This window comes from Aplidium turbinatum, chromosome 9 (genome assembly GCF_918807975.1).
Source record: "Aplidium turbinatum chromosome 9, kaAplTurb1.1, whole genome shotgun sequence".
Classification (NCBI taxonomy): domain Eukaryota; kingdom Metazoa; phylum Chordata; class Ascidiacea; order Aplousobranchia; family Polyclinidae; genus Aplidium; species Aplidium turbinatum.
This window is the reverse complement of record NC_137480.1, coordinates 13,230,529-13,344,575: the sequence shown is the minus strand read 5'-3', so window position 1 is coordinate 13,344,575 and position 114,047 is coordinate 13,230,529. Positions and strand designations below refer to the sequence as shown.

The following is a 114,047-nucleotide window of genomic DNA, read 5'->3' as shown; positions in this document are numbered from 1 at the left end:
TGATAAAGTTTTGTTTTGAGAAACATTCCAGGTACGGTATTATTGCCTTGAACACACACAAAGACAAAATCTTGCAACAGGGCAGTAAAAGTCCACTTTGAACGCTTTGGTAATAACTTAAGGCTTCAATTTGTCACTTGGGCAGTGACGCAACATTTGATAGTTTAAATGTCTCCTGCGAGTTCATACATTGATTTTGGTTTGAATCTTTGATCTTGGACTGAGAAAACCTCTGAAGCGTTATTCTTGGCAGTTTCGCATAGGCCTACTTGTAGCCTACAATGTACAGGTTTTTGACGCAGGACCGGTTACCGACGTTCGCCCCGTTAGCTCTGCGGTTACGCGCCTGGCTCAAGATCACGCGGCGCTGGTTCGACTCGGGGTGTGCACTTGAGCAACGCACTTTCAGGACTGTCCTCCATTCAGCAGCACCTAATAAATGGAATAATTCCCCAGCAACGACACTTCAACAATCGGAAAACGTCACTCTGCCAATCTCGGTAAACAGCCCTGCGTCAAGAGCCTCTAAAAGTATCAGGAATAACCAATCAAGGTTTTATCCGAGGATAAAGATTCAAAACCAAATCATTGACAGAAGGAAGTTTCTGCTTGTCGAAGTGTTGTTGTCTGTGAATTATTCCATTCTCTTGGTACCACTGAATGGAAAGCAGTCTTTGAAATGCGTTGTTCAAGCGCACACCTCGAGAGCAGAACTAGATTTGCTCTTAAAAAACATCTAAGCCAACACAACCTAAACCGGGCAACGCTATTGTACTGTAGAGTCCCTACTACTCTGAGACAATTTCAAATGCTTCGGTTGCTTATCTTATCCTGCTTTTCTACCGCAGCATTATATTAAGTCTTCGTACAGGTTCGTATCTCATTCTCCTAGTCTTCCATTCATCTCTTTGTCACGAAAAAACAGCTGTGTTGAGATTTAATCAAGCTTACACGGATCTTTATAAGATATTTTACAAACCTTGCATTTTATAATGCAAAGATAAACAGAAGCATGACAGAAGGTATACAACCCAGTAGTGCTTACAAGGTCTCTATAGCTACAATGACCTAAAGCTAAAAAGATAGAGATTTTAGCACTTTAATAACCATAGATCCCTGGTCCAGTCCAGCGTCTTATGCAATGAACTGCTAATGGGCTGAAACGTAATGGATCTTCTTGTCCGCCCTGAATGCTCAGTTTGTTATCTCGTAACTTCGTGAACGAAGAAGCTTCAAGATCAAGCAGCGCTGGTTCGACTCTCGGGGTGTGCGTTTGAGCAACGCACGTTAAGGACTGCTCTTCATTCAGCGGCACCTAATGGATGGGATAATTCCTCAGCAACACTTCAACAATCGGAAACTTCACTTTGTCTATCTCGGTAACCGGCCTTGCGTCAAAAGCATCTACACATATGCGAAACTATCAAGAATAACCTATCAAGATTTTGTCAGTCCGTGGATAAAGATTTAAAACCAACCAAACAACCTATTGTAGTTGCTTCAGGTCCAATTCCATCACCACACAATATATATTTGGACAACATGATTCGCCAGAAACATCAATTATGCAAACTTTCATTTGTTTTATTAGGCTACAGTGTTTACAAGCGTATTTAACAAAGATATAAGCTTAGTACGACATGCAGTAATAATAACAATAACAGTCGGCTACTTTTATTTTACGCCATACTTGTAACAAAGGTAGGCTACAGACCCTACAGTGCAGTTGCATACAACGTCGAGTACCATAGGCTAGTTAGAATAGTGAAAGAACAACAAGAGACAGAACGACTATATACTCCGATCATTGAGTCAATTGCTTCCATTCTAACATAGCACTAATTAATTGATTGATTGTTGGAATCGTTATCCTCAGACTGAAAAAAGCTCTCTGAGAGCTCAATCCTGGCGGTTTCGTAGGCTATAGGCCTACTTGCGAAGGCTTTAAACCACTGACTTAAGCCCAGACATCCAATTTGACAGCGACGTTTCCAATTGTTGAAGTGTGAGTGTCTGTGAATTATTCCATTTACCAGTAGGAACTGAATGGAAAGCAGTCCTTGAAATGGGTTGCTCAAGCGCACACCCCAAGAATCGAACCGGCGCCGTTTGATCTAGCTGTTTCTTTGTTCTTACAGTCAGGCGATCAATCAACTGAGCGATGGGGGCGGACTTTTAGGATAAGTTCTTGCTATGATACAGGAACCTTTTACTTCACAATGTAGATTTCAACGACCTATTTTTAGCGTGATGTTGCGAGTTCGCTGTAGTAATAACTCATTGCACTAGTTTTTGAAACAAGCGCCATGTGCTATGACGAATGGTGTTGAAACAAACAAACATTGAAAAAAACAAACAGGTGTTCAACACCATTCGTCATAGCACATGGCGCTTGTTTCAAAAACTAGTGCAATGAGTTATTACCACAGCTAACTCGCAACATCACGCTAAAAATAGGTCGTTGAAATCTACATTGAGAAGTAAGCAACGATCATGCTGCTAAAAGCGAAACTCAATCTAATGCAGCAACAAGTTGTTGAACTAAAAACTGGCGGAGCGTCGGTCAAAATCTTGTTCCGGTCGGTCATGCAGAAGATACGCGATGTAGCCTAAAGATATAGACTACAACATTATGAATATTTCTTTCAGTTAAATGTTAGCCTATTTATACAACTAACAACCACGGAAAAAGCGTATTCAAAAAAACAGCATTGCAATGAGTTTTCTTAAAAAAAGAACATACTGTAGGCCTATTGGACTTATGCTTTAAATCAGCATGGGATAGCCTATCTGCCAAATCTGGAAGTTCACATAGTCTTTCCAAGCGCTCAATTGGCACTTGTTTTTGAAGCTTAAACTAAGGTGAGTGGAAGATTATAGACCAAAACTTTGCTCCTTGGCTAAACCATAGCTTACTACAGCATCAAAATATAATGGGATCGAGAATTTTTTTTAGTTTTTTTGCATCAGAAGCTGATAGTAGGGTAACGCTCTTTCAAGGTGTTATTGGAAGAACCTTGTCAAATTGCAAGATGTTAGTTAGTGACATCCATGAGAGTGGTGAAAAAAAAACAAGATGGCGTTTTGGTATTTTGAACAGGCTACAATTAATTGGGTATTACACTTTCCGGTAAGTCTATTGTAACTATAGACCTAACTTTCTTTTTCATTTAGAATTGCATAACTATTTTGCTCCTCCTGGCTTCCACGTGCATACAGAAGCACGTGCCGTAAATTTAGGTTTCGGACAGTTAAAAGTTTTTTTCATTTCGGGTTCAAAGCTTAAATGTACTGGGGAAGCCCTGTTTTCTTCGTTTGTGCTTACGTCATTACTCGTTGTAGCGTTGTAAGGACTGTATGCTTCGTAAGTGGAACTTGAAGCTCGAAACGTTGGTTTCGGAGCTTGCTGAGACAACTTTGACACTTCTACGTAACTTGGAGGGGGAGGCAGGTGATCAAAGGATAAGGGATTGCAAGCTGGTTGATTTGGTGACCAAGTATGAGATGGAAAGATTAACATGTTCTTGTCTTTTGTATCTATTCTTGAGTTTTCTTCTGATAAAAAATCTTTTCTGTCTGCATGATTTTTCAGCATATTTGACGACTTTTGTTGCATAGGCCTACTGCTATTTCCAGTTACTGAAATAGATAAGTATCGTAATGAAATATCTTTGTTTTAGTTTTGTCATTTAGACTAAACCTGATGCAGATTAAAAAAATATTAATCTTAAAAAGTGTTTACAGTACCTTGAAGTTTCTTATAAGTTAAAATTACAGTTGAACATTTGTCAAAAGATTTGCAAGTTTAACTATAGACCATGAAGTCAAGAACAGAAAATATAACCGGTCATTAAATCAAGATAGGCCTACTGTGTATCCATTTCAGAAACTGTGTTGGTAATTCTTTAAAAAAATCGTGTGCAAATGTAACTTACTCGAAGCAGCAGAAGACGAATTAGATTCTGAGCTGATCTTTTGAACTAGCTTTGGTTTAGGAGCAATTTTTGGAGGAAGCTTTGGTGCGATAGACTCTCTATTTTCAAACACGTGGCTGTCTTTTTCCTCTTCATCAAGGCGTCTTTCTGAAGATGAACAAGACGCCTTGTCGTACGATGGCGTGGATGATGTGATTGAATTGTTTGACTCAGATACCAAGTCAATTGACTCATCAACACAAACAAAATCAGCTGCTGAAGGAAGTCTTCTTGAAACGTAATAATTTTGATAAGGACATGGGTCCTTACTTTTATATTTTTTATTAGCGCTTGGAAGTTTCTGTGAATAAAGAATTTACATCAGCAACAATAGCATTCTTGTTGAAACAGGTTTAGATCACATTCATATTGAATTATTCAAACTTGGTCCAAACAGAGCGTAGGCTATGGTTAGAAAATATTTTAGCCTACGCTCTTTCGAAATCCATTCGAGCATAGGAAGTTTGTTTAAAACCATTAAATGCTTACAAAGATTAATTTTCTCCTCAAAACTGATCACATCTCCACTGATTAACAACTGCAATCATAGTGACATAACCAGACAGACAATTTTTCTCATAAGGTGAACGCGTACAGATTTTAAGCAAAAAAAAAGAAAGATTGATAACATGAACTTTGACTACCAACTAGCTTCACTATGTTCATATAACGGCAAATAGGCTACGACGCATAACAATTAAATTAGTGACAAGTTTCAGAGACACGCACACATCAGCCCAAAAGTATCATGAGTAAAATAGTTCTTAATTTTCATCACTTACTGGTGAGTCAGAGCCAGAAACTTTCCTAAATTCACCCAACACATTAGACATGTTTTCTTTAGTCCTTTTCGGAATTTGCTGTATTTGGCCACAAGTAGAATATTCTGCAGAAGGCTGTATATTTTGCTTTCCTCCATTGCACTCTCTGGTGTAATTTTCCATACGTTTTTGTTGCTTTTCAAACATTTTAGCTCCTTTGCCTTTCAATTCTGTTAGAATTATTACAAATCATTACAATAAATTATACGCTACATAAAAAGTGCGAAGCAAAAATAAACGAATCCGGTTTGGTTGGTTGGTTGAATCTTAATCCTCTGACTGACAAAAGCTCTGGTAGATTTTTTGAATCTTTATCCTCGGACTGGCAAAGCCGTGATAGGTTATTCCTGGTAGTTTCGCATACTTGTAGAGGCTCTTGACGCAGAGCAGGTGACCGAGATTAGCAGAGTGAAATTTCCGATTGTTGAAGTGTTGTTGCCGGGGAATTATTCCATCTATTAGATGCCGAGGAATTGACAAACGAGGAATTGGAAAACAGTCCTTAACGTGTGTTGCTCAAGCCCACACCCTGAAAGTCGAACCAGCGCCGCTTGATCTTAAAGCTTCTTCGTTCACGAAGTCATGCGCTAACCAACTGAGCTGTCGGGGCCGATTATTTTTGGTAAGGTATTGTATACTTGAAAAGGCTTAGTACCACTGAAGTAGGACCGGTTACGAAAATTGACAGAGCGAAGTTTCCTCTTGTTGTTGAAATGTTGTTGTCTATGAATTAATCCATCCACTAAGTACTGCAAAATGGAAAGCAGTCCTTGAAACATGTTGCTCAAGCGAACACCCCGAGCACCGAACCAGGGCCGTTTGATCTCGAGGTTTCTTCCTTTGTACAAAGTACGGCACTTAAGTACTGAGCTAACGGGGCGGACGTCTTCTATAGAAGGGCATCGGGCGATAAAGTCGAATTTTATCTTGCCAAACTAAACAGTCGATTTTCCAATATTAAATTTGTTTCCTATTAAAATTTACTTACCTCCTGCAATTGAACCCAAAGGCTGGGATTCTTCAATTCTTTGCCTTGCAATTCCTTGAAAATGTTCGATGTAGGAAGTTTTTGGTAACTCTGTGGCAACTTTTACTGGTTTGTTGAAATGCGTTGGCTCACAGATTCTGAACAGTTCAACAGAGATAGTTAGCTTACTATACACTATTATAAATTGTCGTATAACTAACTCATGCAATAAATTTACAGAAGTAAAAGGCAAGCTGACTAATTTTTAAAGTATAGTTTTGAAAATAATGTTGAAGTATTCGTTATCGCATTCAATTTATAGATTGAAATATTAGGTTTTTTACGTGAGTCACACACATTTTTTGCCATAAGCAATTGCTGTAGGGTAGGCCTATACTCACTTATTGCGCGATAGTGGCCTTTCATCTTCGTCGAGTTTTGCTCCAATAGAGTTCGTTTTTTTATACACCACAGCCATTTTGGGTTCGTATCTTCCTTTACTTGGATCTAACAACTTCAAGCAAGCAGCTACTTTGGGTTTTTCCGCTTCGTCGTTTTGTATATCACCTAGTGCGTCAGAATCTTGCACTGAGTCATGGGATTTTGATGTTGAAATGCCTTGCGCTTTTGTGCATGGAGTACGATTGTTCAAATTAACTTGTGTTGTGGTGATATGCGAGTTTGCTTTCAAAACTTCTGATTGTTGATCCTTTAGTGGCAAAGAAGGATTTTCCAGATTAGTGGAATTGTCTTCTAAATGAGTTTTTGCCAATTCTTGACTTCCTTCAGCTGAAAAACCACTGCCCTCATACTTTTCGTTGTTATCAGAGTTTGAAGGAAGAGACGGCAATGCGGAAAAGCGGTTTGGTTCTTGATTCACTTGATTTTTTTTCTTAGTAGGATCTTTATTAGTTGATTTCACAAACGATAAATTCTTTGCTGAAGATGCTGCTGCATGAACAGATTTTGGAGCCCACACGGGGGTTAATTTGATGCTTCCTTGACTACTGTTGGAAGTGATAGGAAAGGGGTAGGCAACTTTTTCCGTTCCTTCTGCAAGATGTAAACCATTGATTAGTTTCTGCAATGTAAGTTTACAAAAAGGAACTGTCCTGTTCCAAATCCTCAATTTTAAAACGGTGCTGGAGGACATCGGTTAAAAAGTAAACAGTGCTTAAATTAGTTATTAGAACTGCATAATAGCCTACTTTTTCCTTCTTGCTTTATTTTCCACCCCTTTTGTATACCTACGTTACTATCACCAGTTTTGCATCTCTACTGGCAAAAAATAGTGTGCAATAATGCTGATATTGTATGTAGCCTACAACTTTCTTTGTACATAATATCACTTCGCAACAATCGTTAACAATGATCTTGAATGTATTTAATCTTAGAGACCGACTTCAAATCAATCAATCATCAACCATTTTATTTTTCGTCACGCTTCCGGGACGAAAAAGATACTAACTACAAAAATCGATATAGACCTACCAGCACGTTAATGAACGGAAAAAGGTGGCAAAACCTTGAAAGGTTTAAAACGTGCCTGAATGGAAAATCATGTACCGATAGTAGGCTATATATCAGTAGTTATCACGGCCACAAAACCCAAATGCATACGAGGTACAAGCAGTACTTGTCAGTAAGTACAGATCTGACTGATATTGTCAAGCTTTGACATCATTATCCCAACAAAGGTTATGTCAAATGAGGACCAACCTGCCGAGTTTTGCTCTGAATATTGCTTGGGCTGAAATTTCACGGGAGCCCATGATTTTCCGGAAGGTTTTATACTTTTTGTCAAAGACTTCATGTTGTTGTTTCTTTCCACTTTGTTGATGTCAACTGCTAAGTGATTGGAGTCTGACAGTTGTGGAGGGGCAACGTTAGGGATCGGAGGCTTCACGCTTCGAAATCTTAATCTATGCGAACCATCTTGTTGCACAGACTGCTCTCCAGTGTTTGTGATATTCAAACCATGTTGATTATCATGAAAAGATGTTTTTTCTCTCGTTGGAACTGGACTGTCGTCATCCGTTGATGAGTCTTGTTTTGTCCAAAACACTTCTTCTCCAGGTGGGATGTTATTTTCTTGTTCATTGTAGCGGTGTGAAGGATGCATGTTGCTCCCAACTCTGTAGTATTGGTTATAATCATTTTCTTCGATTTCACTTCTTTCAATTCCATCTTCAATTCGGAAGTCACTCATCAAAATCCTTCCTTCTGATGGCTGTGTCGCGTGGATGTTTTGGAAAGTTACTGGAGTGTGGCTAGATCTTATATCACTGTCTTGAAACTCTTCTTGGTAATTTGCGTTAACATCATTTTCTGCATGGCTTCTCATCTCATTTTGCTGATTAGAATCATGACTTTCATCTGAATTTAGTTTATTTTCGACAACAAATTTTTCCATTCGATGTTTTCGTTTGGCAAACATCTTTGCTCCTTTTCCTTTCATATGTACAGCGTCCATTGCCAAATTTTTAAACTGATGATGTAATACCTGAAACAGCAAGATGTTGGTTGTCGGTTTGTGGCGCTATGATAAATAAAATTGTCTGCAAGGTAATCGCAAATGTCTGGACATATTAAAACTACTGTACAGTGAGTGTACACTGTTGATTATTTTCCGTAAACAAATCGACTTTTGCATTACAAATGATGCAAATCAAATCGACAGTGCTATTTAGTATCATCAAATGCATCAAAATTATGTTAATATCGGGATCACTGATATCAAGACTGTCTACAGTTCTTTAAATCTACTATAGTCGCTTGTCCACTCTCATGTTTACACGTATCTAAACTTAGGAATTATCTTTAAGTGTCTTTCAAAGCTTTATTTCATATTAATGATTAGATTGTTGCTTGTCTTTTTTAGGTATAAAGTACAATCTATCACCTACTTTTTCAGAAGAAGTCAAGTGCACGTCTTGCTCTAAAAGATTATTTGGTCCTGGATGATCATAAATCGGAATCTCGTCATCGGAGGAGGTAAAAGGAGATGGTTCCGACTCTTCCTGGCTGCTTGAATCCTAAGAAATAATCTCATGACTTTACAAAACATAATGCTCAAGTCTTTCAAAAAAAAAAAAATACACACCATATCTTTATCCTTGAAAATTTACTAGCACGAAGAGTGGAGCCAACTGCTGCTGGCATTAACGAATACAATGTATTACACTTGGGCTGCTCAGACATTTGTTTTGCTTTGCAAATTACAGAAATTGCTGAATTCAATTAACGTTTCTTTCCTAATATTCAACATCATGTAGCTAAACGATTGTCTAGAGTAAAAACGCTGAAAATCATTAAGCTTTTCTTTCAAGTTTCTTACTGTGCTAGGATGATGATCAACGGGTTGAGTTCCGTATCCAATGATGGTAAACTTTTCAGATCTCTTTTTTCTTTTTCTAAACATGCAACTTCCACGAGTCCTAGACCTTTTATCCCGCAACAATCGTGATATCTTTCCGCACACTTGTTTTGCCTCTTGTTTTGTCTTTGTTGCGTAACCGACTGGCTGGTCTAATTTAAAAATAAATAAATATTTTTTTATAATAGTAATAAAAATAACTATTGAGAGAAGGAAATTTTCATTACATTATACTATAAAACTGTTTGTGCGATATGTAAAACTAAACAAGCCAGTTAAATCGGCATTAAGTTTCGGTGCCAGAGATTATCTTTTGTTCAACAAAAAATCTGACTCTGTCGTTTTCACTGGTTAAGCGATTTTTATGAACAGTGAGCTGCTGAAAGCCAACAAAATGATTCAATCGTAACCAATACTATTCTAAATAAGTTATACAAACAAAAAGCCTGTCTGTGATTTTTTTACTAACAATAAACTTTTCTGAACTCTTTGAAAAGGCTGAATAACCAATGCTATAAAGTTGGGAGCAACATGTCTTGATTGCACAACTTAGCCTGCTTATTGAAATACCATCGTTCAGCAGGCAAGCGTTTGCATGATGCTTAACTCTTATTATTATTGCAGTTCTATTTTAGTTGAAAGTGGTAAGCAGCTGCTGATTGTAATTATCACCTCATTGTAGATATTTAAAAGTTTGACAATGGATGTTCATGGTGGTTATGTTTGCAACTACTGCACTTCTTGCATTCCAGATAACTGGCCTCCAAAACACTTGCTTAGTCACTCATACCGACAGGGCCCTTGAGAAGCTAATTTGGGCTTGGTACCAATGATTTCTTCGGGCCCCAATTTAAAATACTTACAAAAAAACGCATATGGCCGAAGGATACGCGTGATGGTTTCTTCGAACTCCCGGGCCCCTTGCAAAGTTTTAGGCGCCTAAAATAATTCCGGGCCCGGATCCAAAGTACGATTTGAACCTTCCTGTCAATGCTAGTGCATACCGCTCCAGCAAATAGTTCAACACTTTATTGATACCTTTGTAGGCGTCTGTATTGATCTACTATAGTTTACAGTTATGTCTGCAATATGTATTATTAAGTTGGGAAGTTCTAGCAACATAGTCGTCAGCAGTCACAAAAATGGCTGATAGAAGAATTCACTTAAATTGCTCAAATCGTAGGCGATCGAGAGGTTTCTTATACATTTTAGTATTTGTATGAAATGAAAAAATTAAATAATTAAATTATATTGCAAAACGTACTATGGTCAATGATGTTTGTGGAAGGCAAGCGCAGCTGAAATAAAAGTAGAAACCCACTGAAAATATTTGTTGTAAATGGAGTGTTTTGTTTGCAAAGTATAAGCCAAAAAAGGTATGTTTTTACATTTTGTTTTCTAGAGAGGGTGGCGGTTTGCCTTTTCCTCCTGTCTAACATGCTCTTCCAGATAGCGTATGTGAAAGCTGTGTGAGTTTCTCTGTTCATTTCCAAAACTTTTACCTACTTTTGTTTGCATGAGTGTGCAATAAAAAATTTAGGTCAATGTAATCGTCAGTGTAGGGGAGGAAATTGATTGCGGTGAGATCATAGGTTGCAGAACATTGATGATTGTGTGCCTGATCTGATGCAGACGTTCGTAATTATGGTCTTTCAAAATTTTTTTGTTATTTAACATAGTTTTGACTTGTGTTTGTGGCCCATTGATTCAGATTAATTTGCTCCTTTTCGACCTCTACTTATTTTTTCTTCTATCTTTCCCCATAATGTAACTTTTTCCAGATCCCTATATTTGTGGATGTGACTTACAAATCTTAATACCTGTCTCCTCCTAACTGTTGTTATTAACTCCTTTTTGTTCTTGCCAATTGCAAAATTTTGTCATTATTTTACTTTTCAGTTTATGAAATCTTCAACATTGCGCTGTACAAACTTACTTTATGTATAATTTACTACTTTTACCTTTTGCCATTACGTTTTCTTTTGCAGGGATGAAGTATAGTTCTTCTTCGGGGCGTTTCATTTCCCTGTAATGAAAAAGTAACTTACATAAAGCATACATTAAATATATTAACGCCTTTTAATTTAGTACTCTATAGTCTATACACTCTACACTACAGTACCTTAAACATATTAATAGTTTTTTCTTTGCAATGAGTAGATTAATAGATTAGTTTTACAAATGTTGCTGTTCGCTCTGCTACCATTAAGAGAGCATTAATATTTTTTTCATTAGAAAGATGTATTTTCAAGATTGTTAACATGATCATTTGTTTGTTTCCTTGAGAGGAAATTTAAGACGAAACTTCATTAAAAACTGAAAAATATAATTTCATTTTTTGGTTGGTTTTCGAATCTTTTACGAATAGATAGATAAAAAAAAAAAAATGTAACCTACAAGTGATCTTTGAATAAATCGTCTTTATTTTCTTCCATTTCTGATGACATTCTATCACCTTCAAAGTCAGGTGATGTGTAGACTTCAAAGTCCGTTGAAGCAAACTGCTCCTTTTCGAACTCCGTGGGAGACTTCATTAGATTTTGTGAAACAAACAAAGAAGTAGTGAGTTCTGAAGCAATAAAAATAACTCTAGTCAGTAGCGTAGCCAGGAATTTTGAAAGGGGGGGGGTTTGACCACGGCGGGGGGTCTGGGGGGCCTCCCCTAGAAAATTTTGAACAATTACTTTGAATTCGGTGCATTCTGAGAGCATTTTTAACAAAAATGTGGGTACGAATATTCCTGTAAAATGGTGCTGTCTGGTAGCATAGCAAAAGGATAAGATCATGTTTTCTTCGGCATTTTTCGGAAATAAAGCTAAGTCTCTGTGTTTTCTTGTTGCTAATTCCTGGCTGAGATGTTTGAATGTTTGGTATTGGCAAAACTCGCTCTTTTAATGCAATTTTGTTTAATACTAGGCAATTTTTTTTTAGACTGAAAGCATCATTCTCAATATCGTGACGTCACACGCGTGCCAAAGGGGGGTTGTAACGCCCGAAACCCCCCCCCCCCTTGGCTACGCCACTGACTCTAGTGTAGTAACTCAAGTAATGCAATGAATCTCAGATTGTCGAAATCTAAACAATCTGTATCTTGTCAATCTAGACAATGCAGACTCGTGACGTTTTAAAGCTTAATATTTTGTTTCTTTGTGATATTTTTATTGAAGTTTCATTCATTCCAATAATGGTAGAAACTTAGGCCAGCAGATAGGCTAATAGTTGAGAAGGAGCGATCTTCCTGGCGTCAGCACTACCTGACTAAGGTAAGGATTCAATTGACTATCAAAAGCAGCGGTTGATAACTATGTGGCATGAATTAGTGGTGCTATACTGATGAGCCCAGCCTCATAGGCGAAACACGTGTCTATCGCTGAATTCATGCTACACTCGACTGCCGAGAAACAGATAGACTAATATATTGCAATTATTAAAAATGCAGTTCAAATGCAGTGATGTGCAATGAAGTGCCAAGGCTATATACTAGCCGAGATGATAAAGTTTTGTCTCAAATTATGAAGCATTGATTAATTATGAGAATGTTTATTCTCGGACTGACAACAAAGACTCTTTGAAAAGCTTAATTCTGGCAGTCTGCATTCTTGTAGACTGTAGAGGCTTTAAACGACCAACGCAAGCCCGGTTATTGAAACACAGAGTGTAGTTTCGTCTTGTTGTTGACGGGGAATTATTTCATTCACTCGGTTCCGTGGGGTAAAGCTGTTCATGAAATGCATAGCTCAAGTTCACACTCCGAGAATCGAACCAGCGCCACAATCTTTCGATTTCTTTGCTTACAAAGTGGACAGTAATCCATTGATTTACCAGGAATGTCTGTCAATATGCAGTTCATGTTGATCGATGGACTACAATAAATTGATCCTAATTAACAAAAAAGTAATTTAATACCATTCTTCACTAAACTTTTGATTTGTCGTGACTTTTACAGAAGTACTGTAGGTAGCCTACAGATAGGCTACCTACACAGTCATTCGTCTACCCTTAAAATCGCCCAAGCAACTTGTTAACATTGTAAAGTAGGCTATAATGTAGATTTTTTATGCGTATCTTAGTAACAGTCGTTTAGTATAAAATTAACCAGCATGTATTAATCAAACTTTTAGTTTAACATTGCGTTTGTCAAGAAGTATAAAGGAGAATATTATTATTTTATGTGCCTATACAGAAGCGTCAATGTTCCAGCTTTTTGATCGTAAAATTATTAGGAAAGATTTCAAAAGTTTTATTTATAAACTTATCACTGAAACATCAAACTGTCATTAAACACTAAAAGTTTCTATTTTGCTAGCCTGTCCTGTACATTCCACTCAGCTAAACTATCCAAGGAAATTTCGATTACAGAATTGCGCAGAATAAACTGTGTGAACATGTTTTAAAAATTGTTGAAAAAATTTGCTTTTTGATAATTAACCTCTTTGAACCTAATCTTTCTTTCTATTGTATGCATTTAGTGCGGAATGTTTCTGAACTAAAAAAATGCTATCGATAAAAATGTTCAATTTGCACTGGCTAAGTTGCATAGACTAAAAATGAAGGGATCGCTGTAGATTGCTTGAATTTTCTTAAAGTATCTTTCGCATTGTTTCACTTCTAACTCTAATTCAATCAAAAACATAAGAAACACGGTTTCTTGCTGCTGTCATCACTGTTGATAAAATTCGATATAATTTGATTAAATTTTAAAACTATCGCTTTCGTTTCCCGTTAGAAAAACTGTGTCTAATAATAGAAAAAGTTGCTTCCAGTTAGATCCAAGTTGGGCCTGCTAAAGCTGGTAGATTTCTGTTAGTCTATTATTTCTTTTGCATCATGACTTCTCGAAGAGTTTCGAAAGCAACCTAGCCGTTCTGACGTCAAGGGCATTTGAAGTTGTTTTTATTTTTTTCAATATCTACCTAATTCTAACAGAGTATGACGTTAAAACTACGCAACGAAATAAAACCAATATGCTTAAAACCCGGATGATAATGCATTGCTAATTGTTTCACCATTTGCAGCATCCACAGTCCACAGCATGCGAGGACTAAATGTAATAGTTTTGAATAAAAATTCAATTAAAATGTTATGCATTTTACCGTTAGCTTTACGTTGTCGTGCAGTGCTGATAAGGAATTATAGTGTCATGATCTCGCATGATAACACAACGTCGGTGAGTCTGTGCATTATCACTGCAGACTTCAACATGGTCTTCAACCAGTTCCTACATCATTCAACTAATTATAGATCTCACCACTGTTCGAATATTCAATGTTCTCAAAATTTGGTGACCGGTTGTCTTTTTATGAAATAACACTTTGTTCAAGTGTACCAGCGGGAAAATTGTCACAAAGTCTTCTTGTCAAGCAAACGCTACAATTTAATTTCACTGGTTTTAACAGACCTCGATTGATGATGTGTTCAGCTTTTAGTAGGTCTAACTCTAAAGTCATAATTGACTATCACGTCTAAATCACGGACAGAAACTTTATGCAAGCATGGATGAATTGCCATAATCAGGCAGACTTGAGCCTTCAGAAAAGAGACCTATATCCAAACATTGTTCTGGGTCAAAAAATTAATATTGTGAAATTAATTTATTCATTGACTGTTTGCAATCGTATGGCGGGTAATGTCAGAAACGTAGTCACAAGCTTGTTGGTGAAAACACAGCGCATTGTATAAGAACAGTAAATGCATGTTGATATTTTACTTTGGCTTGTGCACTGCATATCTTAAAACGTTTGTTCTTGTCTAGACTGTTACCACATTTTCATACTTTACACTACAGAGACCATTAAACAGCAAGCAATATTTCAAACCGCAAAAGAATCTACCACAGTTAGAAAAAATTATTACTGCATAAATTTTTAAGTGAATCTATTGTTGATGTCTGGAAAGTTTGATTGTTTGATGAATCGACAATACTGTTGGAGATAAGCTTGATTAACATACAGCACACTTTCATGGCCATCTTTTCTCTTGGATGGTTAAATTTTTAAACGTTGAATAATAGTGAAGCTGTGTTATGAGTTTACCAGATGAGTAAACAATCACTGGCAAGGTTATATGCCAGACAGCAAATCAGTCGCTTTTTACATTGATTCAACGTCTGCAGACGTTGAATCAATGCAAAAACGACTAAATTGCTGTATGGATGTTTTGTATTTGCATTCTCAAGTAGCAACTGCAATGGCAGCTGTTTGAAGTGGCAGGATGGTCTCGTATTCTCTTGGGACGATGAACACAGAAGGAACAATATAATTGAGTTCATAAACAAATTGCAATAAGTAGCCTACCTAGCCTACTTCGTTTTTTTTCTTGTAATGTTAAATAACGATAACTTTCAAATTATTGAGTGAAAAAGTGAATAAAAAAATAACAGTAACCTCTCAAGTACATGCGGCTCCACACAAAGTGAAATTTGCATGACTTTGGCTCTTTTTTATTTCTTTAAAAACAATGTCCTAAAAAGACATTATTGCCTAAAATGAATGTCTAAAAAGACATTATTAAACGTAACTATGGACAGTGGCCAGTGTTTCGATCTTCCGATCTCTTCAGCGTAGTATAATGAAAGTGGAAAGTTGTCTTGAAGTTTTGAGATGATGGTTTCTAAGAGTGATATTAATAAACCAATGAGAGTTGATTTAGTTTTTAATTTCGGACTCCAGCGAAACGTAACTTTACCGCCAATTAGAAAGTGTGATTTTACTGAATGAAAGTTTAAGAACTTCTTAACGAGCATTTTGCTCCTTTTGGGAAATTGAGAATGCATCAATACTTCCGCTGCGTTAAAACCATCCAACAACTTCCAACACGACGTTTTCGTCGTGTTTGTTTGAAGTTTCGTGAAAATTTTCGTGAATTTTTTCGTGAATCAAAGTTTCGTGAAAATTTCTATTAGCCTACAGAATTGCATAGAAGAAACTGTTTGAATATGCTTCAAGAATTGTTACAAAAATTAACTTCTTGATCATTACCTACTTGAAACTAACCTGTTTTCGATTTCTTTTCTTCCCAAGAGCCCGCTGAGGTTTCGAGCACAAGGGATAAGTTGAGCAACTGCTCCAAAATTGCCTCCTTTAACAGCATTGCACACTTTACCTCATTCTGATTTTTGTGACAAAATTAAAAATATTTAAAAAAACTACAAGTCTAACTAATTTAAACTTTGAATAAATATCTTTACTTTTTATACCTACCAAAAAAAAAACAGATTTGATTTGCGTAGTGTAACAATGAAAATTATTCAGTTTTTTGCAGCAACAAAAAAGTTAGAATTTGCAAATCCATTGTAAAATGCGATTCTCACGGGACATAACAAATACATTAAATGAAGTAGCATGATGAGTGATATATATTCAGAACAAAGAAAAAATTAATTCCACCAACTCGTTTATCCAAAAGCAGGCGTTGCTCATCTTAGCCTACCCCATTGCACACTTTACCCCAGTCTCCGCTATCACTTAAGTTTTTTTGCTTGCGATAATAATTTCTCACAATTACTCGTTGAAACTGTTCACAAACCGGCCTTGGCAAAATTGCATGTTTTTTTTGTTATCACTAAAATATTAAATCGGCTAGAAAATGAAGGGCGTCAGAAAGTGAAGGTACGATAAAGTACAGATTGAAGAATAATTGATTTTGCTGCTTTTGTGCCCATAATGTTGTGGAAATCGCAGTTTGGATGATTGAAACCAAGCTGTTAGAATATGCTAAAGCTACTAAATACTGCATTGTTTGTTTTTCAGCTTTAATCGGTGCAACGCCCCGATAGCTCAGTTGGTTAGCGCGTAACTTCTGGAACGAAGAAGCTTCAAGATCAAGCGGCGCTGGTTGGACTCTCGGGATGTGCTCTTGAGCAACGCACGGGACTGCTCTCCATTCAGCGGCATCTAGGCTAGTGGATGGAATAATTTTCCAGCAACAACACTTCATCAATCGAAAACTTCTCTTGGCCAATCTTGGTGACCGGGCCTGTGCCAGGGATTCAAAGTCTCTACATTCTACAAGTATGCGAAACTGCCAGAATTAAGCTCTGCAAGAAGCTTTCCCAGTCCGAGGGTAAAGATTCAATCAATCAATGTCTTTAGTAACATACTTATCTCATGTTGGACCACTGGGTTACAGTTGCAAAATCAACTTAGACTTGTTAAAATGCTTCGGTAAACCACTAGCCTGCACAAAGAGTATTATTGCAATGTGGGTTGTCTCGCCTATATAATTAATGTGGCTGACAAAACCCGCTGTAAGCAAATAATTCAACAACATGACAAGTAAAATATCTTTTAATGCATTTACTAACTGAAACACTCGATAAAGTTCAACTTTGATGCGATTCGGATCAATTTGTACATTTTGTGTTGATAAATAATACTAATCTTCTTACTTCGGCTTGTGTAAAGGTGTAGGCCTATTTTAGTCAGACTAAAGGATTTTGTAATCCTTCTTCAATTTTTTGCATGACTACAAATATTTGTGTTTTTTGAAAATCTAAATTAATTTGAATTTCTCGCTTGGCCTTGGTTTCAATTAAATCATTTTTGCTGAGTAGCACACTTTTCTGGAGTTTATGGTATCAATAAGCTCTGAGTATGTAAACTTTTGGTAATTATTTTAAACCGTCCTCATTCGATACGTCCATGTCTTCGTTTGAAATATAGTTATGAAGAGGCGATTTAAGGCAGTGCTTACATGAAGATAATCAAACACTGCAAACAACCTTTAAAGTTATTAAACTGTACTGACACAGAAAAAATTGCTTTGACTTAATTAAGAGTGGTACGTGCGAGCTCGGTTAACACTTTATAGAGAGTAGCTTTAAGCCTATAAAAGCGGAAACTCAACTTTTAGTTCAGCAAAGCAAATCGTTCTTGGTACTTTATACAATCATGTAGGTTATAATGCTCAAGCCTTTCGATCGTATTGTTCCTATAGTCTACTTGAAATTTATACTATTTTTCTGTTAAGTGTGAATAAAAGGTTTATTTAGTAATTATTTTTTTATGTAAGCCTCGTCTAGATACAGTAAGCTTTCAAATGTGTGCACAACAACATGATAGCGAGAATGAAAGTCAAAATAAATCAAATGTGACTGTTAGGCTATAAACAGGTCAAGTTTGAGTGAGGTTAAATATGAAAGAAGTAGGCTAGGCTATTTCAGAACATAATTTGTGGCATTGTTTGAATCATCGGTTAAAATTAATCGTATGTGGTGCAATACACTCTGTTGACGGATTTTATTACTAAGGCATTTTTGTGACAACATTTACAGTAGTTATGCCTACCCGAGACCCCCGTAGTTGCATTGAAGACTGTGCAGCATTGCTACAGAGTTCGATGTCGACTTTAAGAAAGTGGGTAATATTTTCAGTGTGCGTTAGATTGCGTCCTTACATCGTGCTGTTAATGCTTTGTGGAATAGTTTCCCCGTAAGCTATTGTACAACCAAAAAACAAATGTGTAGGTCGGGAATGAAAGACAAGCAGGGGACAATTTTGCTCAATTTACGTTGCTCAGTTTCTATTCCTGTTGAAAGGGATCAGAATGAATTTAACGTTTTTTTTTTGCAGATATCTTTGTTATCTTTATATGATAATAAATTAAATATGAAAATTACTTGGATTACTATAGGCGTCGCCTTGTTTGTTCAACTGCTCAGTAGCGCAAGTACGTGTTCTTTGAAGTGTAAAAAAATTGTCCTTTCAAACATGTTGTTTCATAAACAATTAAATTTGCAGACAGAATACCCGCAAGGCAAAATGCAGGCTAAATCTACACATAAAACGCATTATCTCTAGTACGGTAACATGATGCACTGCACTGCAACCCAATACAGCTTATAGTTAATGCTAATGATTGCATAACCAAATACATGTTGAAATATATATAATATTACCGTATACAGTTGGTTCTCATATACCTTTATGCGAGAACATTGCAGTTTGACTGCTTCAGTGAACTATTGGCCGACTTGAATTTGAAGGGAATAGGGCCACAAAAAGATTATTATCAACGTGGTATAATTATGGAACTTATTTTTACCACTGCATGAGCATAACAACTAAGAACTAAATCTAACATATAATTTTCATAGTTGATTCAATAGAGTTTAATTTGCCAGGGGCGTCGTAATGTAATTGCATAGTCTTGTTCCATCTGACTATTCCATTTTTGTTTATTTCAATCCATTGGTTTCGTTTTAAGTTGTGCACTCGGTATGTTAACATTGGCAGCATTTGGGTGAGAAAATCGAAGAATCGCTTGGGGCTCTAATTCAGGGGAGTGCCAACTGCCAACTTAACCAAAATATGCATTAGGTAAACTGCAAAAAAATACAAGCAAAATTATTGCAAATGCTAGAGTGCGTGAGTCTGGTTTCATGCAGGAACTGTTTGTTAATAAGTTGTTGATACGATGTCCTTGTTTGGTATTCTGTTAACTTCTGTTAGTGTTTTTGTAATTTAAATATATTTTAACCATAGAGAAATAAAACATAGTAACTTTAGCGGGTTTAGCATACTTTATTTCACACAAAATATAACATAATTAAATAAAATAAACTCCAACGTTTTCGACACGTACGTGTGTCCTCATCAGGAATTAAATCTGCAATACATAAAATGAAAAATCGTAAGATAAATTTGACTATGCACTGTAACTGTAACGACACTCTGGACTGAAAGCACAAACTGAACAAATGATACGAGAATGATTGCGAGTAAATTATGCGGTGGGAAACAGATCACATGAGGTGTAGACTACAGGCATTTGACAAAACAATTAGAACACACACAAAAGGAACGATGAGCCACAGGCGAATAACTGCCGTTTGAGAGATGGATTGTTACGTTTGATTCTTAAGGCTTCCATGATCTTAGTCTGAAAATCAGATCTGCCTCGAGAGATGTATATCTCCGATTAGACTGACTGTATATCTCCAGGTAGACTGGGTATGGCCATGGAGATGTATATACCTCCGTGTAACATTTGAGTTTAGGTCAACTGAGGTTTAACCTAAAAATCGATATGAAAGCCTCAGCAAATCTACATTTTGAATAAAATTATAATAGATCTACTCTCAACGTCAGTAAAATATTAAAACTGCGAGTAGAAAGTAGACTTTTTCAGGGCCTACAAAACTTTCAAGCTATGAATTTGTGTCAAAACTTTCATAAAAGGGAAAACCTTAATTAAAAAAAATAAATAAACAAAAATTCGTCATTACACGTGACTAGGAAACTGTGTTCCGAAAACTAGTGCAAACCGCTACTACCATAGCAAACTCGCTGCATCAGACTAAAACAGGTCGTTAGTATCTACATTGTGAAGTAAGCAACGATCATGCTGCTAAAAGCGAAACTCATTACATCAACAAAATCGTTTCAAGTTAAATGAGTTAATCCAATATCAAAACTACGACACTACGGCTAAATGAAAAATAAACCCATTTGTTGAAAGTTTTGTATGAATTAGTTCTAATCTTACACAAAATCTTTGAAATAAAAACATATCGCAGTTTTTTGTTTGTCGTATCCAGACTTACACCCGGTGGTTGAAGATTTAGATTAAGTGGACGGGAAGACAAGGAAGCCAATCTTCGTGACCTCCTTCAGGCATGCTTTTAAGTGTCCTGCCAAAGACACGGCCGTATGCTCTTGAGCGGTGTCGAACCGGCGCCCTTTCGATTGCCGTTCCAGGGCTTTCACGCCTCGGCTATGCAGCCGTCAATAGCTTCTTGTTACTCTTTGAATTGACAGAGAGAAAGACATTATCATAGAACATTTTACATGCACCAACAAAGCGCAGTTCAAAAGCAAGCTAAACATCTATCAAAAGCATTTTTTGAAAGAGGCATCTATTTGATCCTTTTAGAGCTTTTTCAGCCTTTTTTTCCAGTGTATTTAAAATAATTGAGGTTTCGTTTTAAATATTTCATGCTATGTTATTTTTGGTTTCATCATCATAAATTATTCTCGTAAAATTTTTAGTTTTCTACTTTGAGAGAACAGCGCGATTGTTTATGCTTTTTTGACAGGCTACTGATTAAAATGATACAGTCAACTTTTAAATGGAACAAAAACTTCTTGCCTTTGTTGGTAACCTACTTTTATCAAATACCACTGGCACTATCAAAGTATAAAAATATGAAACGTCTTTGTTTTCAATTTCGCAAACGTCTTTTAGAGCATTTTTAAATATAAGAAGAAATCTATTTCACCAATATTTCGTCTTTCAACATTTAGCAAAGACAATATGTAGAATAGATTAAATGTAAAATCTTCAAACATTCAAAAACTCCTTTTCAAAATCGAAAAGATGAAACGTGTGGAAGATTCCAGTTTGTTGCGGTATTTTCAATTTCATTAAAGTTCATACTTTGTCGTGTTTCGTTGATCAACAAATAAACACACGGCTGTTTTACTTCTTATAATGCTCCGTATGAGGCGCTAATCAAAGCGGTTTGCCATGTATTTACACAAAAAGTTTTGGTTGAGAGTTTGCTTCGCTGAACCATAGACAAACAAAACAAAGTAACTTTAACGGGATTAACATGTTTTATCACAAAGATATATAACATAATTGAAAAATCAACTCAAACGTTTTGGACACGTACGTCGTGTGTCCTCATCAGGAATTACTTAAATCTGCAATATACATAAAATGAAAAACTATAAGATAAATCTGACTTTGCACTATAGCTGTAACAACAAGTGATACAAGAATGATTACGAGTGAATGATACGGCGGGAAACAGATCACATGAGGTGAAAAGTACACGCATGTGACAGACAATTAGAATCCTCACAAAAGGAACGATGAGCCACAGGCGAATAACTGCCTGTTGCGAGACGGATTATTAAGTTTGATTTTTAAGGCTTTCATGATCTTAGTTTGAAATTCATATCTGCCTCGACAGATGATTTTAAATTGGTCGATCGAGATGTTGTCTGTGCACGTCATTGATGATCAGTTGTTTCAGAAAGAAATCAAGAAATTGAAAAACATGTTTTATTTAAAATGGATATTCTTCTCATTTTTTCAATAAAGTCATAAACACCTTCGTCCTTCATAGCTGATAAACCAAAAGGCACGCCTGAAGAAGTAGATTTTAGTTTTTTTTATTAGTATACCCCTTTTAGGAAAAGATTCAACAAGTTTTGCATAAAATCTAACCAAACTTATAAAAAAGAAACTTTCATGTGATATTCATCCTGCATATAAAACATTTAAAGTGCACTAATATTTTCCACTAAAGACGCCTACCCCCTTTGCTCTTTCTCCAATTGTTATGTAGAAATTCTGTTGTTTACGTGACGAAAACCAGACATCCATTGGTGTGTCAACCAGACATTTGTTGACAAGGGCCGGGGAGCACTTACACCCAAACTTAACAACCAAAAGTGCAATTAAAGAGCACATCGCCTCTTGCATGGGCGCCGATCGCTCTCTAAAATTGGTGGGGACATTTACTAGGAAAGGTAGAAAGGGGCGTCGAGCAAAGCGAGCTAAAAAAATCGGGGGTCTGTTCTGACAAACAAATAAGCTTACAGTAGGTAGGCTAGGGTCTAATGCGATGGATAGCCTATATATTGAATTGTCAGTGTCAACATTGGACAACAGACGTCCAAACACTTGGCAAGGAGTCTCCGGCTAATTAAAAACGAAGTCCTTGGAGAAGTCATGGAGGTTGAGCGAATTCAAAACTTTGTTGTGCACATGCTGGCAGACCATTGCATGATTTAGCCGTTTTTGTGTCATAGTAGATCGTAACCAAGTTTTGATACGTCGCAAAGTTGAAAATGACCGTTCAGCTGAACACGAGCTGGCTGGTGAAATGAGCAATTTCCCGCATAATAAAACATTTCTACTACGGTCGGGGTTTCCTCGCATAAAACAAAAATGTTGTCCCCTCCTTTCAATACATTTTAAACAACGTCTGACTAATAAAATTGTGACATTCGGTTAATAATTTACCTTTTACGTTATAAAAATAATGTAAAAAGATGGTGGGGACATGTAAAAAGATGGTGGGGACATGTCCCCGCTGTCCTATAGGGATCGGCGCCCATGGCCTCTTGTACAACGTGCACTGACAATGTGTCGATCGACCAATTTAAAATTTACATTTAAGAAAATATAATGAGTAACGGATGATAATTTGAATTGAGTGTAAGCTTTTTATTTGCGAATTTATTCATGAGTGGCGACATTACATTTTACCTACATCTTGTTGGTATTGGTAGAATTAATGCTTTTGAATTGGAACTTTACAGATTAGCGGAATTTATGCAATTTTTTGAACCTTCTTAAGTCTAGCCTACATACAGCTTTACAGCTAGCCTACTTCTTAACTTACGCTTTGTTTGGTGATAATTTGAAATTCCATTTGCTCAGCAATTTTTGAATCTCATTAAACCTGGTCTACATTAGCTTTAAAAGTAGTTTCAAACTTATATCCTCTTTTTTTTCGAAAACAGATGCCTTTGACTGCTTACTTGGTGGTATTTTGGAATTTTCTACACGAGATGAAAACCGCTGCGATGGGTTTAACGACTGTTTTGACGTGGTGGCATCAGATGAGTGCCATTGTAATGGAACCGCATCTGATGTTTGTCAAAATAAAAAATGCATTTTGCCACAAAATCTTTGCGACGGAATAGATGATTGTGAAGATGGATTAGCAAGCGATGAAAGAGGATGCTCTGGTCTAGAGAATTTGTACGTCTTTTGTTAATTTTTTTTTATTATTAATTTTTTATTGTTTTTATTATCGTTTTACAGTATTGCAGTTATAATATAACTTATTATATCCAATTATAGTTATTTTATTTACATGATAGTGCTGACAGTTTGACATTGTCTACTTTTTAACGCGCTGCGAGCAACACACGTTTGCGATGAATACAGCGTTATGTCAAAATACATTATTATCTGTTTCTTGATAGCCATGGACACGTGTTATTATTATCACTATTATTATTATCATGCAACATAGCTTGGCATTATACACTGATCAATCAACGTCTTAACTTGTTGATTTATAAACCAGGGTCGGAGCCACGGAGTGGGGGCTTGGGGGTAATTGCCCCCCAAAGTTTTAGATTTTTTCTCAAAATTTTTTTTTTATACTATCAACGTTTGGTTACTATTATAACTAATGTTGAATGAGTATCTAACTGCTCTAGGCTGCTGCTGAGCTGAGTCGGAGTCTGCCTCGCTTTCTGACCTAGTCTTGTTCTGAAACGATCCCTGTTCCATATCTAGAAAGCTAAAACCTCAATTGCTAAGCTAAAACCTAAGCTTAAACCTTAAAGCTTTAACCTTAACTTAAACCTTAACTTAACCTAACTTTAACCTTAACTTAAGCCTTAAAGCTTTAACCTAAAGCTAAAACCTCAGCTTCCCTGTTGCCTTAGCAATTGAGGTTTTAGCTTAATGTTGAATGACGTTTCCTTTCCCCCGAACTGTTGCTTTTGTCTTCCTAAAATTTTCTTTCTAGCCACGTCACTGTGATAAACCTCAAATACATGATCATTGATCAGGGAAGAAATTCCAGCAAGAAGGAAAACCATTCCTTGCGGACGCAAGGATGCGGTACGGTGCGCTGATCAAGTATCATGTGTGAAGGCATCCCAACTATGTGATGGACATACCGACTGTCCGGATTCCTCTGATGAAGTCTTTGAAGGACCCGGACTGAAATGCGTAATCAAATCATACAGAGCGGTCACTTGTACTTTGCCACAAATCAATCTGTTCGATGATGTAGCTCAGTGTGGACATGATGTTGATTTGTGTTTTGACGCAGAGCACACGCTTACCACATCTTGCTTTCAATGCCTTGATCAGAAATACGTAAGACGCCTCATTACTTAAGTTACATTTTTTTCTGTGACGCTTACATGTTGAGACATTTTGTTTAGTTGTTACATTTTGTTGTTTGAAAGAAATCAGTTCTTATTTCTCTAATTACATTTTATAGTCACATTTTAACCTTTAAACAAAAAACAATAACAAATAAATAAGTATCGTTTTGCAATTTATTGACTTTTTTACGTTTTGCAAGTAGGCTAATATCTCTACAGTTTTGCATTTATTCACATATTGTAACAATCTGCAAGTAGCATACTAAGTTATTGCAAATCTTCAGGTCATATCGGAATATCAAGTTTGCGATGGAATATTGGACTGTTCAGATTTTTCTGATGAGTGCTTGTGCGAAGAGGTAAAAACGCCTCAAGTGTGCGGTCAATTTGATTTTCTGATCTCAGATTCAGATTCATGTTCAAATCGAATCAACCCTGTTATCACTGTTCCTGCAGCATCTGCGGGTAGGCTGTACAGAAGTAAGCTATATCACTTAATTGTATTTTATAGTGTTCTATCAATCAAGAAATACTTGTTTGCTAATGTTGGATTAACTCATTAATTATAGTCTTCTTCTTGCGTTTGAGGCTATTGCAGGTCACGCTACATCCAGGCTCAGCAGCCAATGAATTGTGTGTTCATCGAGCGTTGTTAGGTCTACATGTCTACTTAGGTCAGTATACAGGACATTGGTAGAGAATGTGGTATGCAGTCTGAAAATCTGAACCACATACACAAGATGGTGAGTCGGCGAAGCCCCATTTGAACATGTTGCTATTGAAACGGCCGACTCCAGTTCGCAAGCGATTGAGCTTCACCCATTCCTTCCGAGGTAGTTCTGCTCCGGATGAATTGTTGGTATTGGGAAGGACTGTGAATTGAGTTAGTCTCGCAACTTCTTTCCATTCATTCAATCAGCATCACAAAAAATTATGAACTATTCAGGAAAAAGCGTTAGATTTCTATATGTGTGTAGCCTAATATAATTTTGGTAAAGTAGAAACTTTGTTGAACTATAAACATACAAAAACCAAACACCGACAGGGAATTTAACATAATAATGTAAATAAATAAATTCGAAATTGCAACCGCTTTTGCTATGTATTTATGTTTATGTTTAATTCGTTTATGTTTGTGAAAATAAGTTATTCAGATGCTTGACAAGAGCTAATAAGCTGTACAGCCGAAAACTTTCGCAATTTCAAGTTTATGTCATTATATTATGATGTTAATTATGTTAAATACAGTGGGGTTGCTGGGTTTTATCTTCTTATGTAGGAGCTGATGCTTGTCTGGAAGAATTAATTTTCGCTTTAAATTGTCAACGAAATGCATTGTAGGCTACATGGCTGTAACCAGCAACTTAGTTTCACGTTATCTTTCAAAAGTACCAAGAGACAAATAGCTTTTGTAATGTAACAGAAGCTCTGCATGTCTTGGATGATTAGAGCAAAAATTGGCTGGTCGCTAGGCCTCTTGTCGATGTTTGCCTGAACTACATTAACGTGGTTTTGTAAAAGGTAGAACCTTGGTTTTAAAAAAAAAATACAAACAAAGAAACAAACAAAACGAATCCATTGTATGAGCATATAAAGTTTGTAATAACTTAATCTGGTCCCAACTGTTGGTAGTTATACTACTGCGTTTGTGTATTTCCAAAACTCATTGTTTTAATAGGCTATTAGGCTTAGATCAAAAATTGCAAATTTATTTATATCCTTACTTTACTAACACAGAACAAAGACATTCCTGGATAAACGACTCCTCAATAAAATGTGACAACGAAACAAGCATTTCTTCTGCGTTTTTATGCAACGGTCGTGATGACTGCGCAAGTGGTGTCGACGAGAAGTATTGTTACGTTGCTTCAAATCTCGCAAACTTACGCTACTCAGCTGCGATTGCCAGCCAATCTATATCGGACACGAACAATACAAAATGCACATTTCAAAACCACAGCATCACCATCACGACAATGTGTGATGGACGGCCTTTGTGTGATGATTTAGAAGACGAATGTGCTTCACAATGTGATGATACTCCAGCATTTTGCGGCATGAACTGGACTTGCTTACTTGGACATAAAATTTGCAATGGGAGATGGGATAGTGATGATGCATGCCCAAATGGTCGCATTTTAGAAGAAGAAAAGGGATGTCTAAATAGGTTCTATTGCGAGAGTGGCAATATTATTAGCATTCAATCAGACCAGGTGTGTTTCTTTGTACAGTCAACCTGTTTGTATAATATGTATAGGCTATGGTCTTATAGGCTATCTCTTTTTTTCTGAAAGTGCTACTTAGTAGCGTAAAGTAATGCGTTAATTAAGCCCGCTTTGCCTTTTTAGACACACATGTAGGCCTACAATTAAAATTTGATTCAAAACTGATTTAAATATCAGCTTTTTTTGTATTTCTAAATAAATTTTCAAAAATGAGTTAAAATTATCTGATTTATTTAAAGATTCATATAAATTCAACTACTTTGTGAGTTTCGTTATTTGGTAACAGTTATGCTCCGATATCTTTCAACCGTTCAACTTGTGTGGCTAATATTTTGTAAAATAGAATAGTCTGGTATAATATTAGTTGTTTAGACACTGATGCTATACGGATTAATGTTGAGTGTACAGCACCCATGATCGTTCTTTCATAATTTAGCAGTGACTAAAATCACGTTGAGACATGAACTGTGAATGTTAATCTAACTCTAAAAGTAGGATACTGCCAAGTAGCCTATGGCCAAAGGCACATGGCCCCTGCTTCACATCCTTTCCCTTTAAGTAGACCAAACGTACAATAGTGATGTACCTCACAACGACTTATAATTAACAAATAACTTTATCTGTGGAATAAATGTCAAATTTTTTGCTAGTTATGCGATCAAATTATAAACTGCGAGGATGGATCAGACGAGGCGAAAGAACGAATGTGCAATGACAGCCGTTTCTACTGCGATAGCCGAGAGAACTCCGCCTTACGACTAGATGACCCTTGTTTGTTCACATGTCCTTAATGTTCAATGGACGCAAAGATTGCTCGGATGGAAGTGACGAATGCCCCAGTTCGTTTGATTCAAACACGTACAGCTCAAGACAACATATGATCAAAAATCCTTTCTTGAAAATTTTAGTGTGGATCATTGCCTTTTTCTCTCTTTTTGGTAATGTCGTAGTGCTAGCAGTTACCATCAAGAAATTACGAAGGAAAAAGCCGATGAATTTAATTTCAAAATCACATCACATTATGATTGTTAACTTGTCTGTGGCAGACGGATTAATGGGGTTATATTTGGTGATGTTATCCATTGCGAGCGTTGTATATTCTGAACAGTTCTGTATAAACAAAAATTCTTGGAGGTCTAGCAATTGGTGCCAGATCATGGGTTCGTTGGTCGTCTTATCAAATGAAGCCTCTGTCTTCATTCTTATGCTCATGGGTGGATTTCGCTTTTACACCATTTTTAAGCCGTTTGAATCTCAATTTTCAGGTCGGACTTTTAAGTTTACTGTTGCTGGCTTGGTGCTATCCTGGATAATTGCCTTTGCTTTTTCCTTGTTTCCATGGATTTTCAATTCTTTTATTACTCATTCTTATTATGTAAGCCCATTCTTCAGATCTGACATGGTTGAACAACAAAAGTTTGAAAACTTTCTAAAACGATTTAAGTCTGTTCTGGATCAAAGAAAAAATTGTGGACAAAGGTCAACAACCAATTACATGGTCAATGTTAGCCGGAATGGTCAGATGAGCGTTGAGCAGTTTATCTCCAAGCCACTCAGCATTGAACCTAAAGGTTACTTTGGATTCTATTCTCAAAACAGCATATGCTTGCCTAGTTACTTTACAAGAAAAGGTAAACCAGGCTGGCAGTATAGTTTAACATTGATTACAATAAATTTCGTTTCGTTTCTGTTAATGGCTATATTTTATGCCTTGATTTGGCGTTTGAGTGACTCACATCGTCACGCAACTGAACGTGCAAGAGCAACCAACTCAGTAAATCCGGGACCGAAAATGAATTATCAAAAGTGTCAGCTTCAGAAAAAAGTAGCACGATTAGTATTGTCCGATTTTTTTTGCTGGGTTCCAGTTTGCATAATTGGTTACGTGCGATTATCTGGTGTGGAAATCGATGACATTACAGAGGTAGTAAGTGGAACTATACTTTTGCCTATCAACAGTGCTTTGAATCCTATTCTATACACTGGAGTTAGTGACAAACTTTACTACAAAATGAAGAAACTATACTCCAAAACAAGAGTGTCACACAGCAGCAGCTTATCCTCCTCGTCCCAGCAAGAAAAAATTGCACAAATGACACCAAATGCAAGAGCAAACAAACCCTGTTCTACAAGTAACATCACATCAATCAGTTTTGTCAGCTCACCATTATGATGTGTGTTTCCTTGATACACTGACTTAATTGTAAACTTTCATCTAACGCGCAGAGCAGCAAAGCAGCCTACCTTATTCTTTGATACATTGGAATCAAAACGACGGATCATGGCGTTAAAATTTTACTGGAAGAGGGATTCAAATAAAAACCTTGGTTTTTTTCATTGACTTATGTTTACAACCGCTGTACCATATAGTTTTGCTCGTGCAGATATTTATTTTTTAAGCTTTGGTAGAGAGTTTGCTTTGTTGAACCATAGAGAAATAAAACAAAGTAACTTCAGCGGGTTTAACATGATGTATTACTACATACACAAATATAACATAATTAAAAATAAACTCTAACGTTTTCGACACGTACGTGTGTCCTCATGACCTCATCAGGAATTACATATCTGCAATATACATAAAATGAAAATTGTAAGGTAAATTTGAGTTTGCACTGAAACTGTATACTAACGACACTCCAGACTGAAAAGCACAAACTGAACAAGTGACACAGGAATGATTACAATTAAATTATAAGGTGGAAAACAGATCGCATGAGGTGTAAACTACAGGCATTTGACAAACAATTAAAACACACACAAGAGGAACGATGAGCCACATGCGAATACAGATACAATACAGACATACATTGGTATGTCAACCAGACATTTCTTGACAAGGGCCGGGGAGCACTTAAACTCAAACTTAACAACCAAAAGTGCAATTAAAGAGCACATCGCCTCTTGTGAAACGTGCACTGACAATGTCTCGATCGACCAATTTAAAATCATCTCTCGAGGCAACTATGAATTTCAGACTAAGATCATGGAAGCCTTAAGGCTTAAGAATCAAACGTAATAATTCGTCTCTCAACCGGCAGTTATTCGCCTGTGGCTCATCGTTCCTCTTTTGTGTGTTCTAATTGTTTTGTCAAATGCCTGTAGTTTACACCTCATGTGATCTGTTTTCCACCGTATAATTTACTTGTAATCATTCCTGTGTCACTTGTTCAGTTTGTGCTTTTCAGTCTGGAGTGTCGTTAGTATACAGTTTCAGTGCAAACTCAAACTTACATTACAATTTTCATTTTATGTATATTGCAGATAACTTATGTTATTCCTGATGAGGACACACGTACGTATCGAAAACGCTAGAGTTTATTTTTAATTATGTTATATTTGTGTATGTAATATAACATGTTAAACCCGCTGAAGTTACTTTGTTTTATTTACTTTTTATTAGTTAACCGTGCATTTTTCCAAGCGTACGCCCGGATAGCGCAGAAGATAAGCACTTCCCTTCGCAAACGAATTAATGGCAAAATTACGCATCGATGATTTAATTCTCAGTAGCTTATGTGCAGTTTTGAAATTTACGCACGTCAAAAAAGACTGAGCATTCAGACAAACGAAGTGGGTGGAATAATCTATAGATAATTAACTACACTTCAAATAGAGTAGGCCTATAGGCGGAAAGTTTAAATCGCCAACCTCTCTCACTCATTACTACCTCTTTCACACTACACTTACACTGCGTCAGTGGTTCAAAGTCATTGCTTGAAACAGAAACTTTCAGAAAATGCTTTCAAAGAAGCTTTATCAGTTCAAGGATAAGAGTGGCACCATCAAGTAAGCTTCTTTATAAGAAAAATGGACTTCTTATTGGTGCCTGATACTTTGTAGCTGTTGTGACATACAGCTGAATGGTGAAAAGAGGCCCTCTCTAAATCCTACCGCATTTATTAGAAATTGGAGGTTTATAGAAGCCGCAAGCCTGTCGTGTTTCTTGCTAACCTTGAATTTCATATTAGTGCAGGCCCTTAGGGGCAAAAATGAGCATCTTTAGGCTAAACGTGTTACACGTTGTTTTTTTGCATTTTTTTGTAGTTGATGAACCTAACTTCAATATTAGTGGGTGCCGTTTTGGGTCACGTGATCACCCCCAAATCGGTGATTCCCCCCAAATCAATTTTGAGCTCCTTTTTCGGCATTTTTATGCAACTAGATACGTTATTTTTTTACATTTGGACTGACTGCCACTACAAATTACACGAGATAAAAATCACACAAAATTATGTTATTAATGACGTCATTGTGACGTCATATATTATTTTTTTTGCTTGTTTTTTTCTTATTGTAGTCGCTTGTTTGTTGTTGGTGTTACTGTTTTGGTTACAATAAGTTACCAGTGCTAAAATAATTACTCCTTCAAACATGACGTCAGTTTTGCATCATGAATGACGTCTTAATTTTGTTATGTGATTTTTTTTCCAGATGTTTTTCTTATAGGTTAGTATGGTAGGTAGGCAATATAACTATAGGTCGGGGCATATATGGTTTGAGCCCAAAAAAATTGCAGCAAAAGGTTTTTCAACTGATTTGATTAGTATTGGGTGTCAGTACTAACATATTCAAAATCTTAAGGAATCCAACTTCCGAAAAGTGGTTATTTTCAAGATAGCTTCCAAGATGGCCGCCAAACAATTGAACAAAACAGTAAATTGACCATAACTCGGTCATCATATGACCAACACATGTACCGTAGTTTTGGTGTCTAATGTCTATATATAGGTTTTTATACCCTATGAAGTCAATGAGACTATTCTCAGAATTGTTGAATTATTTGATAGCCTATAAATTCAATATGGCCATCCAAGATGGCCGCCAAACCATTAAAATAACAGTAAATTGACCATAACTCGGTCATCATATGACCAAAACATGTAGTTTTGGTGTCTATATCTAGGTTTTTATACCCTGTAAAGTCAATGAGACCATTCTCAGAATTGTCAATTATCTGATAGCTTATAAATTCAATATGGCAATCCAAGATGGCTGCAAAAACAATTAAAAATGTAGGCTACAATAGCAATGTATTGTTTATTAAAAAAACCGTTAAATTTCTATATATATTTGGGTAAACTGAGCACGCATAAACAGTTTATGCGATATAGTCATGTAGACTCTTGACATAATCAGCGTAAAGAAGGTTTTCAAGAAGCTTAATTAAACAGCCTATCTGTAATTAAAATAGCTGTTCACGAAATTATGGCCAAGTCGGGGCTGACATTACTGATTGGCGCAAGTTTCGGGCAAAATTACTAGATTGCCAAATATATGCGGCAGCATACAAGCGGTTGGACTACCTTGAAGGGAAATTTGTCTGTGATCTAGCTAAACGTTTGCCCGTTTATGCGCGTCAACGCTTCATTGATTTCTTAAGTGATAAATTTGGTGGTAGGGCGGACCCTTCCTTTGATAATTTGTTGCAGTTTGTTATTGCGGAAGAAAATGCGAAATCAACCGACTTTGGCGTTTGGTTAATGAGTGAGGACCATAAGTCGAGCAACAACCATTCTGTTGGTAAGTCGGAGAGTAAAAGGGACGCGGGTGCATTTTAAGTGAAACATACGGCGGCCAAGGTTGACGGCTATGGTAATATAAATCCCGCAACGTCAAAAACGAGTGCCTCGTTGTGTGAGTGTTGCCTTTCGTTTGGTGTGAATGTAGATCATGGTTTGGAGGTATGTCATCGTTTGCAAGGTATGACTGTGGCAAAGCGTGAAGAGTTTTTCTACAAACATTGGCTAGTGTTATAATTGTGGAGGAAAGCATCGGGCTAGAGATTGTCGCTGTGCCATGAACTGCGATCAGTGTCAGGATGGTACCGGTAACTATAAAACGCCGAAGCATTTCGCTATGTTGCATGAATGGGTCGTTAATGATAGGCCAGCAAACAAACCAGTTCCAAAGAAGGTACGTGAGTCCGCTGTGGACAAAGTTGACAAGTCTGCGGTTAATAAAACTGGAGTTCAAGGTAGAGAAAAATCAGTCTCTTTGAGAAATGTGAAAGTGACACCTTGTAAAGTTTTAAACCGAACAGTTGCTGTGAAGGTCATAAACCCGGCAACTGGCTTAGAAAAGTTGGTGTACTGTCAGCTTGATTATGGATCCCAGATAACGCTGATATCAAAATCTTTGTGTGCAGAGTTGGGGTTACAGCCCTATGAAAACATTTCCTTTACCATGAAAACCTTGAACGGTGACGCGAAAGTTGATACTGGTTTGGTCAAATTTGTGATAAAATCGTTGTCGACTGGTGAGAGTTTTAAGATAGATAATGTTGTTTGTTCGACGCCATGGAGCGATGACATTGAAACCTTGCCCCATAAGCAAGAATTGAGTGGTTACAGGCATTTTGATGACATTAGTGTGTTTGAATTAGAAAATCGTCAGACTGTGGACATTTTGATAGGCGATGACTGTCCATTCTTGTTAACTGTGCTTGAAGAGCGCGTTGGTAAAACGTTGTATGAGCCGCACGCTATAAACACACCGTTGGGATGGCTAGCCGGAGGGGGGCGGTCTCCTCTCTGTTCTGACAGTCGTGTCACAGTCAGGAAAGTACAGGTTCGCGATAACCTTGAGAACGTGGACTGGTTAAAACTTTTGACGCGCGACTGCATTGTGAATGAATTAAGGCAGGAGTTGAAAGAGGCCACGCTGGCAGAGTCGCGGCGGAGCATGTCACTCGCTGATAACGTTTGGGGTCGCTGGACAGATTTCTGCCTACCTAAAAGCTGCGGGGTCGAAGAAAATGGAGAGACATCCGTCGCAATTTAAAACCCGGAGACTTGGTCCTGGTATGGGATATGAACGATCGGCCTAAACGAGGGGACTACCGAGTCGGCAGAGTGGTTGAAATTTTACCGCAGCATCGAAAGGGTAAAGAGTTTGTGAGAAGGGTGAGGGTGGCTGTGGTAGCATGGGACACTAACACAAAGAAGTCGCACGTTGAAACCGTGCTTTGTGATATTTCTTGCGTTGCTCCGGTAGAGGGCGCGCGGCACGCACTGCTGAGCTCACTCCAGTTGGTTCGGGCCCCCCAGATGGACGTTAAGGGACGTCACTCATAGAAAATGTGTTCACTTTTTTTTATTAATGTTTAATTGTTTATGACTTGTGTGAGGTATGATGCTTATGCTCGCTGTTTACAAATTAAATAGATACAGTCTGGCTGGAACCGTATGTATTTATCAAGTACATATTGTCACTTTGAGTTACGCCAATATCGCTTACAGCAAATTTGCTTGTGATACCTGTGACTAAGCTGAGCATCTTATTCATTCTTTCACATTTAATTTAGTATCTTCATATGACAACTTTGTTTTTGTATAACTTGAGGTGGATGATGTGTTAGTACTGTAATGTCGTGTGAGCATGGTCCGTTTTAAATACCTTCAGACAGCAGTGCGGGACTACAGGTTCATCTACATGACTATGTCGTATGTATGTTATTTATACGACAATATTATGCGACATTGCAATTATGTTTAATGTGTGTTAGGTATGGCCAATGTTGAGTAATTTCTTTTGGGCAAAAATAATCTTCTGGAAGATGGATATTGTAATATTCATCTTGGAGGCTGCTATGTTCACGAAATTATGGCCAAGATATCTGTCTCCGTATTGTGACATAGATTGTCGCGCAATCGTGACGTCATCATTGCGATGCACTGTCAAGCTTGAGCGACAATCTCTCGTCATTCTTTCTCTATTTTTCTAACTTGTGTTTTCCAAACGTGCTTCGTCTTCCTTTTACGATGTGTGAATCTAACGGACGGACGTAATTAAGAGTGTGAAGTGACTATTCACATCACAATTGAAGATGTTCTTTTTTCTGATAACAGCTATGTATGAACTGCTATCCAACCTGTCTTCTTCCTAACTTTCGACTCAAGTTCCACATGTGTTGAATGAAAATTGAACCCGTCTCATGTTAACAATATAGGCTACCATCAATCTTCACTCAACACATGTGGAACTTGAATAGAAAGTCAGGAAGAAGACAGGTTGGATAGCAGCTCATACATAGCGGTTATCAAAAAGAAAGAACAATAGCAGCAAATGATTACAGTCCAGTTTAGTTTATTTTGCGGGCATAACGCATGTTTTTGAAATAGCCTTATTTTTTAAATAGTTTTTGAAACTTATAGGAAAATCGTGAAAATCCTTGAGCTCTGACTTTTGTTATCGACTTGGTCATTATATAGCTAAATGTCGCAGCTATCAAGTCAAAATTGCAATGTGGATTTGACCTATTTTATCTGGCTCATGAGCAGGGCCGGATTTAGTTGATAGGGGACCCGGAGCACTTTTAGATCGGGAGAGTCACCGTGCAAAATTTTTTTTATGGATCCCCGTACAATTTGCGCAAAAATCCACCTCTACGTCTACAGTAGCATCAATCCAGCACTGCACTGCACAGCATTTTGCAGAAACTTCAAAGGCTGAAAGAAAAAAGTAATAATAACACAAAATCACATTTTTTCCACGTCGAGGGCCCTTCAAAAGTAGGGCCCGGGGCACCTGCACTTTCTGCCCCCCTTAAATCCGGAACTGCTCATGAGTCAATGCGTAGTTTTGCGTAGGCCTACTGATAAAGCGCAAGTCCTACTAAACAGGAAAAACGTTAGGCTACTTTAGCTTGTCATATCGATATTAATTAAAGTCGCAGTTGTCCGACCAGATTCGTGAGTTGTGGCTTGTCCTATCTGGTGGACCTACAGACCTACACGTAGGCTATGCAGATGATACTGTTTACTGTTTTGTCTTCCATCAATGCTACTTAGCAGTGAAGCTATCAACCTTGCCATACATAGGCTACCTACAGTGTTGTACGCCTCAATTGTGTTGTACGCCTCATTAACCATTGAGCTAACGGGGACGGACGCTTCTTAGCAATAGCATCCGAAATTGGGGAAATTTCCAAATAGCTTACATATGCAACAAGATCAAAGAGCCTCTACAAGTATGCGAAACTACCAGGAATAACCTATCAAGGCTTTGTCAGTCCGAGGATAAAGATTCAAAACCTACCAACCACCTTTGTTTTATGATTAAATAGGCAGAAAAGCTATTTTAAAACAAGTGAAGAACTTTTTTAAACATCACTTCCAACTTCAGTGGCCGTTGAGCAATTTATTCGGCGGCAGTTGTCCAATTTATCCGACGGCCGTTGGACTATTTATCCGACGGACGTTGGAAAATTTATCCCGGATTGAAAAGTTAATCTATGGCGCCTGGCAAGTGGCAACACTGGTTTGTGATTTCAACTGAATCAACAAAACTACCTTGATTTTTGAAGCAGAAGCGGTTCTATTTTATCTTGCATGCGCCAATTACACCATGCAGTAGAATAATATTACAGTTTTTATTGTTGCCGATGTTATCTTTGTTTCTTGGGTGAACTGTTACACTAGTTGAACATTGTAAGCTTATAATTTGTTCTTGTTTTAAGTTTACAGTCAATAAGCTTTCAAACGATTTTTCATTAGCAGCAAGTACGAAACACCATGGGAATGGATGGAGATGTGATTATCACTCTGAGAATGCTCATGGTGGGAAAAGAAATAGGTGGAATTATTGGAAAGGTATGTTAATTTTAGCAAATAATTTTAACAATACAAATAAAATATTTTAAAGCTAATCTCCGTCTAATTTTAAAGCTAAGTCCGCTCCGATAGCTCAGTTGGTTAGCGCATGACTTCTGGAACAAAGAAGCTTCAAGATCAAGTGGTGCTGGTTCGACTCTCGGGGTGTGCGCTTGAGCAACGCATGTTAAAGACTGCTCTCCAATGGAGAGTCTCCATTCAGCGGCATCTAATAGATGGAATAGTTCCCCGGCAACAAGACTTACACAATTGCAAACTTCACTTCTTAAATGTTGGTGATCGGGCCTGCGTCAGTGATTCAAAGCCTCTACAACAGTGGTTCCCAACCTGGGGTTTACGGACCCCTTGGGGGTCCGTGAGAAAGCATTTAGGGGTCCGTGATTATAATACCTTGATAAATTTTGGAAAAAAACAAACAGCGATCTTTTTACTTTCATTTCTCTCATTAAATTTGCTTACGTTGAAAACGTTTCGACATGGCACTTTGGGTCGTAACCTTAATATTCAAATACTGCTGACATTTGTTTAACAATTCCTTCATTTTCTTATTTGAGCAACTGTTTAACCTGATATTTGCCGCAGGAGTCATAGCGGCAATGCAATATGTCACAGTACAGTACCGTACTTGAGTAGCATAATTATTACAGTAGTCAATAGTATGTTAATTGAGTTTCAGGCAGAATTTACGTAGGGGTCCGCAGAATTAATAATTTGTCTAAAGTGGTTCGTGACAACAAAAAGGTTGAAAACCACTGCTCTACAAGTATGGTATGCGAAACTGCCAGGATTAAGCTCTGCAAGAAGCTTTCCCAGTCCGAGGATAAAGATTCAGTCAATCTCATTTTTGCTGAGGCAGTAATTGCTGTAGTGTATCTGTATACCCATAGACTCTGAGTCTACTGTATATGGTGTAGCGGCTGTAACCTACGGTATAATGCCATTTTGCATAAATTAAGGAATAAATCATTTGAAAACTATGGACACTTGAATTCCATTTTAACACTTTTGCTGCAGCAGCGCTGTGGGGTATGTGACAGTGCAGTGTGGTTGTGTTTTGTTGCTGCCTCATCGTTTTGTCTATCTGAGAAGGCTACCGTCTAACTCTAAAGAAATAGTTTTTGTCTTTCGTAATGTTTTAATTGATTTATTTTTTTGTCTTATTATGACCCCCCGTGAATTTAGCTCGGGGTGGCTGCCCCCCCGCAAATTATTTTAAAAAAATCCTAAAGCAAATGTTTCTAAGTTCAAATTTGCGTTAGTTTGACCTTCATTGCGGATCGATCTCAATTAAAAGATCTACTTGTTGCAACAAGAGCGCTGCTCCTAAGATAACAAAAGAAACAGAAGTATGGTAGCTGACAAACGTCAGCATGGTGCCGTTGAAGCATTGTAACAATGATTGAAAAACGTTTTTCTTGATTTCTTCTGCTTTGTTTTTTCTTGGGAGTGTCAATAACGAGGTGCAGTTTGCTCAGTTTAGTATCTACACGTATTAAGAGCTGAAGTTCAAAGTGTCTAGCATATAATTCGAAGTAGCCTACAGGCCTCGAAATTTGTTTTAGTTGACGGCGGACAAACGTGTCCGGTCTGAGCAGCTATCTCGGCGGACAAATCAAGTCTCACGTCGGACATACCAGTTTTAGCCGTCGATCGTCATGCTTAATCACTTTATCTTGATAATAATTCTTCGCCATTTCAGAACTATAACTACGGTTTTAGAAGGCTTTTTAAAAAATCAGTAAAGTCACTCTGAAAGGCTTTCATCAGATCAACGACTTGCGCTTGAAGAGTCAAAGCGCCGTGTAGCTGGTCAATTCGTCACATAACTGATTAACTTCCCCCGAACGAGGTCGTGTGGCTTATTGCATCACAATACTCTGGACAGGAGTCGGAAAATTTCTACAATGAAACTTAACAAATTTTGGTGCATCTTACTGTAATAGCGTACTCGTATAATCTAATTTAGTAACCAACCTTGCCGTATCATTATTACTCGGAGATCAAAGCCAGATATTGTGACCTAAAACTTGAACTAAATTGCGCGTGATTAGTGTAGAAGTACCTGTACTCCTATCAATTCTTAGCAAAGAATTCACCTTTGTTACGCTGATTCAATGTCATTAATCCTTGAAGCAACGTAAAAATCGAAAGTTTTCCTCCTTGAATGGAAGCTAAGGTATACAGTATTCACATTTTCTAGATGCGCGCTAGAATGCGCTGGAAAATATATTATTGCAATACAGTAATTGTTCGTGCTATGCAATGACGATTTGTATCGCTAGTTCATGTGTTGTTTCTCGGCAGTCAAATATGACCGATCTAGATGGTACCGTACTTCCTGCGGACATCACATGCTGTGACGGCGGACATGTCCGCCGGGACTTTCGAGGCCTGAGCCTACATTATAAAGCTTGGCGATATACAATGGCAGATAGACGCAAACAAACATCAATGCTGACAAACAAACATCAGCATTTTGAATGTAAGCAATCAATCGGCTAGAAAGTTTGCCCCCCCGGCAATTTTCAAAACCCGGCGCCTATGCTTGAAAGGAAATATTTTCATCAGAAAAAATGACCAAAATAAATAAAAAATGACCGAAATTTTTCAAGTCATTTCGACCCAGCTATGACCCAGCGAAAAAAAAAAAAAACAGTTTACAAAGTAGGGTCCATGTGCGTATTTGCAACCATCATGGTAATTGTGTCCATTTCACAAATTTGTAAATATTTTGCAATTAAAAATAATTTGACAGAAATCAATTTAACAGTTTTCTGACTTTCATGGCATCCTGACTTTCAAGAATGTCAGGATGCTATGAAAGTCAGAAAACTGTTAACAGGCATCCTGACTTTCATGGCATCCTGACTTTCAAGAATGTCAGGATGCTATGAAAGTCAGAAAACTGTTAACAGGCATCCTGACTTTCATGGCATCCTGACATCCTGACTTTCAAGCTGCATTAAAATAAATATGTTAACAAGAAGTGGTTTTATCAGGTCGCATTAGTTACTCTGCATTTTTACGAATTGTTTTATTAGGTGGATTGCGCAGAATTATTCTGCCAGAATGACAGTGGTGTTTGGATGCATTTTGCAATTAAAGCAGCAATCACAAAATGTGCTATTGTAATTTTAATACACATAACAATACCACCAAATTATTGCTTGCTTAAGAGTGGACATGGCGATATCTTTCTAATAAAGAAAAGAGTAACTGTTTATTAACTTAACCAACACGATTTTCAGAGCTCCTTAAAAAATGGTTGCAAATATGCACTTGGACTATAATCCAAGAAATAAATCTCTATGGGATTGAAAATGTTTTTTAATTATAATGACACATCATAACATTTAAAACTTAACAAAATAAAGGGAAACATGGGACCAACTCAATCAATCAAAAGCATTTCTTTGAATGGTAGTTACCAAAGCAATGGTGATTGCAAAGCGCAACCTTGCTGTCTTTGCATTAGAAGTTTAAGTGAGGTTAGAAACCATCCCAATGTCAATTTAAAGGATCAAAGTTTGGCCTTGATGATGGACCATTATCTTTTTTGTCACTAAATAAGTTCTCAGGTGGAAGGCTTTTTGGCTCATCTTTAAAATTATTTGTTTGTAGATTAGAACCCATGTAATGTTAAGCGTGACCTTTCACATTTAGCCTTGTGCAAAGTATAGGTATTGGTGCTAGCGATAAATTTTCGAAGGCCTGATAGCACCTTTCCCTGCAAGATCAACAAATCTGCATTTCTGGCTGAGCTATTGACAGAAAACGATGGAGTGTCATGTGCTAAAGTTGTCCCGATTTGCTCTGCTGATCAACAGCAATTTACAGCGTAAATCTACGTTCTCATTGCACCCAACGTTAACCATTTCTTTAAAAACATAGATTTACATTGCTTTGCTCCTTGTGCATAATACTCAATAACGTAAATCTATGTGAGACTGCAGCAAAACTGTTAAATAACTTTTAGTAAAGGTATTTTTAGTTCATCTGCAGCAGTGGTAAAACCACGACATTATTTGGCAGGGTGGGGCGAATGTTGAAAAGTTTCGCCAAGAGAGCGGTGCCAGAATCAACATTTCTTCTTCACATGCTGGTTGTAATGAACGAATCGTCACAATCACTGGTGGTCAGACACAGATACACGATGCTTGCTCGCTTATCACAGAAAAAGTCAATGAGGTAACAATATAGATTTTCCTTTTGTATATATTTAAAACTCTAGTTTTTGCTTTGTCAGAGATTAAAAAACATTTTTTTAATGTTTTTTTTACTCGTTACAGGATGTGAATTCTGCTCTGTCCAGCAAAGCAACAAGTAAAATTCCTGTAACAATTCAATTAATAATACCTGCTAGTCAATGCGGATCGATTATTGGTAAAGGAGGTGTAAAAATTAAAGAAATTCGCGATGTAAGTGTTTATGGTTTGGTACTTGTAGAATATACAAATTTGGTAGAGAGTTGATTTTTTTAACCATAGGCAAATAAAACCTAACAACCAGATGGCATTTAACATAATAACATGAAAATAAACTAAAATTTAAAAACGTTTTCGGCCATACTCATGTCAGCCCTTACCAAGTAACCAGCTGACTGATGTTCTTCATAAATTAAAATTACAGACCTGACTGATCTACATACACAAAAATCGAAAAAGAAACGGCAAGACAGAGGAGAAGCAAAATCACAGGACGCTTAATTGCCGTTTCATTCTTAGTTATGCGTTTCTTTTTTCAATTTTTGTGTATGTAGATCAGATCTGTAATTTCAATTTTGAAGAACATCAGTCAGTTGGTTACTTGATAAGGGCTCACATGAGTATGGCCGAAAACGTTTTTAATTTTTAGTTTCTTTTTATGTTATTATGTTAAATGCCGTCTGGTTGTTAGATTTTACTTGTCTGTAGAATATACTTTGAAGAAAAAAATGTATAAATAGCAGAAGAACTACAATGACAAAATACGTTGCAAAAGTTTTGGTTCAAAACACAGCTTTACCATAATATAAGCATGCAGTCTGCAGCATTTTCTCCAAAATTCCTTGTGATTGCTATTGCAGCTTGCACCATGTAAAAAGCTATGTGGGAAAAGCGTAACCTTAGTATTTTTAACTTCTGAATCTGCACCAAGCGTACCGCATGCGATAGCTTCATGTCCAATTGTCCATATGTATTCATTTGTGTGCATTCAAGTGAGTTGACACAATTTTCGATGTAATTACGCAATGGCTTTCCAACCTTGTTTCAGCTTACCGGCTGCTCAATTCAAGTTCATTCAGAAATGCTTCCCAATTCTTCCGAAAGAACTGTCACTTTAAGTGGAGCACCCAGCACTATCATACAGTGCATTGACATGCTCATCGATGTCATGATTCAGGTGAATGAATAAAGGTTGTATGGCTTAAAAATGTTTTCTTTGTTTGGAGTTCAAAATGTGCATTACGCATTATCGTCATCAAAGTCACACTTTGACGTAATTTATCGGTACACATTTTTTGTAGTTTTAAATTTAAGCTGATGTGATTCTTACTGTGACTATCTCTTATTGTAAAATTTCCCTTTAGTACCCTGCGAAAACTGCTACCGTTCCGTACAACCCACAAGGCAGCAACACACCGATTCTATTTCATCAAGGGCAAACGTACATGTTGCAGGGAAACTACCCTATGTCGAGCTCTACTGATGTGAGTCTTGCTTGTCATGTGTTGCATTATAGCTGAGTGATCAGCCACATTTTCATTGAAGGCTTCGCAAATGTTTTACCTACATTTTATCCAACGAATTGTTGTTTATCTCCAACAGTTGAATATGTGCAATGCCACAGTGTCTAATGCTTTTTTCTTCTACGGACTGTGAGGGTGTGCAGGAAGGGAAACAAATTGGTAATGGCTGGTTTGTAACGACCCACACTTGAGTCTGTCTCTGAGTTATTGTGTGAAAACTAGCCTTTTCTTTTTTAATTTGAAAAATAATTGAACGATTTCTCATGTGAAATAATTTATATTTCTAGGTTTTTAAGCGAATGTTTTGTTCCGCTTTTAGATCATGCAGTTTGCTGTAACCGAGGAGGGCTTGTTAATATTGTAACTGCTTTCAGACGTTTTTTTGCCTTACGAAAACGTTCTTTAATTCTTGTGTCCTAAGTTTGATCTTACCGACTGGCTACGAAAGGAAAGTGACTGTTTTTTTACCAAATAACCTTGTCTTGATAAAAACGTACAATTTTTTTAGCAGCAGTTGACAAAGACTCGCCTCTCCAGCGGAATACAAAAGTTGTCAGGGAGCAGAGATCGCGGCCACCGCGGTTTTGTCTTCGATGATGACGATGATTCGTCGCCCGAAAACTCACCGAGGTCTTCCAGCTTCGGTGAATCGAGAACTTCCAACAACTTTCCTGTCCGCATGATCAATGCAAGTACACAAGAAGTGATTGTGGGAAACGATGTAAGTGTAAATTGTTGACGTCTGATAGTAGCCTACTCTGTGATTTTTTGTGATGACATTTTTTCGTCACGCATAGTCTGTTTAGTCTAGTTGCTTGAGCAATAGCATGCTAGCTCCTTTTTTTGTAAAAACGTTGCTTTTTCTATCATTAGTTCATTACCCAACTGCAGAGGATTTTTTTCGAATTACTCTTCCTTCACGTTGAAAAACATAATAGTATTGGTGTAACATAGAATGGAATTGCATAACGTAGTTATAAGAGATCCCATGCATTTGCAAATTCTTTAAATTTTCTTCCATTTAGATCATGGGATGTATCATGGGTAAAGGAGGATCAAGGATCAACGAGATCCGATCCCTCTCTGGAGCTCAAATCAAGGTCGATCATGAGTCGAAAGATGATGGCAAGGAAGGCGAGAGACCCTCCGAGAGGAAGATCACAATAACAGGGTCGGCAGAAGAAATAAGCTTGGCGCAATATCTAATCAATCTCAGGTTTGTTCAATCCGGTTTAATCCAGTTTGACTCAAAGCAAGGTCATATTATAGTGGTTGAAAGCGACGGATGGTAACATTTGTGTACGGTATTGATATTAAGATATTCTAATGACAAATGTGTTTGCATCATAAACAATTAAACATGGCATGTTCGGCATTTAACCTTGTAGCTCGCCTAGATGATAGCTCGTAGACACAAATCTAGTTTCCATTGTTTCGTTGAAGTAATTCGTTTCGCAAGCAAAAGCAGCTTACACACATTAAATTTCTAGGTCTTTGTTTCACCATAGGAGTGCAAGTTACCTTATTTTTGATTCATGATATCATTACACCAGGCAATTGTCTTTGCTTACAAATGGCTTTGGGTTGTAACGGAATCACCTGACATCGTTGGAGGTCACCTCATGATCATTGCGCAAGCTTACAGGGTAGCAGAAGTTCAAGTCGCGGAAAGGAACTTAAAGGCTTGGTACTACTGCTATGTGGCTAATGCTCAAGCTAAGGCCGATTTTTGACCACCTGCTCTCTTTGTTGCTACCCGATTATTTCCTGACAATGCCAGACTCTTGTGATCCCTGCCACTGATTTGCTACCTTGATTTTTTACCGTGACAACTCCTCAGATATCCCACCTTTGCCAGCCATACCTTACCGTTACTTTGATGAATTCTACAGCTGCACCACCTTTTTTGGAGCCTCACCACATCCCAAGGCAGCTTTAACCCTTTTCCATCCATCCAACACCTTGTGATTCCAGTTTCAAGAAAAGAGCCCGACCTTTGCTTTGGCTACTACTGCTATACTCAACCGATTGCCCACAGACCACTTTACACACCTGCCCTTCTAGCTGTTTTATTGCAGAAACTCTATTATGTCGATCCACCTACCTCACTCTTGCCATAAGTGTACATAACAGGGGTTCCCAACCTTTTTTACACTGTGACCCCCTTTACAAATTTTAAAAAATCAATGGTTCCCCTATTTTTTCAACCTTATGAAAAATTAAAAAACGTCATTTTAATTAAAAAACTTAGAAATCTTATATTATTATTTTTGAAACAACCGGGAAGCAAAAACCATTTCATGAAGATTTGGGCAAAATGTACTAGTATTTTCATTAAATTTTAATTTATTTCTTTTGTTATATAGTGTTGGAGTAGACTTACAGATGATAAATTAAAAAAATTATTGTTTTTCAAATTTTTCCATGGCCCCCTTGAAAAACGCTCATGGCCCCCAGGTTGGGAACCCCTGGTATATGAGCTTGTTAATATTTTTCTTTTTATTAATGGCTTTTTCGTGTTTATTCAAGGATAGTTTTGAAGTTTTTAGTTCACATCCAAATATTAAGGTTTGAAAACTTTTAAAAGTTTTAATATAACTTCGAGGGAGAGTTTGCTGTTTTGTAATTGTGTTAAGTTTTAGTAGTATAGTAATGACTTATAATTGTATTCTTGATCGAAAAGAGACATTTCCCGTAATGTTACTTTCGTGGTGGCTAAAACAACAAAGCCATATTACATATCCAACTTATCACTGATGTTTTCAGCGTCCAAAGAGCTTCCACTGACAAAGTCGGGAGCTTCTCTCGTCGCGACAAGTCCCTGTCCGAGGTGTTTGGAAACTCGTCGAGCATATTAGGCCAGCCACCGATGTTTGGTGCAAGTTGCTTCGGTGGTGGGATGGCACCCGGGGCATATGGCGCCGCGCTGATGTCCGCGAAGCGATCGTTTTTGGGCTCGTCATATCGCCACAGAGGCAGCTACCGCAGTCACAGGAACAAGACGAGTGCCGATGTCGACTTCACTGCCGACGTCGAAATCGGTGGGGATTCCCCGAACGGCAAGGACAAGCGAAAGTCGAAGCGGGAAAAGTTTCAACCCTACTGAGTTGTGCGCGATGTAAGCACAAACTACCTGTCAACACGTTGAACCGATAATAATGCGTCGAAATGAAAGATATCCCTGATGGCAAATGAGTAGGCCTACATTGATTTGATGTATGGGATTACGCCTCACGGGCAGAAAATTAACCCTTTTTCATTGATTAAACGTCTTGAGACGTTTAATGAATTTGCAAAGGAGTTAATCTACTGGCTAAGATGATTTTTGTCAACTGCATTTCGAACATTATAAAAGTGCAGTGGGATATGGCAAATCTCCATGTCCACCTTGAGTCGTTTGATTTTGCTAAATTTGGTGGTTGCTTATAATTTTCATAATACGTTTAAATCTGCAAAAACGTCGGCGAAAGTTACATTTTTGTAAACTTATAAAAAACACCGACAGATTCTGCGAATTGGGTAAGCATGATGCGCTATCCAGGGTTAACAAACAATGACTTAGCCGACTGTTTACATCTTTTGAATCATGTTGATGACCACCTGCAGTGCATAACTTAATTGTGCATTTCTTTTTCTGAATTTTTCTCCTTGTGTGTCATATGTGGTGCGTCAGAATGGGTAAAACAATACTTTGTTTGAATCAGTGTGATGTAATTTAGGCGTTGCCTTCATGAAGATGTGGGGCACGGCTCTTGAAGCTTCGGCTACCGGGATGTTGACATATTTCGTAAACTACTTATCGCAGAGTGCTAAACTTGGTGTTAGAATGCGCATAAAGAGACAGTTTTCTGTGAAAAAAATCGAAAGAACTGTCTGCAGCCAAAAGGTCGTTTTAAAAATTTTTTTTTTTTTGGTGGGTGATTTTCAAAGATAAATGTGGGCTATGCGTAAACAGATTGATCAACTAGGCCTACTGTCTGTCGTTGATCGACGCCGTCTATCTGCACTATCTTAGACAACAAAATCCGTCATTTTTACGTTGAATCAATCTAAAAATGACGGATTTTGCTGTTTGAGATAGCTTCATCCATTTATTGTCAGAGGAAAGAAGTGCGGATAGCTTTGAAAATGACGGCACGGCTGTTAAGATTCCAACGCATTTTTTTTCTGTGTAATGGTTTTTGGCCACTTGAAGTGAAAATACTACTACAAAAACTCGAAATTCAAATGATTACCATACGTCACGCAAGGTGTTTTAACCACTTTCCAGACTGGGGGCCCACACTTCTAAATTTGGTTTTGTTCCCACTAGTGGTAGTGGGGTTAGCTGAGAAATACTAAGTTTGGCCAGCGGTCTAACCCGGATACGCATATTTATCCCGGCAGTATGAAAAGTTGCACACCCCTGATGTAGGCTATCTGGAAGGCATGTTAAATGCAGAAAGTGTATTTAAATGCAAAACAAAGTACGTGTGTCGTGTATATACACTAAGTTGAAACCCACATATTTAGGACGACAAATTCATAACAAACGAAGAAATGTATTCACGTTTATGATAAAATAGTTGTGAGGGGGTTTGCTCCCCAAAGTCCCGTAGCTACGTCTCTGTTCAGAAACATCCATATGTACAAAAATATTAGGGCAAAGTGGGGCGTGTTGTCACAGAACGATTTCCATGTGATAACCCAAGCGTATAGCTACGAGTTTTCAATGGAAGACATAGTTTTCAGTTCTCTTTCGTACAAGCAGTGAATGTTAATAAATTTGTCACCACAGCAGAAATTATGAGGAGTGTCATTGAATTTTGGGCAAAATCAGGTTTTATAACTAAACTAAAAAATGGTCTGGCAAACTAAGGTATGATCATAACTGATCAGGAAAGATACCATTCGTTTGCTTTAAGCCTGCTCTTTTCATCACACCAAACAGATAAGACATGCAAGTAAAGACGTACACATGGTTGTTGAAACCACGTGATTTTATACCACAGGGTGTGTTGTCACAGCTGTGACTACACGCCCCATGGTGTGCATTTTTGATGTTAAGAAACATAAAAAAATATTTTTGCTTATACAACGAGGTAATATGCGTATTTGTTAAAATACAATGCTTTTAAAAAAAACAAACTAATATTAGATAAATAATACACACGTATATTCGATAGTGACACATAATTCTCAAGATGACATTTTTATTGCTTTTGACAATGGGCATAAACTTTTTACCAATATGTTGTAAATTAATTTCTTTGCATTTCGCATATTTTGTCATTCATTCAGCCTGTATTAAAACCATTTTTTATTGGTTTCTGTCATATTTTAATCATAAAGCATGTGCAGAAATTTTGTGACAACACGCCCCGGGGTGGGGCTTGTTGTCACAGAACATTTACTTGCATTAAACATGCATTTATGTAAAAACAAAATAATCTAGAAGAACTTTAGCTGTAGCTAAAAGACGTCGAATGATACCTCGTTCAATTGTAGCCTACTATCTAGCATCTCGATACCATTGGCACAGAACGAGATATATGCTGATTTGTAAAAATTGTGACAACACGCCCCACTTTGCCCTACTGTGTTTTTTTGACATTGAAAAGTTGTAGATCCCGGGAAGAGTCCTCGCGTTTGACAGTTTATGAACATTCATTTTCTTTTCCACGGTGATACTGCAAACAGAAAATAGATTAGGCCTACCGTACCTATAACACAGCCTTTCTGGGAAAGGTTACTTTGTAGAGCTGCCAGTGAGCAAAAAGATAGGCTAAATCTAAATTTTTCTTCATTTTGGTGACCAATTTGTCGCCTGGACGTGGTCTTCTAATGTAGACTAGAGTTCGCAACGTGCAAGCAAGTTAACTTTCACACGACATTCGAACACAAAGTAACTTGAACGCTGGTTTAACACAATAACAATTAGTTTTCAATAATTATTGTGCAGGCACAATTTCAACATCAAACTTGATTTTACTAAATCTGGATAAATTTGTTTGTAGCTAACGTGGACAAAAAAAGGCAGCTTAAACGTTCCTATCCGCAGCGTTAATGCCGTATTTTGGATGCAAAGCATAAGCATTTAAGCAACCAGGTCGGCCAGTTTTAATGTCTAGCTTTCCAAGGAGGGTAGGTTGTCCTAGTTGATTAACAGCCAGAGTAGTGCGTTGACGGCGTCAACTTTTTGTTGACGCTGAGGCTAGCGCCGTCAGTTTATTTTTTTAATTGACGGAATCACGGAAGTGATAGCGCCGTCAACTATTTTGCCGATTTTAAGCGTCAATCGCTATGCGTCATTTTTCGTTTGCATGGAAAAGCTCGTTTCACAATAAAGTTAAATTTTGTTTGCCGTTTAGACTTTCAGACTAATAGGCTAATAGCAATGAACAATCTTTTTCTGTGGCAGCTGTTCGTCTATCCAATTATGCAGTTTCAAGTTTGTTTATCGTAGGCTATCCTGGGTTAATTTGAGTCGAGAAAAGACGAAATCGTCTTTCGCAGCTCGAAACAGTCTCAAAAACCAAACTCGTTAGAAGTCGAATACTTCCGTTTTGTGAGACCCAGGCTAAAATAGCGCTAGAAATTAGCGCTGACGCCGTCAATTTCTTAAAGAGCTTATACGCAGTAGCCTACTTTACGCCGTAAAGTTTTTAGGCAATTCGCGCTTTAAACGCAGACGCCGTCAATTTATTTCATTGACGCGTACAACACTGTTAATAGCCTACCTTGTTTTAATATATAGCAATCTCACCTGCAAGTAAATATCCTTTACGTGACCTCTGCCCATGATTAAAGCTTCGTTGGTATCAATATAACCGTCATTTCGTTCTTTTGAATCTGACAATCTTGCTGTGTTGGATCCAAAATCATTCTTTTCTGTGTTGCAAAAACGAATTTTGATTACAAAGCAAGTTCAAATAGGCTATAACTAATTAATCGATATGACCTGGTCGTTATTTGGCTAAATGTCCAATGGTCACTCTTGCTTTTAGCGGTAGGCTATGTTAAATGTGGCCTACCTTCGTCTGTATCACTATCCAAGATCTCTGGACGCTCCATTGGCGGCCGAGGTTTGTCTAATAACGATGTTTCACTGGAGCTTTTCTAAAAATGTAACTTCGGAAAATGAATAGTCTAAGTTGTTTTAATTTTAAAAGTTGAAAAAGAAATAGCCTACAGGTTAATTGATCCACGTCTTGATTATAGATGCAAACGTTCAAATTTTGTTCCAGCATTTCAATTTTAGATCAACTGTTTGCGAAAAAAAAGAATTTTTTTTTAAACAAGCCCAATAAAATGACTCATATCCGTATGTAGCTTATGACTACGTAAGTTATAGGCCTAACTACAGACTATGTAGGCTACTCTACAAAATGTCCGTCGGTGACAATGAAAGGCGTCTCAAAGAGCCTCTACAAGTATGCGAAACTACCGAGAATAACCAATTAACGCTTTGTCAGTCTAAGGATAAAGATTTAAAACCAACAACCAAAGATGTAACATTTCTCACAGCCATTTTACACAAGGTGAACACTGATATAACCCCAGTTGGTGTTGTCCTCTGCAAAGCTTTTTACTGGTTGAAGTGATAGGCTAGTTCTTTTACTGCAGTCTTTAAAATAGAGCTTTGGCTTAACAATTCAGTTATGTCTTTTAAAACACATAACACAAAATAAAGTTTTTATAACTGTATCTATTAGGCTACATAGGCTTATTGATTATTAATTAAACTACCACAAGTCCATCTTTCTTTGGGATATAAGGAGTTGCGTGCTCTATTATTTCAGTTTCTTGGAGACAAGACATTCGCACATTGGGATCTTCAATCGTATCCTTAAAGTAACAATAAAATTTGATGTAAACTTTATAGCTGTTAGTTATTGCGGGCACATTTACCATAGTTTAACATAAGCCGTAGGTGGGGCAGTCGCAATCCCTCCGAAAAAAAACATTTGAATTTGGGAAAAAATGTCCAGTTATTTGGGCAAATTGTAAATCGCTGCGTTTCTAAAAGTTATTTGCAAAAACAAAATTAATTTGCACTCCTAAAATGTTTTATTCTTCTACGGCTATGATTCAACGTACCCAATTAATGAACATGATTGGTTTGGGAACTTTCGGCCAGACCCATTTTCTTAAACGATGTCGACTGCTGTAAATTATTATTCCGGCCACGAGGAGTATACAGGAGAAGATTCCGACCACAAGATAAGCAGTGCTGAAAATAAATTTAATCTAAAATCTGTGGTATTCGTATATATAACGTGACACTGACCTACTGTTGTCTTGGTAGACCTATCGTGGTGCACGTATTGCTCATTTTTAGTGAGTCTCGCTTAGTGATTGCTAAATGTAGGCTATTAGATGCTCGACCTTACATATTGATATAGTTCGTTCACAGTTCAGATATAACCTACAACATAGCGTCGCCGGCATTTTAAAGTCGAGTCAAGATAAAGCTAGAAGAACCTTTAATCTGCTAATTTACTTATAGCTTAGATTTGTTGTCAGCTGAGTTTAGCAAGTTTTGGGTTAGCACGGGCTACCTAGCATGTCTTATCATGCCAAAATCGAGCATAGAATTAGAAGCTGAACTTCCAGCAATTAAAAAGAAATTATCTGAACTAACTAGGCCTACAACCAAGACAGCGAGGCTCAGAAAAGGCCTCAAGCTCAGTCACCTCTGCATGGCTTTAAAAATTTCTGCAATTGCAATTTAAAAATACAACAGCGCGCCCAAGCGCAAACAACTGAAAAGCAAGAGCAAATGCAGAATCTACAGTAATTGCGCAAAGGTGTCAGCCACAGACACCTGCAGATTACCTACCAACGAGGCAAAATGACGCCGAGACTCACCGCACCTCAAAGGCGGATGCGCAGAAGCCGCCCATGCTCAATATAGGAGTTTCGTTATTAGGTGAATTCACAAGATGGCGTAAGTCATATAATGATTACGTCATAATCTCGCAAGCAGCTCAGCTATGGCCAACAGATTGTATATCATGAGTTTTTTTTTATCTATTTAGGTTAATCAATAGTTGTTTTAAATTTATTCAATTTACATGTAGCTACATTACATACATGTAGCTACATTATAGTAACATCGTACAAAAGTAATTCAACAGTTATTGCAAAAACTTATAGAGTCAAGGGTGACCATTTGTGAGGTAAGCTAACAGTGTTTAAAAAAAAAAGAGTTTAACAACTTATGATAAAAATAATAGATAAACGTATCACAAACGTAAAAGTAGCCTATTTGTAAATTTTTCAAAACTTGTATCAATAACTTTACTTTGGCAATATTTTAGAAAAAAAGTGTTTTGATGAAGAGGAAACTAAACTTTGCTGATATAGTTTTATTGCACGAACGATCAATAGCTGGTCTGAAGAGGTCGGTGCAGGACCTTTAAGAAGATCATTAGGGCCAGGTACGAAAAACCTTGGGCCCCAAATCAATATACTTCTAAGAAAAATGCATTATATCTAAAGAATTCGTGATGGTCTCTTTAAGTTCTCGGGCTTCTTGGAAAGATTACGTGCCCCTAAAATTTTTCCGGACCCGAGCCCAAAAGTAAGCAACCCTCATGAACGCTACTGTCGATGATTACTGTTTGTTGTCAGCAAAGTGAGTGATTCTAAATCGAGAATAGTGGACAATGTCACTGATGACTTGGAGAAAGGGGTTTTCAATTCTGAAAGTAGCCGCAGTGATGAAAATCAGCCTTTGACATTTAGCGTACGATACAGAGCATCAACAACCCAATCCTTGCAGAAAAAAAATGGAGTGTATGGTTTGCAGTTTTACCTGTCTCTTCTTTCATACGCAAAACCGATGCCCTTTGTCAGAAGTTAAAGCTAGAATTGTGCATTTTTAAACACTTCACGTCTACTTGAGGTTACGTCATTTTTAAACAGACATGTCTACTTGAGGTTACGGTACTGAAAATCGTTCCAAGTTTGGTCTCATAGCTTTGTTGTTTAGCACAAGTAGGCTATAGGCGTTAAAATACTATTCTAAATCAAAACGAAGTTATTATGCTTACTTATTGTCGTGGAATTTCGTTTTTTCTTTCGCAGGTTCAGAGCATGGGCTTTCACCTTTGAAATTTACGGCTGACACTGCCACGTAATACATGGTATCTTCTTTCAAGTCAGTAACAACGTAATGGTGCTTGTGGCTGCGGTTAAATGATCTCAAAATATCTAAATCGAACATACAAACAAATGTTGTGAAATTATTACTCTTTAAGCTGTTGTTGATTCCTATATTGCATATTAAATCTTAAACGCCCCTGAATAGCAGAAATGAGACAATAAAGAAGCCAGCACAATGGAAGATAGAATTAAAACTACAATTATAGTATAAAAATATCAAATCGTGCTACTTTTCTTCAAAACTTTGAAAAGCTTGATAGTCTGAAATAAACAACCTACAGAATGGGCTCAAACTCTAAATTAAAATTTTTTCAATATTCTGCTCTGTAGACTTGACATAGAATACAAAATTAGGCTATAGCCTATAGTTGTTATGAAGGTATTTCAAATTGTTTCCATAAAGAAACTGGAGATCAATTTGTTACAAAGCGTTATCAGCCAGGTCACGGCGGAGGTCACGTATTGCGTGGACTTCAATTTTTCTGCAAAAATTATCGCGGAATTATGTTAATTGGCGGTTAACTTCTGGATGTATATAGGCCTAACATACGAAGCTTCAGTTACCCTAATTGCCGATTTTAAGTAATAGTTGTTTTAAATCAAGCTCGTGTGACTCCGATTGAAATTGAGACATGCTTCACACCTAGTAGCTTAAAATACACTTTGTTTGAATTCCCCCCCCCCCCCCCCAATAAGAAAAACATCTTCTTGTTAGGCCAAGTTATATCTAACGAGAAACAGTTTGCACATAATTTTACCACGCTTACCATTTTTAGACCACGTATTTGCATCGTCGCAGTTGCTAATGTTCTTTTGATAATACGACTGATTTTGACACATCTCTGAAACAAATGCTATTAATTCGTTGGCTGAACATGAGTTTAGTATCTACATTTTGGCCTTTTTTATTTTGTGATTAGATCAATCAGACGTTCCAATAATTTTGCTTGTAAATCTGTAAGTAGGCTATTTGTCTATGACGTGCAGAGACTTTAGTCTTACATTCACAATAAGACATCTTTCCATTCAAAAATATGAATTGCATTGTAAACGATCTTAAAATCCTTTCACCTTGGCACGTTGCTTTAGATACGGCTCTTTCGGATGTTTTGTACATTGGTTTTTCGGACACGTATATCCGATAAGCACATATGTGTGCTCCTTGCTTCTCTAATGCGAGCGGAGACCAAGTTACACCAATGGAGGTGGATGAAAGTGCTTTGATGTACACTGATGATGGAGACTTTGGAGCTGACAAAAATAGAACTCGGTAAATCACTGCACAAGCAAGTGAACAATAAAATCAAACGTGAAATTGGAATCATTCAGAATGTCTTTCCCGGCCAACAACCGATAGATGTCAGGCCAGTACTTCGTCAAAAAATCTAAAGTCCCTCTCCCCCTTTGACACTTTACTGCTTATGCCAGATACCAAACAAACTTAAATCAAAGACAAAAAACGGGTTGCGTGGGATCTTATGTAGGGCTACAAAATGACGAAAAGGACCACAGCGTTTTCTGCGGGATAATGCCTGGGACGGAGTGGGTGGATTGAGCCATGGCTTTTGTATTTTCTTAGTTTATAGCAACATTGTTAATTGCTTTAACGGTGCTATGAAAAAACGTACTAAATACCGTAATCTACTTTGTTAAATTAGTAAAACATTTTTAATGGGGAAAAGCCATGGCTCAATGCCCTCCCAGGCCTCGAAATTCACGGCGGACATTTGTCCGCCAAGAAATAACACAGGAACTAACGATACAAATCGTCATTGCATAGCACGAACAATTGTTGCGAGAATATAATTTCACGCGCATTTAGAAAATGTGAATACTGTATCTCTTAGCTTCCATTGAAGCAAGGAAACTTTCGATTTTTACGTTGCATCAACGATTGGTGACATTGAATCAGCGTAACAAAGGTGAATTCTTCGCTAAGAATCGATGGGAGTACCGGTACTTCTACACTAATCACGCGCAACTTAGTTCAAGTCTTACGTCACAATGTCTGGATTTGATCTCCGAGTAATATTGATAAGGTAAGGTTGGTTACAAAAATAGATTATGCGAGTAGGTTATTACAGCAAGATGCAGCAAAATTTGTTAAGTTTTGGTATCACAGTAAGAAAGATAAGGCTCAGGGAAAATTCACTTTGACTCGCTCACATGACACGCAAAAATACACCTAAAGAAAAGAGCCTAGAGAAACTTTGCACAGCAGAAAATAGTAACGTTAGTGTAGAAGTTTTCCTACTCGTGCCCAGAGCATTGTGACACAAGAAGCCACACGACCTCGTTCGGTGGAAGTTAATCATTTATGTGGCGTATTAAGCAGCTACACGGCGCCTTGACTCTTCAAGCGCACGTCGTTGGTCTGATGAAAGCCTTTCAGAGTGACTTCCCTGAAATTTTAAAACGCCTGCAAAACCGTAGCTATTAGTTCTCAAATGGCGAAAAGTTATCAAGATAAAGTGATTAAGCATGACGATCGACGCTCAAACTGGTGTGTCCGCGGTGAGACTTAATTTGTCTGCCGAGATAGCTGCTCAGACCGGACACGTTTGTCTGCCGTCAACAAAAACGAATTTCAAGGCCTGCGGCCTCCCCATCCCAGGCATTATCCCAAAAACACGCTGTGGTCCTTTTCGTATCAATAATTTCTGCTGCTTGCCACTGCTGCGTGCAGAGCTATACTGGTGAAGTCCATAAGCCTCGTTTACATTTTTTGTAATTGTAACAAATCTTTCATTTTGTAGCAAATGTACAAAAACGAATCGACGTCCGATCTAGGGCCTGGCCCGACCCATCCTACAACATTTTTAAAAACTATTTATCAATCGTTTGTCCATTTTTATAAGAAAATCTTTTAAATGTATTTCCGAAGCAATTGGGACAAAAATAGGTAATTCAGAAACGAAAGGGTTAGCAGCACAACTGCACAACTTTTCAACTAAACCCAACTTAATAAAAGACTTGTTGTATTTTTAGACAAAAAAGTCAAATAAAAGGCTATCGAGTAGCCAATGTTTCTTGACAACTTATGGAGCTCCCTGCGGTGGAGCAGCGGATAAGACGTTGGTTTTCCAATAAAACAAGCCTGGTTCGATACACGGGTTACGCTGGTTGTTGATAAACACTGCACTCTCCTCTACCCCGGATTTATAAAGGTTCCTCTAAGCTCAGAAGTTTTGAAGTGTGGTGCTACAGGAGGATGTTAAGTATCAGCTGGATGGAAAGAAAAACAAATGAATTTGTTACGCAACAAATAGACGATGACTGGAAGTCAGATTAATAATATTAGGCTAATCTCAGAAAATTAAGATATTTCGGACCCATAGGAAAAAGCAACTCATTGGAAAATTTAATGTTGGCTGGGATGGTGCAAGGCAACGAACAAAAGGACGACAAAATATGAAATATTTAAAAAAAAAAAAGGGGCGATTACTTTAAACCCGTATCAACGTAAAGTCAATCGGGGATCCGCGTAAAGCAGATACAAAAGCATCAAAAATTTAAGAAAAATGTGAACACTATAATATAAACGACGACCTTTTAGAGTACATAGTCATTTTTTTTAAAGTGAACTGCTGTAAATTTTACTGTACTATGCTGTTGATAAAAGTTGTACTGAAGAGGGTTCAATACCCGAAATCGCGCGATATGCAACATTGAATTTCAAATTGGAAAAATGCAACAGAAGAATTTCAAATTGGACTTTGTCTCACTTTTACGCATGTAGCCTACTCTAAAAGGTCGTCCTTTATATTACAGTGTTCACATTTTTCTTAAAAAATATGAAATACTTTGAAAATATCAAGCAAATTACGGGAATAAACAGTATGACAAAAACAAGAAACAAAAGCAAAAACAAAAAACAGAACAAAATGGAGGCAGTTCATGAAGGGAGTTCAGCTGATCAAACATGATTAATCTGTCGAAGAAAAAGAAGAAGCTCAGTAACTGATTATAGGACCACCTATACTCTACTAATGGGTTTACCTTGTTTCTTGAACGTGAACTCGTTTTGAAAGACTGTGGCCGGGAACAAAGTATTCCTGCATTTCAAACTGAAGGCAAGACCATAAATTGCAGATTCGTTGTAAAGGAATTGTATCGAGGTATTGTAAATACCGTTTTTATTTCTGAAAGAAAAAATAATAATTATTGACTGAACTTTTGGCAACAAAAGCACGGTTTTGGATCGCTTTAAAATATAACCAAGTTTATAGGCCTAAATAAAACTAAACTGAAACGAACTTGCACAGTAGCAACATATTTTTGGTTATTCATACAGATTGCAGGTAACCTAGGCCAGTGGTTCCCAACTCATGGGTCGCGACCCAAAGTTGGGTCGCCTGATAATTTTTTTGGGTCGCTTGTTTTTCAGGTATATTGTACCTTGGGCGAAAAAACTAACAATAAAAAGAATTAAAACGTGATGAGATCGTTCACAAAACTGGAAAATATAAACACAAGTCATGAAGCGTTTCATGTCGAGACATCGGAAAGCTTTGTAGCATGATCGTAGTGCAAGAAGTTTTAACAATTTTTGCTTTTATTATTGTTATTATTATTATTAAATGTAAACCCAACAAAAATTTCAGTCTCAAACATAAATTAACTTGACAAAGTTACGGGATATATATTGTAAAGTGCACTATATGTCACGAACGCTATGTCGGACAAACTGTGACAAAGTTTTCCACACGTTGGACCACGCATAGTCTGGTGTGGTAAAACGCATCAAAGACAAAGCCCCAAGTGCTGTATGGACTTATTGCTTTCTCCACAGAGAGGCCTTTGCTGCAAAAAAGCTGTCTCAAGAGCTGCACGAAGTGTTGAATGATGTGAAGTGTGTAAACTTCATCAAAGCAAGTCCACTATATCTGCATTTGTTTTCGTCTTTGTGGATTCTGATTATTTAATTATCAAGCATTGCTGTTGCACACAGAAGTGCGATAGTTGTCACAAGGTCGTGTCCTGAAGCGAGTTTGTAATTTGCGAGAGGAGATTGCTATCTTCCTGAGGCAACAGAACTGTGTGAGATTATCCGAGAAGTTTTTGCAAGAAGATTTCAAGGCAAAAGTTGCTTACCTTGCCGATATATTTGACTCTCTGAATTCTCTAAATTTATATATGCAGGCAACGGTTTTACGGTGATTGATCACGCCGCAAAAGTTTCTGCTTACCACAAAAAACTCATATTCTGGAAAAGTTATGTCACCAGAGATGAGTACGATATATTTCCTCAGCTAACGCAATATATCTGTGGCAATGAAGTTGATATTAAGCAAACGATAATTAGACACCTGGAACAGTTTGCCAAAAAGTTTGTGCACTACTACTATGGAGAATCTCTAACACTTAATAACCAAAATGATTGGATAATTCAATAATTGATCCATTTGTTGGAAAAGATCTGCCTCAACTTTCCATCCATGTTGCAGAACAGACATAACGACAGAAGTAGCAAACCGTATTTCTTTTGCGTCCTTCCAAGACAAATACCCCAAAGATTCTGCAAACATCCACTTTTGGGCTTTCATGTACAAAGTGTATCCCACAGTTTCACAATTAGGGATTCAAAAACAGATTCCATTTGCAACAAATTGGCTTTGTAAGATTGGATTTAGCGCCATGTGTGTATTGAAAACTGAACAGCGAAACCGGCTGGAAGTTAAAGCCGACATGCGGCTATGCCCAAGCAAAATAACGCCTCGACTTCAAAAACTCACTGACAGCAAGCCAGCACAGCTACCTCATTAGTGATTTGATAAACATATTATTTTCGGAAAAAGTTACTGCTTTTGTAGTGCTGTTTGTTTGCAACACAATCTTGTATGGCTTTTAAAATATTACGACAATTGGCTTGGGTCGTAAGATTTTACCGAACCGAATTTTTTTTTTAAATGGGTCGCCTTAAAAACGAGTTGGGAACCACTGACCTAGGCCTACCATACTTTCATCACCTAAAAAGAGGACATATATTTTGCCAGCGAGTAAAATACAAGTAGAATGTTACGTATGAAGATTTTTTTACATCCGTTTTGGTAATTATAGACGTATGCAGCAAAAGTTAGAGCAAAAAAACAGACAAGTTTGTTTGTTTCTCGAAAGCCAATTTGTTAGATTTGTGTGACAAAATGAAAATGTGACAATGGGACAAATCAGGCAATATATCTGTAGGTAGCCATGCCTTAACTTTTTTCAGAAAAAAAGGATCAGCTTAACGAAATCATAAAATTACTTGCACGAAATATAATTGAAGTTGTATATAGCTGTTAATGAGATGCTAAGGACAGACTCAACTAAAAGGCTGTTTCTTTCCTTAGGCTACCATTATGGCTGCATCATAGATTAGTCATTCTACATTTGCACTTACATAAGTTGTAAGTATCCATGCCACGATTTATTGAAATAGGCTGTGTGTCATGCATAGTGCACGTTGAATTATTTTTCGATTTGCTTCACTTGATAAATTAGCCAAACTATTAGCCTAAGTTGGTAATCAGCAACGTTTACAAGCGCTGAATCAATACAAAATGGATCTTGGGAAAATAATAATTTATTGTAAAAGTGTGAGAACCTTAAAATCAAAATATGTCAAAATCTTCTGCAAGTTTTTGCGTTTTTAAATGTTTCATTTCTTTGTGATTTACTTCATTTTTTAATTTTCTTATTTTTTTAAAATTTGTCCAGTTTTTCATTTTCATCAATTTATTGATTAGATCTTCTCAAATGAGGAAATTTCCTCACAAGTGGATTTGCAGTTCCACTCGTACTCATCGCTGACCATTATTTGGCTTTTAAGACAATCGGAAAGCAATGTAGTATGTTTCAATGAACGTCTAAGATTGTTTAGAACAGCAGATCAAATAGTACGTCAATGCTTTTTTAAAAGGTCTATAAATCAGAATGTTGCATTGGTACAGAAATGGTTGGAAATTGCAAAAAATTCACATAACAATGAAATCCTGTTGAAAATTTGAGCAAGAAAACTGATAATGTAAAAAAAAAAGACATTCAAGCATGTTTGGGTGTCCTCGGAGGACAATTTATTTTTCTTCAAAAAAGAGGACATATGGTAGCCCTAGGTAACCAAACTCCAGGTTTGTGTCAAAACGAGGAAATTCAACTAAATAGGGCCTATAGATACGTTTTTGATGCAAATGCTGTATGTTGACGCAAAATATAAGATAAAAGGAAATCAGTAGTTTCAACATTTAACTTTCTAGAGAAATAAAACAAAGTAACTTTAGCGGGTTTAACATGATGTATTACATACACAAATACATTGTGTATGCAATACATCATGTTAACTTAAGTTATTTTGTTTTATTTCTCTATGGTTCAACAAAGCAAACTCTCTACCAAAGCTTTAACTTTCTATATAGGAAAAGTAATTTACACCCCTGAACACCTGTCAGGTATACTCTACTAGGCTTACTAATTCGGCACAAAAACGAAAAAAAAATGTAACGTAGGCTATTAGTTTTGTGAGATGTCCGTATTAATAATAATTGATTGTGCAATAATGTCCGCCTAAGTCACAAAAAACGCGTGTGTGGTATAATACTTCGAATGGATAGCGCTGGAATTTTTTTTAGCCATGCCATCAGGTTAAAGTACAACACTAATGACATGGACTCCTTTGCTTCTCGCTAAATCTATGGGACAGTGTAACCAGAAAGTGAAAGCTATTGTTATTGCTTCTTAAATATACTGTACTCTATTTTTAGTTGTTTTTGGAGATCTCCATTCAGCGGCTACTAATGAATGGAGTAATTTACAGACAACAACACTTCAACAGTTGGAAACTTCACTCTGTCAAACTCAGCGACCGACCCTGCGTCATTGGTTCAAACCTTCCACAAGAATGCAAAACTGCTCAGATTAACTCTCAAACAAACTTTCTCAGTTCGAGAATAAAGATGCCTTCAATCAATCAAGCAATTAAACATCCTCAACTCATTACCCCGTATTACATTTCTTCACTTAATAAGAAGTATCTTACCTTGTGATAGATGAAGTTGTGTAGCTCACTCTTGGCTTGGAATATCCTGACTCACTTCTTTCTGTAAAGCTGAAAACAAAAACATGATGGGTGAGAAAGCTGTACAGGCTTCACAGCTAACAAAATCAAGCTGTGTCCACGTGGCAAAAAGTTTGTTCCACGCAGGGCCAGATTTACCAGTAGGCAGAGTAGGCAGTTGCCTAAGGCGGCAAATTATAGGGGGCGGCAAAATATACGAATATATTACATTGATAATAGCCTACTGTACGTGAATATAATAATTCACAAAAGATATATTCAGATATAGGCTATAGCAATTAATAAATATGTTATCACATCACACACATTTATAAACAGTGCGGCAAGTCATCGCCCCTAAAGTACTTCACGCTTGATTGGTTTTCAAAAATATGAGCTGCTTAGCACTTCTTTTAGTTATCTGTCTCGCTTAGTATGGAGGACTAGGCTTTGTCTGCGCAATTTTTATTAATCTTTGTTCGGTTTGTTTCACTGTTAGTAAATTTAAATGAGCCTAGAAAAAAATGTTTTTAGTCAATGTTAGGTTGATGGAAAAGTTGCAGGCTATTTTGTGTATACTTGCCTTGATGCTTAAAGTATGTAAACAAGCCAAAAAGTAAGACTAGTTTACGAAAGAACTTTAGTTTCGTGAAGTTTTATAAAAATGGCGGAATTGAAGACAAATGAGAACAAGTGCCTGTGTTTTTTTTGGGGGGGGCGGCACTTTTCTCCTGCCTAGGGCAGCACTTAGGCTAAATCCGGCTCTGGTTCCACGTGCAAGTGCTACTTCCAGAAAACGTGGTCTAATAATAATAACGTTATTATTTATTGTTGCTCGACAACTGTTAAGATCTTTTAACGATAGGGCTCATTTTTAGTTTTATATCAGATTTACGATGTCCTCACATTATTACTCGACTTATTCACGCTGCGTTATGCAAGAAAGAACACAATCGGTGCCATTTTTAAAGTTTTTTATTTGACCTGATTTGGAATCGATGTCAGATCTTTCAGCTTCAGAGCCGAAGGCAAAACCACTCGGCCACTGAGCTGGTCAGAACACGTGGTGTTCACTTTGCAAAACCTTTTTGTCATACCTTTGAGATTAGAATAGCGTAGTAATAACGTAGCGACGAAGTTAAACAAATGTTTATCACCTATGCAACAATCTGTCATTAAATAGGAGGCTATTAGAGGGCAACTTACAGATCTATTGTGTGAATGAGTTGACAGATTTACATCAAGTGATGGCGCTTTTAGTTTAATGCAGACAACAGACAGTCTTTTCTCCCAGATTCCAAATCTGACTTTACTGAAAGATTAACAGCGAAAAATCTCATGGACGTTCATTTAAAAAGTTGGGAGTTTTTTCGAGCAGACATATTATGGTGACAGGTTTTACAGTCGCTTTGCTTGTTAAAAGCCGCCAATACAATATTTTCAATAAAGTTATATTCAACCAGAAAATTTATTATTAACCTTTATAGGGTGTTTATCGCAAAACATTCCACAGGATTTCATTGCTTTTTCTCACAGCTTAATAAGAACCTTTGAGGAGTCATGCTGCGGAATTACATTATACCGCAAAAACCTTTGGTTTGAAAACGAGATAAGAAAACTAGCCAGACGCCCTACTTTAACCTCAACAAGAACCCAAGGTCGATGGCAAAAAAGCTGCAAATGTGCAGACATCACCTAAGATCGGCATGCATGCATGTATGAGAAGCACTACAGATGACTATTTACATTGATACATGCTTGTAGAATAAGCCTCCAACACCTGGTTGTTGGATAAACTATTCCTGGTTTCCTTTGCAATTTACGAAAAAAAATCATGAATGACTAGTATTTCAGGTGAAATGCACATGCAGCTTCCTTTTGCAGTAAAGTTAGAAGTTTAATTTTCAAGTGGACACATTTTTCCAAAGATATGCGTCTCGATTGTGGTATCATAATTTTTAGCTGAAATTTTGATACTGAACAAGACTTAATTTTTCCAAGAAAGAGACCAATGTCATCTGAAGATTCGACATCGCCCAAGAGCATGCGGATGTGTCTTTTGGAAGACATTAAAACGCATGCCTAAAGGTAGACACAAAGACTGGCTTCCTTGTCTTCCCGTCCACTTAATCTAAATTTTCAATCATCGGCTGTAAGCCTGGATACGACGAACAAAAAACTCACCTGAGCATCCGAACGCATCACTTAAAAATAAAAGGAAAAAATAAGTTATTCAAAACTCACCTGCCGTTGCTAAACCATGGAAAAACTATTTTCTCATTTGGTTTGTTACCTTCATTTTCGTAAAATGGCGTCACATGATAGCTGTAAAAAGTCATATCAAAGTGGATCTGAGTAAAATATTCTGTCTTTTTACTGTTTGTTCCTAAAGGAAGTATATTCTTAGTGGCTTCAATTAGAGCTTGTCGTTGATAGAATTTAATCACTCCCAGGCTTCTGTTGCAGTAAGTAACATTTAAATCCAAGTTACAACAATAACAGTAACAGTGAAACCGTGTCAAAGCTCATGGCGAACATGTTTTCACTAATCTAATCTAAATCGTTGTGATTGAATGGTTAGCTGATTAGTTGTTTAAACAACTTACTTTCCAATTGGAGTTTGTTTCCTGTTTATTATCATTACGTCTTCCATGGAGTACATATTTCTTCTAATTTCCCAATAAAAAGTAACAATGGAGCACTTTTCAGATTCCACCTGCAATAAGCAAGGCTGCTTGTAGTCCAAAGTGAAGGTCACTGGAATTGTATTTGTGTCCAAAACTTTTGATTTCAATGACAAATAGGCTAAATAAGAATTTTCAATATCGACTACCATGTATCTGGTTCTTCGCAATTTACGTCGATTGAATATAAAGTAGGCCTAAGGCACCAATGTTAAAAAATGTCTCGGTTGCAATACAGGTGAATGTTTACATAACAGACTTGGAGAGACTCACCTGACTGTGCACGTGACTGCAATTTAATGAGGGTTTAGTCGGATTTGAAGAAATCGCAAACTGAAAATTTGCTGCATGGAGAGTCTCTTTGGAAATTGTTATGTTTTCAATGCGGCAATATGAGTCTGTTGACACAAACCATTAAAACAATCATCTAGTGTAAGCTATAAGTATGAGTCATGTCTCAAATCTGTAAACGCACCGTTTTCATTTAACATTGTTAGTAAACTAAACTTGTGAAATTAAAGTGGACTTAAAAGTAAAGGAAAAAGAAATACGAGTGAGAGACGGTCCCTATAGATGGCGTATTAACTCTCTTCATTTGTTTAACCCTCTCAATTATAATGGGTGGTAGTTGTGATCCACAACATGTGACCTATATCAAGTAATTCGCATCAATAGTTACAAGTTACCTTGAGCAAGGCGAAGCGTTTCTGGTTCTGACAACCCCACTTCATTTTTAGCTTGCAATTGAAAGTCACAACCAGACAGTTGCGTTGCTTCAAATTTATTGCTCCTGTAGATAAAATCACAGCTGAAGCAACATTCAATCTGCAAGCAGCCCGCATCCTAATCACCATTGATAAAAACAAGACGCCTTACAAACGCATCAAAGGTTTCTGGTTCGATCCCCGTAAATGGCATAGGGTTGTGGTTTGAAGAAAAACTTCATGGCATCCCAAAACAGTATCGATTGAATCAATGACCGTGTTGTATTTTTCTGCTTCATATTTTGTTGCATCTACTAGACTGCTACAGCGCTACACGAGTAGCCAGCACAATGACGTCAACATGAAAGGGATGACATCGGATCGACCAGAATAGCTTGGTCAGTATATAGTACGTTTGGTTTTCTTTCTCTAACATATCAATGTCATGTAGAAAGTAACATTCTTCTTGACAGTCAGCACAAGGCAAGATAAGGTTTATTGGATCACGCTTCAGTGCATTCTGCTCCGTAATGCATTTTAACGGTTTGTTGCTTATTGAATAGGAGCCAAACGCAGCATTAAACATAAATAATCGAATACGATACAGGCAAGGCACACCGCGTATACGTATATCATAATATGTCACCACGTTGAAATTTTGTACTTTTTGTTGTGTGTGATTTAAAACTTTTGGTGGGTTCAAATAAGAAGTTTCGTGTAAGCCTACTTGCAAACCTGCATTGTTTTGCCAAACAAAAGCAAGAAGCGTGATTGCAAACTGACATGTGACGACTTACCCAGTGCAATTTATTGACCAGACAAATTCATCTATATGTTTGTTGTACGTGTACCGAAGATTGAGATTCTAGAAAGCAAAAAATGTGCATTTGACAAAAGCTTTTCAAGTTCACTTCAATTTTGAACTTGCAAGTGCTGTATTTTGGACTTGCAATTCTACAAGGCTGGAGAGTGATTGACTTCATATACATTCAAAAATAGTTGCATATGCTCCAGGCATAATGGATATATACTTTATTCCAGGATTAAGGCTTGTTGACAACTAAATCAGAAAAATCAACATTTAAAACTTGTACCTTTTCATATACTATCATCATCACAGTATGTGGAGTAGGAACATCGTATGCAGTTGATGGCCCTAAAACGGGAACTTGTTAAGGAAAAAGTTATCATCAAATTAGACTGGTGTAAATTTAGTTTGTGATTCTGCAATTACGCAATGCGTTATTAAATGCTGGTTCTTGTGACATATTTTTAGGCCTTAGTAAAAAGCAGTAGGCTAAACATGACAAGTTTCCAGTGTTCAGTCATTGCTTTGACTAACGTTTACAAAGGAATATAAGGGATTGAACGACCAGATACGGAATCGAAGCGGTTTCCCTTCGTTTAAACTCAAATCTCAAAACTGGTATACCATGTGTGTAACTGCCAACTGTTTGTATCTGTTCAAATGTATAGTAGTTTATTTTGAACAAACTTTGGATTTGTGTTCTCCGTTTGTGCGTGGTCTGTTGTAAGAGGTTGACGCAATTATGTGGCCCTAAGTTAAAGCGTTGCAAAAAGTCATAGCCAACTTGAATTTGTCACATAAGTTAGTGAAAATTAAAATGGTCATAAGTGGAATAGAAGCTCAGAAACATACGTAGATTTATAACTTTAAATGGACTTTATTTAATAGATTATTGATTTCTTGTAACAGATTATTAACTTAAAATTAACTTTAAATTCTAAGAGACTTCCTATCAGTTATTGGAAAACTGTATTCATCATCTAACCTCGATTATGCCACCACAAAATAGACATAATCAGCTTCCCTGGCTTTATAGGCTCGGTTTCATTCGGAGTGGAGTAACTGAAAGGACTCCAAAAGTTCTCTTTGCAGCTGTCTTTATGTCCATGGAATCTATACCTGGCACGAATGACTAGCGTTGCATTGGCGATGGCGTCAATCTTTTGGAACTGAATTAACAAAGTTATCAAGTTTAAAAAGGATTTTTTAATAAAATAAAAAATATCACAGACAACACCACTGCAATAACAAGTAGAAACTCCACTCTATCTCGGTGACTGACTTGCGTCAGTGGTTCAAAGCATCTACATTCTACAACCTCCAGGATTAAGCTATCAAAGACGCTTTCTCAGTCGAAGATAAACATTTCTATGATAAAGCAGTCAAACCAACTCTGATAAATTTTTCCATGTTGAAGATTTGCAATTACAGTTACTCAGTCTAATTTGCTATGGAATCCTTCCTACTATCGGTCACAGTTTTACTTAGTCTTTCCGTTGTTCACACGGATTAAGACTACTAATTGAGGCAGTCCGATGTAGACCGATCTGGATTGGCTGTACGCTGTATGTATGTATGTATGGTTAAAAATTCTACAAACCGTTATAAATTAAGACGACGTAAAATTGAAAGCTGCCAGCTTATCAAAAAGACAAGTTATATCAGCAAAATCGAACAGAAAGAAATCGCAAATGTTTCGGTTTAATCAGCCGATACCTGCCGAATAGTCCCGTCCACTCGGTGCTTTTCGCTTATCCAACACCCATTTGTATCTATTTTTGGAATATCAAGTTCAGGTTGCAATTCTTGTTTGCAGAATGGGGGATCCGTCTGGTAGACAACGATAAACTAGCGTAGACCAAAGTAAAATTTTGCAACAAAATTTAAATAGGCTATCTTCATTGCGTAGGCTACACCTCATATTCTCACGGTCGGCTACGTGGCCGAGTGGTGAGTGCATCTGTCCAAATCTAAGAACTTCGATTCAACGCTCTTTGAGGGCACGAGATTGAAAATTAGGATTAAATGAACGGAATGGAAAGGAAGCTAATCTTCATCCGTAGAGGATTTAAAAAAAAATTAGGGCACCAGAACTTCAACTAGGCTACCAAGTGCCAAAAAATTGTAAGTGAAAAAAATAAAGTAAGTCTTAAGACTCAAAAAATCGAAATGGTTGGCAAAGGTCATGGCGAGGGCTTGCCCAAAGAAATTTTTAGCAACTTTTACTTTGTTTAGTTGCTTTTTGTGTATTTTGTGCTGCCGTATTATGTCTTTTCGTCTCAGCATAACTAAATTCATCCAACAAAAATCTACTTTTCTGTAGAAACTAGAGTCACGAGTCACCAGGTTTGGTTTACAATTGAGGTTAAGTTTCAAATGCTTGTGTTACCATTGCTACAGAAGGATTCTGTAGATCTATAAATTGCTACAGAATCGTTCTTTTTTTGTGAAGTTTTTCGTAGTCTTTTGTATAGTAGGCCTATCGCATAGTTTTTCAGAGAAATTTCTTACATCCGTTTGCGGTGTCCCACTTTACTACCTATTATTAGGGATGGTAGAAGTAGGGGATTGCTCACTCAAAATGATGGTGGACAACTGGAGGGTCATAGTGTAATGACAAAATTTGGTACAACTGCAGCTTGATGTCTACCGCTATGTGTTGCATATCCAGATGCACCATATAGGACCTGGCTGCATGTGTACAAAGTGTGTATTGCCAAAATGAATGTATGGAAATATGTGATCATGTTTATTTAATACTATTCCAGTCATAATAATGCAGCGATGGATTTCACGCTACTGTGGTAACGGTAGTTAGCCTCACACTGCTTTAGTAAGGTTTTGCCGATGTTCTAGCACTCAAAATTTTACGCAAAATATAGCATTTCATTCGCTAAGAATGAATTTACGTAAAAGCAAAGAAAAATTTTTGCAGTTTCGCCAATTTTTGAATTTCGCAGTGACCCTCCAGCTGTCCATATCGTAAAAAAAAATCAATAAAGTGAGTCGTCCCGGTATTCCACTGTCCCTACCTACTATGTAGGCCTATACACATGGCACATGCCTTTCACAAAATTCTGCACCTTTTATATCTACTGCTGAAAAGACGTGATTCCTTTTCAGCTGACAAGATCAATGAAATATGATCACGCTAGCTAGAAAATTTTGACAACATCGAGAAAAAGTAGATGGTTTTTCTCCGTGGCCAATTTCCCCCTGGACCCCTTTCTGATTCCATACCTCGATAAAAAAAAAATGTACCGCATACTCCGTCTAACATACAAACCAAAAAACGTTGTGAGTAAACTTGTTACCTGTTGTCTTCTTTTATGTTTGTGTTCTTGAATATTTTTTCTGATAGTGTCCAATGCTTCATTTGTAAATAGATACTAAACAAATAGATAAACTAATGCCAAAAAGAAATTCATGCAATAGAATAGGTCTACTAAAGGTTAGAAGTCAGAGTGAAACACTGTTGCATCTATCACAGCGCTTTATTTTGCAAACACTAATTTGCTTTGGGGGCAGGGGATAGGCTACAGCGCGAGTTGCAACAACAATTGAGTTCAATTCAATGACTCAACTCCTGCGTAAAAACCAAACGTTGTGGCCAAACGTTAAATTTTTGAGATTCAAGTCTAATCGGAAGGAAGTTTAAGTCTGTAAGTTAAGAACTCTACAAATAAATTGGCCTACAAAGATTTATGCGTTTTAACTAAACTAAAGAATATTAAAAGTAGGCTCAGTTCAAGAAAATTAACACAAGAACTAAAAATGGAACACGGCTGTTCACCAGGCATTTACTTAAATAACATGATGTACGTTCTTCTGGTGCAAACTAAGCTGAGCTATCACAAGATGTATGAGGTGATAATCTGCTTTTATTGCGACGTTTCGTCAATCAGACACGACTGACTTCTTCAGGGGGCTAGATCAGGTATAGACGTCGAAATATAAGCAGACTATTACCTCATACATCTTGCCATCAGTGGCGTAACTACCCATTGGATCTTGTGGATAAATTCAGGAGCGGCACGTTACTATAGGGCGGTAAAGTGTGATAACGTTTTAAACAAACAAAGACAGTCACATTGATTTATTCTCCGAGAGACTCGGATTCAAAAACGACCTACACTGATCTAAGTGAAGTCAAAAAAGTACACAAGTTATGACTCTAAACTAATTTACAACTTTTTAGATGGTGACTTACTATGTGGTATTTGTTACGTTACTGATATAATGATAATCATACTGTTGAAGTCATAATAGAATGTCGGTTGTAACTTGTAAGCTTTAGCATTGTACAGTCAATTTATCTTTGGTAGTTAAGTTTAGATTAGTTTTCAGTTTGTTTCACTTTCGCGAGGAACGGACCGTGAGGTCATCGAGTCAATTGTCAGTTGTCACTTTTATCATCTGTCTGTGGTAGACAAACGGGAGTCCTCCATCTTCATGTGTGAAGATGGGTTAGGTTTGTGAAATGTTTAAAGTTTTAGGTCGGAAATACCTTCGCTTAACTCAGCAAGTAGTAGATCACTTCTCTTAACTCAGTAAATTTGAAATTATAGTTATTGTTTTTTAACTATTGTGCTGCAAATTCCAGAACAAAGTTTAAGTTGCAAATTTTTTAAGTTAATTTTTGCATATGAAGGGAGTAAAAGAAAGTGGAGCTTTATTGAGAAAGAAAGCTAGAGAAGAGGAACTAACAAAAAATAGCCTACTGTTCATTGAAAGTGATTTAGTCGAGACATCATCTTTGGATCGTATAACTTCTGAATTTGCTTCAATGAAAGCTAGACATATTGAATTTTAAACTTTCAATAAAATTAAACAAACACTACTTTAATTCTTCTGCTGTGTGGAATTTTAATCAGCTTTTACGACGGTGTTAAGGGGCGGCATTTTGTGCAAAAATCCAAGGGCGGTATATTGCGTTGCTACGCCACTGCTTGTGATAGTTCAGTTTAGTTTGCATCAAAAGAATGTATATTATGTCATTTAACAAGAACTCAAATACGCGAAATTCTATCACAAATAAATAAAAAAATCGTGACGCTATGTCAAAATAATTTGGAGTTTTAGATTAGAATACTAGATCAATTTCATTGAAAGATGTCAGTAGTTTAGATTGTTTGTATTAACCTCAATATCCAAGTCCAAAGCTTTTAGTTCGGACATCTTGGAATCCGTCACGTGGTCCAAACGAAATTTCGTTGTTAAATTGACTTGTTGTTTTCCTCGAGAATAAGTCGATTCCGTAGACATTTGTTCAAGCGGGCCGTTCGGAAAAACTAAAGAATATGACAAAGCGGAACTCTGTCTGCTTTGTTCGTATTTTTGATTTTATTATACTCGCACAAGAAAGTAGGCTAACATTAAAAAACATGTACAATATTGTGGTGACCAAAAGAAAAGCCTTTTGTTATTTTTAAAAACACATTTTGTAATTTGATTAAAAAGTCGACAAAACCAATATCGCATCCAGGGGGTGTGTATAGCCTGCATTGAATCCAAACTTCGTTATCTTTTTCAAATTGCCTTATAAAAATTTGGAAATTATTCATAAAATAGAAAAAAAATGCTACTGACACTGACTCACATTCGATAAACTTGTTCAATTTGGCTCCTTGAACAATTTTTCTTGATTAAACGCTATACGATACAAAAAAAAAAAAACTTAGGCCTACTACAAGCATGTCTGACAAAACGACAAGTTACTTCTAACAATTGGGCCCGCTTGCTTACACTCTGCAATCTGCATGAAAAATCTTTTCATCCGTTAGGTGCTTATGCAATATGCAGCCCGTTGCACAAACTTTAGTTGCTTAATGGTTAGACCACTTTTGTATATTTACCTGGCGGGAAACAATTAATTGAAGATTTGTTCATGCTAAATTCGTTCTGCGCAACAATTGTAATTTCCATGTTGTTCTTGAACAATATTTCTCCAATCGTTCCTTCACGCGCTGTAATGCTGGTAAGGTTTGTTGTGCAGCAAGTTTCGCTAGTGTTGGAGCATCCGGTTCCTGACATTGTACGAGTTGTTCTAGTAAGAAAAGGTATTTGAATTGTTATTGATGCTATGTTGTCAAGTTAAACTGCAGCTTCTTTTTTCTGCATATTTTTGTTATAACCAAACAAAACAAACTTTGCATCAAGCATTATAGCGTAGGCTATGTTCTTCTAACAACATGATTCTGAGTTTACTTACGAATTAATTATCATTGTATAGTAAATTTTTGATGATTCTAAGGTCTTTTTTGATGATATAGGCATGTCCCAGCTGCATTGCATTGTTTCATAAGCTTTATTGGTGCACGATATACTTTGGGGTGCCGCAGGTGGTTCTGAAATTATTGACAACACTGTTTTAGAACTGTTTCTTTGCTATTACAAATCAAAATTAACATTTATTTTATAACGTGATCGAAACATTATTGCTTTACGGAAAGCTAATTTAATAAATACAAATAATATCTTTTTCTCCACTTCCATAGAAAATAGCTTAGAATTGATGCACATGATGACTCTTTATCAACATAAGTGGATGAAACAAAGCATTCACCCCCAATGCCAACAATAGCGACGACACGGTCACGATCTTGGGAAAAGCATCGGCTGCGGAAAACCAACGTTCCTGGAAATTTAAATGTTCCTTGAAACTTGTACTGAAAAATAAAGGCTTTTTGTTGTGAAACGCATCATTATTATAAAAGTATAGTTGGTAATTTGTTCCTTTCGAAATTTCAATAAGATTGAAAGTTTGACGTTGAACAAATGTCTTATTCAGAAAAGTTTTTTTGGATTTGATACACATTCAGTTTACGTAGCTTAGCTTTGCATTCGTCCAATAGCTTATATTACTTACTTCAATCCAACTTTCGTTGCTTGCACTCCGGCAGAAGAATGATGTAATTCTTTTATTTTCAACTTCAAATTTACCTTCGATCTAAAATGTAGCATGTATAATATATTTGAATCAAGCCTTTCCGAGAAGTCAATGTATGCCTTTCGTCAGCATTTGTGTGATTGGATAAAAAATTGAGTCTAAAGTAGGCCTAATTTTACTTCAATTAAAAGTCAACAAGCAAAACAAGTTTTTAACTTGCCAATATCTACTTTCAAGATGGGTTTGGCCTACGATACGCAATTGTTAAATAAATTTAGCAATATAACCGCTTTCGTTCGCTATCGATTTTTGTTATTGCACAATTAGTCTAAGTTTTTATTGAACAATTACTGAAACACAGTAGGCTATCTACTTCTGTTATAAAATCTTACAACACGACATGGTATAACTTTTACCAAAACCAACTACTTTAATGAAAGTAAAATAACAAAAACACATCTGGCAAAAACTTGTGCTAGACCTGAATAAAACTGTTGGGCGTTGTCAAGTGAAAGCAGGCTATGCAGTGGCGTAGCCAGATCCGTTTTACAGGGGGGCAAAGAAAGGGAAACACATTTTCCTGAAGGGGTAACATTTTTCGTGACATCATAATTGAAGGCGATATAAATTGCTTTACAATTGATGCTAGCGTTAAATTTTAATTGACGATCAAAAATTAACGTGCTGCCTTGAACAGGTCTTTCGGATTGTATTTGCTGATTCTGGTTCAGTTACTGTATAATTGAAGAAAAAGCGACACAAATGACAGCATGTAAATAACGATCATGGGGAATCAAGATAATGCACCATTTCGTAATCATATGAAAAATTAACAGTATCAGTCGCGAAACGGACAGAGAAAAAGTTGCTGCTTTCAATAACAAACATTAAAAAAATGGTTACAAGAAAGCCTTGAAACTTTCTTTGGTTCACTGCAGCATGAACAAACTACAATAAAGAGGTTGCGGGTAACATTTAAGTTAGTTAAGTCTTGAGCTTATGTGGTATTTTGGTAAAGGAGGATAACCGACACCACTTACACCAAAACAATTCTCCTATTATTGTGGTTATTTGCAAATATATCAACGAATTCGTTTAGATCGAGATCAGTTGACCTTTCCTTTTCGATGTTAATGACACCAAGATCACTAACTAAGCCATTTGTCTGTCATATGAATATTTCTGTCATATATGATTATTTCTGTCATATGAAAACATAAGCTATAATTTTGATGTTATCTGTTTAACAGCACAAAAATGCTCCATTCTGATACAATGTGAATGCAGGACTACTGATCAACTGAGATTTCACCTATTCACCATTTGAAATAGTTGGTCACTGTGGTGCCAACTTGCCAACAACTCCTACAACAAAGTTACAACTTACTCCCTGCAGCTGCCCTGACATTTTCATAACTTTCACAGCGGGAATCCCACGAGCTCACTCATACATTGCAGAAATCAAAGACTTTCCGAAGATCATTGTGACATATTGTTTTCAGCGGAATCAAGGAAAACAAACGTATTTAACCTAAGTAAGGACAATCGGTCATTTTTACATTCACTCAATGTAAAAATGACGGATTTTGCTGTCTGGGCCCGAATTTGGTTAAATTAGGCTTAGCCTAATGCTCTATGAGAGACTAAATTCTAATCAAAAACAGTTCTCCCTGTTAACGTCTCATAAATTGGATTTCTACAGAGGGAGCAAAGAATTTCACAAGAGGGGACAATTGCCCCCTTGGCTACGCCACTAGCTATATGCTAAATTTCTGCGTATGGAGAAGTAGCCTACATATGGTCTTTCAAAATAAAAAGGCATTAAGAAACAACTTTTATACATGATATGGTTGATTGGTTTGGTTGGTTTGGTTGGTTTGGTTGGTTTTTGATTCTTTATCCTCGGACTGACAAAGCCTTGATTGGTTATTCCTGGTAGTTTCGCATACTTGTAGAGGCTCTTGACGCAGGGCCGATTACCGAGATTGGCAGAGTGAAGTTTTCCGATTGGTGAAGTATTGTTGCCGGGGAATTATTCCATTTACTAGGTGCCGCTGAATGGTGAGCAGTCCTGCAATGCGTTGCTCAAGTGCACTGTGCACACCTAGAGAGCCGAACCAGCGCCGCGTGATCTTGAGCCGGCGCGGAACCACTGAGCTAACGGGGCGGACTATATCTTAACCAGAACCTCTGATGATGATGATGTTGATGATGATGATGATGATGATGATGATGATGATGATGATGATGATGATGATGATGATGATGATGATGATGATGACGACGATGACGATGATGATGATGATACCATTCAAGATTGTTTTGTAAGGTGCATTTCCATCCCTATGTGCATTTCATACCTGAGTTTTTCTGTACCTTGTCCCATTGTTCACAAACGAGCTATCTCGATGGCAGGTATCATTGATAGCGATTTGCTTAGATTTAACAAGAAAACTCCACTCCGATGACTGTACATAAAAAAGCGTAGTATACACATTGATTGACTTACACCTACATTTTTAACATCCAAGTTTTCTCAGTAAAAAACATTTTATCTTAGGCTGCGCTAAAAATATAGTCGTCTTGTAAATTGATCGAAATTCACTTTTGGGATCAGCTTTTGCTTTGTCTCCAAAGCATGTCAGTTTTTTAGATTAAAAAAATACGACAAGAACTATAGACAGACTATTATAGGTGGTTTGCATAAGTTTTATTTCACCAATCAAGAAACAATTCGATTTTAACTCTATTTAGGTTAGCCACTAGCGCTTGATAAATCAACCAGTCTATATCAGAATTATATATATATATCTTCATATATCAGAATTACCTCTACGCTGTTGAGGGCTTCTGCTTCGCACGTGGCAGTAAATACACGTTGTGGTATGGTGTAGTAATGACCTGGGTTGAAATGTGCTACAAAATTAAAGATAAAATATTTCAGATATCAATTTCGACAACAAGATTTGCAAGGAAAAGATTTGTCATAGCTCGACGTTGCAGTTTTTCGTCTGATTTTCTTCAGAAGCTTGTCGTAAAAATAAAGTCTGCCTAAATGTGGTGAGATTGTTAGAAGGAAAAAAGAAAAGCTGAAGTAAATTTTGACTAAATGAGTCAATTTTTAGTAAAAAAATCTTTGGATAAATTTTGACTTTCATCAAACCTCTTGATCCAGTTTTAATAATTCGTCTATGGCTCTAAGTTCTTTCGTTAATTTGAATTACTCTGATTGTAGTTTTTTTTTGGTCGCAATAACCGGACAGGATAATTGAACGACAGGCCACACTTTGATGCCTCAAAATGTTTGGGTTGTGTCTAATCATGTGACGTCCAGAATCCACACATTGGCCTAGAGTTTTTGTAATGTGATGTTCTCAGCAGCTGACAGTGCTGTAGAATGTGTTCGGTGTTTCCAATATGGTTACAGTTTAGTTGTACAAGCAATTATTTGGGGCCTATAGATTATAGCACATATCTAGGTTTTTTTTTGCTAAAGTAACCACACTTTCTGTACCCTATATTGCAGTCTAGCACAAAATACTGTGCTACCTTTTGCTTTTTGTGTAGATATATTTGTTCACTCAAAATGCAAAAATTTGGCTTGTTCAAGACTTCACCTGGTAAAGAATAGCTGACGTTCAGTAGAAAAAAAGTGATTGTCAAGACAAGAATTCCTCCCATTGTTCAATGTACAGTTGAGTCTTTTGCAGGAATTGTAGGCTGTACGAACAACTGCTTTTTAGTCCCTGAAAAAATACTTTTATGAGTTATTTTTCAAAAGCATTCTTTGTACAAAAACAACCTACAATGCAAGAACGGTTTTCAAACTTTTCTTGGTGCGACGCTTTAAAAGCATTGTGGTCCTACCCTTGTAGTTTTACTAAAAGTTTGTGCGGATGAAAAAATACTGTAGGTAGCTTACGGGGACATTGTCAATACCTATTATATTAGTTACATATTTTGAACACTGTCGTTTGTCTTTTTCCGAAATCAAAGTATTTTTGTTTTATTGTAAACTCGGAAAGAAAATAAAACGCAATTGGATCTCCAATCTCAAAGATCACATGAAAATTAAATTGCTCGGTTTGCATCACTTTTTTCCCAGAAAAAAGCTCACGTAAGCTAGTCCAAGTTTTGTTTGCACGAGCGACGTCTTTTTATTGTTTAGTTTACTGTTTTCCGAGTCAGAAATAAGAAGTTCTTAATTCAAAATCACTGGAATTCTATCACCCCATGCCTCACTCTAATTTTATTAGCTGAATTTGCATACGGGTTTACTGGATTTCCACATTGCCGCCATGACCACGTATATTTTACATCTGTCTGCTGCAGCCTTCTTTAGTCGCGTACCAAACTAATTTAAAATTATATGTGACTATATCATGTAACGATGCAGAGCCTAAGTGAGTTACCACAATTTGTAATGGAAAATAATGGAAAAATTAAATGCAAAATAATAAAAAACTGAAAAATAAATAAATAAGAATTTCACTCGAGTTGTAGTAACAATCAGAATATTGTAAATGCACAGGCCCAGATTTAGGGGGGCAGAGGGTGAAGGTTCCCCGCCCCCCGACTTTTGAAGGGCCCCCTTACGTGGGAAAAATGCGATTTTTTGTTTTTTATTCAGCCTTTGAAGTTTCTGCAAAATGCTGTGCAGTGCTGGATTAATGGTACTGTAGACGTAGAGGTGGTTTATCGCGCAGTAGGCGCGAAAAATTTTTTGCACGGGGGACCCCCCGATCTAAAAGTGCCCCGGGCTCCCCATCAGCTAAATCCGGCCCCGTAAATGCGTTAAGTTTCTACTACCCTTGCATGAACATATTGAGTATTCTTAGATGCGCGTTAAATGTTTATACCACATGTTCAATAAGTAGGCTAATGTCGTCCCAGACATCCACTTTCTCTGGTCCAGATCTTTACCAGATCGGGTACGGATCTGACCAAATCCTCGCCAGAGCTAGACCAGACAAAGTGGCTATCTGGGGTGCTACTGCTGCAACATTATATTGAACAGTTTACACAACCTATCAATGAGTCTGAACTGTTGCTGGAAGTAGCCATTTTATGGCTTCTCATTTAAAACGTTCGCTTTCACACTCCCTTTTCTAGCACTGCACTTCTGCGGCAACATAGAAATTTTTGCACCAAGGCAAACAGTAATCTACTAAAACTAATATAAAAAATTAAAACATCATTTTATGGCAAATTTTAAAACTTTCGATGTGAGATAGGCTACATGTTTATAGAAAGTTTCGTCAAGGATACGGCAAAGAATAGCAGCAATCAATAATAAAGCATAGCATTGGTGCTTTGCATCAACCAAATACTTTTCAGCTTCGTTCAGCAAAATCAAGAGCTATCGGGAATCACACGTTATCTTGGTTCTGAGAGTAGGAATGGTAATGCAAAAGTGCTGCTACAGTAGATCGGGTGTAGCCTACTATTTGAGGCACAACAAAAGTTAATGAATTAGCTACAAAATAAAGCAATTTTTTTCAGTACAGCCTATAGCCAAGTTTTGTCAAAAACTGCAAAAATTAATCTGAAGTGATCTTTCCTTGTCATTTTTTGTCAACGATCTCCCCTTATCCAATCAGGTGTAAGTCTGGATACAAAAAATAGCTTGTTTCAACGTAATAAAGACTAATAGTCCAGTAAAAATTATAAAGTTTGTGCGTAAATATTGCCCTAAAACTTGACTAATCCAGTTATAGCCTACTGCTGTAAAATAAACTGATAATTTTAGGAAATAGTAGTTCTTTTCTTAAATTTGTATTTGTTTCTGGTTGAAACCATGTCGGTTTGCACGGCTTAAATTTCTAAATTCTATAGTATGGATGAGTTGATAAATCGAGATCATCAACTTTTGCAAATTTTAAGATAGATTGAACAAAGCAGCAGCGGTGTATTTTTGTGCTTTTCAAAAATAGCATTTTAGCTAAAAAAGAAAACAACTGGCAACCACATTTAACGCATCCTACTCTGAGAACTGAGAAGCTACTTTTGCATCCCATACTTCGAGAAATCTTTCGCTTTGTTGTCGATATAGGTGATTGCAGCTATGCCTTTATTGCTGCCTAAAATTAGTGTTAATTTATTGTTTTCATATTTAGGTTATCTGGGAAAAATTACTTACCAAAAACCACGGAAGAGATCAAAATACTTCTCGATCAGTTAAGTGGCTGACACTTTCCTCCACCTGCACTTTTCTAAACCTTTTTCTAAAGAAATTGATTGTTCAATATGTGCAGTGATCAGCTTGAGCTCTGATAACATTTGAAAACCTCGATAAACTGCCTTAGAGGCGGCTCCAATTAATTCGCTGACTGAACAAGAGCAGGGAGTGAATGTTTCAGTCGTTGAAAAAAAACAAGATAAGAGTAATATCCACGCAAAGCAAACTTCGTTGGGAAGTAAATGTTTTGTTTTATTGACTTTTTAATAGGGCCCGTTATATTAACCACAAAAATAAGCGGTCTTTGGAGAACGAAAGTCGATTCAGGTCCTGCTCTTCACATAGCTTGTTATTTATTTGCTGCAATAGTTTGCAAGTTGCAATTGTTTTGCAATTTATCGCAAGCTTACTATAGCGGCAATCACCAAAAATGATCCAAGAATACGATGAAATAAAACCTTTATTTTGCCATCTCTTGTACCAACCTTCGATATGTTACCTATTCGAGACGACATAAGTTAAATTGACCTAAAAATGAAAAATTGGTAAGTAGAAAAATTTTTTAACGTTAGATGCATTCCAAGTGGTTGAATGATGAGATTAACAACAAAGCAATACATAGTGTACCTATAGCAGTGGGGATAAAGTCTCAGGCAGTAAATCTGTCGTTTTTTATATTGATTCAACATCTGCAGACGTTGAATCAATGTAAAAAACAACAGATTTACTTCTAAGGTGAGATAGTTATTTCACGTAGAAAGTTGATATTATTTCAACCACAGAACGAATTCCTGTGTTTCGGTAAAATCAGTAAAAACACAAACCGATTTCAATTGTCATTGCAAACCGTGAATAGGATTTGAATAAGCTCTTAAATGTTATTCATTTGACTTTAGGTTGAACATGCAATTGGAAATAAGGTGCAAAACGAAGCATAAATAAAGCAATAATGTTTTCGTTATTTTATTGTCACATCACAACTTGCACTACTTAGAAAACTGTCCTGTTTGGCAACAACCTATCAGTTCAAATCTTTAGCCCCACATGCAGCAGTGTGCGATAACGTTTCTTTATCGTTAGGTGACATAGTTGAGCTATTCCAAGACGAAACAACAAATCATTGCATGTTGGAAGCCTAAAGAAAATCATTGAAAATTTTCAGTTTATTCCAAAATGTGCAGTAGTTTACAATTGGTTTGTTGCAGTGGGTAGGCAGGAATGAAAAACCAGAAGTAGCCTCTTTTCTTTCATTCCTGAAGCCGACAGCCGTGTTCCTGCTAAGACAGGCATGGGCAGTAGGCTACCATTACCAGGGGGTCCAGAGGGTAGGCTACTTTTGAACCAGGGCCCGCGATGATTTTAGGGGCCTTGAACCTTTCCAAAGGGCTTGGAAACGAAGAAATCGCCTCGCACGTTTGGATATATTGTGTTTTTTTAAAGGTGTCTTGATTCGGGGCACGAAGATCTGATTGGTACCGAAATAAAATATTCTCTAGACCTGGGCATTGGTGTGCCTCCACCGCTTTGGCTCGGACGTCAGTTTGTTTCGCTAAACCGTGTGTGGTTGTAAGTTTCTAATGGAGAGTGGCGTCATCTTCTTCCTACGAGTTTGGTGCTGAGCAACAAATCACAAATAATATCGTCAAGGATTGCACCTTCTCACGTCCATCAAATGGACCAAAAGGTTTGCTGACCAAACACTAGTCGCTTTGCGTTGAGTCCAAGGCGACATCGCCAACATAAAGAGGAAAAAGGATATAATCTCGGTTCCAAAGGCTTATAAGACGACGATAAGGTCATCGAACTAGTTCAAAGGTTAGCCATTTTGTATGCTTTAAAACAGCGATCTGTTTGCAAAAGGCCGCCGCCTTTTTAGGCTAGCTTACTTGCGAAGTTTTGAGCACCAAAATGATTGAAATCTGTTGTTTATATGATTAATTGATTAAATCAAATATAGTTATTACTATATTTGATTTAATTCGCTCTGCTTTGCTTATTGCTTAGCATTGAGCACTCTTTGTGGTATTAATAGTTTTTATTGTTTTTGATTAATTAATTATATAGCCAACAGTAGAAAAGTAATGGTTTTATTTTGATCGATGGTAAAAATTACTATAAGGGAAGCGCACGACCGACGTATCGGCACAGTAGGCTACCGGTTATTTCTACACTTTGCAGCAGGGATGGGCGACGTGTTTGGCTCAGGGGCTGAAAAGTTCTAAAAATTTTACAGGCCGGCTATGTGAGTACTGTATGTGGTGGACAAAGTGTAGGCCTGTTTACGCTAGTTGTATGAGATAATTGGTGTACACAATAAAGCACATTAAAAATCTGTAACCGAAAAGCAACAGAGGATGCATGAAAATCTTTATCTAGTTTTTGAAAGCAAACTTTTTTTCAATGCTTCAAAATTTGTGTTAATTTGATTGTGACAATTCTCAAAACATATCTGAGATTTACAACAGGTAATCGAGATCTGTAGTTAAATTTTCTGGTGTTCATTGTAGGGTATAACTGAATTAACTTGTTCACATTTGCTTTTTAGTTGGACACGAGGGATCCGCAGTCTCTTCAGTCGGTCAAGAGCCTTACTTTGTGCATAAAAGGAAGATCAAGCGACGCTGGTTTGGCGGTGTGTGGACTTGATCAACGCATTTCAGGACTGCTCTCCATTCAGCGGCACCAAGTGGATCGAATAATTCTCCGGCAACAACATTTCAAGAATAGGAAACTTCACTCCACCAATTTCGATGACCGACCATGCGTCAAAAGCCTTTACAAGTATGCGAAACTACCAGAAATAACCTATCAAGGCTTTGTCAGTCCGAGGATAAAGATTCAAAACCAACCAAGCTACAAGATCAACTATCACTGGTTCGGCTTTCGGGGTTTGCACTTGAGCAACACATTTCAAGGACGCTTTCTATTTAGCGACGCCTAGTAGATGGAATAATTTACAGACAACAACGCTTAAGCAATTTATTTCTTAGCAGTCGATTGTAGTAAGAATTGAGAGTGATAGACACCGTGTTTCGCCCATGAGGCTGGGCTCATTAGTGTCGCACCACTATATGCCACAAAGGTATTCGACTACCGCCTTTACTAGGTCAGTTGAACTCTTATTTTTGTGGAAGGAAAAGAACCAACAAAACCTTTTGCTCATGATCTGCGTATGAGCAGATCTTTCCAGGCTAGATTGAAGGGCAGGAAATCATCGGCCACTTAGCAGTTTTGTCGTCCAGGACCCTCAGACCATGCGCACCGTTTGGAGGCCGGTGGGTTAGGCAGTGGTGGATGACATGGTCTGCGGTCTGTTCAGTAGCACCACACTCGCATTCTGACGAAAGAACAAGCACCTTCTCGTGGTCCTCCCGTCAGTAGGCTACCATATCTTCAAGACAGAAAAGAGGTATGCGAAGCGAAGGTTGTCACACCTGAGCAAACCAGGCTCGGGTTCAGCACAGGGTGGATAGGGAAACGCCCTCAGGGCGAGGCAGCTCCTCTGTCAAAAAGTACCAACAACCCACCGTACTGCAGCTGAACACCGATGGCACTACGGCCAACCTTTTGCTGATAGCTATCCGAAGAACGCTCACTTCTTCACAACGCTTAAACAATTTGAAATTTTGCAGATTCAAAGTCTGTGACTGGGCCTGGTTTAGTGGTTAAAAATCTTTACAAGTATGCAAAAATTCCAGGATTAAGCTCTCGAGGAAGCTTTCCATGTTCGAAGATAAAGATTTTTACAACCAATCAAAACCATGCAACTTGCACTCATGCATTTGCCGGATTTTGCCTAAGGGCCGTAGTTTTCCCTTGTCTGCTCGACAATATAAGCCAGCAGTATAAGCCAGCCAAAAATTTTTCAGTGAAAAAAAACTTTATAGTTTTTCTGACAAACATTGTTCGGCATCACCTGTTATTTTTTGTGTCCTATCCAGGCTTAGGCCTGTGCCCTGTGTTTGAAGATTTAGATTAAATGGACGGGAAGACAAGTAAACCAATCTTCGTGTCTACCTCCAGGTATGCCTTTAAGTGTCCTGCCAACAACACAGTGCATGCTCTTTAGCGGGGTTAAATCAGCGGTCTTTCGAGTGCCGTATCAGAGCTCTCAGCTCTCAACAAAGCCAGAAATTGTGTAAAATAAGTAACTAACATTCTTCACTATTCACTGTTTAAAGTCAACAAACCACTCATAAATTGTATGTCTTTTCATAACTTCTATCGCTTTCCTCCAATTTAATGTACTGCATAGTACAAAGGACAGAACCCCAGGCTTCACAAACAGTGAATGTGAAAGTAGGTTATGTCATTTCTGCTCAGCTGGTTTTAAATTACGTTCGTTTTTTGCTTTTTAACGTCGTTTGCTTGGGTTTCTTGACATTGTTCTGCTTGCGTATCTTTCACATTGCCACGTATGTTTTGTGGCTACTTCCTTACCAACGTCTTGTAGAAAATAGTTTTGTCAGCTTTCATGTTGTCTGTGTCTAATGTTTTACCATCTATGGTTTTACTTAGCTAAATAATGTGTGATATATGTAGCCTAATAAACGCAATTTATTTGTAATATTGCGTCAAAAAGAAACAAATTGCCGATCATGTGGTTCTTGAATGCCCCATTTACAAGGCGCCAAATATAATGCATGGCATAGCAGAACTGGACGAAGGTACACTCACCTGGCTCTCCACCACCTGCCCAGAAATCTGAATAAACCTGTCTCGCACGAAAGAGAAAGATTTCTCATAGTTGTTTAATATTATTTATAGATGCATTTTGCTCCCTTCGGGTGTATTTGATTATTTTCAGATCCTTTGATGTATGAGGACATAGAGGGTTGCCAAAAACGTTTGAATTTATTCTATTTGTTAGTTTGTTTTTGTACTTGTTTAAATAACGTTATCCAACCCAGTTAATTTGTTGTTCATAATCTGTTTGTGATATTGCAAAAATTGCTTCTTCCCACATTAACAATTGAATTTATGTTATCTGACATCAAATTAACATACTAAAGGTTCATATATGTGTGCTTGCGGCAACTTGGGACTGCTGGTATCAATTTGTGGTGAGTCATCGGCAGAGTTGTCAACGAGACTTCAGTGCAAGGTGAGTTTCAAATATATGACGTGCCACAGCAAGCAATGTGACTGTAAAACTAAAAGCCTACCAGTCAAGCAGAACAGTTTGGTTCGACAGTTTCAGTTCAATGCTCCACTGGTTTACTCGTTATTTTTCAATCAATAGCCTCTAAAATTGACCACAGTTGAGCTAAGGAGGGTTCGGTCTTCAGCAAATGTGTGTTTTGGTTCAAAGAAAATAAAGCAAGTTGATAAGGCTTACATTTACCTCAACCACAGACCAGCCTGAGCCTATCATTATGCTCATTGCTTATCTGATTAGTGATAAACTAGATGTACAAACGAACTGATTCAGCTGCCAGGTAGGCTACTCCTCACGAAAAGGAGTCAAGCAAGCAATGCAATTTCTAAGTACTAGCAGAAAACAGTTTCATCCAATAAGGTACTGAAAGATTGCATCAAAACTATTTTTTAATTTGCCGTTTTTTATAAACCGTGACAACAGAAAGGCAGATACGATAATAATAAGAATATATATTGTTATATTGCACTGTATCAATTCTACTGTATCCAATGCAGATTATGAGTTTCTTTCAGCGCTTTACAAAGCAGACAGTCAAAGGAAACCACTGCATACCAAATTTTTTTATGGCTGAAGGTGAATCTGCAGTTTTAAAAATCAAACCGAAGATGAATCTACACTTGTCGGCTGCGTGGCCAAATTGTGAGAGCGACTGCGCGACAATTGAAATGACGTCGGTTCGACACCGCTCCACAGCGTAGAAGTTCGATGCTGCTCAACTGTCTTTATAAACAAATTACAGCATATGACATGATGAAATCGATAGAAGCCGCCAAATCCATGACCGTATTTCCAATTTCCCTTTGCAGCTGCCAGCTCTCAGTTGTCATGCAGTAGATCCAGGCACGTAGCCGGCAAAAAGTTTCGGAGAAAGGGGGAAAACAAATATTTTTTGCACTTGTCGGTGAACCAGGCAACGAGTCACCAAAGATGTAGCACTCACAGGAAAGTCTGGGGAATCTCCCCCAGAAATGTTTGAAAAAATATCATAAAACTGCGCATTCTGAGCGTAATTTCAACCTAAATCAATCGTAAAGTTTTGTCAAATGATGTTGGAACAGAGTGGGAAATTTTTATTTAAAATATTTCCTGAGAGAGAAGCGATTTCCTTCTTTGTCTCCCTTAACTACGCCCCTGAGTAGACCTGTAATTAACAATTTTCTGTATATCACAGTGAGGGCAATAAAAATGGATATAAAAAGTAAAATGATGGATTTTAATGTCAGGAAGAGCAAACACGTTTTAACAACGATCGTGCTTTTGCATATTTGCACTCAACTGTAAAATAAAAATCTTTACCTGAATATCGAAACTAAACGGGTTTCATTTAACAGTTGGTGACGTCAACAAGCACATCCGCAGCCAGCGAACTATTCCTTTTCTAATGCCTTGGATACCAAATGGCCAAAATAATGATACATTGTGTAACATGTCTAGATTGCATCGGTGGTGATACCAACAAAGGGCCAAGTGCACTTTTGAGAAGCTGCCAAACTATTGCATGACAACAGAAAAAATTGATCAAACTTAATCACATGATAAACGCCACCGTTTAAACTGTTTATGAAACTATATAAAGAGGTCAGCTATGCCGTTGCGGTAATTGCGTCAACTTCTTTTCGGGCGGTTGTACTGATAGCTTACATTTTAGTTTTACAATGTCCTATCTAAAAAAAGGTTTCAACACAACATCTTTATGACAGTGGCGGATCCAGATGGTTAATTGAGGCGATCGCCCTTCCTAAAAACTAGAAAAGTAACTTTATCCACGGTGCATTTGTAAAGTCGGATTAATGTCCTGTAGACTTGCACATCATTTTGTTTTGTTGAAATCGCCTAGCTCCCTTCCCAAAAGCCACCTGCTGATTCAGCCTTTGCTCTATGAAGTAATTTGTTGCAATAACTTCCACAAAAGTGATCTGGTGCGACATTATTAAAAGATGAACTTAGGCCTAAGAACATCTAATCCGAGAGTTTAAGCTGGTATAATCGAACAAACTTAGGTGGAAAGTTGAACTAACCATTTGGCAGTCGTGGAAGATATTTTTAAACGTGTTCGAACGACAATAACAAATCAAGCGGTCATCGCACGAAAGAACTTGCTTAAGCACCGGCTAAATTTGTTTTAATTTTTGTGTAACCACTCTGCATTAGGCCACGGACCGGAAATCCCTTTCATGTCCATATAAAAAAAAAATCAAAATAACGTACCGGCATCAGGCTCTGTTTTGTTAGGTCTCTTTGTGATTTCTAAAATGTAGCCTATGTATTAAGAAAAAACTTTAGTAACGTTGAAACATAATGTATCCACAAAATTCTACTGGTAAAAAGTAAATTTTATACTCATCTCACGCGAATAACACAAAATACGAAAGCAAGACGAACACATGCGCGGTAAGGAAAAGTAAAAAAAAAATAAAATGCGAAGGGTAACAAAGTCGTTCAATTTGTAATTGCTGAGGCTTTGCAAAACTTAGCCTACTTTCTTTCAAAAGCTGTTATTTTACTTGGTAGCTCCTCAATTTCAACTGGAAAATTTGTCAATTTCGCATTGATTTAATGTTTGCAGACGTTGTGAAAAAGTATTGTTTCTATGGACATCTCCAGGTAGAAGCCTGTAGCTGTAATTCACAAAGCATTTTGGGAAGAAAATTGACTTTTTCCTTTTGTAATTTGAGTCTTGATGATAGAAGTTTAATACTATGATTGATTTAATACCGAGCATTTACATTTAGACGAAAGTTTTTGCTAGTCATTTTGGATTTGAAATGTTAATATCGTTTATTGAACAGTGATGGTTGACTCTTTTTAAGTTTGTATTCGGGCTTTACAGGCTTGTTCGACTTAGTCGTGGACGTCGCCATAATAGCATCTGGACTGGCAGCGTTTGGTCCGCGCTTGAGTCATCATACACTGTAAGACGGTAATGCTTGCAGAATGGTTGGTAATCGCGTGCCAGCGACATAGAAAAACAGGATGACGTAATAGTCCATTAGAGCAATTACAACAGTTTCTTTCTGACGCCTGTGTGACGTAGTTTATAAAATTTTGCTTTATATAACTTTTCAGCAGTTTGTCAGTTTCCTAGAAACGTTTATTAAAGCGACCTTGGTTTTTGATGGCCAAAGCTATTCAGTGATGATTATTTGTTTTTATTTTTTTTAAAAATTGACACATTCTAATTCGGTGAGTTGAAAAAATAGGTCAAACAATTTTATTACCACTTCTGCTTGATCACAGTGGCAACCATAAAATACAGTATTATCGGATATGTAAGAAACAAGGGGAGAAAAAATAATGTTGCGAGAATTGGTATCATTTTATTGTAAACAACAATACAAGTTCGTTTAAATGTCAGCGCAATCTGTTAAAACGCGCAACTGACGTTTCAGGCAATGATATTACTTTGAATTGCTCTCCGACCAGTCGGCCGTCGCCACTGTAGATGAAGCATCTCCACAACGATTGCTTACGTCACCAGTGTGCCTGTCACGCATGAAGCGAATCGCTGAGTTTCCTTTTGACGCTTACAGTCAAGCCATTCTATTGTTTGAAATTTGTTGAACTTTCTGTAAAAAATGTTTTGCTCATATTATGCGTTGACGAAAAGCGGAAAGCAACGCATCCTCTGATACCTGCAGTGTAGAGGCAGGTGCCTGAAGAAGATGTGAGTGACAATACCATTTGTTCGTTACTGAGCAAAAGGGCCTAGCATTACGGGCAAGCCAGTTACTGTACAATCGAACTTCACTTTCTACTGATCCAAAGCGGCATTGCTGTGAATGTGACGTCAGACTTAGCCAGGTCATAATGCATGACGTATTATGTAAGAAATTCCAGGAAATGTTTGAAGAAAGTGTTGATTAGTTGATCAGTTTTTCGTTTCTAGCACTAGTTACAGCGATCATTCTAGAAAACTTCCTAGAATGATCAAGTCGAGTCACAAATTATAGACGTTATCATAAACAACTGCAAAATACATTTTTTTAGGCGATTTTATATTTAAAGTCAACTAATAGAGAAGTGGCCTTTCTTTAAGATCAAAGTACGAAAATATGATCAGCAGTATTGTTTATACTAATAGCAATGCTTTATCAACGCCACCATAAGAGAGGGGGAAAGAGGTGGCTTACCGAAAAGACTTATGAAGCATAAAAGAACAAACAAACATAAAGGCAAAACGTTTAAATTTTTTTTTCTAAAAAAAAACTTGTTTACCCCTTTTCTGTGTAGTGTGTAGCCTACAGTAGCAAACTTACGTGTTGATGTTTCTTACAAGTAGGTAGGTACATGAAATGTCAATCAGAAAGTTAAAGCGATCAAGGTAATTTCAGATTCGTTTGCACATCAAGCTGCTAAAAGGGCGTTGAAACATTTTACCAACAGAGAATTTTTTTCTTTTGATGCAGTCACGAGTTGAATTAATTTCCAAATAACAATTTCGCAAGAATCTTTGCTGACTAATGCGTGTTTTTTTCAGATTTTTTTGTTTTTCATTTCATTAAGATACGATTAACAGTCGGGCAACGTTTCGTAAAACTGTATTGCCCAACAGCGCTGTTAGCAGGGTTAAAAGCTACAGCGCGTATGATTTCCATCAGCGTTTCCTCGGCGAGTGTCAGCAGTTCATACTGATGCCTTGTAGAAAGTGGGCATTTTGTTGCAGTAAGTCGAGAAAGAACAACACAGCCTATCTTTAATCAGCATTGCATGATATTGTTTTATGACGAAGGCTATATTTGTTGTGCAGGTTTATTGCTCAAGTAGTAGCCTAAACATTAGACACCAAAAATAACTCCTTAAAACAGTAGTGAATGCAACTTACTATGTTGTGATTTGAGCAGTTTATTAAAACAAAGGACTTCATTACATCTGAACGATAACAGAAAGAATAGAATAGGTAAATAAATTATAATAGCTTATGAAGACCTATAGCGTAGTCTAGATTGGAAAAACTATATGAGCAAAATTATCTTTGAGTTACGCATTTCCAAAAACCTTGCAATATATCATTTTTTCTTTATGTTGATAGCAATCACGTTTTATTTTTCGTACAACTTACATAGCTGTGGTATCAGGTATGTTGCACATAGCAAGCAGACAAAAAAGCTATGTAACTATTGCCTATGGACTTGTCTTAAGCTTTTGAAACAACATGATAATATTTGTAAATCTACAAAAAAAACAAAAAACGCTTGGTATATTATCCAAACCAAGGTGAATACTCATCAGAACAAGCCGTTGTGTGATTATCACAACTTTCCTTTTGATTTTCAGGAGTTTTTAATTTTTTTTTACTTTTTAAAAGTGACCATGGTGCACCTAAATTATTCCAAGGACAGCAGAGGATTTGTGCGGCCACGTTCGCAATCAACGCAGAGCAGTTTGTTTCCTCGCCGGGTGACAAGACGCTATGTATTCTTTTCTTTTATTTTGACTCTCTCTTTTGTCTCCATGATAGCTTCATTATATCAAGCGTCCTACGAGACAGCTCAGATTGGTGCAAGACGACGGCGATTGGCATCTGAATCAAGATTGGAACAACCATATTTTTCTGGAGTAAGAAAATTTTTGCAAGTAAGGACAGAAACAGGTTTCTCTGAAGAAAACGAACCTGATGAAGTCCTCATAAACATGTATGACAACAGTGCTGCGATTCAGGAACTCGTAAGACTGAAAAAGCAACAAGTTTTGATCAATGAACTTGAAAAAATTGCAAGTCCGAATTTCAAAATAGAATATCAAAATTCCAATTCTCTCTTTTTCGACGGCGAGAAGAATGTCCCGAAAACTGTAGACTCTGATTTTCAGTCAAGTTCTGCTCAATCGCATCTTAACAAGTCCAATTCTTCCAACCCAGTCTCAGGTACGTTTTGTTTTTTGACTCGTTAACGCAGCATCCGTATTGATCCAACTAAAAAAATGTATTTGCAAAAATTCACCAACAATCTCTTCAATTTTTTTTTTGATACAAAGTTGGTCACGGACAGGCCCCCACAACAACTAACATACGTCTAATAATTTTGAGAATGAGATGCTGAGTTATAATATTTCTAGATGAAAGCTGGGAAATGGAAGATGACTACGGAGCGATCATGGGAAAGCAAGCATCCAGTCACGACTACGACCCCATGCTCCATCCCGCCAGGCGTGCACTGATACGTAACGCCACGAGGTACTCGGCAGCTTTTGTAAGAAGAAAACGACTACAAGGTTACTACGAAGAAACAGTGACACTTCTTCCAATGCAAACGAAAGGTAAAGAAAAGTTAATCACTGAAGTTTTGCTTATTAATAACTTTCAATTGAAGAATACTTAAATAAACGAGTTAACTATTCATTGGTCTTCGGTCATGGTTGTTGCATACAACGTTGCAATGTAGACTATTCAATGTGCTTTCCACTCGGCTTACACCGATAGTAGGCTAGTCCAAAACGACAACGCAGTATCATGGCTTTTTCGAGAGTACGTATACGAAATCGGCTAATGTTTGCTGCTTGTATTTATTATACATACTGTAGAAAAAGATTATTCAGAAAAAAAAAGAAGTTAGGAATACGATTTAATTTCGAAACGTTATTTTATTTGTTTATTAGCGTCAGGCAAGAATATATCAGTTACCACTGTCATCTTTTCACAAATGCAAATTTCTATTAAGACTAGCCTACGAATTTTAATTTTGTATACATATTTTTTAACAAATACTGTTGCACTTGATGTTGTTTCAGGTGTAGTTATTCTGACCAACTATCGGTCGGGGTCAACGTTTTTGGGAGAATTATTCAACCAACACCCTGAAGCCTTTTATACCTTCGAACCGCTTTTTCCATTCACTGGAGATTGCGATGATCAAGGACCAAAAATGGTTGAAGTTTTAAGTCAAGTCTTGAAATGTGATTTTCCATCTATGAAGGATGTTTATGAACAAGTACGAGGGCCGATGAGAAAAAGTAAAGTAGACAAAAGATGCCTTTTCGACAATTTTTGCTTTCGGTAAGTGCAGTAAGTTACACAACAATAGTATCAGATTTCGTAACTTTTCCATTTTTTTCCAAAAAGAATAAACGTATTGATTTTGCTTTGTTTACTTCCCACAAAGGGTTTCACTAAGTAAAAAAGTTTTGAGTTTGTCTATCGACACCATTGCGTAACGTAGATGATGACGCATTAACCAATAAACATCATGTGTCCTAATCACCAGACCGGTGAAAATGATGCATTATCCTTATATTTAAGTGGATTGTGAAATCAAATTTTGTTCTCATTTCTGTAGCTATCACCTTTTTATAAGATCATAGCAGATTGACAAATGAAAATCTATTACAGTATGAAGAAAACATTACTGTGTTTGATTGTAATTATTCTATTATTTTCTTAAGTGCGACTGACTCTGGTTTCAAGCCATCAAGTTTTAAATGTCAACTAAAATGTCAGTTACTATTTTTTTTTCTCTTAACTGTCCTTGCAGTTTTTCCGAATAAAGCCACATTAAAATTTTTACATTTTCAGGACAATTTATTGCTCTAAAAGGCAAAAATTAGTAAGAAAAATGTCAAAAGGTTAAATCGTGCTGCATAAGGGTGATATCGTAAGTTGACAGTTCAAACACGCAGTGTAGTCTGCTAATGCATGGGAGGTCACATGATTTTGCAAAAAGATACACAGTTACGTAATGGTACGATTTCAGTGCAAAAAGGTCACTTGCGCTTTTATCACAAGATTTATACAGTTTATTGGATTGTTAAATAATTGCAACATATTGTTTAGAATTACTGGAAACCCCTATTGCACTTTGCAATAACGCGTGACATAAATATCAATTATCTTTATCAAACTTTTGTGTTTCATCGTTTGCTATGTACATTTTTTCTAAATAAAAATGTCTTAGGCTATATTTCAGTTTACAGCCATTGCACGGCGATGAGGATTTTTTTTGACATGCTTTATCTCTTTTACAGAAAGTTTACAAAAGAACTCTGTACGAAAGATCTCTGTCCTCTTGGTACATTAAACAACTGCAGAAAGTGCGGACCCGTTCACCTACCACGTGCAATGAATACATGCAGAGAGAAAAAAGTAACTGCAGCATTACGATAAGTTACAAGGAGTGCATGTACTAACCTTATCACAAAATTATTACTTTATGAAACGTTACAAAACTTCGTTCTGAAAAACGGCACCACCATTAGCGGAAAAGCTACAGCAGCCATTTAATAAACAAGTTTTCTATATTTTTCAGATGTCTGTGGTTAAGGTAATACGTCTTTGCGATATTCAGCACCTTAAAAAAGTAATCGAAGACCCTTCTATGGACATGAAGGTAAGTGTTTCATAAAGAATATACCAAAAGTAATTCACCAACTACTGAAAACGTTCCTAATTTCAAACAAAAAAGAGCGTGACAAAAGGGTTTGTTTTTACTTTCAATTTGAGATTAATGAGTTGATATATTTTATTTCGGAGAGATGCAAGAAAAGTTTGCTGGTCACTTTCGTATATTTTTGTTTCCGCTGAGAAGGCAACGTGACCGTTTGTGTGGCGTAGAGAGCGTTGGGTTTTTGATGAAGAATCAGAAATCGAATGCAAGCGGATTTAGCCTATTTTTGAATAACAAGTCCACAAAATTGACATTTGTGTCCAAACAAAGACATAGCATAAAATACTACGAATAATATTATAAAACCTACTTGACGTTAAGCAAAGATTTAAAAACTATTAATTTTGACTCATTCAGGCATTTTAATGAAGTAGCTACCATATTTCATTTTTAATAGAATAAATTTTGAAAGAAAGCGCATAATAATGCTCACATCATTTAGGTTTGTTAGATCAATCATATGTTACTGGAATGGCAAATAAATTTTTCAACTTAGTTTTGACTTGGTTGTTCTTTCTCAGCTAAACTAATGAACTGATGCAAATAACATGTATAAATTATAGTGTGCTTATGAAACATAGGTTGCGGTGTGACCAAGCTGCTGTGTGAAGTGAGTGTACTCGATGTAGAGTGTGCACGTGCCAGCTGTCAGCTGAGAGAGTGCCTTATTCATGCAGACTATGTTGCAACAGCATTGCGCAAATGTCTTTAAAAAAAGCACCCAAGTCATGCGGAACAATGCATGCTGCTTTGTTTGTAACAGAAGCTAGCTATATTGAAATTGCAAAGGGTCATTTAAATTTAGTCGTTTTGCAAATAGTAGCGCTTGGCTTTTTAAGATAAGTGAAGCAATTATTGTTAGAAGGAAATAACAACATATCCCTATAAAAATAGCTACAACAAAAACGTTCTTTGATCTTGTCATATTGTTTGGCAAACGTATCCACTTTTATATCGTTTCAACGTTGCCAGTCGATTTATTCTGCTGGGTTAACAATGATGCCATTGTCATACACTCATGACAATGTTCACACACTTGTCTGGGTGTCTGACTTGATTTCTGCTAAAAAACTTTTCGATGTTGCAATTGACGTATTTTGCACATTGCTGCTCGTATTTGTCGCATAGCTCTGTAGGCTACCTGAGTAGCGCGATTCTTTTCGAATTGGATGAACTTATTGCAGCCAAGGGATGACTTTTAACCTTAATTTTCATTTCAGATCGTGCATTTAGTGCGAGATCCACGTGGGATTGAAAGTTCACGAAGAAAAATACACAAAAGTTTGTCGATAAAATCAAATGCAGAAATGACTTGCAAAAGATTGCTGCACAATGGCTTGAGCGGCCTTGCTGATACTCCGGAAACACAATGGTTAAAAGGACGATATATGAGTGTCAGGTTAGAAAATATCTTGTTTTTTTACAGCTGTACAAATGTTTTGTTTAAAATGACATCGAAAATAAGCTTGTTTTCGAATATAGCCTAAATACTAAAACATGTATTCTCGGAATGTTCTCTATTTTTTGTGTGACTGTAACACTGTAGCTTCGAACATTAAAATACTTTTATGAGCTATTGAGGCGAGTCTGGTCACTAAGACTGAATGTAAACCTTTCGCTTAGGCATCCAGCGATGTTGTTAGTAAACACTTTATGAGACCGGCATCTCTGATTCCTGGAGATTCTTTCATGAGCATTGCTTTACGGCACACAATGAAACACCATCGCTTCTTAAACTTACCATTTCTCTGTTTAAAATTCCAAATATGTGCTGGTTAAGTTGTCTGGATGAACATAATCTAGTAGCATCCCTAGACTGAGTAGTGAGTAGCAACCTACTTTACACAGCAACCGTTCTTCTAGGACCACTAAAACATTAAAAAGTGGGTAGACAGTTTTTCCAAATGTTTGCTGACTAAGTTGCCGGGGTGAACTTAATTTTGGACTGATTAGTGATTAGCAACTTACTTTTTAGGACCACTTAAACATTGAAACGTATAGCTTCTCCACCAAGTCAAATGTGATTTTGTTGCAACTAAGTGTTTCTTTATAAAACCTGTATAAAATTCATAAAACTACATCTTAATGCACTTTATTTTTTGTTCTTAGATACGAAGATCTCTCCACAGATCCGATGAGAACAGCAGAAGATATTTACCGCTTTGTTGGACTGGAGATGACACCTGAATTGCAGCATTGGATCAATGATAACACTCAAGCGCCCACGCGCGATAAAGTCAATCCATACACTACCAGGCGAGACTCAGCTGCTGCAATGCAGGCCTGGAGGCAGCATTTATCTTTGGAACAAGTGGAAGGCATTCAGGACGTTTGTGCTGACGCAATGGATTTTTTTGGTTATAAAATTGTAGCTGATAAAACAGAACTGGATAACCTTGATGTACGGTTGCTTGATTAAAGAAAGAAGCTTTTAATTTTGATTTCAATACCTCTGATGGTTATCCAAAATGTAGAAAATTGTTGTTGAAAGTGAAAGCTTGTTTTGTGATCAATCCAGGACAAAATCTCAAGCAATTCCAATGTTTCATTCTACTTTTTGTAATCAACGTGCAGCTACGAAAACACCAACCATAATGTTCATTATTACTGTGTTATTGCTGATTTACTAAATAGCGAAATATTGAAAAATAGATGACAATTGTTTGGGTAGCAAAATACGCAGCCCTGGCTATCACGGCCCAAACAAAAATACAAAATCGTAAAATGGTGGAGACCAAACATTTTTCAAAATTAAATTAAATCCGACCGAAAAAAAATCACTCTCAAAAGAGCCAACGCAGACATGATTTCCATGTTTAAAAGTTTGCTATTGTGGAAAAGCCATAATCTTCAACAGTTCATGTGGAAGATTATGTGATTTAGCATGCTTATGTATTAATTTAGGTATCGTATGAAATGTGCCTTGCTGCAACCTAGCCTATATGTGCGGTATACGTATACGATATATGCTACGTTGGTACGTAATTTATTTCAAGTAAATTAGCTCACAAGCCAGTGCTATTCACTGCCTTCACTTAATGCTTCAAGCACATGTGCTTTCTGAAAAGCTTGGTGCTGTTAAAAACTGCATTGTGGCTATACTGACTGTAGTCCGCTGTATCGTGCTTATCACTACGCCAGCTTTCGTTCACTATAAGATACGGCTCTTCAAATAAAACATATTTTGTAGGAAAGCTTTTTTTTTTGATAAAATCATGTACCTCGCCTCTTCTTTTGTATATTTATGTGATTATTATTTTAATACTTTTGTACTAACTTTACGCTACCCAACTTGTAATATTCGATCCTAAGACGTATTTTTGTTTAACCTTCATTCAGGTATTCTGTTTGCGCTGTATTGTAGGCCATGTACCATTGCAGTTTGTTTATCGATAACTTGACATTGCGTAAGTTAACTTCAAGTATGGCTTAATTGTTTTCGCTAAGATGAACGGTGGTACAACTTGACATCTTATTATAACACTGTGTATGATAGCTCTTTCTGTTTGCTTCTTCTATAATGTACTTGCACTTTTAATAAACCACTTTTGTCATTTTTTTGCATTTTTGCGGTGTGTTTAGCTAAATCATGATGTCAAGTTTGTTTTCAGCATTGAAACTTTAATTCTTAAGAAAAATAAGTTTTTCAGATTTGGTACAGTAATTCACCGTTGTTGTCCAATTATAGAATTTCGAAAGCGCGGTGATCAAAAGCACAATAGATATTCCCTGAACTGGACACTGAGGCAGTGGTGTACAGCTTTGTGTAAAATTGCCATTTCTGTGAGTCTCGAATGACTTCAAAAAGCCTCTAACAGACCAATACAGCGCGGTGATTTACAGCAAAACAATGAGTTATGCCTTTGCATTTTCAAAGCCACTGCAGACTCTATATGCTCTTCCACTCATGTTTGTTCTATTTTGTTTCAAAACCATTGTTTAGTTAGGAAACTCTTCAATCATTCTTCAAAACTTTAATCATTACTTCTGTTAAAAATTATGTTTTGATTATTTTAGCAGAAAGTGATGATTGAAGTTTTTACTGTAACTTATCATGGAAATTTTTACGTTTTCTGGTATCGGCCACAACGCTACACAGAAGGCTCTATAGGCCTACTGTATACTGTATATAAAAAATTGGCAGTATGAAATCACATTAATTGTTAATTGCTTTCATTGATCATAGATTTTAAGACGAATCGCTGAAGAAGCAAGGAAAAAGATCATATCCTTCAAACGATTGCTGAGGAATTTATCCAAGTGCAATATGCGAAATGTCCTGTTTTGTTGAACCTCACAGTAGCCAGACTAGCCAGCACGGGCAGTAAACTCGTGTATATTTGCTAAAACAAAAGCTTCTTGCTTTTTTGTTGCTAACTATCTAAAACATAACTCAAAAGTCTTAAAACCAAACTAAAATATAACTACAGTAGCCTAGTTAGCGAAAGCTGGTCATAATTTCCGTTGTGACAGAGGTTGATAAAATCGCAACAAACGATATTTTTTTCAGTAGCCTAGTATTGTGAAAAAATGAGGTAGACCTATAGTTGACACTTCCGACTTTTTTTTTACTTGGAACTTCTCGGTCATTGCTCTTTAGCGTCATGGTGTGTGCAAGTTTGTAGGCTGCGTGATAACGGTGACACAAACAAGTGGGCTACCTTACACAACACAACAAACAATTTTTTTTAAAGTTACTTCTTTATTGGAGCTCTTGTAACTCTTTGAAAAACCTAAAATTGTGTTATTCGGTAACATTTACAGAACGCCAAACACTGCAAATTAAATGCTTTTTTCTATTCAAAAATCCATTTACTTGTACTTGCGGTTCACGTAGAGTAGAGGCTATGACCAAGAGTTTATTGTAGTAGGTCGGCCAGTCTTTGTCTACTTGTCGGCCAGTAGGCTACTTGAGGCAAGATTCCGAAACTGCGAAGTGAGCAACTTGTTCATGTTCGGAAACATCGTTCTTTTTCCAGAAACTGTTAAAATTTGAGTTTATTCAGAAATTACACCGCAAGAAAGAAACGATCAACGTTTCGTCACCTATAGCTAACTGCTCTAGGCTGCTGCTGAGCTGAGTCGAAGTCTGCCTCGCTTTCTGACCTAGTCTTGTTCTGAAACGATCCCTGGTCCATATCTAGAAAGCTAAAATTTTTCTTAATTTGATGATGCACTAGCAAGTGCGAAATATATTTTCTGTTACATCTACTGACAACTGATCCCTGTTGCCTTAGCAATTGAGGTTTTAGCTTTCATCATCTATTGTTAAAAGACGTCATTAAAATTTTTTTGTCGGCCTGCAGCTTTTACATTTTCACTACTGTATCTTCTTAGTTGAACAACTTTGTATGATTGCTACCATAAAATGCTATAATTTGCTTGTTAATTCTTGATCCAATTGCAATTACAATATGTGTACATATAGACAGTGTTGGGCGCGATAACTCATATTTCAGTTAAGCGATAACGATAATCGATAAACGAAAAATGCTTAAAGCGATAACGATAAACGATAAATCAAAAAAAAGTTAAGCGATAACGATAAACGATAAAATTATCGCCGATAATGTCCGATAACAATAATTTTTGTTTTCTTGATTAGCGCTGCCCCATCCCATGCAGCACGAACTGTTTTCATCAACATGACGAAAAATCGAACATAATATAGGCTACTGAAAGGGACAAAACTTTTTGTAAGTTATGCATGAATAGAATCCCAACAGCGGCAGTGGGTATCGAATCTTCAACCTCTTGATCCAGAATCAAACCACTGAGGTAACCGCCGTGCTTATAATTATACCTTCAGATACCAGTTGGATGCTTTTATCAATTGAGTTGCACTGCCGCTTACGTGCAGTAGGCAAAATAATTAAATCAAATGAAAATACCATAAAAAAATTCCAAACTTTGTATTTTGCTTTCTGCTTCAAGGGTTGTTTACAGCAAAGTCAGCAATAATTGAAAAAATTCCAAAACACGCAAAATCAAACGAAATTTATATCGGAACACCAATATCGAATTTTTCAATGTTAAAATTAGCCATTTAATGCCAAAAACTCTCTGATAAACTCCCTGAGCTTCCGATCTTCGGATTCCACTGAGTGAGTTTGCAGCGCTTCCCCAGTTTTCTGGCTGAATTTTAAATAATTTTTCATTCAAATTCACTAGGTTATTATTTGTTACGTTTTTTGTCTCTGTGGCCTCTCCTTATAAACCAATTTCTTATTATGTTGATTAGTTATTTGTTAACTTTGATTTGCAAAATTGCCATTCCGCATTCATAATATTGTTGCCCCACGAAAACTTATGGCGTTTATTATGTGACCGGCTTTTTTATGACTTGTTCATTAGGTTAACATTTTGGTGCTCTCTCACTTTGGGCAGGTGCCCTCCTCCCTATTTTTTTCGCTCTGGCGAGAGCACTGAACTATTATAGGCCTACTGTATTGTTCTTGCATCTTTTCTCGACGGTCATACATAGCCTATCTACTTCATGCTTACTGCATGGCTAATTTTCTTTAACTTTAAACAGGAACAACTTTTAACTTGCTACGCACTTAATCTAAGCCTATGCAATAAAATCTCACTCTCCAAAGTCTTGATCTTTAAAAGTGCGGTAAAATGCACGATGCTGCAATCAGAGTTGCGCTTACATTTCAATTGTAAAATTCACTCACGATTGCCGATTGCAGCAAAACAACAAGAGAATTGTTGCATGCATTTCATTGCATTGCAATTTGCAACTCTAAAAATTATTGTGTTGTCAAGGCCGTCGCTGCAGGGGGGCGTGCCCCCTTCTCTGACAACGACCTGTGCACACACACTTCAGGCACTGAAGAAGAACTGGTTTCAATTTTAGTTTCATTAACTGGGTGGCTAGCAAAAATATTACTTTTCATGGTTTTTCCACTTGTGTGTTGATCCGAAATAAAATTTATCGGCGATTATCGGTGATAATCAAATATTGCCTTTGGCGATAACGATAAACGATAACTGAAAAAATAATTGAGCGATAAAAAGTTATCGCCGATAATTATCGCCGGTAAATTATCGCCGGTAAAATATCGCCGATAATGCCCATCACTGCATATAGAGTAAATACAGGCTACCATGCAAATGCATTATTGTCTTTGTCTACTTATACTGTGTAGCCTACTGTGTAGTGACATGTTGGCCGATAGGTTGCAATGGCCATTGTGCTCGTATAAAATGATGATGATCATCCACTATCACACGTAATTTCAACGTATGGAAGCAATAAACTGACCAACGCAAAAGAAAATCCATGGTTTTTAAACCTGAGATAACAGCTGCTGCTGTCTGCAACTTCATCGCAGCTTTATCACTCATTTCTAACCGTACAGGTCATCTGGGAATTCATCAATACAACGCCATGTAATGCAGCTTCAACGTCACAAACAATTTTCATGAAAGTTAGGCACGCTTTTCTATAAGTTGCCACGTAATATGAATTCATTATCATTACTTCGCCAATGTTTTATTCATTAGCCACAGGTAGAAAATGTCATTGAGCTACGGTTCAACTTACCGTTGATATACTACTCAATAAATAAATGAAAATAGTTTTCAGAAAGAAAATGCACAGATGTGTAGAAGGCAATCCCAGAAACAATACTATCAAAAAGTCAGTAGAATCAATGCTGACAAGTTATGTTGACATTGGTAAAGTGAAAGAAAGTACTATCATATCGCAGCAGACACTAACCAGTCTAAAACTGGAATCAATCAGTTAAAACCTAGTTCTACACTTGGTAAGATAGTTTGATCAAGAATGAAATTTTGAGTAGCCTACTTCTCAGTCAATTCTGCATGGTAGGATACCAGCTGAATGAATGTAACAAAAATAATTTAGTTTGGTTTAGGTTTGGGTAAGCCTTCGTTGGTAAACACAGTGCCGGATTTACCATAAAGGCTGAAGCTTAGGGCGTCAAAGTTTGAGATGTTACCACGTATATTTAAAAACGTTAAATAGATGTATTTGTGAAAACTTTCACTTTGTAGGCTAATAACGTGAAATTTTCTGGCAACCAGTTGTAATAAAGTAAGTAGTGTATTGGTCGTAGCCTAATGCAAATTAAATATCTAGTGTGTTTATTTTTTTTATGGAAAGGAAATATAACACAGCTTAAAGGTTATATTTTTAACTGTTAATTTGCAAATGGTTTGACTGTTAATATTCATTAAGGAAATTATGTGCTAATTTTTAACAAACTGTTATTTTTGCACTCCTTTCGCCCTCCACTAATTTTGGACAAATCCGCATAAGACAAAAGTACAAGCCTAGAGAAGAGCACGTTTTGTTCCATAGGCTACGGACCTTTATCAAATTATATGCAAGCAAAAAATATTTAGATGGTATTCCCAAATGTAGTTAATCATAGGGCTATCAGCTGATCAGGAAAGAGATCCTTTTAAAGACTGAAAAGAATTAAAAATGAATTGAAAACCAATTCCTTTTTGTTTGAATCTTCGTTCTTCCCCGCTCCAAGGATCGAAGGGCTTTGTCTAACAGTTTCACCACCGTTGAGTATTAGCGGTGACTCGGGCTGGATGTATAGAAAGGTTTCGAGCAGCCATTGAATTGATGGTCATCCAGTTCACGCAGACAACGCACATCATTGGCACATGATACATAGGACAGTTACAGGTGGTATGGTTTGCGATATCTTTCTCCTTGCCGCAGTCACAGGTCGGGGATGGTGCCATCCTCCATTTGTGCATATTGGAGAGAAACGATTTGACGCCAGTGTGCAGGCGATTCGGCCGCACCCAGACGTTTCTTGGCAAAACATTCCGGTTGGAGGCCAGTATCGGATATGCTTAGAAGTCTTGCGATGAAGGCAGGTTATCTCCACTAAGTATTCTGTGTATTAAAAGTGACAAACTGAGGCAAATAAATTGTGATGAGAGTTTGAATAATTTTGCTTTGAGTAGGGCTAGAAAAAAAAACTTTTTAGTCAATCTAAGTATTTTTTATCATAATAGTTCACTTCTTATGTGTTACAAGCCAGGCTAGTTAGTGAGAAAGTATATGGTAGGATCTATGCGCTATGCCCCTTTCAAGTAACGAAAACTAACTGATTTTACGTCTACATTGAAAATGACAAACGTGTGTATGGCCGAAAACGTTCGTAGTTTATAATTTATGTCCGCTTTAATGTATTATGTTAAATGCCGAGTGGTTGCTTGGTTTTATCTGTCTATGGTTGATTGGTTGAAGAAAGTCACCTCTTTACCATCATCATCGGCGTATGAGCAGATCTTTCCAGGCTAGATTTTCAGGCTAGACCCACGGCCTACTAAAACACGGCCAAATATGTTGCTATTTGGAAAAACTTCTAAGAGTCTGAATTGTTACAATCATAGCCATGATAAACATGTCATTTTTCCACTTACAGAAGTATGTAAAACAAGCAACATTTGCATCTAGACATATTTTTGGCTTGTTTTGCCGGAGATTAGATATTATGTATGTTAAGCACAATTTATGCAATAACAATGTAAAATATGTAAGACTGTCCAGCTGCATCCTGGAGGTAGATTCATCATACAGTCATTAGGTTTTCTTGTAAAGCAGGATCTTTCGCCAATAGCCATATTTTACTTTCAAAACTAAACTTGGCGAAAAACAAACGAATTAAAATTTAAATTGACACATTAAATGAATAGCTTACAACATAGAATCCACAAAAAATCCTTGATATTTTAAATGGAACATGCAATTACACCAAACGATACTACCTCCAGGGTGCAGTTGAAAAGTCTTACACATTACATTATTATTGTGTATTATTGAGGTTTGCAGCTCAATAGCAAAAATAAACGGATTGAAGACTAAAGTCATGTGATCCAGCTGCAATAGCGTTACAACTATAGTGCAACCTACAATTTGTTCTTCATTCTATTTTATATGTCGTTCGGTTGCACTATCATTATCTGAAGTTGTGCTCAACGTACATACCTAATCTCCGGTTAAACAAGCCAAACATATGTCTAGGTGCAAATATTGCTTATTTTACTTACTTCTGGTAATGGGAAGATGACAGGTTTTTCATAGCTATGATTGTAACAATTCAGACTCTTAGAAATTTCCTCAAATAGCAACATATTTGGCCGTGTTCTAGTAGGTCGTGCTAGACCTCTTTACCAAAATTGTATAACAAAAGCTTTCCCGGACGAAAGATTGAAGTAAATAACTGACTACCAGTCCTACCATTTTCACTATTTCATTAAACAACTTTTTACCTGATGTTTCAATCAAATCATTACTGCCAAAAATTATCTTTAAAAAATGCTTAGGAATGTCACTTTGTTTTTCTCACAAAACGAGTTTAGAATTAATGAAACTAAAAAGTCAGCTTGACCTTTTTAAGCTGCTAGTCTTGTCACCCTGAGTTACTTGGTAGATGAAACAAAAATACAAAGCTGAATATGGCAACTTCAAATGCATTATCACTGAACAAAAATTCTGCCGGAAGTAATGACGATGATATCAAGCAGGAGTGGCTGTTGATGTGGGGAGCAAATGACCTTCGGCAGAATGATCATTTGGTTGACGTCACTTTGATCGTAAACGGTAAAAAATTGAAGCCTTGTCACAGGTAAGAAACTTTTTTAAGTAGCTCATCCATAACGTGCCTTATTTCTCTACTAAAATCCTCAGCTACATTTTCTTTTGCACAATTTACATTGGTTTTAATAAATCTGCTACAATAAATCGGCTTATCAGTATTTCTATGTTTTGTACAAAATTTAAAAGCATAGTAAGCCTATATGCGAAACTGTTGTGAGTTCGCCGAAATGTGGTGTTGTATGTGATCAGTTGCATTTATTATGGCTTTTGCCAACCTGAAAGGAGCACCTTTTTCAAAGAACTTGATCAAACAAAAATTCCCAGTCTATCGTGGATTATAAAAAAAGTAAAAACCTGAAAGGAATATCAGACATTTGAAACAATGTATAGCGTACAAGTTTGAAAATAAGCTAAATCTTAAAAAAAGATTGTATGCTGTAAAAGATAGCTAAGCCTTATTTTTACAAATCCCTTTGATAACTTATGCAAACAAACAGATAGGGAATGTGGCTAATTGGTGCCAGTGTATTGGGCTTCTACAAGATTACTAGAAACAGCTTGTGTTCGCTTTACTATGTGATTTTTCTTGTATGTCTGAACAAAATATGTTACATCAATAGCTGATCCTTTATTCTATCGGTGTCGTTTTCCACGGATTTTATTGACTTTTCATCTTTCATAAAAAAACAAGTTATTCAATTCAGATAATGATAGTGCAACCGAACGACATATAAAATAGAATGAAGAACAAATTGTAGGTTGCACTATAGTTGTAACGTTATTGCAGCTGGATCACATGACTTTAGTCTTCAATCCGTTTATTTTTGCTATTGAGCTGCAAACCTCAGCAGCAGCATGTGAATGGGGTCGATGGCTTTTACCGCGATAGTGAACATGTATTGCCGACCCTACATCAAGAGCCTCCCCTTGATACTTAATCTTTGATCTTGGTTGGAAAGTATAGAATCAAATACTGTATTAGATCACAGGATTCACAGCAGCTTACCTGTAGATCTGACAAGTACCACGTATTGCGCTTTGCTATGTTTTATAATCTGAGATAGAACTTTATAATAAAAAGCTTAAACTTGTCATAAAATATAACGTGTCCGGCAGAGATTTCAAGTATTCGATGTTAACATAAATAGTAGGCTATTTCATTCAAAACAAACACATTATAATGAAAGGCCTGCTTTGTTTCACAGAGTGATTTTGGCTGCAAGTTCTCCGTATTTTCGTGCCATGTTCACTCACAATGTCACTGAGCAATACCAAAAAGAAATAGAAATTAAAGGGCTTGACTATTCATCAGTTTCAACAATTCTTGATTACCTGTACACTTCAAAAGTGCATCTTAATGATAGCAACGCTCAAGATTTACTCACAGCAAGCAGTATTTTACAGGTATGAGTATTAACTTTAACACCAAGAGTCAGTAAAAAGCATATTTTTTGTACCCAATATGATCAGAATTTTCCAGAAATGTGTTACCATACCACAGTAAATCAGTTCTTTTACATTGAAATAGCGTTTTAAGACGTTAAATCAATGTAAAAAGAGACTAGTTTGCTTTGGTGATCATCGGATACCAATCTTTGTTATACAAATTATTTCATTTAAATTTCTTAATTTTTATACTTGAAGTAATTTAATTAAAAATTATTAAAAAAAAATTATTTTTTTAAAGAAAGTGTTTCAAAGGATTACATGTAGTTCGTTTTAATATCAACAGCATTGACAGCAAGACATCTCAATTTATCGTTAAGGGTGCATTTGAAACGTCGCTGACTTGAATGAATTTTAAAATCTAGTTTTTTTCTTAGATTTCAAAATAGGCGTATAAAGTTTAGCATAATGAATTTTGCATAAAACGAAAAGTATTGAAAGTCAGTGGTATTCTCATAGTTGTCTTTGGCAATCTGCGTACACGAAGGTGCCCGAATGTTTTATTAAGTTAGTTCAAAGGTTAACGTTAATAAGATGGACCGTTTTTTTTTTATATATCCAAAGGGTACACCACTCCAAACAGAACTAATGGGCAATTAACTCTACAGCTTTCAATAACCCATCAAATAACATCTATATAAATAATAATAATTTAATCAATTAAATAACTTCAAGCTGATGGCTATCTCTATTCTTCTAGGTCATTGGACTTTACGGAAAATGTCGTAAGTACATGCAACGACGACTGTCCTTAGACAATTGTATAGAAGTGTATAGTTTTGCCAAGACGCTCTGCTGCACCGAGTTACAAAACGATGCTTTTGCCTTGATCACTGGACGATTCGTGGAAATTGTTGGAACAGATAGGTTTCTCAACCTCAGCAAGGATGATTTGATTGACTTCATATCAGCTGACGAATTATCTGTGAGCGTCTTATTCATGTGCCTAACCACATCTTGCTTCGTGATTCCTAACATTGTTTTTCGGACTGCGATCTCGGCGGGTGTATTTTTGAGTTCAAGATCAAAACGTTTGCTTTTTACGTTTTTTCAAGTTTGAAGTGCTCCAATGTTGAACGAACAGCGACTTTTTACATCAATTTTCTTTCGTTGTTTCTGATTTCAGATATTTTTGATATTATTTCTGCCGCAGTAAATCAACATTTTTTGGTGTTTAAATTATTATGTTGTAAACTTGAATTCGGTCGAGTTCGATGGAGCTTGAGTGTTCGAGGTAGGCGAAACATATCAAATTCTTTCGGTTTGCGCACCAGTTAAGTTTGAATTCCCTATACCTTGTGTAAATGTGTATATACGTATACTGAAGCAATTTCTAATTTTCATACAATGAAGATTTTTTTATTTTTTTTCTACTAGGTAGAAAAAGAGGAAATTGTGTACGAATCAGTGCTTGCTTGGCTGCTGCGTGATGTAGCAAGCAGAGGACGAACGGTCAGCGAAGTGTTTTCACACGTCAGAATGACATTGCTGAGCGAAGACTATTTAAATCAATGCATTTTGCAGGTGACGCTTGAAAAATCCACATCTTTAAAAAAAACTGATAAATTGCTGAAATCTTTGTAGCTTTGTTATGAAAAGGAGTGTAATTGTGTTAGTCTCCGTAATTATTACCTACTAGTATAGCAAGACGGAAAGACGACAGCTCTAATGATTCAGTATGGTGTGATGATGAAAGTGACGTCATAAGTTTGCAATACATGTAGTAGAACTTCAAAAACCCTGTTTTAAAAATCGTCTGAAAAAGTAGCCATTACCATAGGGTCAAATCAATACGTAAACCTTTTAAATTTGTAAACATTGAAACAAGCCCATAAAGTGTTTTAAGTTATTATGACTCAGATTGCATGGCCGAGAGGCGAGACCTCTCAGACGACGCTCGAAAGAGCCACTTTGCAATGCCGGAAGGGCATGCGGTTGTGTCTTTGAGAGGACACTTAATGAAATGTCTGAATATGGAGATGAAAATTGGCTTTTTTTGCTTTTCATCTAAATCTTCAATCACCAATTGGGTGAGGCCGAATTTGACGATGGCGGCAATACCAAAATCCAACAGAGACAACATTGCTTCAGCTAAAATGCATTTTCCAAATATACTTTTCCGTTTCTTTGCAGGAAAAAGCATTGGAGGGATTTCCAAATCTTCATTCGCAAGCAGCCGCTTCACAAAAGTACATGGTGTTATGCAAAGAAATAAAAGATTCGGTTTCTGAAAATGGCACAGCTGACAAGCCCACAGTAATAGTTTCTGATGTAGTAACTGGTCCAGAGTCATCACTGAAATGTAAAACCGACCTAGACGATACAAAAATTATGTTGAATGAAACGGATTTTTCCAGCCAAAACAAGGCAGAGGACGCTTTAAAAGTGCAACAAAACGTGTTGGTGGAATCTTCTTCAGAAGATGGATACACATCCAAAAGGAATTCATTCATTGATTTTCCTTTTTACGAAGTAAATGTTAGTGACGTTGTTAGCCCTGTAAAAGTGCCACTTACGGTCGTGCCACGAGCTGGAATGTGTAAAACCGATATTTTAATATTCACAAACGGACGAAAGACAGTCCTGTTTAATCCTCTGAACAGACAATACTTTTGTGGAGAACAAGAAAAGACAACTGAAGTGGAGTTGAAAAATCAAGAAGAAGATGATTCCATTCAAGATCACCAACCAGGAGTTGATCTCCGTATGCCTGTAATGAAAAATGTTGAGCTTTATGCTACTCAGGGAGGGATGGTTTATCTCATCGGTGGTAAGTTTGATCTGTTGTGAAAATGCGTAAAGTTATTACTCTTAGCCAATGAACCATTTTTATAAGCAAATAACAGGTTGAACCAACAACAAATTTCAAGCGGAGCTGAACAATATTGTTTTGGGTTGCCAAAATAGAAACTATTTTTATTCGTTCGTGGCACGCAATTTAAAGGTTATTGAAAATCTTATTCAGGCCTAGAAGTTACAAAATCTGCGTCTACCACGTCACTAAGATCAAAAGTTTTTACGTTCGACGTTGAGCGCCTCAAGTGGACACAACGTGCGTCATTAGCAGAACCTCGCGCAATGATGGGACTTGGAGAAATGACGAACAAATTTTATGTTTCAGGTGAGTTAATTTTAGTGCAGACCATCTGCAGTATAAAAGCGAAGTAAAACAATAGACTAGAATAATCTACAGTTTCATTGGCTACAAATGAGATTAACAGACATTTGTCTCCCATGCACAGTATAGCCTGCTCATATAGTAGGTAAAGGTTAGTCCCATACGTGAATCTAAACATCAGGGGATGCAAAGATAAGGGACTCCTTTTCCTAAGCCTTCGGCACAAACGAGAGTAGGATGGCCAGTTCCTTCCTCTCGATAGTTTTTCCTTCAACAACTACGCCCATCTAATCTTTTAGTAAAAACGGATAAGAATTAAATATTATTTTCGTGATGTGTGAGGCTACAAGCCATAAGAAGTTGTTGAATTTTTACCTTCTCTTACGTAATGTTACCATGGAAATGATAAGGCAGTTAAAACTAGTAAAATATAATTTTTTAGGAGGAAAAGCGTTATCGCATGGACAGATATTATCTTGCGTCTACGTGTACAGCCTTGATGAGGATTCGTGGAGTGAAACTGTTTCCATGCCAGCAGCTGTGTACGGACATGGATGTGCTTCAGTCAAAGATCGTCTTTACGTAATAGGAGGAAAACAAGAGGAAAGAGTAAGAAAATGCTGATTTTGTGGCCTTTGTCATGTATTTTTAATTTTCTTTTTTAAATGAAATGAGCAGTTGTCTTTCGCAATGCGTAATGAAACAAACGATTACTTCAATTATTTATAATTGCTTTGAAAGTTGTTAATTAAAAAGGTTTTTAACTCTTTCACCACTCTCTAAATGTATTTTCAAGATTTAAATTTGGTTTTATCACGTACCGTTTTGACCCTATATTGGTATAGTAATTTAGATATTGTAGTTTGCTTTTTCAAAAATGTTTTAGAGCTTGGTAGAAGCAATCTAGCATTTGGATAAACTGACAAACGATGCTGACTGCCAGATATCATTATGTAGGTTAAACTATCTATCATAAGGCATCTCTTCTACTGTAGTTATGTGAATGCTCAACATATACCAGGAGTCATGATACTTTCTATTTCAAATCTCAGGTCATTACAGATTTAGTCATCTTCCTTGACGCAAAGACAAACCAATGGACCGAAGCTCCCAATCTTCAAGTGCCACGTTTTCTGGCTGGACTCACTGTGCTCAGAACTCCAATAGCGTCAAAGAAAAATTCCTACAGAGAAGTGATATACATTGTCGGTGGTGTGTCAGACGAGGGACCATTAGCAAGTGTAGAGGTAGGCTATAATCAGTTAACGGTAGTCGGTAAAAATCATACGGAAAAACTCCATACAGAAAATAATTATAAAGAAAATATCCCGACTGGAAAATTTTCATGCAGAAAAAAAATCCTACTGGAAATAACCACTTGGAAAAAAAATCCCCTCTCTCGAAAACTAATGACATTTTTCAGTCGGGATATTTTCCGTATGGATTTTCACCTACACTCAGTTTTTAAATATCATTTAAGCTATAATCTTTGACTTTCCTCAAAATTTTAATAGGAAACAAATTGAATGAATTTGTTGTTGCTGTTTTTTTTAATTGGAGGGATCTTTAATTTCAGACTTATAATCCAGAGAATGACAGACGTTGGATGTTTAGCGAAGAATTTCCGGGAAACAGATGCGCACAGACAATAGCAACCATTGGATTAAACATTTGCGCTGTGGGTGGTCACGTGACTGAAAGGTACATAACGAAATCCATAATATTAATTATCTTACCTGCCTTTGTGGCCCGTCCATGAACAGATGCAATGTTCAGATTACATCAGTGGCCCTTGATGTGTATACGCATTGACTACCAACAACAAGCTAACTCGTGTTTGTCTTTTGTTACTGTTCTTCGCCACCCATGCTATTGAACGTTACAGGATATCGCAATGTGCTTGTGGTAGGCTACCTTGGGATAAATCGGAGATCAAACCTCGGCAGTCAACTAAATTTCAGTTTCTGAGAACTAGCAAGCAAGTTGTTAGCTCCTACTTTAAGAACGACTTAGGTTATTACAAGGCTTTTTAATTACTTCTTGAACATCCTGCATACTTTTAACAAGCTCTCTGTACAAATGTCTACCCAAATAGCTAACTTACGTAGTGGACTGGAGAACCAGCTGAGAGCTTCAGTCAGCAAAGAGTCCTAACTGAAAAAAAGCGGTAAAAGCAAAGAGACATTGAATAGCATATGCACTTGTTCAGCACAACCTAGTCCTACAGTGGATGATGTTGCATACTTAATACTTTGTGTGATGATTGATAACATGTAATAGTGTATGGTGTCTTCCAAGCAGAACAATTGATGACAGCTTTGGCAATCTCAATTGCACAACTCCGAGAGAAGTAGGCATGATGGAAAAGATAAATGAAGTGCCTTGTCTGTCTATTTTTTACGTTTACTGCTATTTAACGGCCGAGTTTGGTTGCATAATTTATTAGAGACATAAAGAAAATAATTTTATTTGAAATTGATCTTATAGCGCAGCAGATAATAAGCCTAACAAGTTGTTTATTAAATATTTTTAGGTCTCACAGCGGAAGATTTGAATCTATTCAAAAATTTGACGCTTTCCTTCTTGAAAGAGTTGATAAAGGTGACGTCATGGAACCTGCCCGTCACTGGAAGAGATTGGTTCGTCATATCCGAGGAATTTCTGGAATGTCCTGTGCATGCACTGGATTTAGGGTTGACACTAAAAGAATTAATATTTCGCAATAAGCCAGTGTTATTTTGATAATAATATATATTTATCGTGATCAAAAAGTTCCTGTATTTTTGAGTGTTGTTAGTTTCTGTATAGCCTAGCCCAGGGATGGCGAACCTTTTTTAGTGCATGGGTCACAAAAGAGACCTTAATCCTTGAAAAAGCAAAAGTGGGTCATACATTTAATTACATGTTAATGCGAAACTACATGTTAATGCGAAACTTGCTGCTGCATCTTCTCTGCAAGTCTTATTATCCTTGGTTGGTAATCCGTAGTTTTTAGCTTCACACATGCAGCACTCATATCTGAGCTGAGACGATTCTGTGTGCTTGATTGTATAAAATTCATGTGCGAAAATAAAGATTTGCACGAATATGAAGAACCAAACAACGTTAACAGAGCTACCGCAAATCTTTTCATAGTTTCAAACGAATTTGGCAGGGAGTTCCACTCTGTAAGAATTATATTTTCAGCATGGTTTTCAACAGGAGGAAAATCACAACCATCCATATCCGTTTTCATTTCAATGTTTTGTAGGAAATGATTTAAGTCTACAAATTTTGTTTTCCAAACTGCACTTCTTGAAAGTCTATCGTTTCCATTTCCAAGTTGTAAAGACGAAGCCATTCGAAGTTTGATAATTCAAGATTTTCAAATTGAATTGCATGCGAGAAAAGAATGAACTGCAATGTAGTATCTAGCTTTCGGAACTGGGTAAACCTTCCTGACATTACATTTTTGGTCTCTTTCGTCAGTAAAACATACTTGTTGAGTGCAGTTTGCTTTTGTTCATAAGTTGGATTGGTGCTGGTAAAGTGCTTCAACAACTGAGGAAAATATTTCAGCTGACGTTGTTCAAGGTCGACAGAAAAAAATAGCGAGTTTCTTCTCAACTGCTTTAATGTGCCCAAACATGGATAATACAATATTTCCACAGCCTTACAATTTAGTATTTAACTTATTGTAATGCATTGTGAAATCAGCGAAAAAATGTAAATCATTCAACCACGTACTTTAGTTGTAGTTGTGTCAGACTGCTATATGGCAATTCGGTGCGGCACTAGATTAAAATAGGGTGGGGCCTTATTACAAATATTTAGTGAAACATTTATTCTTTGCTGAAATATTTGTTTAAATTTCATTATTTTAAAAAAGACAAGTGGGTCACTGAAAATCTGTGATGGGTCACTTCGTGACCCGCGGGTCAGTGGTTCGCCACCCCTGGCCTAGCCCATGGCCTACAGCGGCATGTTGTGAAGAAATGAAGATCAGAGTTTACTGAAAAATTCAAAGCAAAAATGACACTGAATCGCAGCCTGGGCAGTTGGGCATCCACGATTGCTGTTAAAGTCCGAATCTCTTGTTCCTTGTCAATCATGGCATCTACTGCACAGGTGCACAGAAGTCGGAGTGTTGGACTATGCAGGTGCCGAAGTCTCCGGTTTCGACTGGAGTCTGATTTTTTTGCTAGTAGATACATTTAGCGTAGCCTACACATATTTACGCTGAAATTCGCACAGCTGTTGTTTTTGTGAACTTCTAGGGTTATATTTTCACAAGCAATACGTTTACGATTTCAAAAGATGCTTTTCTTTTCAGTGACAGGAAGGGAAGGTATAAGTTGTAATATAAAAAAATCGGATTCACAGTTTGCGTTCTGAGGCGGAATGGAGTTTGGAATCAACATTCCCAAAATATTTGGAGCAGGAGAGGAGTTTAAAGTCACCGATTTCAGCGTCGGAGTGGAGCAAAGAGCCCAGAAAACTTGACTCTGTACACCGCTGATCTACTGTAGTCAATATGTGCAATTGTGCATCCTAAACAAAGTTCAATTAGCAAAAATGTTAGATGTAGGCTATAATAAAAATATAAGCTAATAACCTAGTTTGAAGCATACATAATACTAAAAATGAATGAAGGTTGAGGGCTTGCTTCCTGAAAAAGATGACCAATTTTGCCTTCTGTAGGCCTATATACAAAAAACAACATTCAACCAAAAGCTAGATTTTTGTAGACATTAGACTTGAAATTTATAGTTTATTAACTAAATTGAAATAATTTAAAATATTTTTTTAATGACAACTGAAGTATCGGTAGGCCAAAGCGTATTTCATTGATTTATTTTCTTGACAATTTGAATTAGAAGAAATTGAACTAGTCTGGATGAAAGAAAAATTGGAACAATTTTTCCAGTCCTTTACTTATTTTATGCAGCTGATCGAGAATTCTTTTCCTTGTTTCTTGTTGCAAGAGATTAGCTCCTAAACACTCAGAAAACAACATCACTTATTAGTTTTCTAATAATATTTGTAAGGTAATGTTCTCTAAGGTAATGTTTGGAACTTATGAAATTTATTAATAGATAAACAGCCATTAACTTAGTAAAGGTAGCTCTTACACACAAACGGGCAAAAACTGTGTCTAAAATTCAAAAACACCAAAAACTCAGCTACACAAAAATTCAGCTAAACTGCTCAGCTTCAGCTACCTACTGCTGTAGTAGCTTAAGCCAGTATTCATTTCAATCAAGTCTAACCTAGACCTCACATATCGTGTCTTATGCCAAAGTCTATCCAGCCAGGATAACAGTGTAAAACTAACATTAGGCTCAAACTTTTCTGTGGCCTGCGAGCAGGGGCGCCGGAACGATTTTTGACTGGGGAGGGCAAGATTACGAAAAAAGGACACTTTTGTTTACTAAAAGGACAATTTTTTTTCAAGTTTTAAGATAAGATATAGCGATAATGCTAATCTATCAGCTCACTATGTATTGAGTAATGATAACCTACAAGTGTCCGGTATACAAAGAAGGCATCATGCCATGTTATAATGATGTAACCTACTGTCAAGCCTTAAAGCAGCCTGCGGCCACGGCCGCTAAGTAGTGCTTGAATGACTGTCGGTGCTACCTCCTCAATCGGCCAAGTTTGGCCGCCGGTCTCTTCTAGCCAATTATTTAATTTCGCAATAGAATGATCGTGGATTAACTGTCGAAAATATCTAGTGTCAAAGAGTGACGCAAAATTAGGTCAGCGCGTCATAATCGCCACTGTTGCATTGTGCGGGAATATTGTTTATTGATGAAATACATCCATCTGCGATCACCAGCGCTGTAAGTCTTGTTTGTAATTCTCGACGTTTATTTTAGCAAAGTCTTAATCCGAAGTGCTAATTTACATCGGCTGGCAATATTGTCGTTTTTATGTCGATTCGATGTTGTCGGACATTGAATCGTTGTTAAAAAGGAGAACTAGGTTAGTTGACATCCGAGGGAAAAACATTTTTTGATCAAATTTTGCAAAAATTATGCTTCTTTTTGTACCGGTAATGTCCTTCACATCATTGAAATACTTATTTTATTACCTTGCCGTCATCGTTAACACATGTCGAACGTTGTTTTTCGTTGCTAAAATGAATTCTAGGGGAGTGGCGAACTTCTTTAAAATCAGCCACATTGGAGACACTCGTGCGAGTGTCTTAGATGGTCCCGCTGTAGGCTACTGGCTACTGGATTACAATCTCGATAAAGCAGTTATTGCGTGGTGCAACGATTCTATTGTAGGACGTCGCCCAGGCCCAGACTTCAACAACGCTAAGTGATCATTTTAGCATTGTTGCAAGTTTAATTTTATTTACTTGTGCTATCGTTATTTTTATTTTGTATTTTAGCCTTCAAGCACGCAGATTTGGCCGCCGAGAAGGAGCTCCCGGTAGGCCATGATGGCTGCCGAAAAACAAACGAGTTTTAAGGCCTGTTACCTGTGTTGCAAAATTCTGTGACGTAAATATTATTTTAAGGCAAAATGAAAGATTATAATTAGGGTAAAAGCGAATAGCAGAAATTGTTATATTGCAAAAATTGAGGGCAGGGGGGGCATCCGCCCCCCCTGCCCCCCCGCTTCCGGCGCCCCTGCCTGCGAGGTCGATATATAACCCTAACATCACCTTAGATTTTCTCATTACGTAGACCGGTAGCCTACAATACCCAGGGTTGGAAGTAACGACTAGTTGTCACTATTCGATAGCGTTATTCGTTGCTTTCTGAATATCGAATGGTTATATCCATTCCTTTTTAAAATAAATATCGAATGCACGTTATTCACTGCTTTTTTGTGCAAGCAACGAAATCATTATTCGTTTTTCACTAATCGATATTTAGGAGAACTGCTGAATCTTTTTGTTGGGATCACTTACTTCGTCGTCAAAACGAATTTACGAGATTTAGTTTTCGGATTACCATCCGACTTAGTCCCCTTCCGGTTTTCGAACTTTAAAGGGTTAAGGAAAATTTTGCGGCAACACGGTTCAGAAAAACCATGCCAGTGAGAGCCATTATCAGTTTTGCCAACCATGCTGTTTTCCCGCAAGTTTGAGCTTGTTTTTTTCGAGTTTGCGTGTTTTTTTTTGAGTTTGCGGTTTGCTTGTATTTGGGCTTGTTTTTCAACTAGTCAAACTTTTTTTTAACTTGTTTTTGACACTGAAATTGCGAGGTTTTTATTGTAGTCAACAAACATTGTATCCCTTCTTTTCAAGACAATTATTGCTTGGAATGGCGTAAACAAATGTCATTCTTGAAATAAACATGATGTATGGACTGCAAAGGTTGTAGGCTATTGAAAATT

The 114,047-nt window shown here is 37.1% G+C and overlaps 5 protein-coding genes and 1 pseudogene across 7 annotated transcripts; 4 read left to right on the top strand and 2 right to left on the bottom strand.

Moving 5' to 3' along the window:
- Window positions 1-3,184: 3,184 nt before the first annotated feature.
- Window positions 3,185-11,642, bottom strand: LOC145776711 (uncharacterized). The gene is made up of 10 exons (XM_082587939.1): window positions 11,536-11,642; window positions 11,100-11,164; window positions 9,100-9,290; window positions 8,669-8,797; window positions 7,482-8,265; window positions 6,164-6,815; window positions 5,784-5,920; window positions 4,757-4,965; window positions 3,936-4,275; window positions 3,185-3,639 (listed from the first exon to the last, which is right to left on the bottom strand). Exons 1-10 carry the CDS (start codon window positions 11,583-11,585, stop codon window positions 3,185-3,187), a joined length of 3,012 nt encoding a protein of 1,003 aa, XP_082444065.1. The 5' UTR covers window positions 11,586-11,642.
- Window positions 11,643-23,277: 11,635 nt separating this feature from the next.
- On the top strand, window positions 23,278-29,402 carry LOC145776710 (uncharacterized; annotated as a pseudogene).
- Window positions 29,403-36,685: 7,283 nt separating this feature from the next.
- On the top strand, window positions 36,686-46,271 carry LOC145776907 (poly(rC)-binding protein 3-like). Of its 3 annotated transcripts, none has more exons than XM_082588128.1 (8): window positions 36,686-36,822; window positions 40,876-41,031; window positions 41,133-41,261; window positions 42,097-42,225; window positions 42,413-42,532; window positions 43,083-43,292; window positions 43,597-43,787; window positions 45,338-46,271. In XM_082588128.1, exons 1-8 carry the CDS (start codon window positions 36,745-36,747, stop codon window positions 45,675-45,677), a joined length of 1,353 nt encoding a protein of 450 aa, XP_082444254.1. In that variant the 5' UTR covers window positions 36,686-36,744; the 3' UTR covers window positions 45,678-46,271. The 3 variants fall into 3 exon arrangements, with proteins under 3 accessions (XP_082444254.1, XP_082444253.1, XP_082444255.1); XM_082588127.1 differs by having other exon boundaries at window positions 43,080-43,292; XM_082588129.1 differs by lacking the exon at window positions 45,338-46,271 and adding an exon at window positions 44,125-44,258 and having other exon boundaries at window positions 43,080-43,292.
- Window positions 46,272-47,007: 736 nt separating this feature from the next.
- On the bottom strand, window positions 47,008-78,109 carry LOC145777247 (uncharacterized). The gene is made up of 28 exons (XM_082588579.1): window positions 77,977-78,109; window positions 75,455-75,583; window positions 74,668-74,753; window positions 74,198-74,305; window positions 71,817-71,897; window positions 71,514-71,616; window positions 71,160-71,295; window positions 70,804-70,994; window positions 70,091-70,239; window positions 68,263-68,337; window positions 66,665-66,778; window positions 65,934-66,117; window positions 65,235-65,296; window positions 64,938-65,005; window positions 64,123-64,226; window positions 63,710-63,834; window positions 63,359-63,468; window positions 62,997-63,077; window positions 60,735-60,803; window positions 56,720-56,862; window positions 53,792-53,971; window positions 53,488-53,562; window positions 52,609-52,768; window positions 50,651-50,783; window positions 50,300-50,398; window positions 49,585-49,669; window positions 49,317-49,441; window positions 47,008-48,240 (listed from the first exon to the last, which is right to left on the bottom strand). Exons 2-28 carry the CDS (start codon window positions 75,516-75,518, stop codon window positions 48,208-48,210), a joined length of 2,943 nt encoding a protein of 980 aa, XP_082444705.1. The 5' UTR covers window positions 75,519-75,583; window positions 77,977-78,109; the 3' UTR covers window positions 47,008-48,207.
- A 10,699-nt stretch (window positions 78,110-88,808) lies between these two features.
- Window positions 88,809-95,098, top strand: LOC145777252 (carbohydrate sulfotransferase 3-like). Its single transcript, XM_082588586.1, has 7 exons — window positions 88,809-89,039; window positions 89,231-89,431; window positions 89,903-90,167; window positions 91,133-91,250; window positions 91,414-91,494; window positions 92,772-92,950; window positions 93,661-95,098. Exons 2-7 carry the CDS (start codon window positions 89,245-89,247, stop codon window positions 93,968-93,970), a joined length of 1,140 nt encoding a protein of 379 aa, XP_082444712.1. The 5' UTR covers window positions 88,809-89,039; window positions 89,231-89,244; the 3' UTR covers window positions 93,971-95,098.
- Window positions 95,099-102,006: 6,908 nt separating this feature from the next.
- Window positions 102,007-109,919, top strand: LOC145776709 (kelch-like protein 41). The gene is made up of 10 exons (XM_082587938.1): window positions 102,007-102,176; window positions 103,354-103,552; window positions 104,295-104,519; window positions 104,972-105,118; window positions 105,728-106,364; window positions 106,560-106,715; window positions 107,155-107,321; window positions 107,765-107,959; window positions 108,289-108,413; window positions 109,246-109,919. Exons 1-10 carry the CDS (start codon window positions 102,007-102,009, stop codon window positions 109,436-109,438), a joined length of 2,214 nt encoding a protein of 737 aa, XP_082444064.1. The 3' UTR covers window positions 109,439-109,919.
- The last annotated feature ends 4,128 nt before the right edge of the window (window positions 109,920-114,047 follow it).

Bases quoted from the DNA above. Each gene is read 5' to 3' on its own strand.
- LOC145776711 (XM_082587939.1), bottom strand. From the start codon at position 11,585: ATGTCATCAGAAATGGAAGAAAATAAAGACGATTTATTCAAAGATCAC. The intron at 6,816-7,481 runs GTTGGTCCTCAT...TACATCTTGCAG, and splicing joins TTCAGAGCAAAACTCGGCAG to AAGGAACGGAAAAAGTTGCC. The intron at 4,276-4,756 runs GTAAGTGATGAA...CTTTATTCACAG, and splicing joins TTTCTGGCTCTGACTCACCA to AAACTTCCAAGCGCTAATAA.
- LOC145776907 (XM_082588127.1), top strand. From the start codon at position 36,745: ATGGGAATGGATGGAGATGTGATTATCACTCTGAGAATGCTCATGGTG. The intron at 36,823-40,875 runs GTATGTTAATTT...ATTATTTGGCAG, and splicing joins TAGGTGGAATTATTGGAAAG to GGTGGGGCGAATGTTGAAAA. The intron at 41,032-41,132 runs GTAACAATATAG...TACTCGTTACAG, and splicing joins TCACAGAAAAAGTCAATGAG to GATGTGAATTCTGCTCTGTC.
- LOC145777247 (XM_082588579.1), bottom strand. From the start codon at position 75,518: ATGGGAGGAATTCTTGTCTTGACAATCACTTTTTTTCTACTGAACGTC. The intron at 74,754-75,454 runs GTGAAGTCTTGA...TTAATTTTGTAG, and splicing joins CGTCAGCTATTCTTTACCAG to CACATTTCAACCCAGGTCAT. The intron at 71,296-71,513 runs GTGAATGCTTTG...CAATAATTTCAG, and splicing joins CGCTATTGTTGGCATTGGGG to AACCACCTGCGGCACCCCAA.
- LOC145777252 (XM_082588586.1), top strand. From the start codon at position 89,245: ATGGAAGATGACTACGGAGCGATCATGGGAAAGCAAGCATCCAGTCAC. The intron at 90,168-91,132 runs GTAAGTGCAGTA...TCTCTTTTACAG, and splicing joins TTCGACAATTTTTGCTTTCG to AAAGTTTACAAAAGAACTCT. The intron at 91,495-92,771 runs GTAAGTGTTTCA...TTTTCATTTCAG, and splicing joins ACCCTTCTATGGACATGAAG to ATCGTGCATTTAGTGCGAGA.
- LOC145776709 (XM_082587938.1), top strand. From the start codon at position 102,007: ATGGCAACTTCAAATGCATTATCACTGAACAAAAATTCTGCCGGAAGT. The intron at 103,553-104,294 runs GTATGAGTATTA...CTATTCTTCTAG, and splicing joins CAGCAAGCAGTATTTTACAG to GTCATTGGACTTTACGGAAA. The intron at 104,520-104,971 runs GTGAGCGTCTTA...TTTTTCTACTAG, and splicing joins TATCAGCTGACGAATTATCT to GTAGAAAAAGAGGAAATTGT.